Below are 127,139 nucleotides of genomic sequence, written 5' to 3'. Positions count from 1 at the left end.
TGTATGCGTTGTGGTACGCTTGTGAACGCGCAGCAAAGAGTAAGAATACTTTATTTTAAAAGTAGCTTCATAACATTACAGTTGAACAACTGATGTCACATGGACTATTTTATTTACGTCTTTACTACTTTCTGGGCCTTGAACATGTCGGTTGTGGTGCTGTCTATGCAAGGTCAAAAAGCTCTCGGATTTCATCAAAAATATCTTAATTTGTGTTCCGAAGAATTAAGGTCTTATGGGTTTGGAACGACACGAGGGTGAGTAATTAATGACAGAATTTTATTTTTTGGGTAAACTTTTCCTTTAAGATTTCTGGAAAAACATGATGGTGGTAATACTCATCTCCGCGGGATTGCTACAAGGGGGGAAAAAAAAACGGCCACCTGTAACATATGCGTGCTGTATCCAACCACACACATGCACCAGGATCACGGTAACCTGTTTAAAACCCTTTTCCTTTGACATGGCACAGAGGTGAAACACTCAAGGGGATCAAGCCTGGGAAAGGGTTTGGTGCTCCGCAATGCTCCTGCTGTGTCTTTAAACCATCCAGAGCAGTGGTGCTCCACTGGTGTTCGCTGTGTTCTCAATGAACCGTGGAGGGCTGGGGGTTTAATGGTGGTTTGAGTTAAGAAAGCAAAGGGATGAGGAAAGAAAGCCCTCCTTTGTGCATGTGGATGAGGGGAGAGACCATCCACGACCTTCTACTTCCACCCCCGCCCCAACACCAGCTCTTGTTTTACTATCATTTTGGACTAGCACAACCAACCACAATGTAAATGGAGGAACAAGCACTAACACCCCACAAAAGCCAAACATGCATCATTTTTAGGTAAATTTTTAAAGTCATGGATTCAACAAAACAATATATTTATTAAAAGAACAATAGTTGATGAATAGCTTGAAACCACAAATGTAAGGAGAAATTAGTCCCTTAAAATGTTTTTAATCCAGTACTCCACTGCATGGCATAAACTCACACACACACAGATTGTTGAGGAGTGAAGTGACTTAGTGAAGTGAAGTGACATACTTCCAAGTATGGTGACCCATACTCGGAATTCGTGCTCTGCAATTAACCCATCCAACGTGCACACACACAGCAGTGAACACACACACACTGTGAACACACACCCGGAGCAGTGGGCAGTGCCCGGGGTTCGGTGCCTTGCTCAAGGGCACCTCAGTTGTGGTATTGAGGGTGGAGAGAGTGCTGGACATTCACTCCCCCCACCTACAACCCCTGCCGGCCCGAGTCTCGAACCCGCAACCTTTGGATTATGAGTCCGACTCTCTAACCATTAAGCCACGACTTCCCACTTCTTGAGTGTCAATATCCTCAAGAAAATGTATAATACTGGGTGTGAAAGTGAGAAGTGGTCCCCATTTCATTACAAGTAACTGTAGCCATTGTGTTTCATGACTAGAAAGTATTTTGCAATTTTTTTAAAAACTGCCATCTTTTAGAAAGGTGGGGAACTATTTGAGGGTGAGTAAGTTATTTATTTTATATCCATTTTAAATGTAATGGATTTTTAATTATATCTAATATAATTTGTGACAAATACTATACACTTTTTTTGCTGGAATTTGTATTTTATATTTAAGAGTTTCACACTAAATTAAAACCAATAGTGCACTAGTAGTGTCTTTTCCAAATATAGATTAACATTCCGTGAAGGGAGAGGAGTGTGTAGCGTTCTAGCCTGGATTTATCTTGTCTTATCAGCCTAGTTGGGCATTCTGCCAAGGAATGGCACATCTAGCCTTCCAAACTGGAGGAGTTGTGCACCTTAATTTTTGATATGTTCCTGACAGCATTCCAGCAACAAATCAATACATTGGCTGTAGAATGAGAATGTGGCTAAAATCGCTGAAGCTTACGTAACCTAGTAGCAAACTTGAACATAGATTCCAGAGTATATGTTGCGCAGTTCATGATTTTACATTTAACATTAAGAAATATTTACAACCTGAATTCCGGACATGTTTTTTACATTTTTTAAATTTGAATAAGATGAAAACTAAAAGACTTTCAAGTGACATGAGCCAATATTTTATTCACAATAGAACATAGATAACAACATGTTTAAATGGAGAAATTTTTAAATTTTATGCACAAAATGAGCTCATTTCAAATTTGATGCCTGCTACAGGTCCCAAAAAAGTTGGCACGGGGGCAACAAAGGGCTGAAAAAGCAAGACATTTTGAAAAGATTCAGCTGGGAGAACATCTAGCAACTAATTAAGTTAACTGACATCGGGTCTGTAACAGGATTAGCTTTAAAAGGGATGTCTTAGAGAGGCAGAGTCTCTCAGAAGTAAAGATGGGCAGAGGCTCTCCAATCTGTGAAAGACTGCATAAAAAGATTGTGGAATACTTTAAAAACAACGTTCCTCAACATCAAATTGCAAAGACTTTGCAAATCTCATCATCTACAGTGCACAACATCAAAAGATTCAGAGAAACTGGAGAAATCTCTGTGCATAACCACTCTCGGTAAACACAATCCGCCATGCCATCTGCAGATGCCAACTAAAGCTCTATCATGCAAATAGAAAGCCATAAGTGAACATGGTCCAGAAGCGCCGTCATGTCTTGTGGGCCAAGGCTCATTTAAAATGGACTGTTTCAAAGTGGAAAAGTGTTCTATGGTCAGACGAGTCCAAATTTGACTTTCTTGTTGGAAATCACGGACACCATGTCCTCTGAGCTAAAGAGGAGGGAGACATTCCAGCGTGTTATCAGCGTTCAGTTCAAAAGCCAGCATCTCTGATGATATAGGGGTGCATAAGAGCATACGGAATGGGCAGCTTGCATGTTTTGGAAGGCACTATGAATGCTGAAAGGTATATAAAGGTTTTAGAACAACATATGCTCCCCTCCAGATGACATGTATGTCAGCAGGACAATGTAAAACCACATACTGCAGCTACTACAGCAGCATGGCTTTGTAGTAGAAGAGTCCAGGTGCTGAATTGGCCTGACTGCAGTCCAGGGGCCTCATTTATAACCGTTGCGTACGCACAAAACCTGCCCTGAAAGAGGCGTACGCCACTTCCTACGCAAAATGTGGGATTTATAAAAACAAACTTGACGGGAAAATTTGAGCACCTGCATGCAAACTCTGACCCATGCGTACGAACCCTTTTTCCAGGAGTGAGAAAATGAATGAAGTAAACAACGATTTCAAACTCTGTTTTCATGTCGATATACACATTTACATTAAATATTCCACTCGCATAATGTAAATAAGCACTGAAATTACATAAAGTCATTATGCAGATTTAAAAAATAAGATTAGGCTATATTAATTTAGACATATTTGTAGTGGATGTGCTTCATCACTTTCCCTGTGGCATGCTATGTTTTAATGACAGCGACGAGTGCTATAGGTGCACAATAATTCATCTTTAAACTGCAGATCTCGTTTTATGAGAAAATATTTTTAGCTAGAAGAATGATCAATGATGCGCACTTACTTCGATATTATGGCGGGCACTGCTGGATACTCGGTGGTCGAATGGTCCATTGTCCAGTTTGAATAGGTCCAATGATAATAACCTACTGTAAAACCACAGCTGCACGGAGGTGTTAATGTCGTGTGAAGGCATCTCCACAACATTATGAAAAATGCCACTGTATTTAAAGGATACAACTGGAAGCAAACGGTAAGATTTGCACGTTTCATTTTTAAAATAAGTCAGTGACGCACCGAGTCAGACAATTGTATTTACACTGCAATAAATATGGGCCTATCTGTTTCCACTAAAAATAGCCAGTGTAAAAGAATGAGATCAACTTTATTCTAAAATATTTATTTGATAACTATTTTAAACAGTTTCGTTTTTAATGAATATTTTGATATATTTATTCTAGAACATGAAGGATAGTGGATGACTTTTAGCAAAAAAAAAAAAGTTTGGCACAAATGGCATTTATAGTCCGTATCTCATATTTCCTTAATGTCTTGGACCTTTAACGGTGTTAAACATGGTGTCACGTGGATTATGCATAGTTATGCATAGTAAAACTAGGCGTTGTAAGCTGCATATATGGTGATTTCAGGGAGGAGTCGGGGTGGAGATGCACGTACGCACAATCTTCCCCTAACTAGGATTTATAAAGGGATTTCACCTATATTGATTTTACTTTCCTCTCCTATTCTAGCAATGCCAAAAATGTTCTTTGAAAAATAAATAATAGAAGTTGGCTTCAGATCTACTCAAATGGTCTCAAGTGCCTGATTTTTCAGAGCAGACAAGTGAGAGACTCATATGTTCTCATTCCCATCACACCAATCACTGTGACGAATGTCAGATTAAGAACAAAGACAGTGTCATATAACACCCTCCATCTTGTAGCATTTGAAGCAGAAATGGTGCTCAGCAACCATATAAATCTGGATTTTCAGCTGGCAGGAGTTAGATTTGGAAGTAAAACATTTCAAACCACAATATGTTTAATGTAACTGCTTTCCCAAATGTTCAACTAGGGGAAAATGACAGATTTGGGTTATAAATGTTTTGGTTATAAACCAAACTGCTAAAATGCTGCACTTAAATTGGTGATTCTATGTCTGCAAAAGTTGTTTTCAACCTTATTGCCCGTCACAGTAGTTTTTTTTTTTAATCCAAATATTTATGAAATATATGTGCAATCATATGTAATGGTTTTAATGTTTATTTAGGAGCACTTATTTTCCTCCCACTTAGTTTGAAGAACCAGAAGTTTTAATTCCTCACTGCATTTTAAGCCAGGCTGCTCACCTTTGTTGGTTTTGGCACTCGCTGGGTTCTTACGGTCTTATTGCTTTGGTTTCTGTTTGAGAGAACCCACTCTGTTTTGCTTGCTTTAAAATCTTCAGCGGTGGAAGTAGCTAACTGAGAAGCTTTATAAATGTCTGTTAAGTGAATGCCTCTCATCTTCTGATACGGTCTTTGTAAGCGTACTCTGGCTGCTTTTGTAGTGAGAGTTAACCTCATTAGATCACCCTGACATGTGTACCTTTGGGTAGCATCAAGGCAATGGGGTTAATTCTGTAAGGCACGCTTCCAGATTGATTGCTCTCCCCCAAACCTCATGAGTTTCCCTATAGAGTCTAACTAGTGGTAAGCTGCATTTCCCCAATCTTTTGCAAGTGTCACACTTCAGATGATTTATAGGTTCCCTGCACCTCTTGTAGGTCCCTGTGGGCTGATGTAAATTGATGACTTGTGCATGGAATGCTGTAGTGTACCACTGGCTGTCCTTCCTCTACTTTTATCATAAAACGGGGCTAAACTAGGCTTAAAACATTACTGGGGTGATGAATTGGCTGCGATTTATCGTAAAGGAAAAGATCAAATACATTATCTTGGCTGGAGTAGTTTTATGGAAGTTGTGGTGGTGAAATCTGGCACAGGAGTCAGGAACTGAATCAATACTCTTAGGAGTTAGGCCTCTTTTTTATGAATGACCAGAACTAATTGACTATAATCAGTTGAGCTTGTTACCATCTGTCTTTTTTATTGTAAGATATGGGTGCGAGTGCCATGGTTAAAGTATTATCAAAGTCTCGTGCCATGTTGTATGTAATGTGCTGTGAAGCGTGAGAGCCTATTCCTTTGCTTCATGTAAACATTTGCGTCTCATTTCTTGATGGACGCTTTTGGCAGTATGCATATGTTTGCTTATAACCTTTGTGTATTTTATTGCTGATTAAAGACCAATTACTTCTGTCTAAAAGCTCTGCCAATTTCTTTTCTAATTCTGCACAAACAGCCTTGCGGTCAGACATCCTACATTAATAATTTAAAGGAGCACAGACTTTATTAGGAGGAAAATATTATTGTTGGAATAGAGTTTAAAGTTAGTAGTTTCTCACAAAAATTAAATACAGAATCTCATTCCATCTGTTTTTACAAGACTGAAGGTTTGTTTGATTGAAAACTTTTGCATACTAGTGTTGATAAATATTTAAGATTTTATATTCAAATATCTGTCATACAGATCCAAATACTCAGACATGCAGTATGTCTGACCAATTTTAAAACATTGTATATCTACAGTAATTGTTTGTAAATTAATAGTTTTTATTCAGAAATGGATGCATTAAATACATCAAAAGACACAATAGAGAATGTTACAGAAATATATACATTTTAAAGAAATGGTGTTCTTTTGAACTTTATATTCATCAAACTATTCTGAAAACAAATCATGTTCTCCACAAAAACATTAAGAAGACTGTTTAAATGCTGATAAAAAAAAGAAATGTTTCTTGAGCTCCAAATCAGCATATTGAATACATACCTTCAGAATGATTTCTGAAGGATCATGTGATACTGAAGACTAGAGTAATCAATGCTGAATTAAATAGATAAATCTATATTAAATTAGAAAACACTTGTTTAAAATTGTAATAATATTTCACAATATTACAGTATTTTAATTAAAAAAATACAACCTTGGTGAGTATAAGAGATGACTTCTAAAACATTTTAAAATCTTACACATGTATTTAAGTTTGTTTTTTAAATGTGATCCTTTTATTTTTAAGTAGACTTAATCTAGTGTTTGGACTTCTGCATTTTTGTACATTCTGCTAAGGTCAACACGTGACAGAGTTCCTGCTTTTAGTTTCTAAGCTTTAATCTCTTTGTTGTTCCCTTGTGAAATAGGAATATGGCCCTTGACCTTCCCACTTCCACTTGCCACAATTTATAAAGAAGGACTAAAGGTAACGTGTCCAGGACTGAATTCATTGTCCAGTTTACAAAACCAAGTCTCTAGAGACTCTGTTAGCAACATTAAACAAAAGACATTTTAACAAAATTTTCATCAAACCGCCTCGATTTACAAAATATTTGCCCTCACATTTAGAGAAAACATGCATTCGTGTTTCTCAGAAATCTGTTCATCCCACAAAATCATAAGATAACACAGACATTCTTTGCAAAACAGAGACACTTACAATTCATCTTGACAATATAACCAATTACTTTACTGAGGCAGGACAAGACCCCCACTGTAAGAAATGCTCTCCGTTTGCCAAAGGACAACACAGACAGATGGACATTCTCACAGCTCCATTAGTCAGAGTTTTAAACTCGGGGGAGCTGGTGAACACCGTTTTTAGTGAGAAAAGACAGATGCAATCAGAGGATTCACAACAGAAGTATAAAATAAATTTGTCATATCCCATTTGGTGGGGTCTCCTGGGAATTTATTGTTTTTTATTAGAGGCAACATTTCTTTTTATTTTAATTTTGTTATATTAATATCTCTTTAATACTGATTTAGAAATTTTTAACATACATTCATCATTTGTTTTTATTATTGGGGTTTCAGATGCATTTTATATATGGATTTTATTGTTCCCTATCCCAGACACTCAGAAAATCAATCATAAATTCATCATATAAATCAATTTAAATTATTACTTTTAAAAATCATAATCTAAATAAATTATAGAATAAATCTCAATATTTACTGTATTGTGTGAAAAATATTGTCTGTTTTAATGTCCCACAGTTTTACGCCTATAAAGGGTTTTTGTGCACTTATTTTTACTTAATAAAATTAGGACACATATTTCCAGACTGTCCCTCTACGGTGTTATATAAACGCACGAAGATGAATAACGGGAAACAGTCTTTAATTAATCCACAGAGGTAATCCACAAAAAGCAGGCAGGAAACACGCACAAAGCAATGTTAACACTGGACAATGAAGAACCAAAAGAGGGCAACTTACATACACAGGAAAATGATGAATAACAAGACACACCTGAACATATTGACACAAACAGACACGAGGGAAACCTAGGTCATGGAACACACGTGAGGGAAGAAAACAAACTAAAAATCCTTGTAGAGTGACACAGACAGCTGACTAGATTTATTTGAACTTAAAGTGTTAAATGTACTGATGTGTAAAATTCATCTTAATTCGATTAGAGTGTGTACCAATTTTAATTAAGTATTAAGTACTAACTGAGCAAACAGCTAAAATCATGCTTTGAGTGTATTTAAGACATGTTAAAGGGGTCATATGATGCTATTTTAAAGATCATTATTTTGTGGATTTGGTGTAACAGAATATGTTGACATGCATTAATGTTCAAAAAACACATTATTTTTCAAATACTGTACATTATTGTAATTCCTCTATGCCCCGCCTCTCTCAAAAGCGTAGTTTTCTACAAAGCCCCTCCTTCCGACAAGCACAGTCTGCCATCTTTTTCAGAATGATATAACTACTGTTCCTTCTGTTGTATTTCACTGGAGTAATTATCTTTATGATATTCCCTGGAAGAGCGTCTGGTCTTTACCCAACAAATATTTAATTACGAACAAGTTTAAAGAGGTATCCTTTAAATTGCTACATCTGTCCCAGCCCCTGCCCCCGACCTCTACGGAGCCCTACTACCCCCCCAAAAAAATTCCTTGGGGGAAGTAGGGGCTTGATCTAGCTGGCGTTCTGGAGGAGCAGGCACTTGGGGGCGCTCTGGAAGCGTGGACTCTAGAGGAACAGGCCCTGGAGAGGCGGGCACTAGAGAAACGGGCCCTGGAGAGGCGGGCACTAGAGGAACCAGCCCTGGAGAGGCGGGCACTGAAGGAACGGGCCCTGGAGAGGCGGGCACTGGAGGGACGGGCCCTGGAGAGGCGGGCACTAGAGGAACTGGCCCTGGAGAGGCAGGCTCTGGAGGGCGCTTGCGAGGAGCTGGCACTGGAGGGCGCTGTCTAGGAGCTGGCACTGGAAGGCGCTCAGGAGGCGAAGGCACAGCATAGCGCTTTCGAGGGGCCGGCACTGGCTTGGAAGGAGCAGCGACTGGCAGGCTTGCCATACGAACCGCCGGCGGGCTTGCCATACTAACTGCCGCCGGACTTGGGAGAGCTGCGGACGGCGGGCTTGGGAGAGCTGTGGATGGCGGCGTTAATTTCCCCGCGGACGGCGGGCTTGGGAGTGCCACGGATGGTGGCGTAGAATTCCCTGCGGACGGCGGCGTTAATTTCCCCGCGGACGGCGGGCTTGGGAGAGCCACGGACGGCAGCGTAGAATTCCAAATACAATACACCACTGCATATGTATTTGCAGTACACAAGCGAGGTTAAAACGATTTTAATGAATTAATTGGTAAATTCCTCTGTATTTGGTCACCTACAAGCAAGATTTCTGGCTCTCACAGACCTATAACTTCTTCTTTAAGAGGCTCCTCTGTCCTCCACTCGTTACCTGTATTAATGGCACCTGTTTGAACTCGTTATCAGTTTAAAAGACACCTGTCCACAACCTCAAACAGTCACACTCCAAACTCCACTATGGCCAAGACCAAAGAGCTGACGAAGGACACCAGAAACAAAATTGTAGACCTGCACCAGGCTGGGAAGACTGATTCTGCAATAGGCAAGCAGCTTGGTGTGAAGAAATCAACTGTGGGAGCAATTATTAGAAAATGGAAGACATACAAGACCACTGATAATCTCCCTCGATCTGGGGCTCCACGCAAGATCTCACCCCATGGGGTCAAAATGATCACAAGAACGGTGAGCAAAAATCCCAGAACCACACGGGGGGACCTAGTGAATGACCTGCAGAGAGCTGGGACCAAAGTAACAAAGTAACAAAACACACTACGCCGCCAGGGACTCAAATCCTGCAGTGCCAGACGTTTCCCCTTGCTTAAGCCAGTACATGTCCGGGCCCGTCTGAAGTTTGCTAGAGAGCATTTAGTTGATCCAGAAGAGGATTGGGAGAATGTCAGATGAAACCAAAATAGAACTTTTCGGTAAAAACTCAACTCGTCGTGTTTGAAGGAGAAAGAATGCTGAGTTGCATCCAAAGAACACCATACCTACTGTGAAGCATGGGGGTGGAAACATCTGTTTTTCTGCAAAAGGACCAGGACGACTGATCTGTGTAAAGGAAAGAATGAATGGGGCCATGTATCGTGAGATTTTGAGTGAAAACCTCCTTCCATCAGCAAGGGCATTGAAGATGAAACGTGGCTGGGTCTTTCAGCATGACAATGATCCCAAACACACCGCCCGGGCAACGAAGGAGTGGCTTCGTAAGAAGCATTTCAAGGTCCTGGAGTGGCCAAGCCAGTCTCCAGATCTCAACCCCATAGAAAATCTTTGGAGGGAGTTGAAAGTCCGTGTTGCCCAGCGACAGCCCCAAAACATCACTGCTCTAGAGGAGATCTGCATGGAGGAATGGGCCAAAATACCAGCAACAGTGTGTGAAAACCTTGTGAAGACTTACAGAAAACGTTTGATCTCTGTCATTGCCAACAAAGGGTATATAACAAAGTATTGAACTTTTGTTATTGACCAAATACTTATTTTCCACCATAATTTGCAAATAAATTCTTTAAAAATCAGACAATGTTATTTCCTTGATTCTTTCCCCCCCATTCTGTCTCTCATAGTTGAAGTGTACCTATGATGAAAATTACAGGCCTCTCCCATTTTTAAGTGGGTGAACTTGCACAATTGGTGGCTGACTAAATACTTTTTTGCCCAACTGTGTATATATATATATATATATCTTTATTAAACCTTCAAATAACAAACAGGCATTGTCATCTTTTGTTAAACACATTAACAATAAATCCAAGCAGCATAAAACAAAATAATACTAAAATAAATAAAAAGAAAGTAAACATTAAAATAACACTAAAAGCAAATTATAACAAATCAAATTACAGTTTTAAGGCACTCTTCGTTTTTAAAATGATTTATGGATTCAAAAAAATGTCTAAAATCATTCTCGGGGAGAAACAAATCTACATATTATTGCACAGAAATTCAATCTAATATTTACAATATAGCAATCTTCCATATTCTGACTTGGTGAAACAAACATTTTATCTTAAGGGAACTTTCAATCTTGTGTCTGACATTTACTTATGCTTTTTAAATAGCAAATTCTGATAATCAGAACATATAAAGATTCATGTGTAAATGATGGTCATGAAATTATGTGCATGCGACGTTGCAGTTACGTTGCCAGTAAGTCATTAAATTACCAATAAATTACCAATAGAGTACGTATCTGGGACGTGCTTGGTAATATTAGGGCGTTAGGGGGACGTACTGACAACGTTGTGAGTTGGTAATTTGATGGTAATTAAATTACGGGCATGAGACGTCGTAGTTACGTTGTCAATTGGTTAGTCATGACATTACCAAAAATTACCAATACGTTATGTAACTGTTACGTCGTGTGTTAGCAGCGCTTGTATTCTCCTAGGTTCACGAAACTGTCATCCATAAAATTCGTTGCACAAATTCGAACATTTTGGGTTGTGCTGTTGTGTTGTAAACAAATCTTCATCAATGATTTCTTATTGCATCTACTTTTGGAAGGCCAAATAAAATGTTTTTGCTTTCGCATAGAAACACACAGTGTCTCCCTGTCATGGCTGCATACTGCGTTGACTGAAACCACGCCTTCTTTCTTTGCGTGGACATTTGGGCGGCATTATGCAAATATTTCCACATCGTGACGTAGACATGTGGGGGCGTGTTTGAATGAGGCATTTTAGCCCGGTCTGGATCAGCCTTCTCTTTTAGATAGAATAAATCCTTTTGTGGGAGACTTTGAGCTTTGTAACTCTGCAGATCTTATACATGCACAAACAACTACATTACACATTAAAGAAAAAGAAAACAAGAAATCACATCATATGACCCCTTTAAATTACTGGACACATTAAACTAGTCAGAGTGTAAAAGAAGTGTTATTAATAGAGTTTATATAAAGTCCATAAGGCCAAAAGTTCCCATTTAGTTTAAGAAACGAGATCATCTTTCTTGATTTAAACATTCATGCAGCTTTAAATCATCCTGATGGGTTGGAAATTTAGACTCTTAAACTGTGAATGCCTGGGAAAGTCAGAAAAATGCAGCTCTTATAGGTCAGTCCAGAAGAACACTGAACATGCACTTTAAAACTCGACAGTAGGAACGTCAGTGTATTAAACAGTTTTATGGTTTGTTAGATGGAGATCCATTTCCCTCACAACATTCAAATGACTGTCGCTGAACCTGCATTCGTTCTTCTGTATTTCATGTCATGAAAATTACACAAAACACTGCATGGATTCCATTTCTGCCATCTAATAAAGGGAATACTGTAGTACTGTACTTTTAAGGCAAAGTCTGGATACTGCAATAATGAATTGCCAGTCACATTTAGATATACATCGCTTGTCCTCTTAATGTTATCCTTTACAAGTACATGTTTATCAGCTGCAGACAGTGCAGCGATGCTGCCTTGTAGTAAAAGAACGCTTTGAATGCTTCACATTGACGCAGACCAGGCCTACTCCTGTCAAACTCTCTCAATTTGTGCTGCTGTGTAGTGCTGTGTAGCTGTACACGAGCAAGCCATCGGCTCTGAGAGGGCTAAATTATTTTACTGTGGATGTGCTGATTCCGATCTACCCACTGACCACAGTCACAACCATAACTTTAAGGTCACTGTGAAAGGAAAATACATCCAATAAGACATTTAACAATCATTCTCTTTATAATTCCCAGTGAGTGGGCACTTGTGGTTTTGATGCCAATGTTGAAGCCAGTCCTGGGTCTTTATATCTCTTTTATAGGCAGAGGGTTTCATTCACCTTAGCTGATTATGTGTTAGACACTGAATCTTTCCAAAATGTATTTTATATTCCCATTCACACTCATCTGGAAGCGGAAAGGGTAGGAAACATAAACTTTGCATACGATATCTATGCCAGCGCCCAAGAACGTTACTTGCAGGCCACAAACTGGCTAAAAAGGCGAATGCTTAGATGGAAAGAAATATGAAATTTCTTGGGTAGAGCTGTGCATCAAGCACTGAGAGTCATTCAAATAAAGAGCTCTTTTTGTTGGCTCTTTTCAAAGCCTGGCAAAGCACATGCTTAATCCAGCATTCCTTTAAAACTGGGCTCATGTAACGGCATTTAGGCAGGGGCCGATATAAGCAGTTTAACTTTGAGATCCAAATCTCTGGAGCTTAGCCAGTGAAGACACTGTTCACGGTTTAAAACCTCCAACAGCTAAACTAAAAAGTGACATGAAATTTGAACTCATAGGGAAAATATGTAATAAATATATAAAATGCAATTCAAGTAGCATTTTTAGGAAGCTATTTGAACATGGATCAAATTCATACCAGACTTATCTTCGCATCATCAACATAGTCCTACTTCTTGTATCATAAGTATCTTGTATCTTGCTCATAAGATTTTTCTATTAATAAAGTATGGTTTTAATCACTAGAAGAAATTATGATTTTAAAATAACTGAAGGTGTTATCCTGGTAAACCACATAGAGACATAAAGATTTTTATGAACTGGTTCTTTTTTATCAGTCAGTCAGAAAGATTCATAAAATAGACTTGAATTCGCTTGCGAGGTAGCAATTTGAATGAAAATAAATGAGTCAGTGAATTGTTTCTAAATTCACAGCTGAGTTCACAAGATGTAATATACCTTTTCTACTAAAAAAATTTGCAAGAATTTTTAACTACTTCTACAAAATGATGAATAAAAAATGTGCATTAGGTATTTTTATTTATAAATGTTGTATACTGAAATGCCACATTCTATCATAATTGTACAATGCTGTCATACTTTGTGCATGCAACTTTATAATTTTATTGTAAATATATACAAAAAAACAAACAAACATTCATTTTGACACCTTTATATTCAAAACAGATGCTGGCCCTACCGTGTCCACAATATTTTCTTGACACAGTCCTAACTTGAAAACTCTGGGATTAAAGAACTTTCTAAATTTCCCACTTTTACGAAATTATGACTTTGTTATGGCCTTTATGTGCGCTCAACTCACTCACATTGTATGACTGGTTATTAATAAGAGTTAGGGTTTGGCTGTATAAATAATTTCCAAAAAAACATTCAGAATAATATTAAGATGACATCAAATTGAAACAAGTTTATTCAAAATACAACACCCTTGTTCATATAAATTAAATTGCTGCAGTCCAAAATCCAATCCAAAAATGTCATATCATCAAAGTGCACAGTTACTGTTATTAAAAGCAAAAGTAGTTAGCTATGCACTCAATGAACTCAAGTGCATTTTTATCAAGTGAATCTATAATTTGTCAACAAAAAAATTGTGGTGCCTAAATGTCTCAATTTAGGAGTCAATGGTTCCCTAGTCAGATGTATTGTCTGGCGCTCTGCTGTGATAATGAAGCCATGTACTGTCAAAACCATAATACTATTCAATTCTGTTTTCTTGGTTTGCAGGCAATCAGTAATTAATGAGTTTGGTTTTGAATGCATTTGTGGGAGAGGAGAGAGATAGAAATTATGAAAAGCGGCAGAACAGTATAGTCTTTGTTCAGTGTTATGATGCCCTGTATATTCCTTTTCTGTATGACACTAAAGACCCTGATCAGCGTTTTCCCCTCCGTCACCCATCATCTTCTGTCTCCTTCCATCTGTTTTTCCCTTCCAGGTTCCCCTTAATCCGGCACCATACATTCCATACCATATTATAACCAAGCTGGCGCCGCTGATGGCAGCTATTGTGCATTGCTCTCCAGTGTTTGTACTGTTTTTGTTTGTTTTTCCTGTTTTTTGTTTTTCAAATACGATCAGTTTTACCAGGGATGACCTGCTGAACATTCGCAGAACACACCACAAAATCTTTTTTCGGACGTTTTGCTGGACATTGTAGTTGGCGGAGCCGTAGCTCTGGTTAATCATCCTCGGGGACTTTAATAAAGCAAATCTCTCTCGTGAACTGCCAAAATACAGACAGCACATCACATGTCCCACCAGAGACAGTAATATAGTGGATCACTGTTACACAACAATAAAGGACGCATATCACTCAGTTCCATGAGCAGCTTTAGGACTCTCTGATCACTGTTTGGTTCATCTTATTCCGACCTACAGGCAGAAACTTAAATCTGCAAAGCCTGTATTAAGATCTGTTAAAAGATGGACTAATGAAACAGAGCGGGATCTACAAGCTTGTTTCTCTCTCACTGATTGGACTGTTTTTGAAGCCGCTGCCACCGATCTGGACGAGATCACAGAGACTGTGACATCTTATATCAGTTTCTGTGAGGATATGTGCATTCCTAACAGGACTCATCTAATCTACAACAACGACAAACCATGGTTCACTGCCAAACTCAGACAGCTCCGTCAGGCCAAAGAAGATGCTTACAGACGACTTGGCAGACGTTTGAAAAATCAACTATAATACATTATCCATTCACCACACTCACTTATTTTATTTTTATTTTCTCATTTCTAATTTGCATATACTTGACCTGTACATACATAGTTGTCTATATTATATATTGTGTTTTTGCTGCTTTGTACATTGCCTATTTTGATATTTGTATATTATTCTTTTATTATCTGTGTCCTGTCCTGTTGCTGTCTTTCTGTTGCACTGTGGAGCTTCTGTCACTACAACAAATTCCTTATATTCTGATTCTAATTCTGATACAGTCTGTTTAAAGACCTTTATGGAGCCCATAGACTTTGAGTTATGATCCATATTGTTTTCAGTAGCTGCAGATTCCCAGGATGTGCAAGGAGGATAGGAATATAAAACCTATAAATTAGTTTTCTTTAATGTGTAGTGGTTACAGTTGTGCTCACATTTTTAACCCTTTATGAGAATGTGCATTAGAAATGTGCAATGTGTTTTATGGTCAAAACAATGCTTCCTGATCTGATCCAAATGGTCCACTAAGGTCTCTTTGGACCCATACATTTTAGCCCCTGTTGTCTTTGTGTTTCTCCATCTACTATAAATCAAAACATCTCTTATCCACTTATATGTAAAAAAAATTAAAAATAATAATAAAAAAATACAGTAAAAACAGTAATATTATGAAATATTATTAGTTTACTATAACTAATTGTCAGCAGCCATTGCAGTCTTCAGTGTCACATAATCCTTCAGAAAGCATGCTGATTTGATGGTCAAGTAATATTCACACTGTTTTATCTTCAGGGTTAGGGGTGGGTGGTATTCAGGTAGACATGATTAACCGGTAGAAATTTGTCAACCTGTAGAGATTTTGGACTACACTCTTAAAAATAAAGTTGCTTCACGATGCCATAGAATAACCTTTTTGTCTAAATGGTTCCATAAAGAACTTCTGAACAGAAATCTGAAGAACCTTTCTGTTTTACAAAAGGTTCTTTGTTTGCGAAAAAAGGTTCTTCAGATTACAACCCGAATTCCGAAAATGTTGGGACGTTTTTTAGATTTGAATAAAATAAAAACTAAAAGACTTTTTCAAATCACATGAGCCAATATTTTATTCACAATAGAACATAGAGAACTTATCAAATGTTTAAACGGATATATAATATATATATATATATATATATATTAAAAGGTAAGAAAAAGAAAAACCTTCTTTTAAAAACCTTTGACTGAATGGTTCTTTTTGGAGCCAATAATGGTTCTTCTATGGCAGGGTTCCTCAAATCTTTGGGCCAATCTGCTGCAGAGTTTAGCTCCAACCCTTATCAAACTGGCCGACCTGTGATTTTCTTATGATCTTGAAGACTCTGATTAGCATGCTCAGGTGTGTATAGGGTTAGAGCTAAACTCTGCAGGGGTGGGTGAGATTTGAGGATCCCTGTTCTATGGCATATGAAGAATCTTTTAAGCACCTTTATTTTTTAGAGTGTATTGTTTCTATAGCAGTTATACGTCATGTGTAAAAATAGTTTGGTTGCTGTGCTACGTGGTCACGAAAACTTATCGTTTGCATGCGTTTTTAAGGTTTGTGGTTTAAAAACGAGATTTTAAGCCATTTTGAGTACTGTCAGAGAGGTTCGTGCAGGTGAACACGGTGCTCATAGTGCGCAGGAGTTTTGAACAGGAGTGTTTAGTTATTTTTGCTGATTTTTTAGGCCTTGAACGGTTAATTACACGCACTGTGTGTCAAAATGCCCATCTTTGCAAGTATTCTTGTAAACACAGTAATTTAGATCTTAAGTGAAAGCAAACAGCTGAGGATGAAAACATGTGCGTAACAGTAGGAACCGGGCAGCTCTTAAAGTGACAGAAGTCTAATATTCCTGCTGTCTGTCATTCATGTTAATCAAACAACAAAACAAAGAAAATATCTCACTGCTCTCAACGAAACCACTTTTGTAACTTTAAAAAGAAAAATTTGCACAGTGAAGAATATGCAGTGTTTTTATATATTTGATTACTTTATATACAATGTATGTAGCATTCTTATTTATAACTATATTGTTATACATGTTATTATCATGAAATAAAATTACTCATGTCATGATATAAGATTTTGGTCATATCACCCACCCCTAGGGTTTATACATTTCATTAAAATGGTAAGGGCTGTGATGCAAATGTAGACTTTTCATCATATACTGTAGTTTATCCATTAAGGAACGTTGGCAGACTATTGCATGCAACATCTGTATGTCATAGATAGGTCAAATTGTAGTAGATACTGGCTGCATGCCTGTACTCCATGAGTTTCCTGTCTCTCTCTATAATGTCTAAACAGCTTGCATTGCTCTCGGATCTAGTCAATGAGGACCGTCAAAAGTCTGCACACAGATATGGTAATGAGTTGGCCAATTTACTTCCATCTCAACTAGGAGGTTCCTGTCTTATCTATCCTCGAGCATAGCACTGTTGTATTTAAAAATTGAGGATTTTCTTTTCCCTGAAGACAACAGTGTATATGGGGGGTTTACAGATTGAACTGAGTTTGGGATTCCTGCTTCACTCTGCCAAAATGAGTTTGTACAGTGGGCCTGCAGGCAAAATTATATTCATCTGAGTAAATTATAGCAGGATATCTCTGCTGCCATGAGGCTGTATGAGATAAGGTAGCCTGTGCCAGTCTTCTTAGTGTACAGTGAACTCAGCATTTTAATATAGGCTAGTTGACAGTGAACTCAGCAGTTGCCTTGCTTAATCTATTATTAATACACAGCTTCAATTATCAAAGTTACTTAGCAAGTATAGAGAGATCCTTGATGCTCTTTCATGGTGCAAGCAGTGGAGAGAAGGAATACTTATTAGGCTTTTAGCATTTGCTTATTTATTGCAATTATATTCCAGACATTTGTTGCATTTGGACCAATCAGGCACATTTATTCATATTTAACAAACAATCTGTGAGGGTCTATGGACCCTTCCCCCTGGAAGAGCACCCTAAAGGGCTCAGTTACCACGCAATGCCAGTACAAACAAAACTTTCCTCCTTGTCACTCATAGACAAACCTTTCTACAGATAAACATGCATCCCAGAACCTTGTATGATTTTAACTATCTTGTATAGTGTCTCTTGCATTGTATTTTGTTTTATGCATGCTTTATGAGTGAAGTACTCCCACCTAACCCTCATGTAACCCTCATTTGATGATGCACACTTTGGTGTACATCACCTTCTCATAGAATGCCAGGTGTGTGTGTAATTTAATCAAAGTATAGACTGCCAGAGCCTCTCGAACCATACTCTCAGACAAAGGTTCATAAAACGCCCCAATATTTCCAGCCTCCCGCTTGGAAATTCAGCCTTTCTCATTGGTCAAGCCCATCCTGAAAGGTGTGACTCTTCCCTGACTTTAAAGGGCTCACGCACAGGTCCGTCTCTCTCTTCTGCAAAATCTTCCGATTGCTGCCTGTGTGGTTGGACTCACGGAGCGCCTAAGCCGGTGCGGGCGTGCCCGGCAGGCCCTACCATAGAGCCGTGTGCAGTCTCCCCAGCCTGGGGAGATGGCTCCTGACCACTGGAGTTTAATATCGCTGGAGTTCATCTTCACTCAACCCTGGAATTCACCATCATGGAAAGGCCTTCGCTCAGACATTTCTCTCTCCCCGCTCCCGGCAGTCTCTACATCTTCATCTATGGATTGCAGCCTGCCGTTCCACTGCGGTCCACAGGGCCAACAGGCCCCATTTTACACCCAGACATGTGCTTACTTAGGAGAGATGACTCTCTCAACCCCAACAGAGTCAAGAACAACCTCAGAGTTTCAAGAGATTGCAACTTCGGCCATCGAATGGAACCATCCAGACCATCTTCAGAAGTTTCACGGGACTCTCGTTCTCGTTGCAAGTATCCAAATGCAAGTATCGTTCCCTGCACCACACAGAGGTTTGTTGTAAACTATCGTATACTGTGCTTTGAATTAGAGACTGATGGTTCTTTCAGATGGTCAACTCAGCCTCATTTCCCCTGTTTCTGTCCGGTTTCATTCACCCAGTCTCACTTACCCTCCCCATGTACCATGTATGTGTGATGCATGTGTATATATATATATATATATATATATATATATATATATATATATATATATATATATATATATATATATGCGTGTATGTTTGTTTAGTCTAGTTATGTGTTTGTGATTTAGTCAATAAAACTTGCACAATACATAAGAGTATTTGTTTCTGATTCCCTGCTTGCAACAAGGTCAATTTAACAATTTCAATCTTGTTACATGCTCCGGGTAGTACTGCACCTTAAAAAAAATTGTATTTCTCTTACCCTGTGTTACGAATTTAAAAGTCTAGAGTTAGTTCGCAACACTTCGAAAATTAGATTATTGCTGGGTAGATTGAACCAAGCAGAGAAGTGACCATAAACAAGGATAAAGCTTGATTGCGAATAATTTATTTCATAAAGCCGAAGCCACAAGAATATGAATGGGATGCACCATTTACAACTGCTGGAATGAGTATAATAATAGAGAGAGAAATAGAAATTAATAGAAGAGAAATTAACGAAAAATTACCAACACAAGATTACCACTAACATAGGGAAAAGGAACTTGAGTGGCACCCAAATCAAAAATAGAACTAAATTCCCATAAAGCTCCCCAAATCCCCTAACCTAACTAACAAATGAAAAATGTCAAAAAGAAACCGAAATCTTCAGCGTATCGACGCTCTAAATTTCCTATTCTCACCAATAATAACCAAAGTACAAGAATGGCCCACACCACTTCCCTAATGTATCTAAACACTCATCATTACTACATGCAAAGTGTATATCGCGCGATATGCTTACCTGTTCTCTTTTCCCTAATCAAGGAGAAAACGAACCATAAATCAAATACACAACCAACTAAGTGTTAAACACATCACAACAAAGAATAAGATACAAAAGACTTCATTTCAGCAAAACAAAGCGTACACAGACGCACAGCACACCAATCAAGCACAAACGAGCTTCCTTCCCAAGTTCGCGGGAGGGCCTTTAAACCAGCAGGGCGAAAGCAGATTGGACGAAGTCACACCGATGGTCAGCGGGCGACACGTCCAATCAGGAACCTAAACATTTATGCTCCATCAGCTACATGATACTCTTGCACGCCCTTCTTGTGCTTAATAACTAAGGCCACCACCACATCAAGTGTTGATTTTGATTATACATAGCCTACGCGATAAAAAAACTAAAGGGTTATGATCTGTGAAAACGCTAACTGGAAGACTACTCGATCGGACGTAAACATCAAAATACTGATATTCCTCAGACCATATAAAGGAGCAGGATGGACTAAGCAATTAAGAAATTAAGATTTCTTTGAATTCATAATAATCAATACCGAGCGTTCGCTAGACGGCCTGGTCAATTGATTGTAGCCTACTGTAAATTCTGCTTTATCAAGCTAATTCTATTAACTTATCCAAATATTATAATTCATTATAACGATTTATGGTTAATTATTAATATTCCCCTTTTGAGCTAATTTACTACACATATTAGCAGCCATTACCCAAGTCAATTAAATCAGATACAGTTAAACTAGAAGTACACAAAAGTTGAATAACTGTAACATTATGATATGATAAATGTAACTGTGAATGAAAACGTTATATAATATGCATAATACAATATACAATTACACATAATAATTTTTATTTAATAAGTTACTTTATACAATTTATGTAGCATTTCTTATTTATATCTTGTGATATATATATATATATATATATAGTGGTCAATATCCTGCCAACCAGTAGCATAATACAATTTTATTATAAACTAAAACTAAAGAAAATTACAAACTAAAAAACACTAAAATTACAATTTTAGTACATTTTTACGTTTTAGTGCTCTCAAGCGATTAATCGTATCCAAAATAAAATTTTACATAATATATGTGTGTGTACTGTATACCTTTGTGTACTGTGTTATTATTTGTCCGTGTGTGTGTGTATGTATGTATATATATATATATATATATATATATATATATATATATATATATATATATATATATATGTGTGTGTGTGTGTGTGTAACATAATAAATGTACAGAGTACACACATTATGGAAACAAACTTTTATTCTGAATGTGATTAATAGCGATTAATGGTTTGACAGCCCTTGTGTTTACATTTACATTAAGCATTGTTACACAAAACAAATAAAGTACAAATAAGTATAAAATATAACAATACCAAATAAGGTATAATTATAAGGTGCTAATTAATAAAATAAGACATGCATTTTGACACAAAGTTTTAGTTTAAGTTATTTGCAACATGTCCTTTTGGACAGAAAAGACACAGAGTTTGTATGTTTTTGGTTTTCCCTTCCTGTCCATTCCTGTCATCACTGGGCCACAACGTGAACAATGAAAGAGGGTCACATCTTATTTGATTTAGTGCGTGGGAGTCTTGTTACACTAAACACACACACCACACAGAGGCTTTGGAATGAAGTATAAATATGACCTGGTTTCTATTAACCCCGATCAAGAGGGCAGTGTCACGAGTCTTGAGGGTGAACCAATCTACCTGAACCCCATAGAGATCCCCTGTGTCAACTAACAATATTATCTGCTTCTGTTCATCCTTACGGTTAAAAACGTTTCAAGAATTAGACCATTATTTAAATTCACAACCATTTTCAACATTGATAATAATAATAAATGTTTCTTTAGAATCAAATCAGCATATTAGAATGATTTCTGAAGGATTTTGTGACATCAACATTGTTGCCATCATAGGAATTAATTACATTTTAACATATATTAAAATAGAAAAGTACTGTATTATTTTATCAATGAAATGCATCCTTTGTGAGAATAAGAAACTTTTTCTAAAAGAATTTCTAATCAGCTTCTAAAATATGTTTCATCCAGTAACAGGATCAAATATATGATACTATTGTCTGGCCTAATAGGTGTGACAATATGCTTTATTTTTTTACAAAATAGGGGAAGGAAAAAGGACAAGTACTTCTGTCATATTGGTAAAACCTCATATTGAGATCTGCAACCCTGCTGATTAGAGTGTCTTGAGACACAGAGAGGGCAGTTGTCACAGGGTACTACATTGTTCACAGTCACCCACAGAGGTGACCCTAATGACATTTCAGCTAAGATTCTATGGAAGTCTGCGGGTGGAGTTACTGGTTGTTTACATCAATGCTCTCTCTTTTCTCTGGAACTCCATTGCTCTTTGTTAGAGTGCTGTAGCCTACTTTTGTTCTGTCATTGAAAAGGTGATTGAAAATAAAAGATCAAAAAAGGAAGAAAAAAAATCACCATCTGAAAGTGGTATTTAATGAATTTGTTACTCTCAACCAAACAAGCTAAGCTCTTGAATGACTGGGACATCGCAGCAGTAGTCAAATATGTAGCATATTGTTTTTCTCCACTAGGAGGAGACATATTTTCAGGAGCTCTGATGCTCTGCTGGAGGTGCTCAGATGATCAGTGAGGCACTAGCAATTACATACATTTATGAATGCATTTATGAACGTTATGAATATATTTCTTTATTTAACCTGTTTAAATTAAACAAATATATATATATATATATATATATATATATATATATAGTACATAATGTAGTGGATTTCACAAGTGAAGAAAAAATTGCTTTAGTTGCAGAAGCTTCACAAAAAAAAAAAAAAACTTAAAATGAAACATTCTCCTGATTTTTATACTATATAGTGTAGATTCAAGATGTATTTATAAGTAGATAATTTAATTTGAATGTTAATTTCTGTGTCAAGTGCATTATCATTCATAAAGTTTCTGTAAGTTTTTTTGTTATTGAGAGAAGTCTCTTATGCTGCATGGCTGCATTTATTTGATCTAAACAGTAATAAATATTATTATAATTTAAAACAACTGTTTTATATTTTAATATATTTAATATGTAATTAATTCATTTGATGGCAAAGCTGAATTTTCAGCAGCCATTACTCCAGTCTTCAGTGTCACATGATCCTTCAGAAATCATTCTAAAATTATTATTTGGTGCTCAAGAAACATTTAATATTATATTTAATGTCGAAAATAGTGGTGCTGCCTAATACTTTTTTGTGGAAACTGAGAAAAAAAAGAAACTTGAAAAGAACAGCTTTAATTTTAAATAAAAACGTGGCTTATAAATGTCTTTACTGTCAAACAGTTTAATCCATCCATGTAATGTTTGTGTCTTTGTGGTATGAAACTGCATGATATATGATCATACATGATATGATATGATATGATATGATATGATATGATATGATATGATATGATATGAGAAGAAGAGGGTGAGAACGGGGAGCTGTGATCCAAGTTGGCAGACTGGAAAGGCCTGTGCTGGACATGATGATGCAATCTGGTATCTGATATGATGGGGACATGAAACACAAACTGCTGAATTACCCATCATCCTCACCACCTCACCACCCCCATTTTAGCAAAATTATTCCCAGTTCTGTGCATACTAAACAAAATAGGCCCTCTGAACAGAGAGAGATCAAGAGAGATCTGAAGAAACTTGAGGAGATCCTGTCCATAAACACTTCATTCTTGAATGCAATTCAATTCACCCATAAACTATGACCTTGGGCAGTGACCCATAATAACCTAATTCCCCTGTTAGACAATTTATGTGAGCAGTGGGGCATTTCCAGACCACCTTCATATGTTTTTACCTGCTATGGTCACAGACAGGAGGAAGTCATATTGAACATCTGGAAAAAGAGTTGATAAATTACTATATAAGGCATTTAATTCCTTTTTATGTCTAAAAAACAAATCTAATGTCTCAAATTCAGACTGTGTAGGAACCAGATAAGATTTTGTCATATTCCTGTTGGAAATTCTGCTATGTCGCAACAGAAATTACCTTCATATTTCATATGTTCATATTTTTTTAGAAATCGCGTTTGGTCTCGTACTGTATCGCTTATCTTGTCAGTGTCTGCGCTTGCTTGGCCATTTGTTGTGATACACAGGAAAGTGTGTCCAGCTGAATTCAATTAGTGATTTGTTAGACGGGTATAAAAAAGGTTATCCCCTAGAAGCCCTCCTCGTGTGAATACCAAAGAGTGTAAAGACCATCGACTCTATCGTGCGACTCCCCCGGGCAGGGACACCGGCAAGGGATATAAGAACTGCTTTTTATTTATCCTCTTTCCTACTACTTGTTTCACTTCTGTTTTAGGTTTTATAACCAATTCTTACTATGTGTTTTCAGATCACTACTATCACTACCACTCGCAAACCACGCATCACACACTGTAGGCAGCGCGGTCCTAACTTTGCCTATGTCTGCTAATACATTACTTTCTTTTTCTATTGGTCTCTGGAATTGTCAGTCTGCTGTCAACAAAGCTGATTTCATTACTTCCATTACTAGTCATTCAAGGCTAAACCTCATGGCCTTGACAGAGACCAGGATCAAACCAGAGGACAATGCTACACCTGCAGCACTCTCCAATAATTTCTCCTTTTCCCACACCCCCCATTTGACTGGAAGAGGTGGAGGTACTGGTCTGCTAACTGCATCTCTAATAATTGAAAATTTACTCCTTTACCATCTCTGAGTATCAACAACTCCTTTGAATCACATTCGGTTACTATTACCTACCCTCTAAACATCCATTTTGTAGTTGTTTATCGACCTCCAAGACCACTAGGTAACTTTGTGGAAAAATTAGATGTGTTACTCTCAATCTTTCCTGAGGATGGTACTCCCTTAGTTATACTTGGAGACTTCAACATCCACCTAGATAAACCTCAGGCTGCAGACTTCCACACTCTACTTTCCTCTTTTGATCTCAAGAGAGTGTTAACTACGGCTACTCACAAATCAGGCAACCAATTGGACCTTATTTACACACGACACTGCTCCACTGATCATGTGCTGGTTACTCCACTGCACACCTCTGATCACTACCTCCTCACTTTTAATCTCAACATGATTCCTGACACAACACAATGGTTTCGTCTTCGCTTCCTCCCCCTAAACCGTTATCATCTCTTGATGCTAACCATGCTGCTGATACTTTCTGCTCCACTCTGACGTCTTGTTTAGATACTTTCTGCCCCTTATCTACCAGTCCAGCCCGTACCACCCCTTCTGGCCCTTGGCTATCTGACATTTTTCCGCGAACATCGTTCTAAGCTCAGGGCTGCAGAAAGGGTATGGTGTAAATCACAAAATCCTACAGATCTCCATTTGTATCGATCACTCCTCTCTGACTTCTCTGCTAATGTCTACACTGCTAAAAGGACATACTATCATGACAAAATTAACAATTCACCTAACTCTCACATGCTCTTTAAAACATTTCCCTCCCTCCTTTGTCCTCCTCCTCCCCCTCCTTCAACTCTAACAGCTGATGACTTTGCCACATTCTTCATTAATAAAATTACAAACCTCACTGCACAATTCTCCACATCACAAACTGGCAAACATATTTTACCAGCAAACATAGACTCGTTCACATCCTTCTCTTCACTCTCTGAGGCAGAAGTCTCTTAACTCATGCTTTCCAGTCATCCTACTACTTGTCCTATTGATCCTATTCCATCTCATCTCCTTCAAGCCATTTCTCCTGCAGTTGTACCTGCACTCAATCACATCGTTAACACATCCCTTCACACTGGAGTTTTTCCCTCAGCATTTAAACACTAAAGAAACTTCTTTTTGCCACTTCTAAAGAAACCCACTCTTAAACCAACTCTTTTAGGGAACTATAGACCGGTTTCCCTTCTACCTTTCATTGCAAACACACTTCAACGAGTTGTGTTCAACCAAGTCTCTGCCTTTCTCACACAGAACAACCTCCTGGACAGCAACCAATCTGGCTTCAAAAGTGGACATTCGACCGAAACTGCCTTGCTCTCAGTTGTTGAAGCCCTAAGACTTGCAAGAACGGCATCTAAGTCTTCACAAGTCCTCCTGTCAACCCTATTGAGAAAGGGCATCTCAGGAACCACACTCCAGTGGTTTGAGTCTTACCTCTCAAATAGGTCCTTCAAGGTATCTTGGAGAGGTGAGGTATCCAAATCGCAACATCTAGCTACTGGGGTGCCTCAGGGCTCAGTTCTTGGACCACTTCTCTTCTCTGTCTACATGTCATCACTAGGTTCTGTCATTCAGAAACATGGCTTTTCATATCACTGCTATGCTGATGATACTCGGCTCTACCTCTCATTCCATCCTGATGATCCAACGATAGCTGCTCGCATCTCAGCATGTCTAACAGACATTTCTTACTGGATGAAGGACCATCACCTTCAACTCAACCTAGCTAAGACAGAACTGCTTGTAGTTTCAGCAAACCCATCACTTCATCACAATTTCACCTTCCAGTTAGGCTCATCAACCATAACTCCTTCAAAAACAGCCAGAAACCTTGGAGTTGTGATTGACAATAAGTTGAATTTCTCAGACCACATTGCTAAAACTGCCCAGTCCCGCAGATTTGCTTTATACAATATTAGGAAAATCAGGCCCTTTCTCTCGGAACATGCTTCACAACTCCTTGTTCAAGTTCTTGTTCTGTCCAGACTTGACAATTGCAAGCCAGTTCCAGCCAATTCCATCAAACCTCTACAATTAGTCCAAAATGCCGCTGCAAGATTAATCTTTAATGAGCCGAAAAGAACGCACGTCACACCTGTTCATCAATTTGTACTGGCTACTAATAGCTGCTCGCATAAAATTCAAGGCTTTAATGTTTGCCTATAAAACCACCTCTGGCTCTGCACCCCTTTACCTAAATTTAGTACTTCAGACCTATGTGCCCTCTAGAAGCTTGCTTTCTGCAAGTGAACGACGCATTATTGTGCCATCCCAAAGGGGCACAAAATTACTTTCACTGACTTTTTCATTAACTGTTCCCACCTGGTGGAATGACCTGCCCAACTCTATCCGAGCAGCTGAATCCTTAGCCATCTTCAAGAAACGGCTAAAAACACATCTCTTCCATCTTTATCAAATCTATTTATTTGACCCTCTCAACTCTAATTCTATTTTTCTATCTGTCTTCTTTTTATTTAAAAAAAACCTCTATCAATTGCATATTTATTCTCTAACTGCTAGCTTTTCTTGAAAAACTGACGCTAGCTTTCTTTTTTCTATTCTATCTACTTGTTTCTTAAAAAAAAAAACTAGGTTTCTATTTTTTCTATATTCTATCTACTCATTTTTTTTTTTTTTTTTAAACACAGCTTGCTACATGTACTGCGTTAGGCTATCCGAGACCTGTCACAGCACTTGCATGTTATTGCTCTTTTGTTGGTTTTGATTGCTTCTGTTGTCCTCATGTGTAAGTTACTTTGGATAAAAGCGTCTGCTAAATGACTAAATGTAAATGTAAATATTTGCAGAACAGGGATAGTAGAGAATTCCACTTTATCTGAGGTTAACCACCTAGAGTAAATGGTTCTGATTTAATAAAGTCCAGGCCTATAAGTGACCTTTTCAGTCAGTTTATTTTTTATTTTTCATTATTACGATACATTTGGTTCAACCACAACTGAAACAAATAGGCTGATGTTTGTGTTGGCCCCAGAATTACCTTAGAAAAGTTTCCGGTCGGTTTCATGATTTCAGACATTTAAAACTCTGTAACAAAGCTGCCAATAATTTAAAGCTGTCAATAATTTCCAGACAGTAGATGGTGCAAGACTGTGTCCATGGCAACAAGCCTGAAACTAGAGAAGAGAGCATCTGGCATGTCAACAGGTCCAAGAGTGGTAAAAACATGGGATGGAGGGGATGGTTAATATCAAGTAGTGTAAAAATTTCCTAGTGACTACTCACACATAACTAATTTTACCATTCCACTGCACTACTTTTTCATTGTTTTCCTATGTAAACACACACTAGATGGAAGCGATGGATGCAAGTTGCACCAACAGCTGGTAAAAAATTGTTCTGGAAAGGATTCACCGATATGGTTCATCTGTTATTATCGTTATAGTTGTGGTGTGTATTGTTATCATTATAGCTAGCGTCACTTTTTTTAAAAATGTCTTGAGACTTTGGTTTTTTTTTTGGTCATTCCACTGTCCACGTCTCACATTTTTTAAATTAAATATGCGTTTTGTGTGAAAAGCCTCTATAGGGTTCCAGAATTTGTTATAGTTTGAGATGTTCCTTTGCAAATACTCTTTGCTTTCATAATTTCCAGCTTTGCATATAGCCGAAGTCTGGGTAAAGATCAAAAGAAAAGGCTTATTTAGTATGCATTAACATCCCCCTGTTTTAATTACAAATGTCTAAGGGGGGGAATAATCCATTTCCTGCCCTTTAATCTTATCCTATCAGTCTTTCTCCCTCCCTTTCTCTCTCTCGATGTCCAATGCTGTCCAGTCCCATTACATCACCGGTGTCATTTCTCTGATTAGGGATCTCAATCTAAACACTGCAGAAACAGAGAAATGTTGAAAAAAAAAAAAAACTTCATAACCAGAAGAAATTACCAGGCTGAGTAGAGTTTTGAAGTAGTAGAGAAATGTGGTTTGGCTGACTATGAAAATTGTAAACAATAAAAAAATTAATTATTTACTGAAAGCCACTGCAATTGGATTTAAAGATGCTATCTAATTGGTCAAGTAGAATCAATATATGTGGGTGAAGTCATCAAGTTCAAGTTCAAGTTGAGCTTTATTGTCATACAGTGGAACGAAATGTCGTGCCTCGCAGGACCACGGTGCTACATAAATACAGACATACAAAAATGAGGAAAAAATAAATAAATAAAAAATAAAACACTATAAACCTATACACAACTAACCTACTGACAGATTTAACTATAAGTATACTATATATAAGTATTTACCCTATACAAACTAAGAGAATAAAGGATAAAAAATACAAACTATACAAATGCTTCACATAAATATTTACCCTATACAAACTAAAAAATAGAAGATAAAAGTACAAACTATACGAAAATACGAAATACTATACGAAACTATCAGAAGGCACAGGATGATGTCAGATAGCATATTCACAGCTGTACCTTATGAGTCATGCTTTGTGTCAGAGTAAACCATAAGAGGAGTGTGTTGATATGCTTTAATAGGCTGAAATGTACAGTAGTGGGCAGAATATTTAATATTTCAATATAAAAAAGAGCAGGTGTTTTTAATCCCAAACTATTCACAGTGAATGTGTGCAGAGCTGAGAGAGTGAGACTGTGCTTACAGTAACTGTCTAATTTCTGTCACACCTCAGTGGGATTTAATTAGGGTTTTTATTCATTATGCTTCCACTGTTCCCTTCCCCTAAGATCAATACACAGACAGCACCTGGAGACACATGCAGAATCACATGTGAGTCTCTGGGGTCCAGATCCTAAGTGGTGTGGCATATTCAGAAGATATTCAGTTGGGTCGGAAAGTCTAAGACCACTGGTAAAAATGCTTTTATTTTGACTTTGTCTAATTAATACAAAATATGTATTTACATATGATTAGCAGCATGTTAAATCAAATAATACTTTTAGTCCATGCTGTATGCAAAAAAAAAAAAAAACTACACTACACTGATGCCTAAATTATATCATCACATCTCTTATTATGATGATGTCCCTCTCTCTTTCCAGTCATTGTTTCAATCATTAGATCAGAACCACGGCTGACTGAAGATTGTTCTTGTTCCTGTCAGAGCAATTTGGTTTGTATTATATTGCAGTACGGTACAGAGACACACCCCTTGCTTGAGTCCATCACTCCCTAATAAATGTATTTAGACCTTCTAGCTTCCTGACATCCCTTCATTTTTTGTCTTCTCTTGTTGCATTCTTTGTGGACAGATATCTGGGTGACATCATATACTGAAGGATGGCTATGGAATTCTGTAGAAGAAGCGGTGGTTCACAAATGTGACACATGCAGTTTATGCATTTTGAAAATACAGGGTAAAACATAATATAATATATATTCCCCAAGTCACTTATCGAGAAGGAGGGCATATAATATAATTTTGATTAGGTGAAATATAATATATTTTGGAGAATTTTTTTTTTTGTATTTGCTTTTGTTGTATTATTATTATTTATAATTTAATATGTCTTATTATTAGTGTACAATCAATATAATATAATATATAACTCTGTTCTATAAAGTACAGGTGCGGAAAAATACGAAGTAAGGTACACTAGAGCAATGTCTGATCTCAATAAATTTTGAAATATTTTTTCACATTTTTATTACTTGTCATAATATAATATAATATATAACTCTGTTCTATTAAGTACAGGTGGGGGAAAATACGAAGTAAGGTACACTAGAGCAATGTCTGATCTCAATAAATTTTGAAATATTTTTTCATATTTTTATTATTTGTCATAATATAATATAATATAATATAAATACATTCTCCAAACCACTTATCCAGAAGCAAGGGCTATAATCTATTTTTACATTTTTTACATTTACATTTTTAATACATTTTTAAATAGATACAAATGTCATTTATATTTTTGTTATATAGTTTTGTTATACAGTTTTGTTTTTGCTTTTGTTGTATTATTATTACTAATATTTCTTAATATTAATTATTTTTGATATTATAGTAAAGTGAATTCTAATCTCTGTCTTTTGTAATTCTTTTTGTCATCTACAGTATGTGTTGGAAAACACCCGTCCTCTATTCTGCATGGACACCTGCAGTAAGGCACAAAGAGTTAACACCCCCGTCCTTCACAGTGATGGAGAAACACTCTGCCACTCACCTCATCCAATAGCAGCACTGGAAGATGATGTCATGCGGTAGGAGGGGTGTGCTGCTGATGCTGCTGAGCTCTTGTATCCGAGGAGCAGCAGGCATAGAGCAAAAGAGAGGGAGGTGAAAAAGAGGATACCAGGGAGAGAGAAAGAGACAGACAGAAAGAGAAAGAGGGGGGCGATAGGGACAACACCTCATCAAGGAGAAAGGGTAAGTGTAGGCAACACAAAATCAAATGAGAGGAGACTTGCTTTGCTCTGATGTTTTGACTTCAATGATTATTCAAATGAAAAAGGTTACCTTTGAGTTAAAACTAAATGTGCCGCACCAGAGGTCTAGAGGGAACTCCGTGTTCTTATAGCATGCTCTGTTTGTCATCTATAATGTATGCCAAGCAACTTTATATGCATTAAAATGGGAATGTATTGCAAATGTATCTGTATCTGTGTATAGATATGCACCAATGTGTTAAAAGATGACATAATTCAAGAGTGCACTAGATTATGTCATTCCAAGGCAAGAGTCAGTAAACAGCATCTCGCACACATAAGCACTGACTGTAATGATTAGGGTTGGACTTTATTACTTATTATTGTGTTTTGTATTAATCTAGTCATTTGAGAGTGGATTTTTACCTGTGTTTAGCCTGACATTATGTGTATATGCCATTTGGGCCAACAATTATGTAAAGCTGCCGTATCAGTTTGTTTTGTAATAGAGATGTGAGAATATAGTGACAAATACAGTAACTGAAAAGTGGGGAAAAAACACCTATACATGCAGCTGTTTGGATAAAGTAGTGCGTGTTTGTGTATGAACAGGGCAGGGCAATGCTTTTCTCTTTGTGGTGTCTCTCCACAAGGTTATATATCAGTTTTGCTCATAGTTTATTAGGATTTATGTAGGATTTATGTAATGTTTATTGTTTTCTAAAAAAAAAATAGTATTCTGATTAAGTGGCAGCTTTGAGGCAGAGTAACAATACAGAGATTGTGCATGACACTCCCTGCTGCTCCTCATCTGAATTCATGCTCCTCTCTCACCAAGTGTCCCGCCACAACACAACAAGCTCCTTTCAGACATCTCATGCACAATGGATCTGCATTTGACTTTTTTTTTTTTTTAAATGTACTGTATTTTAATTAATTGTTAATAATTCTTATGTTTCAAAACATTTACTAGGCCAGAGTGTTTTATCTTGCAGTGGACTAAAAAAAATACACCCTTTCTTAATCCTGTCTTTCTCTCTCTCTCTAAACAGGACAGAGTGAATGGTTGTAAACTACACACAATACTGCATAACCATGACCTTGGCAGGTAAGCTACAAAAGTCCTCCCTGATTTACAAACTCCAAAGCCTCCATAATCAAATTCAATAGGCTATTTGAAGACCCCCTGCAGTCCATGATTTTTTTCTCTTGTACTTCAGCTGAAACATGAGAACAGATTTTACATTTTACATTAAATGAATTTCAAAAAAGTACATTTTGTTTGCCAAGTTTGTACAAATATAAAAATATGTCCAAGAGAGAGCTCAGCGGGCAGTTTTTTTTTTTTATCTCCAGAGTAATCATGCATTATTTTTTTACGTTCTATACATTATAGGCTACTGTTGTAATTATATATTTGAAATTGTTATACTTATATATGAAATGCACGTAATTTATTTGAAATTAACTTGTTTCCAAACAGGTTTCCTAGACACTCCCCCAAACTCCCATTGGTCAAGCAAACGTATAGTTCCGCCCCAATAACCACATAATTGGTTGATTTTGTGCGAGAGCCGCCTTAGAGTTTTTTTTTTCAACTTTTCTACGGTTTGTTACAAAAACTAAAGCCATCGAAAAGAGATTCTGTTGTACTGTTTATATATTTAAGAATATCATAGACGCTTTAATCCTAAACAATGTACATTGTATTCAAGGTAATTGTATTAAATTCCATGGGAGTCGAACCCAAAATCTCTGTTGTAATATTGTACGAACGCTTTACTTGAACCGGTTAATTCAGTAATATCTGTCTGGTATTTGAGACATTTTATGTGCTGAAAATCACCTACAGCTGCTTTAAATTAGTTAATTACTTTTAAATTGTCTAATTTTCTGCATGTAAACCAATTATAATCAAGATGTTTGACAGAATGCAAGCGTTTGTTCATGTTCACATGGAATTCTGTACTTACCTGAGGTTTATCCGCACAGCATATCGAGACAAGGTGAAGGAGCTCCCTCTAGTGTCACTTTTGTGCTCCTGCATCAACTCAAACCCTGCAGAAAATCCCACATACAAGGCTGAGGGTAAATAATAAAACATTACTCATTGTTGGTATTTATATTTTATAGACACATCTCTACCACTATAATACAATGATCATAAATATAATACAGATTCTCACTGTACTCTATGTGTGATCATTCTTGAAGATGCAGTGGATCTCAACTGGTGTGTGATCAAAGATATGGAGGTCATTGAGTTGAACAAGCGGGCCTCGGGCCAGGCATTTGAGGTGATCCTGAAGCCCCCCTCTTTTGACGGCGTGCCTGAGCTTAACACATCTATGCCCCAGCGTAAGGACCCCTCACTGGAGGAGATCCAGAAGAAACTGGAAGCCGCTGAGGAGAGGCGGAAGGTTGGAATTTACACCCAAAATAAACACCCAAACCACCCCTCTCTGTGGTCTGATTTTGATATTCTTCTCTCCAGTTTCAGGAGGCTGAGATGTTAAAGCATCTTGCAGAGAAGAGGGAGCATGAGAAAGAGGTCATCCAGAAGGCCTTTGAGGAGAACAACAACTTCATTAAGAACGCTAAAGAAAAGTTGGAGCAGAAGATGGAGGCCAACAAAGAGAACCGCGAGGCTTTGCTTGCCGCCATGCTGGAGAGACTACAGGAAAAGGTACGAACCAACTGGCAGGGCTGTAAAGTACTTTATTACAGCACTTAGTCAATGTGAATTGCTTTATTTTTAAAACAATAAAAATAAATAATTTCTGATGAAAATATATTTTATTTGTCTATGCATAGTTAAAACATTCAACTTTACTAAAAAATGTTTTAACTTAAAAAAAAATATGGAAACTTTTTTTTCTTTAACCTTCATACATATAATTGTTCTAATAAATTCACACGTTAGGGTTTTATAGGATTTAAAAAATAAATTAAAAAGTTTCAAGTATCTTATGCTTATCAAGGTTGCCCTTTTTTTTTTTTTTTTTTAAGTAAAAATGTTTTTAAAAATAGTAGTTGTTAATAGTAAAAAATGATATATGCTCACCAAGGCTGCTTTTTTCATTAAAAATAATAAAAATAGTAAAAAAAAAAATTTTTTTTTTTTAAGTATGGTACAAATAATAATATTTTTAAATTATTATTATTATTATTATTATTATTTAAAATAACTGTTTTCTAATTCAGAATATTTTAAAATGTAATTTAAAATGTAATGAAATACAATTAAAAATGGTAAAAATATAAAAATCTGTAATAGTTAATAGTAAAAATAGTAATATTTTGAAATGTTGTTACCATTTATAATAAGATTTCTATTTTGGAACATTTTAAAATGTAACTTATTCCTGTGAATTTTCCATTACTCCAGTCTTCAGTGTAACATGGTTTGGTGCTCAAGAAACATTTTTAATTTCATAAAAAAAAAAAAAAAAGATTTTTTTTTTTGGTGTAACATTATAAATGTCTTTACTGTCTATTTTGTTCAATTTAATGCATCTTTACAGAATAAAAGTAATAATTTCTCTAAAAATATATATTTATAACTATTAATAATATATAGAACGGAATATAAAATATTATATTTAAAATATATTTGAATATATTTAAAAATATTTATAAATGATCAAATAATCATAATAATAAAGTGTCCCATATTTTTGTGACAAATACACATTCAGTGGGTTCCTGGCCTTTTGTGCATCTGAGTCCCTTCCCTGTCTAATTATAGAATCAGTATGAATATTGCATTAGAAAGGGGTGGATTGTTTCTCCAGTTTGTTTATGCCGCTGTATTTAGCTTCCCTCAGGCACACTAATACATGCATGAACACAGGTCGAGTAAGTTTTCTTTTGTGTGTCTATTTAGGACAAACACGCAGAGGAGGTGAGGAAGAACAAAGAGCTGAAAGAAGAGGCCTGCCGGTAGAGGAGCGCCTGCTGCGCAGGATTGCTTTGACTATAGGCACGGGAGATCAAACCGGTGAAGAGAAAATAAAGCAAACGGTAGCCAATACAACTCAAAAAAGGGGACATATTGGACATTGATAATGACAATTTGCAACACACCAAGCTTTTGTGGGATTTAACAACATCAAAACTACTTAATATAATTAAAAACAGAAAGATGTTGTCTAGATGACAATGCAAGGTGCACTAAGTTGCTTGGTATAGAGCCCAGAAGGTTGCTTTAGAGAAAAAGAACGAATGTACCAAACCGATCTTTTGAAATGACATGAAAAGGACAGGAAGAAAAATTGATGAAAAGATGCTTTTATAACCTCCATAACCAGTACAGATGAATGTTAACATAAAGTCACTTTTCACTTATGGCAGTACCACAAAGAATCTTTTTCCAAAACACGTGCCATCTACTGAGGCTTTGGCTCATGCTTCTTTATTATCATTTGATATTAATATAGGGTTTCATAGAACCTCAGGTATGCTTCTACAATATACATTATTGCATCAGTAATCAGGTGGCTAGAGGTTTATCTATCACATTTCCTGTTGTGACGATGTGCGGTAAAAATATGATCAAATGAATATTAGATTAGAACATTCTAGATGCCTATAAATCCAAAAGCCCCTCAGATACATTAAAAGTGGAGCACAGTGACACTTTAAGCACAACTCAGAAGCACATTTAGCTTTTTTTAATCATTATATTTGTATCATGATGCTCATCAGTAGGAAAACACGTAGTGGCATCTCAGAAATGAAGAATGATATCACTCAGGTGTGAGAAAAAGATCCTCTTTGGATTTAGGAAATAGTTTTAGATATGAATGGTGCACTTTGCTTTGGCATGTCACTGGACTTTATTCTAGTCATTTATTTTACTCGTTCTATACGAAGATAAAGGAGTTAGATGTTGGTGTCTGCAGAATCAAAAAAGAGCCGTTGTATGTGCAATGATGAGAATTGTTGTTAATCGACCAGATTTGGTGAGAAAATGGAATGTAAATGCTCCCTGTTTGTAATTTACAGATGACTAAATTCTAATAAATGCTTCTCTTAACTAAACCAAAGATTTTCGAGGTTTTTTGCATTTTAAGTTGTCTTATTCATACAATTATTGCACTGAAACAGACTATTATAAAGCAAAACTAAAAAGAAAAGGTTACAAAATATTTTATTAATCAAGATAAATATAAAACTGATCAAAAGAGTGTCATAAGTTTGCTGTACCTGTAAGCAGATTAGAGAAGCACAATATATAATACAGTAAGAGTACAGAACTAATTCTGAGGCACAACGACGGGTAGAACGCATGTACAGCCCAAACTAATTACTTTAGTATCCAGCTGAAGGATGTAGTGCATAGCATTTTTTTTCTTTACTCTCTTCAAGACGTTGATCTGGTAGTAGATGGGTTTAGATTCCAGTCCCAAGTCTTCCTCACCATCTTTGGTTAAACAGCCTGTTTTTTCACATTTTGCCTCAGAGATTTTGGATGGGATTCGTGAATCGTCATAGGATTCTCTGAATTGAAAGATTTATAAAAATTCTGTTATAAAAAAGTCAAATTAGCCAAACCACTCAAAACAACTCCAAATTGTTACAATTCATCTATTTGATACACAAAATCCTCTGCATATCACACATGAGATTAAAGTGAACAACTGTAACGATTTATCAGATCAAAGACTCACTCGTATGTCCATGGTGACAAAGATCTGCTTGGAGATGGGCGGGCAGTCATTGAGAGGTTCAGAGATGGATCCAAGATTACATACTTTTCTTTGATTTGACACGTTGATTCTCTTTTTCTTTTACACTTTTTCCCAGAAGAAGCACCATTTAATAACAGGGCAAGCAGGTAAAGCAGCAGCACAGCTCTGAAACCCTGAGGAGATGGATACCAAGAGAAGTGCAGCGTGTTGCTTGAATGGTTTGTTTTCATATAGTTTGTTTGCCTAAAGATAAAAGCTCTTAACTTCGTGAGTCATTTTTAGGTCACTTTAGACATTTCTGAGTTGAGATATACTGGGTTCTTGAATTTAATGTCAGTTAACGTGAAACGTCTTCACTTAGAAAAACGAATCGGTGCAAATCCCAAAAGTTTTAGAATCAAAAACAAGCCTTTGCAAACTTTTGTCCTGAAAGTCAAATTTCACATTCAAGTAGCTTATTTCTTGCTTACACTTGCCTAAATTAAAAAACAACAACAACATCATTAGAGTTGAATTAATTGGTGTGACAAACTCACCAATGAGAGTTGCATCTTCAGAATAAAAATGTAAGTTCCCTGATGGCTCTTCAGAGCTGGTCCAGCAAGTGTCTGAGCACTACATCTAATCTTCTTCTGTTTATATGGGCTGGTGAGACTTCCATGGAAAGCCTCGAACTTCCTGATCTTGACATAGATTGAGACAAATCTAGAGTACTATAGATAGTCATCTTGAGATCATTGATATCGCTGACAGTGAAGACTAACCTGCAATGCATGTATTTTTGCAATATCAGTTCTTTTTTTTCCGCATATAATCTGAAAGTAGGGCTAGAAGGCTATTCATTAGATGTTCTTCTGTTTCACTATATGTTTAATTGGACACTTAATTCTGTGCCCTCCCACATTCTCACGTTTCACCCACATACTGTACACATCAGCGAACTTCTGAATAACTTGTACACCAGCAGTGCACTGAGATGTATTTTATATGGGTCAGCAGCCTTGACAGGATGTGTTGATTGGGTTCGGAAAGATGGGGGTTTTGCTGGTAATGTGAGACAAAGTGACCCATATACAGGTGCATCTAAAAAAATTGAATATTGTGAAAAAGTTCATTTTGTTCATTTCAAAAAGTGAAACTTTCATATATATTTTACATTCATAACATGTAAAGTTCATAACATTTCAAACGTTTTTTGTTTTTTTTTAATTTTGATGATTAGAGCTTACAGCTCATGAAAGTCAAAATCCAGTATCTCAAAATATTAGAATATATTTGAGTTTAATTAAACGTCCATCTCTACAGTATAAATTCAGGGTATCTCTTGTTCTTTGAAACCACAATAATGGGGAAGACTGCTGACTTGGCAATGATCCAGAAGACGATCATTGACACCCTCCACAAAGAGGGTAAGTCACAGAGGGTCATTACTGAAAGGTGTGGCTGTTTACAGAGTGCTGTATCAAAGCATATTAAATGCAAAGTTGACTGGAAGGAAGAATTTGGATAGGAAAAGGTGCACAAGCTACAGGGATGACCGCAAGCTTGAGAATACTGTCAAGCAAAGCTGATTCAAACACTTGGGAGAGCTTCACAAGGAGTGGACTGAAGCTGGAGTCAGTGCATCAAGAGTCGCCACACTCAGACGTCTTCAGGAAAAGGGCTACCAAACCACTTCTGAACCAGAGACAACGTCAGAAGCGTCTTACCTGGGCTGTGGAGAAAAGAACTGGACTGTTGCTCAGTGGTCCAAAGTCCTCTTTTCAGATCAATTTAAATTTTGCATTTCATTTGGAAATAATTGTCTGGAGTCTGGAGGAAGACTGAAGACAGAGGCACAGAATCCAAGCTGCTTGAAGTCTAGTGTGAAGTTTCCGAAGTCAGTGATGATTTGGGGTGACGTGACGTCTGCTGGTGTTGGTCCATTGTGTTTTATCTAGTCCAGAGTCAATGCAGCCGTCTACCAGGAGATTTTAGAGTACTTTATGCTTCCATCTGCTGACAAGCTTTATGGAGATGCTGATTTGCTTTTCCAGCAGGACTTTAGCACCTGCCCACACTGCCAAAACCACTTCCAAGTGGTTTGCTGACCATGATATTACTGTGCTTGATTGGCCAGCCAACATGCCTGACCTGAACCCCATATGGAATCTATGGGATATTTTCAAGAGAAAGATGAGAAACAGTCAATCCAACAATCCAGATGAGCTGAAGGCTCAATAGTACCTCAGCAGTGCCACAGGCTGATCGCTTCCATGCCACACCTCACTGACGCTGGAATTTGTGCTAAAGGAGCCCTGACAAAGTATTGAGTGCATAAATGAACATACTTTAAAGAACTTTTCTGCTTTGCAACTCCTTTTTTTGATTGATCTTAGGAAATATTATAATATTTTAAGATACTGGATTTTGACTTTCATGAGCTGTAAGCTCTAATCATCAAAATTAAAACAAAAAAACTTTTGAAATGTCTTACTTTACATGTTATGAATCTAAAACATATATGAAAGTTTCACTTTTTGAAATGTTACAAAAAAATGCAGTTTTTCATGATATTCTAATTTTTTGAGATGTACCTGTACATGTGGTCTAATGCATATACATGTCCATCATGCTGGATTGTGGCCATGCACATTAAAACCCTAAAATGTCTAATCTAAATGGGTCTAGCCTTCCTATTGAGATCTTAACGTTTCTCAACTGATAATCTTTCTGATCAATGTATGAACAGCAAGGTATCATGAACAATAGTTTTAATTTATTAATCTGGGTTAATGTTGATTTATAAATGCAGTCTTTGTAATATTTGAACTAATGTTTATTTATACAACTTGGAATGTTAAAATCTTTTCAAAAGTTTGGTTCAGTACAAATACATTTATACAGTAACGATGCATTAAATTGATCAAATGTAACAGTGAAGATTTTTATAATATGAATTATATATATAATATGAACTTGCTATTACACAAATATTTAGTAACTATTTCAAACACTGATAATAAACAAATGTTTCTTGAGCAGCAAATCAGCTTATTAGAATGATTTCTGAAGGATCATGTGATACTGAAGACTGGAGCAATGGCTGCAATTCATCTTTACTACAGGAATACATTTCATTTTAAAATATTAATTACAATAGATAAATATAATTATTTATAATTCTAATAATGCTACTTTCTAACTCTTGAATTTAACAGGAAGTAATATTAATATTATTAATAATGCTGTAAAAGTATTATAACTTCTTTTGAACTGCTTTATTAATGTTAACACAGCCCTAAAGTGTTAGTGCTCATCAAGAGCGCTCGTGAAAGGGTTACAGTTGGTGAATCAGTGTTACATTTTCCCCAGATACACCAACTGGCACCTGTAGCCCTACACAATGTTTTTATACTCCCCCACTAATTTCAATGTAGGTCACTAAAGTGCTGACTTGGTTCTTGAAACAGTACGTTCCGGCAGCCAACACCAGCACGACCACACGACCACAAGCATATGATAACATCTCCTGAGTCATTCTTAGAACATCACAAGCAGATGAGAAAATCAATAATGCTATGTTTTAATGTTGTACGGCATAAGAGCCATTTACTCACCCACACAAACCTGAAACCTGTCTTTTTGTGCCTACTATATAATGAGTCAGTTTGTTTGTTTCCCAAAATATTTTTCAAAATATATTTTTTTTTGTTGTCGGCAGTAATAGCCTCGGGCAGCGTGCCAACATATATTTTTGTTCTCCACAAAAGAAAATAAGACATACGGGTTTGGAACGACAAAGTAAATGATCACAGGATTGTAGGTTTTGCCCCCTTACTAGGGTTTCTCCAGCTCCCACACAAACATAGTTACAGTCACCAGTTTTAAAGAACCGGGAAGCTTGACAGTAAAGACACACCTTGAAGCAGCTTGAGCAGAAAAGTTTATAAATGAGGAGCTGCACTTTGCTCTAGATCTATGAGACAGTCCAGTCATAATAATACAGACTACCCACACTTGACTGAAAGGGCAATGAGGACAAACAGTAACTGTCATGACTGGGAATGTCTAATGCATGTCTAGTTTGAGGTTATGTGGCTTTTTGGTGTTATGCAAAAGAACAGAGATTTATGTAAAGCTAAATTTTAATCATTAGTTTTTTTGTATATTACCTATAGTGTAGAAAAATACAATTAAGTCGATGAGAAAACCTTTTGGCCACTTTTTATTGACAGAGGCAGAATAGACAGGACAGAAAAAATATTGAGATGGGGGAGACTGAAACCTGCCTCTCCTGCTTGAGCACCACAGCTCAATGTGTGTGGAGTACTAGGAGACAACTCTAACTGAACAACTGTATTCTGAAGTATATTACTGAACATTATTCTGACATGTTTTTTTTTCATTCTTGGTTGTTTCAAATTTTTTAAAACAATAAATCAGTATTTACAAGTTTTACGAGAAAAATATAAAACCTTAAGAAAAGGCAAATTTCTGAAGAAGTCTCAGAATGCTAATAAACAAACGAATGCTATACAGAGAAAAACAAACAACTAAAAATGTCTTGGCAAGAATCAAACTGAATTGCTTTTTAATACATGCATTTGTATGCATGTAACAAGCATGTGAAAAAAATTACAGTAAGAAATTTTATGAAAATGTCTTGAGTGAATGAAAAAATTAAGAAATGTATGCATGTGTTTGCATATACAAAAGTAAGCATTGTAAATAAACATTGCACACATATTGCAAATCTTCTGAAATAGAGCTACACTTGAACTTTTTCATTTCTCTTATTCTCCAAAAAACACATTTATATAAGGAAGATGATGTCGTCGGCAACCATAACCTGGTTGTCATCCTGCATGCGGCTGAGGGCGGCACGGACCTCAGTTTCTTTAAACGGTGATGGGCAGCTCTTGTTGATGCTTTCCATCAGAGCGATCATGCCAACTGACTGAGCATGAGAAGAGCGGAACACCTCCAGCAATGCGGTTTTGAACTCCTTCAACCTAAAGCAGAAACACAAAGGTGCGTCAGACATACAGCATCCGAAACAATCCGCCATCCTGCAAGCGATGCAGTTTCTGTTTAGAACTTAATCAGAAACAGTACTTCAAAAGAATGTGATGACCCTTTAAAAAATGCTGACTGTAGAGATACCGAAAATCTCAGCAGACAAACGCTGAATGCTTACCTGCCATCAGACAACTCTGTGTGACCGTTCTGATCAGGAGTGTCCATTGGCTCCTCATCCTGCCTAGCAGGAGCGGGGGACTGAACTGAGAACAAAATAAATGATTAATCAATTGAATGTGCATTTTATGCGCATTGTGATAATTACAATTAAAATACAATGTCATTTATTGTCATTTTTTTTATTATTTATATTTATTCTTATTACTTAAAAAGCATTTCTTGAAAAAAAACAAGGATTTTTTAAAATGATTAAGAAAGAATTTAAATGTATCAATGTTATCAATATAGTTTCTATTTTAATATACATGTAAAAAACAAAAAAAATTAAATCGTTTTTCAATAATAAAGTTGTATTTACTTTAAAAATCATTAAGAATAAATTTAACCCATTCAATATAACGTATATATAGAATGTTTGTTGTTGGTTTAGCTTACTTTGTGGTACATCAGTCTCAGTATTAAAGTCATATGGGTCATATGACTCGCTGCCCTGAGATGCTCTGCGCCTCCTACAGGACAAAGAAGAGAATTCAGCTTTTCCATCACAGGACTAATTGCATTTAAAGATATTTAAAAACAGAATTTTTATTTAAAATTTCAGAATATTATTGTTTTTACTGTGTTTCTGGTCATATAAATGGAATCTTGGTGAGTGTAAGCGACAAGAACATAAAAACATCTTGCAGTCTCCAAACTTTTGAACAGTAGTGTATTTTCTAAAGTTCATAAACAATGATTTTGCCAAGTTATTATGGAATAACACAAGACCTTTTTCTCTGTGTTCGAGGTGTGTCTTGTACTTCATCTTCCTCCTCCTCCTCCGAGGCTGCATCTTGCTCTCCATTTCTAGAGCGTTTACGTTCCTTCTCTAAAACCTGAGGAACGGGGAATAAGGGTCGAATATACTCATTTAATAGATATTAAATTAACTAAAGTGCAAGACAAGTACAACTATTAAATAAGTAGAGATCTGTAAACGCTACGTATATCTATATCTTAAAAAAAACTATCTCAATCATAGATTTAATTACATATTACTGAACTAGTAAACAAGTGTGACAAATGAGCTACAATATAAACAAACAGACCTTCTTGAAATAGGCAAACTGCACAAGCTCCACAGCAACTTCTGTGTCCACCAGTTCCACAACTTTGCTCATGCGAGCTTTGGCATGAGCTGTAGAAAGACGGATCAAAGTCTCCAGGGTTCTAGCAGTGACCGGTGACGTCTGAGGACAAAACACAGCACAGATTTCTCAAATTCGTTACCTGATAGCATAAGAACTTTTCCAACTATTTACCAATACCTGACCAGCAAACCAACTCATAAGTTTGTTGAGTTTGTAAATGCGGCTGTATTTACCCGTGCAATGTCAGAGCCCAGCTGCTCCTGGCTGCGCAGTCGTGAGTACTCCTCTGCAATGTGATTGGCTGCATCTTGAGTCAGAACAGGAGAAATAGCCTTGGCAACGTGGATGTACTTCCTCATGAACGCTTTACTCACCACACGGTCCCTAAAAATGTTACAAAAAACATTTAGCTGTGTATAACTTTGTTACAAAAGTTCAAATAAATGTCAAATAAATTCTGCACTTTTGAACTTTCTATTAATTACATAACCCTGAATATACCTTGGTTCCAACAAAAATAAAAACATAGGGTCATGCTTGAAGCCATGTGGCAACACCATAAAGTAGTCACAATCTGATCTGAGTTCGTCATTGTCATTTGTATTAGAGAAGAAAGCACAGAAGGTAGAGTAAATGAAGTGGGCACTTCTCCTTACTTGACTTTTTTGCTGCCATGGAGGAGTGGATTGTGTTTCTCATATACTTGTAGCTCCTCTTCTTCCTCCTGAGTTATATCAGGGTCTTCTGTGGCCAGTGCATCGATTGCACCACCAAGAGCAAGAGCTAAAACACACAAACGTTAAAATACTTTGTTATTCCATCTTTCAGCAATTCCATTTGATGACACTAATTGCACAGAAATGGCACAAAATATCTAGTATAAAATGTTCTCTGTATCAGCTTGTACCTGCCCCATCCTGCTCATGAGGATCTCTGTAGCGGTGCATGCGCAAGACGTGGTCAGAGATCTCACGGTCCTGCTCTGAGTCCATCTGATCCAGCACGATGAAGAGCAAATCAAAACGAGACAGCAAGGAGTCCTGCAGACCGATGTTCTCCATGGGGGTCTTATACTGATCGTACTGCAGACGAAGAAAGAGAAATTCATAAAAGGCTAATTCATAAAATATAATGTGAATTTTAAGGAAAAGACTAGTAATGACTAATTTCTATTTGCATCAACTATTATGGGCAGTCGTGGCCTAATGGATAGAGAGTTGGATTTGTAACCCGAAGGTCGTGGGTTTGAGTCTCAGGTCCGGCAGGGATTGTAGGTGGGGGGAGTGAATAACCAACACTCTCTCCACCCTCAATACCACGACTGAGGTGAGACCCTTGAGCAAGGCACCGAACCCCCAACTGCTCCCCGGGCGCCGCAGCATTGGCTGCCCACTGCTCCGGGTGTATGTTCACTACTGTGTGCATACTTGGCCACACACCACTTCCCTTTCCCCTTTCTCCCTTATCCAGATCCTTGTTCTATCAAGTCAGATTGCCTGAACTCAACTGGATATTTATTAAGAATAATATTATGAAATGATACAAGCCATTTTACGCCGAGATTCCAGATCTAACCAACACCAAATGAAGCACTTACTCGGCCATAGACGGGGTTGGCAGCTGCCAGGACGCTGCAGCGGGCGTTCAGTCGAGCGTGAATGCCAGCCTTTGCGATGGTGACGCGGCCCTGCTCCATGACCTCATGGATAGCAGTGCGATCCATATCTGACATCTTGTCAAACTCATCAATGCAGACCACACCGCGATCCCCCAAAACCATGGCACCAGCCTCGAGACGTCGCTCACCTGAGAGACAGACATAACTTAATTAAGAGAATAACCAAAATAAGCAAAGTTGTTATTAATGAACCAATGGTTTCTTGTGCTGACGGAGCGTGTGAAACGCAGTACCTGTCTCTTGGTCAGTGGTGACGGCTGCGGTCAGACCTACACCCGATGAGCCTCGGCCTGTGGTGGCAATGGCACGAGGAGCAGTGTGCAGAACATACCGGAGCAGCTGAGACTTGGCCACCGAGGGATCACCTGAGAAATAGAGAGATTTATGCTGAATTTAAACTTGTTCATTTACTAAGCATTTAGTGTAAATTGATTATGTTTGAAGCTACCAATTAGAGTCATTGGTAATTAATCCTCTCAATAATATTTTATCAGACTAATATATTTTTGTTGAAATCCATACCACAGGTTTTCCCCTTACAAACAGTACGTACATTTACAAACTAAATTATATTTACACTTGTCTAAATCCGTTATAATTTTAAAACCCAGTAAATGGATAAATAGCACCATCTGCTGGGTCTGTAAAGAACAGCACCCAAAATCGTCATTAAACCACTGAAAAGCTATTTTATCTCGTCATTTACTGCCCTTTTTAAAATGTAAAAAAAAAGTAAAATAAAAAAATTAATCAATCACTCTCTACAGAAAAGCCCTTTTTTTTTTTTTACAATAAAATAAATTTAGTTATAATTCTATTTAAAAATACTTTTTAATTATTATTATTACTAGTATTACTAACTAAATAATAAGAATAATTTGACATTATTATATCACTATTACCATTTCTCTCACAGAGTATGAATAGAGCTTTTATATTTTAAGAAGGGGGTACTTGCAAGGTGATTATCAAATTTGGGGCATCAAACAGTTTGAAACACCTGGTTTAGATCCTCAAAGTCATTACAACCTAAAGGTTTTTTTTTTTTTTTTTTATGTCATATAAACTTTACAAGTACTTTTGATAGATATCTACAGAAAAGAGCAAAAATAAAATAAAATACAGGTTTCATCTAGGCCTAATTGTATAGTTACAAAACAAAACACAAAAAATACTGTGGAGTTCTCAAACTGATGTCCAGTACAGAAGGCAATTTGTAAAATATGAACTATTCATTTTACCCTAAGGGTTTCTCATTATATTATAACATTGCCTGTGCAAATTTAAGCAAGTAAATACCTATGAGAAGCACATTGATGTCTCCTCTAATACGTGAGCCGTTCTCCAAAATCTTCTCCACCCCTCCCAGAAGCATACACAGGATCGCCTTCTTTATGTACTCGTGACCATGAATACTGGGGGCCAAGGAGCGAGCCAACTGATCAAACAAATTCTACAGGAGTAGAAAGACAAATAAAGTGTTCATATTAAGAGAACATAACTTTACAAAACACTTGTGTCCAAATTAGTGATGCACTAGGCATGTGCACAAAGGTTACATGTCCAAATCCTAGACACATTCCATCCTCTTACCTTAGAGCGAGTTCTGCAGAAGCTCTTGATCTTGGCCACATCATCTGCAGAGAAATAGTGAGAGACTTCTTTGCTCATCTGTTTGACGTGGCAGGCGATCATGATGGTCCTGAACAAGCACACGGGGGAACAAAACTTGTCAAAGCTGTAGCAAATAGTGTTATGAATATTTATACATTTTAAATAATTTTACATTAAAACTGATTTTACACTGATAATATTTCATAACAGCTTTACTTGAAGGTGCCCGAGGTGAATCCACCCTTCTTGCCAGGCAGGCAGCGGTAGGTGCCGATCACCTGTGTACGGTCCCCTGGCTTTACGGCATCCACCAAGTCGTTGTCCAGGATGATGTCCACAGAACGGGGCAGCTGACCGGCAGGGGCTTTCTCCGGCATCTCCTGCACTGTGATGGTCTGGTGGTCCTTATAGATGGACAGACCGAACTCAGTCTCCAGTGGATTGTTCTCCTCATCCTGAATGGATCAAATATAGAGAGTGAGAACATTAAAGAAAGCATTTATGAACCATCTAGACCTGGGATTATCAAACTGTGGTCCAGAAGGGTGCTACAGGAAAGTTCAGAGGAAAAAATTGTTGTTTGTACAATTTCACACTCACTATTGTTTCTAGCAGACTCTAAATATAAATACATAGGTGACTCAGTATTTTAGAAAGGGGTTCCTTGCAAGCTCATCATCAAATTTGGGGCATCAAAATGTTTTAAAACTTCTTGTCCTCGCTATCTATGAGCTATTCCACTAATCTAAGTGGTCAGGTGGGACAAAGTACCTTGGTGGGGTAAATGGCACTTGAAGGAAAGGCATCCAGAGAGGTCATATCAGTGTATTTGCGCTCCATGGTCTTCTTAGTGGCTGGACAGTAGTGCACACTGCGTACTACTTTGGGACGCACCAATGAGCCTGTGAATAGAAGGAGAGCATTTTTTCAATGAACCATCCATGCAACATAACTCTTTAAGTACATAAATAAGGTTGGACCTACATTTGGTGACTATGCCCTCCAAACACACCATGCTACCCAACAGGCGAGAGGTGAGGGTTCGAGGGGAGACGTGTTTGCTGCCAAAGCTGCCCTCCAGACCGATGAAGAACTCTTCGTGTTGCTTGGCATAAGTAGCATCTACTGAAGCCACCAGATCTTTCAGAGCACGCTGGAACGCCAGGAGCTCTTCAAAAGCATTATTCAGCAGCCTGAGGACCAGAGATCGTTCAATTAAATGAAAACATGCTCACAATCTATGCATGTGTACACTACTGTAAAGTGTAAGTGAAAAATAAGGCTAAACATAACTTACTTGGCTGCTCGCTGTTCGTTGCGGCGCCGGAGGTCATTGAGGTTCACAATGAGCCTGGATTTGTTTTCGCTGATCATCTGTCGTACTTTGCTCTGATATATGCCCTGGTCTTGCTGGAAAAAGGTAAAAACGCCAAAAAAATTGTCAACAAACTATTTTTTAAAGTAATTTACAGCATGCTTCATACGAGTGGGCCTTTGTTCCTATAACTCACACGAACTTGTGTAGTTTAACAATTAATAAACATATAATAAATGCTTTATACTTACATCATCGTCAAGAAAATCCAGATAATCCCTCTGCGCCTCCCTCATTTCCTGATCGTCCACAACGTCAACAGCCATTTTATTTTATTTTTTGCTTTTTTTCTGAATAGCTTTTAAAAGCGTTGAAAAATGGTCAGTGCAGAACAGAGAACGCCTCGTGTCGGACTCAGCACTGTTATGTGTCTTTTCGCGCCACCAGGCTTCTGTCGCTGTGGAATCTGAGCGCTGATTGGACGACACACCGGTGACTCATCAACACATTCTCTCTCCTGGGTTGCGGCGTCCAATCAAATCCACAGAATGAAGATTCGCCCGGCCCGCTTGAGAGTTTCGCGCGAAAAGAGTGATGGTGCTGCGCATGCGCTCACAACAAATACAGCATTTGCGGAGGAGCTGTTGTAGCGAGTAATAATGGTCGTAATAATAACGTTGCCGACAACAAATATGTCGATGCGCTTTTAAGTTAATGCCCCCACTCAGACAGTATGTATGTTTCAGTGGAGGCATTAGTTCTGTTTAAGGCTGTTTTGCATTTTTAAACATAGGCCTAAAAGTTTTATAGTTGCCACCATAAATAGCAGTATGTTTAATGATCCAGTAAATGTCATTACTGTCGGATGTAGCCTTTTCAGAGTTTCTTTCAGAAAGTAAATTACCTGAAAGAGACTGAAATGTTAAGTAAATGTAGGAAGAGCTCAATATAACATGTGCTGAAGTCTGTAAATTAATTTGAACATGGATGTTTTCAGTAACTGCTTTACAAATATTTTGTAATTTTAGAATTGCTAAATATGTCCTCTCACTCCTCTGAGTACCAAAGGAAGTGGAGACGATGATGGGCAAGGGTTGATGCCTTGATAGCAGCTCTAAATCTGAGGGGTCAATGGAGCCAGCCTTGGGGGGTGAGGGCAATCCCTTCACGGAATGATCAACACATGGCGAATTACATCCCATACTACAACAGTCGAAGAGCATTACTTCTTGAATGTTTTACTAACCAGCTGGGCTGTCACACTTACAGGAGGAAAGAACAGGTATGCCACCAAAAATTACTGTGAGTGTAGTACAATTCTTATTTGATTTTTATATGATCATTAATGGGTTATGGAAGTAATGTCACCTTCCATGGAAATTTAAATACTTTAAACACTTCATTCAACAGGCATGCAAGTTTTGGGTGCAAGATATTGTTTGTTAGCTTTGATTTCAGATGCATAGGACAAATACATGTTATTATTATAGCATTTAATAGTCAAATTGGACAGTGAAATGCTCCAAAACTAACACATCCTATGTAATATTTCCAAGAAGGACAATTTACTCAGAGCCTGCTGGATCTCCAAGTAAGACTGAGGCAAAGGCCCACATCTCATGAAACAATGACGGCTACCTCCAGAAATATGTCCCTGTTTTTTTAATTTTCACAATGCCTAATGTATCAAATTTAATGGAAGTGGTTGCAAAGCTCTTTATAAACATCTTCAAAATTCCATAGATAAAATGGTTCTTTATTTCCATTATTTGTTTTACTCTTTTCAACAGTGGATGCACAACATAACACCTTTGGAGGTCAACATCAACAACACAGAAGCCATGAATCTTCACAGACCTGTGGACAGATGTTGAAGCATAGGTGCTAATATTCTGAAAACTTTATATCTGAATGTGTACAACTAAGTTTTTTTTGCCCTGTTCCAGTGAAACACAAACACAGTCCTGTCAATTAGAGAATTTTTTTAGAAGAACTCTGTTGCCCTGAAATACCAGCTCCAGCATCTAGAAATATGTGAACAATTTGTTCTGATTTTGAATGCCCAAGTGACACTTTTAAAATGTCGTAGTAGTTATGAATAGGTTAAATGCTTAATGACACTGTATTGATACCCCAAGGGTGCAATTCAGGTCACGACACCATTGTCATTGTAATTAATACATCAGAACTTAAGTAAGCTTTCAGATGATCATTAGCCTTGTCATTGTAGAGGAAGCAATAAACACTTGGTAGTACAAACAACAGGGGCACACCTGATGGTGTAATTTAGAATTGAATGTAGTTTTCCAGTTTTCCTCCACAAATCCAATAAACAGAAACGTTAACATTTACTTTCATTACATCTCTAGAGTGTAATGAAAATAAGTAAATGATATATATGATTGCCACAATAATAAAGCCAGCCTTTGATATTACTTGAATTCAGGATTTAACCTGTCACACACCATTATATCTCCTTATATACCTGCCTGTTTTCTTGCTCAGAAGTTTTATGAAGTCCGTGCTAACTCGGACAGTCAGCCAGACTTGAAAAGAAGCCATTCAAAGCTACACCTTTATACTATGTAATTCAAGGTCATTTTGGCCTTGTAACATTCAAAAAATCTCTTGTTCCTTGTTCCTATTATTTATGTAATTTTTATTGATACCCTTTATCTATTCAGGGGACATTCTCTAAAAGACTACCTGTCTTTATCAGAAATGTCCTGTTCACTTTCACACAGTTGCACACCTAGTTAACGGTCTTTCTCAAGGGCACCACAGTGGGATTGAAGAGGGAGTGGAGAAATAGTTTTTTCACAGCTAAAAAAACTGCTAAAATCTAACACGCATTTAATGCAGACAAACTTTTACTGACATAAGATTATTGTAGAGTAAAATATCATATAATACATGTTGATTGTACAAAATACAAAATTAGTAAACGTGTCATTTACCTCAAACCTCTCCTTTGATTTTTATTTTTTTTTTATAAATATTCATATTCTCTTCCCTCAGATGCTTTGAAGAGGTGGAGCCTCAATACTACAGACTCAGACATTGATGCAGCAATGGGGGAACACCTGAAGCATGCTCTGGGGGTGGAGGATATAAAAACTGAGCCATAAACAACTTTCACAGACTCCATAATCCAGTATTTTTGTTGTTGACTTGTTTGATTTATGCCTATTTAACAGTAATGCAAGACTGTTAAGAAAATAAATTTGTACTTCCACAGCTCTGACTTCCATGCATCAATGGTGGAACACATGAATCACACTCCTGGAAGAGCTGGTGGACTTGAACCAAGAAAATGAGTAAACATTTAAAAAAAATGTTTTTAAAGTCTCGGGACGGGACGTGTCCAAATGTTTGCTGGGTGGAGTCGGCCCTGCTAGAGACTTCAAGGTAAACACAGGCTATTCTGTTATCAATGTTTTAATGCCATCTATCGTTGAATATCTGTACCGTAATGTGTTGTCTATTTTGAATTGTATAGCTTTTCATTTCAATCAAGCATTGGACAATTAATTTTGTTTTGAGAAAACGATCTTTCAGACATCAAAATACTATAGGATTTTATAATCCACAAAGAACAGTGAAGTGAGTGATGTCTGTGTGGGAACTGAACCGAGTCATTTGATTTATTTGTAACCCCGCCCAGATTCACGGAGCCGGCACAACAGGTCCCTCTGTGGACACTTTGACAGTCAGGCACAGCGCAGTTGCCAAGGTTAAAATGCAAAAAGTCTGAGGACCAGATACAATTTTTTGGGTAAACCCCTTATATCTTTTAAAAATTAACTGAGAAGAAGAGTGACTTTGATCCGGTTCCGCACAGGTGAGGAGCTGCTATAGAAACGGTATTACTCCCTTTTATTAAAAAAAAGGAATTGGAATTTCTTCTTTTTTTGCATGCATTGGCAAGAGAGAGTTTCCAGCGTTTTGAAAATCTGGTGTACGAAGTGTCACATATTCTTGCTCTCTCTTTAACTGATCAGGCACGTTTAAAAGTTTATTTTACGTGCTTATTTATTAATCTAAACAAGTTTTGCAAACTGGTTAAAAGCCTTGTCTGCATTACATGCAACAGATAGCCTTCTGAAGTAAGGTGGGGTAGCAGTAGATAATACTAAGGGTATACTAGATAATACTAAAGGTATACTAAGCCCTGTCTACCTTTACCTCAAGCCACCGTACATGCCTCTGATGTGCCGAGCCTGTTTCGTGAGCCCTATATCTTGTCGGGTTATCATCCGATGCATCAGGAATGGCGGAGCTACTTTTGTAGCCTCTTTCAGTGCCACAATGAGTCGCTCAATGTATGGACACACCTGCTGGCAATCCCTGCCATTCTACTCCAGTTTTCTTTATTTGCAGGGACATTGGGGCTGACGCTCAATGTGGCATCTTTGCCTCTGTTTTTGTACGTGTTGTCATCACTTACCTACCTCAGTTTCAGCGTGGCCGCCCATCTGCTGCAGTCACACTCTGAACTAGCCCATTACTCCCTTTTTTTCGTAGACTACGTTGGTGTAGCTATTTACCAGTATGGCTCCTCACTAGGCCACTAATTTTACTGTTCAGAGCCAGTGTGGAGGCACAGCCTAGTGGGTGTTGTGTTTCTACCTGGAGCCGCGGTCCTGGCCTGGTTGTCCTGCACCAGCTGCTGCTACGCCAAATTCCATTACCGCCGCCCGTACCCGCTCCGCCGGAAGATCTGCCAGATCATTCCCACCAGCCTGGTGTACATGCTCGACATCAGCCCCATAGCACAACGCCTGGTCACCAGATCTTGGGACGAGCCAGTGTTGGTGTTTCATGCCCTGCAATTGGTGGTTTTCATGTTAGCGGCTCTGTTTTTCTCTTGTCCTGTTCCTGAGTGCTTCTTTCCAGGGAGGTGTGACATTGTGGGACACGGACATCAGATCTTCCATATCTTCCTGGCTATGTGTACTATGTGCCAGCTGGAAGCAATGTTAAGAGACTTTCTGGTGCATAGGCAGTCTGTTGTAAATATGCATGGAGAACATTTCATTATGCTGGCGGGAGGATTGTTTTTCTAGTTGGTGATGTGCAGTGTTCTGACTGCAGTTCTTATGAGAGGAGCTGTGCAAAGGCAGCTGAAGAAAAAAGACTGAAAACTATTTTGAAAATATTTTACTAAGCATATTTGCTTAGTTGTATACTGTAGTACCAAGAGGTATTTATTAATATAAGTTGTAAAATTAAAATAATTTTATTTTAGTGCATTTATTATGAGAATTGCGATGAAGTCATTTTCTTTCTTTTTTTAAAAATGTATTTTAAAAGTCCCACAATCATATTTTTAAATCCCAGATATCAGTCTCAGGAAGGCAGTTTATATTTTAACTATGAAATTATTTTACAAATCAAATCAGACACATACTAAATGGGTTTTTCCCACAAATAAATTTACTGCTGAGGATAATCTACCACTTAGCCATCACTCCTCTGAGATCCAGTGCTGTATGGCTTTGCATAACTGGCCTGTTTACGTGAAACTTTCTGGAGTCTGGGAATGAATTTTTCGAAGGCAAAAACATTCAAATTAAGGATTAAAGCTGCATTTGGACCAAATTAGAATGAGGGAGAGTTGGAGGGGTGAGGGATAAGGGAAACAAAGAGGCTACTTTTATTTTTCACCCAGCGTTGTCAGGCAACGGTGTTGCGCTGGAGGAACGGATCAACTCTTGTTTGCTGCTTGTTTATCTTAAAAAACATTCATACAGAATATACATACACTGTTTATAAAATTGAAATACCATCTGCAGGCCTGAACAAAATTTTCATTTTAATATGTAAAGCAACAAAACACTGATGTACAATGTTACACTGTTAAAATAATTAGTATTTCTTTAAAAAATTGATTAAATAAGAACACTGCAAAATAGAATCATTTTAGTTTTTTTCCTAGAACTGCACTGTAATTCTTCAAAACAAATGACCTTTTGAAATGTACCCCCCCCCCCCCCCCCCTTGATGTATGATGTACTGTATTTATTTAATTTCGTTGCTAGGGTTGGGAGAGATAAGGGGATTAGCCCGATTAGCCCCCCCCCCCCCCCCCCTCCCATTTATTACATTTATGTCATACTTCAAATAAATTAACATATTTATTGACACATCAACTATAAGTAATCTTTATTTGGAGTATGTCTTTATTGCACAATGCACATTTCTTAATATTATGCCTAAAATGTGTTTTACTTTCACTATTAATAAGGATTGGATGATGTCTAATATAATATCAGTCTTTAAATGCAAGATATTTAAAGTGTACCTGAAGTATAATTTGATTGTACACTTTAGCACCATCAAATATACTTCAGTATATCTTTAGTTGGACTTCAGCACAGTTAAAGTGCCTTAAGTACAAAATGAGTTGTTCCAGTTTAACAGACTTTAATTTTACCAGTTTAGTATTCCAAAAGTACAATTGCAGGGTATTTTTATTTTGCACATAAATATATAAATGTAGGGGAGACCGGGGAGTGTTGTAGCATGGGGTTAGTTGTAACACGGTCAGTTTGATAAGTCAGAAAAGAGCTGTGTTATCAATATCATACACTCCATTCACATTTTTAATGTTACAGGACAAGTGGCATGTGAATGTGAGCAACATTGTAGATTTTATGACCAAAAAAATGATTTTCAGGAAAGAAACCAATATTTTTCAATAAGATTATTTTTTGCCTAGCAATCATTGTGTTGTAGATACAATTTTTTGACTTGCATAACCTGAAGTAGTTGTTTCTCTAGTTTAATTTGATACTTTGCATTCATGCTAACTTAAACCCCACATGCTAAAACAAAAAAATGTTACAACCAACTCTTAATGATTACAATGAGTCCCGTTATCCAATCACATTCTCTATTGAGGCAAAGTCATGTGAGGTTTTTATTGCACACCAAGGGATTTATGTAAAATGTGTTTCCATCATAGTTTATGTGCATAATTTTTTATTGTACAAAAACACTATCCATCTCAAATGAGCACATACGTTTTTTGTGCACATTTTTTTTATTTCTGCGCGTCTTGACATTTCCATCCAGCATTCCAACTTCACATAAAACATAGGTAGAAGGCAACACAGTTAGTGACTGAACTCTTATGTGACAGGAACACAGTGCACACACACACAGCAATTGTTTTTGTGCTAAATTGAAAAGGAATACAGTATAAAGTTTTTATCATTTTAAATGGTTCACTTTATTCAGAACTGATTATTCTTTGTTCTTCAATAAAAGTTTTGCATAAATTGGAAATGTGGGTCTTATTTCAGCAAATGTCACACTGTTACATCTATCCCCAGCCTGTGTTACAACTCAGCCCAGTAGTGGGGTAGGTTGTAACAACGGAACTCTTTGTATTTGACATTAACTCACACAATCTGTGATTATGCAGTACACGTCTAAGTGAGTTTTATTTGTAGTAGACAAATGTGACTACGATATATCAAAGTTTGAGAGATCTAGCACAAACTACCACTGAGTTACTGATGCACCCCCCCCCCCCCCCCCGCAACGCCACTGCATTTTACCCTGGTATTTAAACAAACATGTGTTTTAGATATTGCTTTGTACTTTACAGTAATAAATGTTTACATTAAAATCCATGTAATAAATTATTGGTGAGTTTTGATTTTAGTTAAGCTAGTTGAATGAGACTTAATATTTGTAAGTAAAAAAGTTAAAATTCTATATCATGTAGTTATTGCAGTTGTTTTTATACAGACATTCTTGAAATACAGTTTATCATACATCCTTTGTCCAATAGAAGGCAGCAGTGTTCCATACATGAACTGAGACAAATTTTGGTTTTAATTAGGTATAGATATCATTCAGAACAGAACTAACCCTATTTATATGTCAAATCTAGAAATTATACTTTATTATTAAAAATAAACATCTAAGCTAATTGAATAAACAAGTATGCGAGTGAAGTGAATTGTTATGAGGGATGTATGGTTAGGCACAGGAGTGACAGGAATCCAGAATGAGGAAGTGTGACTTGGTCAAATCCCTGTTGGATCAGTGTGTTCCTGCTGCCAGTAAAGTCAAGATGATCGTATAACTGAGGTCAAAGGTAATTGGACATTCCCTTTCATTCTTTTTAGCAAACTTAGAGAATGCGGCTGTTTATAGATATTAGTTTATGAAAACAGATGATCACACAGATGATGTATAATATCAGTGCATGAACATTTGAAAGATCTGTATGCTTAAGGTAGCCTACATTTTACACTGTTTTTGGTATTACTCTTTAATATTACTACTTTTTTGGCATTACTTTTCATCCACTACGGTTTCTCCTTGCATTTTTAAATTAGTAATGCAGTTAACATTGCAGTAACACCTGTCTGTGTTAACATGAGGTGTGACTTGTACAAGTACTCACCTGTGTAGTCATCGTGTTTGTGAGAACCATAATAACTGCTTACATTACATTCGCTTTCATACTTTTACTCATTGGCCCATCAACAGTCTAATTGAGAATAGCAGCTGTTATAGATTTGGCTTTCCATCGGTTCTAACATTTCAGTCATTACAGAAACTGGATGAAGCGTGATGGCTCCTGGTGAGGAGGGTCTGGTCAGCTGGTTATCAGGCTGTTCTTCCTCCCTTCAGATTAGCATTGTGTCAGCCCTCTTCATCATCATTTATGTGACAGTCTACAGCCTTTGTACAAGCTGTTTCAGGTAAGTCTCTTATTTCTTAGTTCTTTATATATTTACATGCATATTTAGGAATTTGGTCATTATCACATTTTGTGCTGATTCAAAACACACCCAGGAGAAGGGAGTGATTGTAACAGAATGGGTGGAATGTGCAATGACAGGTTCAGAAGCACAAATCACCAAGTGCATGTCACGCAGCATGAATAACATTAATGTTTGTGTTATTGTAAGAAAAGCAGAGACCTGTTTGTCACGTCCGGTACCTTTGTGTTTATGTAAACCACAAAGATGGACTGATAACATCATGTTTGCATGCAGAGACCATGCAAAAAAATATCAGGAAAATAAACAGGATGCAAGGACATGTGTATCTGTAACATTTGGAATAGTGACTTTTCTTTTCTTTTTTTTGTCTCCAGTATATCTGACAGTGTTTCACCCAGGCATTTGCACAGACGAGAGAAAACAAATATTCCATCTGCACCTCAACAAAACGTAAGAGAACTCAGAAACTCATACTCAGAATGCAATATATACATTAGTATTACTCTTGGTTGTTGCTTCAATGGCTTATTGTTTACTGTTAAAATATACTGTAAAAAAATGCCAGGTTGTTTAAACATGTGTTTCACTTGACAACATCTAAATTACTTGATTTTAAGTCAAAATATTATTTAAAGGAATAATTCAGCCCAAAAATGAAAATTTGATAGATGATTTACATTACATCACTTGTTTACCAATGGATCCTCTGCAGTGAATGGGCACCGTCAGAATGAGAGTCCAAACTGCTGATAAAAACATCCCAATAATCCACAAATAACTTCTATGACTCCAGTCCACCAATAAAATGTTTTAACACCATCGCTTCTGGCCAAAATAGCAGTTCGTAATCCATAATAATGTTTGCACCAGTGACTGTGAACTGTTTTGGACTGTTTTCGCTTGTAAATTATGCTTGATCTGTGCATATTCCTCTCCTGATTCAAACAAGACAACCTTTTCTATGGAGAAAGCAATATTATGAATAGAGGACTTGAATTCTATCCAGAAGTAATGGTTTGAAGTTAAAAATGTCTTAATGATGTATATGATTTGTGTATAACAAACATGCAGTTTGTGGATTACTTACATTATTTGCTGCTTGTGGATTATTTTGATGTTTTTATTAGCTGTTTAAACTCTCATTCTGACGGCACCCATTCACTGCATTCACTGGTGAACTGCTGGATATATTGGAGAGCAAGAAATGTTTTTCTAATGTTCTAAATGTTTTTTAAATTTCTTTAATATGACCAAATCAACCTCACCTCATTAGGTTACAGCAACAAAAATCATTTTAAAAGTTAGATATAATGATGCAGAAATAATTCTTTACTTGACCATTAGCTTATACTGAATACAAAGCCAGCGCCGAATAGTGCTTGACCACTGCACTGATGACAATTTGTTTTAAGAAGAAGAAACTCACTTTTTCCTGCTATGAGACCGTTTGCAATACACTATTGAACCATATCTATCCTATTATGGTCAATTAAAATCATTTAGTGGTAAATTGCAGTGAATCAGCAAAAGAGGATAAGTAATTTCCAGAGAGTTATTGGATTAATCTTCTAAAGGAAATGACGCTGTAATTGAAAGCAGATAGAGAAAGCTAATAATGTTTTTTTTCCCCATAATTCCAGCATAAAAGTCATAGTATGTGATATGAAAAAAAACTAAATGTCAAACTGATGTCCTTATTTCAGAAACTACCTGAGTCCCAGAGTGTTGAATATATGCCAGATGCCAAGGATCTAACTGATCATATATACTCACTCGTGGAGGCTCAACTGAATGAGGAAAATCCTTATGAGTGCATTAGTGAGCCTCCATTACAGCCTCCATATGACAAAGCTGAAGGGGTGAATGAGAGCCCTTCCCCAGCAATGACAAAGCCTGATGATAATCACTCTGTCTCAGCCCTCAACAAACCAGTAAACAAGCAGGAAGTGGAGCAGCCTGATGCTTTACCTCAACATCTGACCGACTCAGAACAGACTGCTGTCTATTCTGCAGTGAACTGGAATACCAAGAGTCAGAAGAACATAGCACCTCTGTTTGATACGGATACTGTGGTTTATATGAGTGATATTGCTAAGGAGGCTGTCCCTCCTATTCCAGACAAACATTTCTAGTATGACAGAAGGCCAACATTTTAATTTAAAATACATTATTTGTATTTATTCACATTTTGCAAGCCTTAAAACATTCTTGCAACACATGTCGTTAAAAATAAATATTTTTGTATTTATTTGCTTTTTATCATGTTAATTAATAAATGTCTCCATTCATTGCCATAACTTCATATAAAACTATAAAGGAAGCCAACCATGTCTGGGTTATTGTAGGTCAGTGTGAGTCACAATGCCTTGAGCCAATACCCAGACTGCATTCAGAGACCGAAACCCAACATGCTTGTCCTGTCCAGACCTAAAATCCCCTTTGGAGGATGAAGTCCGTCGGGCACGGCCGCCGACAAAAGAAAGCTTATAATCCCCAGACATCATTACATGAATGCTCTCTTCTAAATGTCTGTTTGCAAATACACAATGCTGAATATTTAGGAATTAGACCAAATGGTGTAGGTGAAAGGTGACACGTCAATGGACTGCTCTGGAAACTGCAGAATGCTGTCTAAACTGGACAGTTAACTTAGAATAATCAGTCTTTTCACTCACATATATATTAAGAAAAAATTAAATAAATGTTATTGTGGAATAATTTTGATCATATTACATTGGAAATAAAAGTCATATTTTGAACTATAACTGGGAAACTATTATTTGACTCAAAATACATGATTTTCTTTATGCTTCTATTTTTGTAATAGATAAAAAACATGATGCAACATACCAATATTAGAGGAGAAACAGTTAAAATTACCCTTTTTTAATTATCTTATTTTCTTATACACCATAACATGATAGTACCACACTATTAATTATTTTATATTAATAACTATTAATTAACAAGAATAACACTAGTGTGTGTATATATAGATATGTGACCCTGGACCACAAAACTAGTCATAAGTAGCACAGGTATATTTGTAGCAATAGCCAACCATTGTATGGGTCAAAATTATAGATTTTTATTTTATGTCAAAAATCATTAGGATATTAAGTAAAGATCATGTTCCATGGAGATATTTTGAAAATTTCCTACCATAAATATATCAAGCCTTAATTTTTTATAAGTAATGGCCTATGCATTACTAAGAGCTTCATTTGGACAACTTTAAAGGCTATTTTCTTAATTATTTTGCACCCACAGATTCCAGATTTTCAAATAGCTGTATCTCAGTCAAATACAAACCATATCAATGGAAAGCTTATTTATTCAGCTTTCAGCTGATGTATAAATCTCAATTTCAAAATATTGACCCTTGGTTTTGTGGTCCAGGGTCAGACAGGCACACACACACATAATTTAATATAGGCCTATAAACAGCACCACAACAGTAAAATGCAATAAATAAACCCTGCACAGTGCAAAATAGTGGAATAATGCTACGAATATTGCAGCTACTTAAACAAGGCTGTGAGATGTTGCAGTAAGCAGCTGTCATTTGGCATACGTGAGTAATATGAGGGCACGTAAGCTGCGCGAGCGCGACGCAAAGGCAGCCCCCCCCGACTGACTGACGGCAGAGAAGCGCGGGTGAGCAGCAGACAGCGGCATCTCTCCCTACGAAAACATTCAAGGTAAAATCACTAAACACGCCGGTTTCTCAGTGACGGTATGGCAGATATTGAGAGTGTTTATTTTACTGCACGTCTACAGACTTTTCCAACTAAAATCGTATAGCTGGTGTTTATGTGAACTGTTATGATTTTAACCCAACCGCGGTCGTGTTGAGAAAATACGCTGTTTTAAATAATCAGTTTTAATGTGGCAATCTAATGCATGTGGCTTAATAGGTTTTTATATCTGCATTTTCAAGAATAATGTGCACAAATGTGATTTATTGAATTGTAACTGTCTGTTGTTTTGCCTACTGGATTGTGTACATAAATGGGGGTTGAGCAGAAACTCGTGTACGCACACGTTGTTGGGCGAAGGTGTGTCCTTCGGGGAACCGAGTCAGCCAATCAGAGCGCAGCTTCCGCCTCCAGTGGGAAGGTTGTTTTTTGCTCGATGTAAACGCCCATTACGAGAGTCACAGCTAAAGTGTGGATCCGGATTAAACAAATGGCACAGTGTAATTTAGCGGTTCCGAATATTCAAACTAGAATAGCATTTCCTCAAGAAAATGCAAAGTGTTTGCAAGGTAGCAGTTTTTAGACAAACTTTTGTTTTGTTTTAGCTTTGGCTTTGTGTAAATGATATGCTGTTATAGCAAGCATCTTATTTCCTGTCATCTTTGATCGAGGCGAGAATCAAAACATAAGTGTAAATGTGGATATGAGCTGGTAAATACGTTCAAAAAGTCAAAAATTCGCAATACAAATAGATGGAATTTTGTCAAAATAGATGAAAATACGATACATCGAATCGGTTGAGTAAATGATTCATTGAGTCACTACCGTGTATTCAATCAATAGAATGGAGCTAAAGAACGAATCAGTGATCGGATCTTTTTAGTGAATGGATTCAAAACACGAGTCACAATGATGAATCCTAATTCCGATGCGGGATTTGTATCTCTCAATGACTTCACTCCCTAAATCCGGAGTTACAGTATCTGAGAGGCTCACAGTCAGGGGGTGTGTTGCCCTAAAAAAAGTAAAGGCACCGAGCAATATCCGACTGCGCTGCTTATCTATTTGCAAAAATCTATCGCGTGTATTCGCTAAAGGTATTTTTTGATTGTTACATTACATTGTTGTCATTCTCATGTAAGTCTCATATATGAGTAATTAATTTATTCTGAAAGTCTCATGCGTTAGGTTTTAATAGAGGGTGTTGCTTGTAAATTAAATTATTTATTTATTATTTTCCACGTTTGCATGGCCTCGTGGCGCTGAAGCAGAGCTTGTGAGTTGTTATAAACCAGCTTTGCGTTTAGATGAAAACATGCACTGTAAATGCACGGTGTTTTAACATGCTTTTCCCTTTTTTCTAGCTTTTTTTGCGGAGAGACAAAGCCGACTGGTGGGATCCAGAGCAGGACTAGACACAATATCGATGTGCACAGAAGGGCAGGACGGATTGGTATGTGTCATAATAAATGATGATATATAGCCCTTGTAACTTATACATAGATAAAGGAAAGTGTGTAAGTGATTGTTTCCAATCCTGCAGGTCTACATGCAGTGTTGTGGCCAGGGAGAAAGGGTGGGTGTGCAGAAGCTGAATGCAGGGACAGAGTGGTCAGCCGATGGAAACGCACAGCAAACAAACCTTCTATCCTTCCCACGGTCTTCCGGTGTGGACTTACCTTATAGGTTAGCCTACAGATCCATTTCATCTGTCTAGTTCATTGTTTTCTAAATATAATGTAATACCAGCCCTTTTTCACTTTAGAATAACCCTGACTCTGTTAGAGCAGAATTACTCTACAGATATTGTGTGATAATAGTGAAACGTTATTGTGGGCATTCTTACTTCATAGATCTGTAATGCAGTGTAATGTAGTCGTGTCAACAGTTTTTACTCTCTGCCTTATTTCAGAAGTCCTGAGTCGGTGGAGATGGATGAGATCATGGCTGCAATGGTGCTCACCAGTCTGTCCTGCAGTCCAGTGGTCCAAAGCCCCCCGCAGAGGGACCTCCTACCAGGTGAACTGGTTTCTTTTGCAAACCACACTTTGCCAAACACAGAGCACTTTGACAAACCAGTGCAGACAGTTTATTTTAAACAAAGTCTCGTCAGTCTCATTTAGTATCTTTTTAGAATTTGGTAGACTTTTTGTTTATATTTTTGCTGTTTCAAATGATTTTATGTTATTAATTTTACTTTTTAATTAAGTGCATCTTGTATATTTTCCGTGATCTAGTATAACACACAACCCAACAATTAATTGAGCAATTCTTTAGGTTTGTCAGTCTTTAAATTTTTGTATGTTTTATTACTTTGCTTTTTAATTATACACAGTTAATTATATATTTATTTAATATATTAAATGTTTTAGTTTTATTATACAGTATAAAACACAACCCAACCATTATTTTAGGAGTTATATTTTTTTGTCACTCTTTTTTGTATTTTGTTTTATTAATGTCTTTTTAATTATATACTTATTTAATTTTTATATTATAATTTTATTACACAGTGTAACATGCAGACCAACAATTAATTTAGCAATTTTATTTTTTTGTCTTATGAATTTCACTTTATCAGAATCAGAATCAGAATCAGAAAGAGCTTTATTGCCAAGTGTGTTTGCACACACAAGGAATTTGTCTTGGTGTTAGGAGCTTCCAGTACAGAAAGTACAAACATAGTGCAGACAACATATAATTAAGGTGATAAAGAACACTAATGAAGAGAATATACAATAATTAAGGATAACAATAGTAATAAAAATAAAAATATACAGAAAAGAGACATGACCATAGACAGAACTGTGAATGTGCATGTGTCCTATGTACAGATGAAGGTTTAATGGGTTATTTACAGATGTACAGTACCGTACATCTGGGTTATGTTAAATTATAGAAATATTTGATGATTATATAACATTTTATACATATCTTATACAGTCCGACATACAAACCAACATTACAACTGTGCAACCCAACCCTGTCACACATGTAATTTTTTTTAAAAGTTGTCTTATTAATTTCTCTTTAATGGTACACTTATTGAATTATATAAATATTTAATTATTATATTATACGATTTTATGCAACATGCAACGCAACATTACAACCCAACAACATGCAACCTAACATTTAATTCACCAATTCGGTGATTGTATCACTCACTTTAAAAAAAAATAGCTTTATTAATGTAACTTTTTAATCTAACATTTAATTATAAAGTGATTATATGTTTCATTAAACAGTATAACACACACCCCACCAATTAATTTGGCAGCTGTATGGTTATGCGTGTTATTCACACTTCCCCTTTTTTTTGTCTGTGACTACAGGGGACATGGAGTGTTGCGGAGGTGAGCTGTCTGACAGCGGCAGCAGTGGTTACTGGAGCTGGGACCACGGCAATGTCAGCCCAGCCCCTTCTCCATCGGTCACCGAGATGGACAGGAGCCGGGGCCAACCGACAGATGAAGGACTGCACATGGAGCTGGACCAAGCCGCATGTGAGGAGCCGGAGGCCAGGAGGTGCAAGGTGAGAATGAGAAGACTGTCAGACTGCAGAACCTGAAGGTGATTAGACAGCGTTTTATGCTGATGTTTTAAAAATACAACTGAGTCACTCTTTGTTTTTCTTTCTCATTCTCAGAGCTTGAGCAGGGGAGCATACAGGTGTCTGTGGCCTGGCTGCGGGAAAGTGCTGACATCACGGGTTGGAATGAAACGACACATTCGCATTCTTCACCTGGGGTGAGTATGTCCTCACACACCAAACTCTTGGAACAACTGAGACGGCACAGGAACGTTATGAAGCATCTTTAAGCAATGTCAGTGTTTGTTATGTTGAAAAACCATGTATAATTCTACAAGTTTACATGGTTTACTAGGCCTGAAAATAACCTACAAATAATGGATTTTATTTTTTCCCTTTATTTTGATTTCTCTCAAACAGTGGGGGCTCAGAGCAGTCTCATAGGGAGGAAGACTTCTACTACACAGAGGTCTCCTCTGAAGATGAGGAAACTGCACCTCCATCTCCTGCACCATCTTTCTCCAGTGGAGCCTGGACCTCCTGTAGCTCCACACAAAGCCAATCAACCCCAGGACCCCAAGATCCTCCAGTCCAGTCAACCCCACTCAGCCAATCAGCTCCAAGCAGCGTGTGGCAGATCCACACTGAACATCTCTATCAGGTACAGATCAGCTGAGATAATGGCTAAAACAGATTATATGATGCAGTTTTGAAATTAAAGGTATAGTTCACCAAAAAATTCAAATGCTGTCATTGTTTACTCACCCTCAAACCCATAAGACAAATTATGATATTTTTAATGAAGCCTGAAAGGTTTCTGTTCTTCTATTTAAAAGTCTAGGTAATCAAAACTTAGAAGATCCAAAAAGGTTAAAAGGGCATCCTAAAAACAAATCCATATGAATGTAGCGTTTTGATCTAAGTCTAATGAACAGATGTTATTTAATAGGTGTACTATCCCTTTATTACTCATTATAGAAACAAACTAAATCTTGTAAAAAAACTTTGATGTTAAAGTGTTTTGTTTTTTCCATCACTGTGTTGTTTTCTGCAGGCCTGCGCACCCATTCAGGTGACGGTCTCTCCAGGGTCTCCCACCTTTTGTAGCTGGACCCCATCTGGTGATGTCCAGCAGAAACCTCAGGTTGGTCTGCCTCTCCAAAAGCAGTTAATGTCATAGATGGTGCATTTTAAAACACTTTATGCCATCTGTCCTTTTATTATTATGTTGATCTGTAGATTCCAGCATCTCGCAGCCGGTCAGTGAGTGTTGGAGAACAGTGGCTACAGATGAACAGCGCCCCCACCAGATCACAGACCATGAGTGCATCTCCCTCCAGAGGGCACTGTTCATTCAGGTATTAGATCATGCTCAGTTAAATGCTGCCCTCTGTAGCTCTGTTGAAAAATATCTCTAAGCAAAGATAAATCTCTGTTAGTGCAATTAACATGGTATGTTTTGAAGTCATAATTATTAATATGACTGATCATTCTGAATACAGTATGTTACGCCACAACACCACATTTTTTTCAATGTGTATTTATTCTTTTTATGTCCTTAGGAAGGGCCGAGGTGAGGCCAAAAAGTGCCGAAAAGTGTACGGCGTGGAGCGTAGGGACCAATGGTGCACCGCCTGCCGCTGGAAGAAAGCCTGTCAGCGGTTCCCTGACTAAACAAAAAAGACTTTAGGAGGCAAGGAAGAATCTCCATTTTCTTTCTTTCCTCCAACTCTTTCCTGCACTGTAGAGGACCCGTCTTTTCACTTTTCTACCTTTTTTGTTTTCCTACCAGAGTTCAAAGTGTTTTTGTTATGTTTTCCCACAAATTGAACGCTGGTACTAGCTGTTGAGACTGTGGAGTAGTAGGATCCCAACCCTTCAAAGGTTAATTCTGCCCTCTCACGAGACTAAAGTGTAATCCTGTATCTGATCAAGGTGTTTTTCTACCCCAGTCCTGCACTTCATCCATACCTGAGATATTTAAGTGATTGTTGATTTTTGTATACTGTGGACAATGTATTGCTTTGAGCATTTTCATGATGTTTTTCTATTGCCGTTTTGTTAGCCTGAAAGGTGCAACAGTGTAATGTCATGTATCGTCTTTTCTTTCTACGTATTTACTCTGAATTTAGTCACAACTTTTGAGTTTCGCAAGGTTTGACTAAGGTCGTATGCCATAGCGCTTCCTAATCAATCTAAACTGCCAGATATAAAGCTACAGTGGTGTTGAGTGAAAGATGTGAATGATGCTGGCCACAGTATGTTGTCTGATGGAGATAAAAGTGCAGCTATAACCTTTTGATTGAATACCAAAGTGCTATTGGAGAGTTAAAGGGAGCTTGACTGAATATTGTTTCCTTTTGTACGTTTCTTGTCATCCTTCCAAAAAGTGTTAAGGTCTTGTACAATACTGGATTCATCCCCTTGGGATCATCTAAAAGGATTTGAAAGTGTAACATCATACTGAAAAAAAAAAAAGATGTACGATTAAAAGACACAAGATAAAATATGGCAATTTCAAAAGCTTGTCATTTGTGCATGACAAATAACAAGAACAATCGTAAAATTATTTTATTGGCCTTTTGTGTGCATTTCATGTACAAGTGGAAAGGATTAAAAGAAAAAAAACTCTCTCTGAAAAATGCTTGCAGAATGTGTTTGAAATGAAATATATTCACAAATCCAAGATGTCTACACACACAAAACTGTACATTTATATGAAGAATACTGTAAAATACACTGAAAGCCTATCTGCTAGTTCTTTCTTTACTTGTGGGGTGTCAGTTTTCAAAACTCATAATGTGAGGGAGCGTCTGTCAAGCACTAAAGATGACCTCAGTTGTATGTCCATGCATAAACAAATGCAGAAAGCTGGAACACATGCTAAACCGAAATGCCATTACAATCAAGTTTTTTTTTTTTTTTTTTTTTTTGAACCAATCAAAGGTGCCATTTTTTTGCACCAAACTGATTTGCAATAATAATGACTGAATTGTTTTCAAACTGATTTTCTGAACACTTCCAATCTTTCATAGTTAGGACAAACTGGGTAATCCCGCCCCCAAACTCACACCATTGGCAGAAAGCCACCTCCCGTTTTCTGATTGGCTAACATGCAGGGCCGAGGTTTTGATTACAAAGCCTAAAGTTGTCGTCTACTTTCTGTGATTGTCAGGATTTTTTTGTATGGTATTCCACAAAAATACTAGTACTGCTCACTGCAGACCCAAATGACCTCCAGCTCCACCTCTGTGTGAAATAATGGGTGGAGTTATGTTTAGCGATAGGGTAAGGGGTAGGGTTAGGGTGTGGTTAGGTGTCTATCTCCACCCATTACCTCCAGCGAGGGGGAGCTAGAGCTCCAGTTCCTCCCATTTGGCTCTGCAGCGAGCACCCTCTCCAAAAATACAGGGCATAATTTCGAGTGTACACTCTAGGGGACAGCATTGAACAAAAAAAATCTCAAACAGCCCATAAAGATTATCGTTTTAAACATTGTACTACATATAATCACCTATCGATATTGATAACTCATTTGATTGCTCTAGTAAATTTTTAGGACAGTTGTATACATCAAGGACGTGTGCAAAACAACCAATCTTAGCACAACACAGTGTGCAAGGTTAAAATATAAAGTGCTTTTCTCTCACAGAACAAGAAAACCCCATACCCCACTACAAGCCACAGCTCTCATTAGGAAACTGATTTACGTGCTCAATTCAAGTTTCACTGCTTTGCCTTTTATTTTTTTCACAATGCTTCAAGGTTAATTCTAGGTGTTTTGATTCTGTAATGAACAATCAGTTCTCATCAGCAACGTTTGTCCTAACGACTTGATCGAGATGTTTTTGATGTCAGAAACGGCACCATGGAAATGTCAATGATAAAAACCAACGCTATACAAAATATTCCTCCTCTATGATTAAACACAGATTTAGCTAGTTCTGGGCTGAGGTGAATGATAGATGTTCACAGTTACTGATGGCTGATGAGCAGTTGAGTTGAGGTAAGTGAAAAGACCAGGGCCTGTGCTCTAAGGCCAGCTAAACTTCATTCTGTCTTCGGATTCTGGTGGAGAGTTTGCTGATGTGACCTGAACGCCCCGAGCGACCCGTCAAGCTCAGGTACTGCCTCAGTAGCTGACTCACACGCTTCTGGTTGTTCCACTTGCGGGCAGATTTCCTTATCCCTATGAAGCCACCATAGCGTTTCTGCAAAGGCCTTCCGGAGCTCACCAACTTCCGGAAACCGTGACGACCTTTCATAAAGCCTCCAAATCGCTTGGATATGCTTACGGCTGCTTCACCGCTCTTCTCTTCTAAACCATCCTGGTCCTCCTCTGTCCTCAGGTCAAGGTCCGGGTCATATGAAATTTGCAGTTTCTCCTCCTCCTCTGAAGGCTGCTGGCTGCGGAGCGCTTGCGCGGCATGTTGAAACCGCTCCAAAGCCTCAGTATACTCAACACCATTGTCATTTTCTATGCTCACTGTGGCCAGAGGCTCCGCTTCATCATCAGAGCGCTTTGATGTTTTCTCCTCCTGTAATGGTAGTGGAAGCTGGTTCAGACCTGCTGCCTGGTAACACAAATCCCAGGTCAATGCAGGAGATGCCTGTGCCTCACATTCCAGGATACATACCTGCAAAACAGTGGAGATTTTACATGACAAAATATTTTTAGAGTAGAACATTTCCTTATCTAATATTGACAAATATTGGTAAAATTGTACTGAAAGTGCTCTCCCTATAAAAAAAATACAGTAAAAATAGTAATACTGAGAAATATTTGACATTTTAAAATAACTATTTTCTATTTTTATATATTTTAAAATGTAATTTATTCCTGCTGAATTCTTTGATAAAGTGCAAATAACAGAAAAGCATTTATTTGAAAAATAAATCTTTTGTAAAATTATATGAAATGTCTTTGTTCCTGTTTTGTATGTTTCATTTATATTTTTTATTTATTTTCTGTATAATTTTCGTTCATTATAAAAAGAATAATGTTTTTCCTTTGTTGGAAATTTATCATGTTTTTATTAAAGATTTGAATTTGCCCTTTCTAATAGAAAAGCTGAGTATAAAACATTCCTAGTGGCACAATGCTGCACACAAACGGTCTTACCACTGCAATGAGGTGTGAAATGATATGTGGCATTGGTGCAAGAAATGATATGATAATTGAGGGACTAGAATGGGATAAAAATCATCATTTTGTCTGTGACCAGCTGTAGACAAATGCAGGTTCTTTCCACAATATGTTCATGTGATGCCCTTTTTAAGGACGTGTACGTAGCGGGTGAGCTGTTTTTTTTTTATCTCCCATGTATAGGGAGAAAACCATAAATTGAATAGGGGCTTATAAAAGTGGAATGCATGTAAAGTAATAGGCCAGAGCGAAATTTAATGTTGAAGGCAAATGGCAAAAACATTCAGATAGAAGATAGAAGACACAATATATATTGGGATTGTTACAAAATACAGATGTGTATAACACACATGCATACATTTAAAAAAGGTTCTTTATTGGCATTGATGGTTCCATGAAGAACTTTCAACATAAATGGAACCTTTCCGTTGCACAAAAAGTTATTTATAGTGGAAAAAGGTTCTTTAGGTTTTTAAAATGTTCTTCACACCAAGAAAAAAAGTTCTTTAGGGAACTAAAAATGGTTCTTCGGTGAAACCCCCTTTTTGGATGTGAGTGTGAATACACTATCTTCTGAGTCTGTGTATAATCTGTTCATGACATTTTAACGTCTGACACCACTGTGGTGTCACAGAGCAAAAGCATGCCCACAGGGACCCATCTGGTCATGGCAAGAGCGCCTCCACCAAGTGTCAATCACTCCTACCCACAACATCAGCTGCTGACGGCATCACAGCAGCCAATTATGGGCAGACATTACCCCAATCACCCCAGTCACAGCTGTTTGGTCTGAACAGTCATTATAAGCTTGATTACAGCCACTATCATGACAGCGACGGCAACTTTTAACAAAGTTAATTTGTTTCACAGTTTTCTCATCCACTCCTGCTGTCAGCTCTGACTTCTTACAATTTGTTTCAAAACCACGAACATTAATAGTTTTATGTTAGTTAGATGTGGTGCTTACCAATGTATTAAATGCTTGGTGTTCAGGTAGGATGAGTCCACAAGTTAAACAGTCTCCTTGGCAGTCGCTGTGACCCGAGGAGCACAAGCATAAGAGCAGCAGGGTCCAAAATGGGGTCTTCATGACTTCTTCACGGAACACACACCGGAACAAACAAATGATGCAGGAGCTTAGTCAGAGTAGCCAATGGGATATCTGATGAAGGAGAGAGAAGAGTAGAGGGGTGAGATGTTTCATTGGTAATTATTCTTCGATTTTCAGTTTATAACATGAACTTTTTCTGTAGGGGAGAATAAATGAATGATTCTCCAGAAGCTCTAAGAACTTTATAGTGGCTGAGACAGAGTAGTTTCATAAAGTAACAGCAAATTTTAAGGCTCCAAGATATTCAGAAAAAAAAATCTTAAAACTAATGGAATATGCAAAGCAATTAAGCTACATCAGGGATTCTAATTTGATTAAATTTCATCTTGCCTAGTTCTTAAACTCATTTTACAGCTCAGTACTAGGTTTTTCAGCCAAAGAGAATACTTTTAACATTACTTACTATATGTAAGTTTGGGGGCATTTTTTATAAAGAAATTAATACTTTTATTCAGCAAGTATGCATTAAATTAATCAAAAGTGACAATAAAGACATTTATACATTTTGAAATAATGCTTTTATTTTGTACTTTCTATTTGTCAAAGAATCCTAAAAAGTATCACACAGCACAGCTGTTTTCAGTATTGATAATAATTAGAAATATATTTTTGAGCAACAAATCAGCATGATTTCAATGTTTACTGGAGTAATGGCTGCTGAACATATAGCTTTGCCATCACAGGAATAAATTGCATTTTAAAATATAGCCTATTTAAAAAAAAAAACTTATTTTTTTAATTATAATACTACTTAATATTACTGTTTTTAACTGTATTCTTTGATCAAATAAATGCAGCCTTTGTGATCAGAGACATTAAAAAATCTTAAAAGTGAAAAAAGTCTTTTCATACATTTTCATACTTTTTCTAATTATTTGAATGAACATTTGCTAATAATCCATGATCTAATTGAGCAATATTCTTAATGAAAGCAATTATGAAATAATACCAAATCCCCACTCTCTCACTTTTTCTTTCTATTAAAAGGTTCTGATATTTATGAACATTCATGGAGCTTTACCATAACATAAAAAGGTTCTTTATAGTGGAAAAGTGTTTTTTATATTTTTTAAATGTTCTACACACTAAGAAAAAATGGTTCTGTACTGTTCACTGAAAGGTTCTTTGGGGAAGCAAAATTTTTTCTTTTTCTGCGAAAACCGCATTTGGGAACCAGAGTATTCCTGGATCTATAGAGGTTGAAAACTCTTGGTCTAGTACATTTCACAAGGACGTTCACAGGTTTGTATGTGCACATTTGTCAATTTGACCTGCAGCTAATCAGCTCTGGAAAAACCTTTTTAACCTATGTCAATCAGCTAAACGAATTCCTGCTAATCCCAGATATTAAGACTGATAATCAGGCATTTTAAAGATAAACCCAGAAATGGGTCCAGTTTTCCCTAAAGCCAAACACATGTGCTTCTAGAGATAAGATCGCCTTACGACAATTTCAACAAACACAGATCCCTCAAAGTGAATAAAATATACTTGAAAAATTCACACGAACGTATAAGGTATGATCACCACCACTACTGTCACCACTGAAATATGTCAACATTTGCAAGCCACCATCTGTTGTTTTTTTTCTTCCCCACACATACTGAAGTTCATTAAGGAAACTCATCATAGGCCCTAATTAATATCTGAATTAGTGTGTGTGGCATAATAAGAAGGAAATGAGTGCGAGAGAGAAAGACCGGGAATGCAGTTTCCATCAAACTCTGACTCACGCACTGCGCCAGCACACATTAGTCATGGCTGCATTAGGAGAGAAACGCACACATGTACTCTCGTCTCTAAAAGCTTTCTTTGATGAAAGCCAACAAAAATCTTTCGGTGAACTCCAGAGCAGTGATGAAAAGTTAACAATAAAAGCATGTTGAGATGTCTCTGCTCAGTGAGCAAAGAGTATATATAATTATAGCCCCTCGTGTGGACATGGCACTCTGAGGGAAGGACTACCAAAAAGCTTGGCACCAAAAAAATTTCCAACCAATTAAATCCCTTGCATCATTAATACAGTTCAATTTGAAGAGTGATTTGATGGAACTTTTTTACGATCATCCCCTGCTACAGTCTCTTATTTGTCGGAGATAATGGAAAACATGAAAACAGTTGGAGGGAAAGTGCAAAAGCATCAACCTCAGCAACAGTCATCTGCAATACTAAAACTGTGCCTATTATTTAGCAGAGAGATGGAAGTGTCCTGTTTGGTGTAAGGTAAGGTACTTGTAGACCCCAATTTCTAGAAGACGTAAGGATATACAGTATGTCATTAAAATATATATATATATATATATATATATATATTCAAATAAAATAAATCTTAATAGATAAATAATATGAGAAATAAACGATAAAGAATAAAGCAATAGATAAAATACAAATGCATTATGAGGGGTTTTGTCCACATGATTTAAGTTGGTTGTTTTTAACCCCATTGACTTTTATAGTTTGGACAAAAAGGTTTGGATTGACATGAAGGTGAGTAAACTATGACAAAATATTTAGGGGGTGAATTTTTGAGAGAATGCCTGTGAGTCCTAATGCAATGCTCATAGAAGAGGTGCTCTGTCCGCAGTCTCTGACTAATCTAAGGGAATGTGACTAATCTGATTTAACCGGTCTGCTCGCCCTCTCCTACAGACACCTGATCGTATCACCTCCACGGCAAACACCAAACCCTATTCTCATTCTGTTCCCGCGCCGTGGCTGAAACACAAACGCCTGAACTGAGTCACCATCAGATTCTGGAAAAGCTGCTTTTCTTCTGCTTTCTGTTTTTCCCATTACCGTTTTCATTGGTCAACTGTGTCATGACATGTCAACAATGAACAAATAATAATTACTTTTGTGTGTTTGCTCCATAGCAGATGGAAGGAGGACCATGACCTCTTTTTCATTTCTCATCCACATTAATATCATCCCTTGAATGGGGAGGCACTTCATCTCGGATTTATTACACGGTAAATGATAGCTCACCTGTTTGCTATATCAAGCAATTTTTTTTGTCCTTCGTAATAGCATTGTATCAAAATAATCTAGGCTCTTCTCATTGTCATAACCATTTCCATTGAGGAATGGGGGATTTGCACGGTTACTTTAATTGAGAGCACAATGATTGCCAGAGGGCTCAGAGTCTGCAGTCCCATTGCAGATGATCATGGTTCCCCTCCACACACACTGCCTCTTCACTGGCAGAACAGCAGCAATCATTGCATTATCCTCCCCGTGGCCATGACAATGAGCTGAGAATTTACCATAAAAAGATGGGGGGAGGGAGTGAAAAGTTTCTTTCTTTCTTTATTTTTGAAGGACTATCAACATGATATTTCAATAGCGAGAAGAAAATGCAATATATGCCACTGTCGCCGCCATTTAAATCAAAAGCAGTGGTGGAAGTAAATAGCCAGATACATATATTAGATTGTTTGACTCACGGAAAGTCACTATTTCTTCACAGCATTTGCGATTTCCAATTCAAAATGACACAAGCTTCAGAAAAAGTTGTATTTGAATAATAATGATTGCAATGAGCTGTAGAGGTGTAGTATGAAATTTCTATGCATGGCACATAATCCATCATATAAGAATGCACTAAGCAGTATTGAGGACAGCTATTGTATGATAGAGATACTATGACGCTGTATATACAGTATAGTTCAAGTTCAGAAGCGGCTGAGATCATGTGAATGGAATAAAATACAATCAATTGTCACAATTCTGCATAATTACAAGCAATAGAAAAAGTGAACACCAGATATGGCAGATTTGACCTTATACTGGTTCTCTCTGAGTGATACTTCGACTCTGTACAATTGTTTTTGTCATTGCAATTAATATTGAATATGTGGCTCAAGCTAAAATGTTGACAGCTTCTGGAAATCCAGAGCATTAATTGATTTAATAGATTTTCTCTTGCCCGCGTAAGAGAATACAACTCTAATTGATAGATGTACGTAATTATCCATGCAACACTTCTGCTCTAATGGATTTTAGGGTAAAAATCTATTTAACATGACTCAGGTAATTAATCTGAGGAAAACTAGTTTCCCTAATGCAGTGCAAAGTTGTAAAATAATTATGCTAAATTAGACAAATGGTTTTTATGTTTAAATTCATAGAGGATTGTTGCATGAATTTATTATGGCATGCATAATATGTGCAATTTGGAAGATTTATTTAGACGCGGTGTACGCCTTGAGTTAGTCCAATGACACAAGCTAAATAAAAGACCTATTTAAATGATAGAAATTGATTCAAAATATATGTGCAAATTTCATTTTGCAGGCCTTAAAAAGATATTGGATTGCTTCTTACAGAGTACGAAGTGCTTCATACAGAATATAAAAATAATGGAAATCAATAAAGTTAAAAAAATAATATATATATATATATATATATATATATATATATATTTATCTGAAATTCAGCATTATCTAGCTTGATAAATATATGATTTGATATTTTTTTGTATTGTTATATATAATATATTTTTTATAAAACAAAATCTACTTTAACAATAAACCATAATTAAAAATAAAAATTTAATTAACATAATATCAACATACTGATTAATTAGTTAATATTTGTTCCTTGCCTTCACCCAAAAAAAAAACAAAAAAAAAACTTGGATTACGGGTAACTGATTAAACCATGCAATATATAGATATACAGTATATGATATACAGTTTTTCTATTATTGATCGTGTTATTTAGTAGAGTAAATGAATTGTCATCTTAAAAGCTGGAAACATTCATATAAACGAATAGCGCACTTGTTGCTATTCTGTGCAGGCTGTAATTACATGAAATATTGGAATGAACATTGCGCACAAAATGCTATGCTAGTTGATTAAAGGGAGCCTCGGGACACATTGTGTTAAGTTTAGTTTAATTACAGCTGCAAAAAAAAAAAAAGAAAAAAAAAAAAAGAAGTAAATGGATAGTCAAAATAGCTGTGCTTCCCTCATCACTGACTTCAAACAGTGCACTCGGGTCTCTGTGATCAAAGCTTTGAATGAAATACATTTGTCTAGCACTGTCGTCTAGAGTGTTATATGCAATTTCAATCAATTGTAAGTGGAGTAATAATTTGAAAGAGTCTGTAACAGTACATCTCCAAAACAAACATAATCCAGACATATTGTTCTGTTATTACACAGAAATACATCATTTGAAAAAGTAGCTTATTAAGCAAATAATTTAATAAATGCAAACAAAAATGTAAATAATTAACAAAACTTCACAAGCAAGCAAGCAAAAACAAAACAAAACAAAACAAAAAAAACACTAGGATAATGTCAGTTAACTGGTGGCCATGAAGATGATTAATGCGGAAAAACTATGAGTAATGGAAAAAAGATTATTTACAGAGCAGTGCTAATCATTAAAATGTCATCCAGGGAGCTCGTCACATTAATATTAGCCTAAATCGCACTGCCATAAGAAAAACATAGACTGTGAGGGCAACTGCAGTCACTTTTGCTTAAACAAATATTAATATAAAGCAAAAAAAGTGAGTAATCACAAAATATTTGTCACATCAGGCAAAACAAAACAAAAACAACTGGCCCAACAAAACAGGTATAATCTGCATTCTTTCACTGTGGAATTAGAATCAATACAAAAATACAAAAGAGGTATCACATGACACCTTGTTTTACCTGTCGTCTGTGGTAACGGGTTGCTCTCAGTCTCTCTCTCACTTTCTGTCTTGAGGTGTGGCGGTTATGTCCAATCTTCAGCTTCTTGGTTTGTTCAACTGCTTGCCTGCTCCTTTTCTCTCCCCTCTTATAACGGCACACCCCTTCCTCTGGTTCAGCCCCCCAGTGTCTGTGGATGGGGCTACACCAAGGCAGGGCATTACGCACAACCTGGACAACCATACAACCCTTAGTCAAGGCTGACGTACAAGACACTACCAACGTCAACTCTTTCCCCACCCCAGAAGATATGACCTGGGCTAAAAATACACATCATTCAATTTGCAACGGACTAAAAATTCATTGGTTTTATCCAATGGCATACTGACTGTATATGTCCAAACAGAGTTCCCATTAATTAACTGATGATCAGAAACTTAGATAACGTGCCTTTAACAAGCTAAGCACAGACTTGGGAGTGCGAATTGCAAATTAAGCCCAAAATGCAATTTACAGTTGAGCGGTGCATAGAGGAGAAAAACAAAATCTCCCAGAGGCAAAAAGAAGTCTCGGTGGACGATGAGACTTCACATCCACCGCAAAGCAAAGACAGGATTGTGCCAACAAGAATATGAGGAGAGCACTAACAAAAAGAATTATGAATCATACAGCTATACAAATAACTTGCTTTCATGCAGAATTTGAATAAAATGTATTTGCTTTTAGGTCAAATTGAGATCATCTCAGCCTTAAAACACACGCTGTTGGTTCCATCTCAGTATAGAAGTTGCCATTTGAATTAGAACTGAACAGAAATGGCAACACTCCACAAGTTGAAATCAAATTTAAATATGAATGACAGAAAAAGGAATTAACTGAATTGCTATTCTGAGAAAAATGTATTTGTACATTAAATGTATTTCCACTCCTGTCCACAAAAGTTCATTTACAAAATATGATGAAATATATACCAATCCATTTAAAATTCTATTTATAGTGTAGATCCTATAGTGTAGTGTATAGTATGGTTGTTTCGATTCCCAGAGAATGCATGAACTCATAAAACATATAACTTAAATGAAATAGAATTTGAATAAAAGCATCTGCCAGATGCGTAATATAAATATCTATAAACTGTAACATCTTTCAAAACCTTCAAATGCTTGATATCTTTCAGACAAGGCTTTGCCAAGCCAATATTTAACATCTTGACATACCTTGCTTTTCTTGTTATATGTCTAAATTCTATTTCCTTTTATTCAATTGGAATTCAAATCGGTGTCCTAATTTCAAGTTCAATACCAGCACCAAACCAGCATAAACCAGCTTGGACCTTGTATTTCCAGCAGGGATGTTGGAGTCTTATACAATGAGCATATATGAGCAAAAAAAAAAACACACACAAAGTACTAAAAAAAAAAACCACCTCTACCAAAGCATTCAGGAAAATTGAAATACTGTAACATTGTGTTCTAGCTGATAATTACTTTGAATGGGCATGTATAATTGTGTTTCAGCATTAGGAAAATCCTGTTGAAAAATAAACTCATTTGGGTAAGACCAGTAGCTAATATAGATCTGAATAAGAGCACCCATTAAGCTACAATAGCTTGCTTTGATCTCCCTAATCATGTCATTTCAGAGGCTGTTAAATAACATGGATTAGATGCAAAAATAAACACAAATCCTGATTTGTAATTAATCTCTAAATGAACATAGTGATTATAAAAACATGTGTCATGCATTTGCGCCACTGAGTAAATGAACCAATAAGCATCACAATTATTAATGTAATGCGTCCAATATTCAGTCTTTGATAATTCATTCCTAAATCATAAACAACCCAAATAACCCATCACCCGAGTCCCTGTCCCATGTATTTGCATATTGTTCCATGCAAGACTGGAATGAAAGATTATTCAGAAACAAACAAAAATGCGCCATGCCACTACAAAGGAACTCATCAGATTCTGTGCCACATCATATTATAGCAGTGGCTGAATCACAGAACCAGCAGCTGAATGCATTGTGGTGAGATACCGCATCAGAGTAAAATTGAAGTCAGTTCTACGCAAGATATGCAATTATATGAGTGGGCTTATTCACCTCCGTGACGCAGAATGATCGGGGGCCTCTCTGGTGAGTGTTGTTTCATTCATCATTCCAGGGCAAAGTTTTATTGTTATATGAGGTGATGAAGAACGCTGAGGCATGTCCACGTCCCTGTGGGAGAAACCACCATGTTTTATGGGAGGCCCTTGTCAATAATTTCCAATGATGACTATTAACACTAGACACTTAATTGATTTCAGCAGAATAACCCAAAGACATGACTGAATTTACCGAAAATATGTGAAATACAAAGGAAGTTTCAATCAGAGCTGTATTTTTTCACATATTGTACATTTATTTGAATAAATTAAGACAAAAATGATCTAGATCTGAAAGGGCTGGGAAACGTAGCACAAAGAAACCAAGCTGGACCAGATCTCAGGACACTAACTGGATGAGGAATGAGAAATTCTTTGGTTACTGATAAGACATAGGTGCTGCTATAGTTAGAAGAGAAATAAAATAAGAAGAAAATAATTGGTTGAGTATTTTCTATTATGTGAGAATGTGGGAGTGACAGCCTGGTCAGACAGTCAAGGGATGTTCTTGGGTTATCATGAAGTTTCCTTATCTGTTAGGTGACTTTAGGCAAGCATTAAAGAGCCAGCTTGTGTCAGTGGTTTTATCACATTTTAAAAGTTGGAAAGAGTTAGATTCTTATAGGGGATTTTAGTGCTTTTAACCCAAAATTGCTATAAAAACAGTTTAATCCTACCTTTAAAGTTGGACAATCCTTGATTCTAACAGGGTATATAGGCTGGATCAGGGCTAGTTGTTAAAAACAGACAGCTTCAAAGATTCTGTTCTGTCACAATATACCCAGTATGGGGTAAGTTCTCACAGTGAAACCTGCATAGGCTTTTCGGTTAAATCTAAAAAGCGACAAAGTAAAATGTCAAGTAATTATTTGAACTAACTAATTGTAGAAATATACAGCATTTAAAACATGTGACAACTTTCCCCAACATGAAACTACTCTGAGTGCACAGTTCAAATCTACCTACCTACCTTCATTTTATAGCTGTGTCTTGTAAATGTATGCGTGTTTTTCTGTGCTCACTTGTATGCCCAACAGCTATGGGAAAAATCATATTATACCGAATCTTAAGCTTGGAAATTCACCAAAATATTATTAATTTAGGTTTTGAGCACATTTGTGTAATGGCTTTCAGTCGCGCTGTAATGATTAACCAAACCAAATTACACTCAAAACACGTCATAAACTCATAACTCGTGACAAACTAAACTAATAACTCCCTTTAAAAGACATGTATCTACACGAGCCTTGTTGAAAAGAGATGGTAGTATTTTATTGGTCACTTTTGAATCTGTGTTGTGACGATCTCGTATCTTATTGGTCACCGCGGTCAACTGCAACGGTATTGACCAATAGAAACGCAGGACAGCACCAGACGCGCGAAGATCTAAAAAAATACGGAAGTGTTATTACGGAAATGCTGTTTATGTTGTACGTTGTTATGTAAGTTGCTATGCTGTTCAAGTTGTTATAGTTATAAGTGTGGTGAGATAGCACGTTGTTAATACGTTTTTATATTATTATATTAATTATACTTGGATCAAAAACCTAAAAAACTTTGAGCAACGACACTTTCCGTTTGCCGCAGTTTCACGGTAAATTCATTCAGATTGTCGACAAAGACAAAAAGCAACATGAGTGTAACGTTAAATGCTAAAGTAGTTCAATAATTTGATTACTTCTGTCTTTCTGCTGTTGTAAAGGAATGGGAATATTTATATAATTATACAAGTAACTTTACTTTAATCCTGTATTGTTCATAAGAGCTGTAAAAACATACAGCTAAGTTGTCCAGTTAAAGGGCTTTGTTTACATTTTAATATCTTTGTTTACATTTTAACATCTGTATGTATTTGTGCACACACACACACACACACACACAGAGATATATATATATATATATATATATTGTGTGTGTGTGTGTGTGTGTGTGTGTGTGTGTGTGTGTGTGTGTGTGTGTGTGTGTGTGTATATACTTATGTAGTTATTGTTTACAACTAATTTTATTTTACTTGTAATATCAGAACAATGAAATAAAACACTCAACACCTGAGAACGCCTGTGAATATCGCATTTGTGCAGTGAACAACAAAGGCTGCTAGGATGGATGATATCTACACTTTGCAAAAGGAAGTGGGACGAGGCAGCTATGGAGTGGTCTTCAAGGGACATGTAACAGAGACTGGCTGGTGGGGCGAGAGGGGCGACACGGTGGCCATTAAACGCCTACCATGTTGTAGCCCAGAGAGTATAGAGCTCTACCTGCAGGAACTGTGGGCTATGAGAATCACAGCACGAAACCACCCCAATGTTATCGCTCTATACAACTGCCTCTTACAGACTGGACCTAGAACACTGCAACCCCTGAAATCAGGGAGGCTACCTTTGGATTTAGTGGAGAGTGCTCTCAAAGGGAGAGTGGTGGACAAAGACTCAAAAACCCAACTGAGGAATCCCTCCAGGTCAAAGAGGAGGCTGATGTCCACAAAGAAGGTTCCCAGGCACTGCTTTGCCGTTTGGCTGGTGATGGAGTACTGTGAAGGAGGGGATTTAAGCCAGTACATCCTATCCAGGCCGCCGGATGCTGAGTGCAACTATGCAGTGGTTCAACAACTCGGCAGTGCCATTGCGTTCCTGCACAGGCATGGAATAGTGCATCGTGATATAAAGCCAGATAATGTTCTTGTCAGTCTTACTAAAACAGGACCGGTCATGAAGGTACAAAAAGGATGCAATCTAAATATATATTTTTATATCAAATTATTATTTTACTGCAATGTTACAAGCATGTACATCTAAGAAACTATAATATTAGTTAAAATGCTAATAGCTTATGGAGTCAAACTAAGTGCAATTGTCATGGGCCCCGATTTGCATTTGTACAAGCTTTCATGTTGTTTTTGAAATGGTCTATTCTGCTTTTAGAGCCACATTGTCTTTTTTTTCTACCCCTTTCCCTTTATAATTTTTATTAGTCCGGAGGCATGGAAAGTGTTCCACTTATAACTTGGCTGTGATAAATAACAAAGCATTACAAGTACTTTTGAACTTCTATTTGCATGATAGACAAAGCCTTTGGTATTGCCCTACAATATAAGACACAATTCATGGTTTGAAGTGCCCGGAGAACATTTTATGCGATGGATGATAAGAAAATGTGTTTGGATTATTGTTGATAATTAATCATGTTTTTTTCCCCAAAAACTTTTTTGTATAATCACGAAATGAATTTTGAGCCTATTCTGTTAATCAATACAAATATTAGCACAACAATCACATTACAGATAAAGTTTGAAATGGATGGTCTTAAAATCCATTCTTCTAAAGTTTCAAATAATGAGTTTTTATGTTTCATTGCATGTAGAGACAATCAATGTAGTGTGCTTTGAAGCGACAGATGAATTGTGCTCTAAATGTGTACCAGTCAAATATTAGGCATAGCACAAAGTGGATAGTAAGTTGCCCTGGGCTTATCTTGAATTTGAGTTATCTATAAATGCTATCTATAAAATAAATGCTTTTGTAGTTTCCAAAATTTTCCAATGCACAAATATTTGCGGCTTTATTGCAGTAAAAAAACTTAAGTTTTGTCAATAATATTAGATTAGAAAACACGAATAGCCCGAGTCCCTATGAAACCTATAAACCATATGAATGGTTTTTTAAATATGTACATTTGAAATGTTATATTATTTTAATATAACTTATTCAATATTTAACTAAATACATAGTCAGTATAAATGTAAAAAAGAAAAAGAAAATTATGCTTCACACCCCAGATCTAAAAGGTGGTTCTAGTTATTAAAACCATGTTAACGTCTTCCTTATGTCTTACAGGTGGCAGACTTTGGCCTCAGTAAGATGGTGGACAATCCTACAGATGGTGTTCAGAGTAGACTGGCTCTCTCCTCTACCTGTGGCTCAGACTTCTATATGGCTCCAGAAGTTTGGGCAGGGCGTAGTTATACAGCCCAGGCTGACATCTTCTCTCTGGGTGTGCTTTTCTGGGCTGTGCTGGAGAGAATCACTTTCCTTGAGGATGGCAGCAATCAAGAACAACTGGGTTAGTTGAGGCGGGGGCGGGTATACTTTGGCTCATTTAGCATTATCCATTTAATGTTTTCGTCTTTGTTATTTATTCAATCTAGATCCATGATGCATGCATTGTTATGATTAAAATGAAATAGGAACTTGTATATGCAGTAAATGAGGTCTTATGATGGGTTTGAAGATTAATATAAAACCTACCATCTTGCAATTGTCACAGCTACTTTGCAGAAATAGGAATAAAATTAGGAACAGGAATAGAACTTCTGACAATTTTCAGAGCCTCGCTTCACTAGCATTGGCAGGCAGGTGGCTATTTCGGTTTCTCCTCTTACTGGTTACCTCATCCAGACCACTTTAGACCGCTGTGAAAGCTTTGTTGTTGAGAGTTTGACATAGTAGCTCATTATCTTAATGCATAATAGCTCAGATAAACTAAAGTGGTCTGAGGATGCAGGTTTGGATGGAGTGCATAAGCTATTCAGGCAGTCCTCCGTAATTACTCGAACCCAGCGACTTTCTGTGTTGCTAGCAGGCGTACAGAAAGGTCAGATGGTGCTGCTTATTTATATAAGGGCAATTAACATCCTTCCACCCATTAACCTCTCTGTGTGGTGGGTTTGCCTTGAAGTTTTGTGAATAATAATGTGTTTGTACCAGGCATGTGCTTTGAAGAAATGCACTGGATTGTTTTTATTGCTGCTTTTTAGTGTTGTTGAACTGTAATGAATGGTGCAAATTCAAATGCACTAATTGGGAGATCAAAGGAAACTCCTCAGACAGGAATGAATGAAGGACCTGTTTCACAAAATGCTTGAAAATTGATTAAGCATAACATCTGTTTCCTGTTTATTCTGTGTTGTAGGTGCATATGTAATGCGAGGCCGCTGGCTCATCCCGTTAGGTGAGGCTCTGTGTCAGAATCCCGACTTGCATTTGATCATCCCTATGAGAGCACGACGTGCTCCGCCACTGCCGCTGCCTCCAAACCCTGCTATGTGCGAGCTGCTGATGGACATGCTAGATTCTGACCCTGACATCCGGCCCACGGCAGACCAGCTGGAGAAGAGGGTCCGGCGTGCCATAGAGATGCACTGACCTCAGAGCAGAATGCTAACAACCAGTCTCCTTTATACAGTGAAAAACTTGAAAATGAAGCCAAACCAGGTTATTTGAACAACTGTTCATCCAGCTGAAATTGAGATTTATAGATTTGTGTTATTTGCCTTGAATTTTCATTGTGCTGTGTGTCTGTTACTGTGTGATGCTTTATGAATTATTCTATAATTTCAATACAATTAGTATATAGGGCTGCATGATATTTATCCAAATATCACAAGTTAATAAATTGCTATATGCATTTCATGACTTGCGATAATAGAATGATTTTAGTACTTCTAAAAGTTTACACACTTAAAGCATTATCATACTGCATTCTTCAATATCGTGCAGCCCTATTAGTATAACTAAGCTTTTGCTCTATTTTGTGATGTTTTTAATGAATGTAATTTTAGGTATTTATTGAGAAGTCAACTAAGGAACAGTATTGTGTGGAAAAACACATTGTCCCAGTCCAAACTTGCTTTATCTGTAGAATTTGTAACACAGCTTTCATGCTTGTAAGGATAGCCTGTCATAATCGTGAAACTGAGCATTCAGAATGGTCACACCTTAAATCGCCACCTTGAAGCGACAGTGTAATTATAGAAAGTCAAAATGACTGAAACCTTTGAAGTTTCATAGCTGGTGGCGTATGTTCAATATCTAGATTGGAGGGGAAATAATTTTGTTTCCTGTAATGTGTATCTGTGAAAAATGGCACAAGTATCAATCATTCAGATCGCCTGTTTTCCACTGACAGGACTGTCATGGTTTCTGTGGCTTTAGTGGCCAGTCTTGTAGATGGTTTTCTTTACAGGATGCATCAGATGGTATTCTGGTTGGGGAAAGTGCTCCATCTTCCACAGGAAATTAAAGTCCCCCTTTGTGATGGATATAAATGATATTTGGCTCAATTTGTGTTCAATAGTTCTCAGGTCTAGAAAATGAAAAACCTTCTGTAAGAGTAAATCAGATGATTTTTTTTTTTAAACAGATCTCTGTGATCAAGACAAAGAGCAGTTTACTGCAGTGCTGAGTTGATGAAGGTCAATAATAATGCCAAAGTTGAATATTAATGACTTTTGAGAGTGTTCAAGTGTTTCGAAACCTTACAGCCTCACCGCAATAACATAAAGCGTCTGAGAATCCTTCTAAGTGGATCTCATCTGTGACATTTCCATCTCTAAAGACACTTTGCCCTTTTCCTCACGCTTCGCTGGTTTGCAAATGAAACACTGCGATGGCTCATCTTGACCTCGGTGGCGAAATATGCACATTATCCAAACACAGCACTTGTTCATTCTCTGAGGTCATCATCTCGGCTACATCAGTATTAAATCTGCATTGGTAAGATTTTACTTAAGAGGAATAAATGACCTTCATGAGCCAGTGTAATTAGCGAAATCTGTTATGGGATTGTCTAGTTAAAACTTAAAAGAGATTTAGTGAAAGCTGCTGATTGGTGTGTAGGATGACAGTGCCACTATTCATCGTTTTAACGGTGAGGTTATTAAACCATTAAAGTCCTAACAAAGGGTCTGTGCCGGGAAACTACGAGATCAACCATTGTTAAATCATCACTTTATTGTGGGGTGGTGGCAAAACAACATCTTGCCATTTATTGGAAGCCATTTCTCTGATGACAAACCTCTTATAAGTGTGACCTGACTGAGCTTAGCTTTAAAGGGTGGTCGGTCATCATTCGCCTGACACCTTGACTCACAGACAGAGATAGCGATATAATCTGGTATTGCGATGTCAAATGAAGCAGTAAAAACCCATCAGCAGACATATCATGAGGTCTCTTGCGGAGGAGAGCTCGCCACGCATTTCTCAGAAATTGGTGGTGTGACAGACACTAAAACGCAGAAGAGTAGTTCCAGTGAACTTTTCATTCTGTCAAAAATAGAAGCAATTGAATTTCAATCATTTTGGCGACAGTTTTTCATATCTGAGCTGCACAGGAGAGTGCCGCGGATGATTTCTTACCCATTAATTCCTTTGAATGTTCAGTGATGGCTGTATTATGACTCCATCCAAATCGTCTGCCTTTGTGCCAACATGCGATTTATGACAATGTACAATCATGTGATAATTACTGAAATCCTGGATAAATATCTTTATTAACAATGAAAAAATGTCCAGATGAACACTTTTCATGCACAGCCAAGAAAACATGAAAATGCAATTAATCCATCTTCAAAATTAACAGAACAGGAAAAATGGTGGATTAATCATATGTGCCAAGCATGAATTATTTTCCCCTCCGAAATTCACGTGAAAAATATGCGCTTTTATAATGGGATAACTCAAAGCCTCTGCAGTTTTTTTCCTCCATCATGTCCAATGTTGTCAGTAGAAACCAAAAATAATGAGTGTTATCTCAGAGAAGTAAATGCACTGGTAAGTATACTAAGCACAAGTATAACAAGCACTGATACTTGCATCATGGTCTTCATAAGAGAACTACAGAATACTCTCTTTGGCTGGCATGTAACAGAATAGTGCGGTCTGCTTTGTGGTGACCACACACACACTCTCTGTAGTCCTCATGCCCAGTCCGTAAAGATCCCCTTAAAGTCAGTGTCCTGCATGTCAAACAATTTTCTCCAGGGATTCCTCTCTGCTTCAGTAAAGGTTTTTCACCATATATGGCCCCTCCAGTTCATAACCCATTTTTCTGTAGTAATTCCTTGTTCCAACACCTGAACCAAAAAAAAATTAAACATGAACAATGAACAAATATTCAGATTTACAGTAGAACAGAATCTTTCTTTCAATATTACATGCTCTAATGGAGGCACCCTGGGGTATGTTATGTGGACTAAAGACTAAATTCAATTTGTCAAAAGTTCAACATTAAAAAATAAATGTTTTTTGAGCACCAAATCAGCATATTAGAATGATTTCTGATATCACAGGAATAAATATAATATATATATATATTAAAATAGAAAACAGTTATTTTAAATTGTTATATCGATATATATCTTGATATTAATGAATTTACACTGATTGAAGGAAAAAGAATATCACCCTTTTTAGTCATTTGAGAGGAACAGTCATTTCAGCCAATGTTGCCATGCAGATTCAAAATACTTAAAGCAAGAAAACCCCACTGTATTTCCAATACATTCTACAGTTGTTGTTTTGCTTTCTTTGTCAGACATGAGAGTACAAAAGTTATCACGCCCTCACATTAAAGCATCAGAGCCAGAATAATATGAATACAGATTTTCATTTATTTTTCCAATTGCTGTTATCTCCATCCTGCAGCTGATTTGGGGAGGTGCATGTCAAAATTTCGTATTCATTCTTTTCTAGCGAGGGCAAGAGAAGAATCAACAAAATAAATGCGCCATTCTGTTAACGCTGAGAATATTTTTGATACCTGAGATAACAGCCAATTTGCTAGAGCCGTGCTCATCCCTGGCTATCCTCTCAGCCTCCTCCATCAACATCATCCCAAAACCCTACAAATGCACACGAGGAGAAAAAGAACATTAGAATGTGCAGTCAGTGAGGCTATGTAAAATACACGAAAAGACAAAAGCCTTAAATAAAAATGAAATATTTAAATGTACACAATTATCTCCATGCAAGAGGAGTGGTTTTTCAATTTAACCATTATTAATGACAAATCATGTGTTTGCCATTTGTCCAAGTGACAGTAAAGTTACTTTGCTATGTTTTACTGGTAGAAATAAGGTGTCTACCTGATGCTGAAACTTGCTGGGGTCTCGGCTGCTGACAGGGACCACGCTTCCGTAGACATGCAGCTCCCGGACAATGGAAACGCCACCCTTCAACTCGGGCCGGAAGGATTGTGGTGAGCAGCGACGAAGACGCAAGAGACCAATTAAAATGTCCTGCTCGGGGTCCTCATAAGACAGGAAGGTCTCCCAGCCTCCATTAGCCACATAGTCTCTGCGGATCAGCTCGACCTACAAGAAGCACAGAAATTATTTCCAGTCGCTAACTCTACATGCTTTAACAACAAGTTTCTGCTAATTGTTTACACCGAACGTGAAATACCTGATATGGTCGAACTTTGTGATGAATCTCTTGTATGCCCACTTCTCTGGTTCGTACATCTCTACACTGCAAGAATCAAAAACAGCTTGTACTTAACAGCCTTGAATTCATACGACAAACAAACTAGGTGATTGATAATTAAGGTTACCTCAGTGCCCATGTCTTTCATTCTGGCCAATGCCAGCTCTCTCAAATTCCCATGTTCCACCCCAGAGCTCACCAATGGCATTGGGATGTCCCTGAAAGAGGCCAGAGATCATCAGCTTGGCAAAACTAATAGTTGGTCACATTAGAATGAACGCAAGGCAACAGGTAATACTTCTGTTTTGGGTAAATAATAAATTAGGGATGCATGATACATTGGTACCATATTGGTTATTCATATTAGAGTTTTCTTTTTTTAATTTACCAATATCATTTGATATTGGATATTTAATTGTTAATACACATTTCCTGTATTTTTACATTCAAATTGCCATAATTTAACACTCAATTAAAGTTAATGTTTCAAAACACCAATAATTTATAAAAAAATAAATGTAATCTTTAATAAATTATAAATGTAATATTTGACATCTCATAATAAATACTTTATATTGTTGTGATGCACAAACTCACTTATTTGATTTAAAATTATTGTAGTTTTTAGTATTTTATTTAAAATTCATTATTATACAAAATAGCATAGATTTGACCATTTTTTTTTAACGATTGCTATGACAATTTTTTTTTAATACTTCTAACAATTTTCCTAAATTCTTAATGCACCAACACACCTACAATACACACTTGACAAAACACAATATCATAACACTAACATCAATGGAATTACATGGTTTTGGTCTTGACTGAGCTTGTGTGTAAGAGAAGTTCAAGCATTTTAAATCTGTGTTAACTGTAACAAGAAAAGTGTTAATTGTATAGTCTACACAGACGGATGTTGTGCTAACTGTGTAAAGAGTTTAGGAAAATTGTTAAAAGTATTGAAAAAATTGTCATAGCAATCGTAAAAAAACAGTAATATCAGCCAAATTTCAGCCACAACATGAAAACAGAATGAGCTTTTCCTTCATGTTTGTGGGGTCAATTTTTGAGGTTTAGATACTGCCTTACCTCTGTACACGATACACACGAGTCCATGGTGGGACCAGCGCTAAAATTCGTGCTACCAGATCCACTAAGGCACTGGGGGAGTAGCTCTTATATCGGCCCGTTTTCCACAGCTCATACAATCCAGTGCCTCGAATCACCAGTGTGGGATAAAGTTTGAGCCCGTCTGGTCTGAATGCAGGATTCTCAAAAAACTCCTGGTGACAGAGACAATAGTTGAAAAGAGTTTTAGCAGAGCAGTGCAAACATGAGACTTACTTCTACAACCAGTAATGAGTACACGAGTTTGTTATTGCAACACTGATAAAAACCTCAAAAATAACTTTAAATTAAATATTTAGGGGTAAATTTTTTTTTTCAGTTTTTCATTGACATTATAAAACTAAAATATTTATGATATATTGGCATAATATCAGCCATAAGTCACCCTGCACTCTAATTTTTGGGATTTGCCGTTGAAAAATCCATATCGGTTGCCCACTCATAATAAAGACTTCACTTACGGTATTATAACTTTCAAAATTATAACAGCAAAAATTAAATATATATTTTGTGAATATATTTACAAGTTATCTTTTTTCAAAATATTGTTCCTAAAGAAATCTTAAACTGAATAAAAAGCTGTAGGCATGAGTTCCTGAGACAATTCTTATATTGTTTGCTGATAGGCTTTGTACTAGCTTTTTACTTGGAAAGTAACATCATTCACATTCAAGAATTGGTAAACTGCTAAATAAAGTCTCATGACCTCCATCACTGATCTTGCTTACGTCTTCTACTTACGGATAAATGGGAGGGAATCTATTTACCCTTGTCACTTTGAAAAGCTCAGGGGTCACAGAGCACACTCAGAAATGTAACCATTACAATCAAAGAGACAATGTCAGTGGTCATTTAATTGGTACTGTCCTGCTTCCTGACACACAAGTGAATCATCGAACTGGGCACTGGTGCATTTAAACTAAGACTGCATGAGTCTAAACTCTAAATAGCACAAACAAACAAAAACAGTTGCCTTTAACAAACAAATTGAAATGACGGATTATTTGAGTCACGACTAGCCATGCACTTTGAGCTTCTCCTTACTCTAAGAGTCAAATGAAATGAGTCTTTGTGTGATATATTTACGCTGAGTGTTATTTTTTATGTAGAGAGGGGAGCCTGCAAACAGTCTGATAAGTGAGCAGTGAGAGTCGGACGAGTCAGTAATGGGATTCCGTTATCACAGAGCCACGCTCCTTTCCACAGCATACTTGTCCTGAGATAGCGCCGACAGGTTCCCGTCTCGAAAGGTGGGGGGAGGCGTGACGGAGAGCGGGGGAGAAAATACGGAAGAGGGAGGGAAAGAGGAGAGCACGAGCATCAGAGAAAGCAGGTTAGGTGAGATAAACCGGCCGAGCGCTGCTGGTGGGTGACACAGGTGAGGTTGTGTGGGCACACGGTGGCGGAGGAGAAGAGCTGATAGTGGTGGGGTCAGAGACCACCTTCTACAGCCATTAATCTCCCTCTCTCCTGCTCTGACATACTGCCTTCTAATGGCTCTCTATCACAGAGATATCAAAACGGGTGTGTGAGAGACAAATTAATATACACTGAAACTTATGCGTGAAACGGATTCTAATAAAGCACTGACGGAATTAATAGGCGGAATGGAAAAGCAATGAGCCGATTATCGTCAAAACCGTGCTTTGAGTAGGTGCTTTTCAATGTAATTAAAAAAGCAACAGTATAGTCAGGAATATGAAGTGGAAAATAAAATGGCAGGCACTTTGTTCTGAAGAACACACTGAATATTATATTATATTGCAAGCGAGTTTTCTAGGATGTGGTCGTGCAGACTCAAATCTACAGATTGAAAAGAAGAGGTGCCTTGCCTTGTGCTTAACTGCAGAGCGTACAAAATACAAATAACACTAATTTAATAACATGGTTAAATATAATCTTTAGCAAATATTAACATGAAAGTACATTTTTATACTGTACGTTACAATGTGATGCTTAAATAATTTTAGTTTTTATTGTTTTATTTTTAATTTATTTAGACAAAATAATATACAACTTTTATATTTATTGGTTAATGACTATAACATGAAAATATTTGATTGTGTTAGGCAGAATTTAAATATCGGTCATTTATCACTTAACAGCCATAACATGATGATTAATCATTTTATCTGTGTTAGAATAATATAGGAAATTTATTGTTTAACCACCATAACATGCTAATTAATCTTCAGTATTAGCCAGAATTTTAATATCGTAATTTGACGATTAATGACCATAACATGATAATTAATTGTATTATCGGTATCAACAAGAACTTTAATATTGGTGCATCCCTATCCTAAAGCCACATTAAAAATGTCATGTCAGGGCAATGATTGTGCACAAATAATTGTTGAGCAAAATCCTAAACCGTTTATTGGCAACTTTCCTGAAGTTTGATTAAAAAAAAAATTATTTTCTCTTTGGAGCTCTTGTAAAAGAACCACATTGGTTACATTTTATTTAATCAGAATTCATGCCTCCAAATGCAGTTTTTTGTTTTGTTTGGTACAAGAAACACTAACATTAAAAGGGGCCAAAACAAGTCACAAAAGTGTAAAAAAGGGAATATTTTCAAATAGACTGTTTGTACCTTTAGCCTCAAATTGCAATATTACAATTACAAATTGTACAAATAAAGAGTAAAAAGGTATTGCTGTCCAAATATTTTGGAGCTGGCAGTTGATTGCAGCAGTGTGGAGGCAGTAAGAGCGTCCCAGGGGGAAAATAAGGTAGGAGTAATGTGGGCTTGGTATAACAATGTAAAAATCTAAGCGAAGACTTTTAGCTTTAGAGACACATGACTTCCGAGACTCTAGAGACTGGATGATTGCAATAAAAAGTTAATGGTGCTCTTCTACAGTTAAGTGGCATTTATGTGACTGTTAATGCAAAATATTATTTATATAATTGCACTCAGTTAATCACGCTGTTTCTTATGCAACATTAACGTCATTCACTTGCTCTTCTGTTGTCCTAATGGGAAATAATCACCCGCTTTAAAATCGCTAAACTCCAGAGATCGTGCACTGACAGTGTTCGCTTAAGACATCAAAGAAACCTGTTGGCACCTGGATTGCTCCCGGTTGGTGTTTAATATAGTCTGTCAGAGAGAAGCACTTTGAATGGGTTCCAGAGCACAGTCACTGATTGGATCTCCATGCTTCGGTAATGAAACCCACGATAATGAATGCTCTATTCACTTCACATAATGAAGCCCCTGATAATGCAAACCAATGCGTCACAGTTGGACACTGACAGAGGCCATAAAAGAGCAGCCTGCCATGGCACATCACTCCCCACTTCATTTACCCTTCATTCCTGCTATGAAACAATTAGCTACTGCACCCCATAAAAGTGGATTTCTCCTCCGGATAGAAATGTTAGGGGGTTCCTATACTGTACATCTCATGTGTACAACCACTTTTTGTCTCTCCGCATTGTAATCTAGGGCTGTGTGATATGGGAAACTATTTCATTTTGCTATTTATTTTTTATTCAAACTTTTCTAAAGGAGCAATATATGATTTCTCATTTCTTGCCCTAATACTTCTGGAAAGACTGCTTGATGACGACTATGGCTCAGTAGTTTCTGATACTTTGAGTGTCAAAGTTAATAGAGCACCCGAAAGTAATATGGAAATTTTGGATATCCCAACAGCCATTTCACAGAAATGTTGATTAATTGAAGTCCTTTAGTTGATGAAAATTACATTTTGAAAACCACCTGCGTAACCTGTGAGGTATACAGAGATAAACCTGTGCATTTAACCCCTTAACTGTCGTTCCCATTTTTGAAAATTCACAAAAAAGTGCACTATGCAAACTCTGTCACTCAAGAGTCTGTCACTCAGCTCCTCAGTTCATTAAAAGAACTTACAGAATAAACTGTTGCAAGTTTGAGGACCTTAAATTACAAAGCACTATTTCCCATAATCCTCTTGAAGCTTATGCTTGAGGCTTATTTGAAGTAATCCAAACATGATTATTCAGGTAGCACTTTGAAAGTGTTTTAGAATGAAAATTGTGTCATTATTTCCTCACCTGCATGACTTTCTTTATTCAAATTACAAATTGAGAAACTAACGGAATGCATAGTCGATATAAAAAACTGACAAGTAATTTCTTACTGCTAAATTCTGAAAAAACAGAAGTGTTAATTATTGGACCTAAAAACCCCACATGTAATAACCTAGAACACTGTCTAACACTTGACGGCTGCTGTCGATTCTTCGTCATCAGTTAGGAATCTAGGTGTGCTGTTTGATAGCAATCTTTCATTTGAAAGCCATGTTTCTAGCATCTGTAAAACTGCGTTTTTCCATCTCAAAAACATATCTATCTTGCGACCTATGCTCTCAACGTCAAATGCAGAAATGCTAATTCATGCATTTATGACCTCAAGGTTAGACTATTGTAATGCTTTATTGGGTGGTTGTTCTGTACGCTTGATCAACAAACTCCAGCTGGTCCAAAATGCAGCAGCTAAAGTTCTTACTAGAACCAGGAAGTATTAGCCCGGTACTGTCAACACTGTACTGGCTCCCTATCAAACATCGTATAGATTTTAAAATCTTGTTAACTACTTATAAAGCCCTGAAGGGCTTAGCTCCTCAGTACCTGAGCGAGCTCTTATCATATTATAGTCCTCCACGTCCGCTGCGTTCTCAAAACTCTGGCCGTTTGATAATACCTAGAACATCAAAATCGACTACGGGTGGCAGATCCTTTTCCTATTTAGCGCCCAAACTCTGGAACAATCTACCTAACGCTGTTCGGGAGGCAGACACACTCTGTCAGTTTAAATCTAGATTAAAGACACATTTCTTTAACCTGGCTTACACATAACACACTAATACTCTTCTATTATTCAAATTGGGATTGTTAGGCTGCATTAATTAGATCAACCGGAACCGGGAACACTCCCCATAACACACGATGTACTCGTTACATCGTAAGAAGAATAGCATCTACACTAAAATTTGTCTGTTTCTTTCTTATTCTGTTTCTCAGTCCGTGTCCGGATCAGATGGTGGATCGGCGCCGGGAGATAATTTGTCCCTGATCTTCAGCAGAGGCCGGCACACCTGGATGAGCCCCGGGGACATATTCCCAGTGAAGACCTCGACTTAAATGCAATAAAAATTCAAATTAAAATAAAAGAAAATAACTAAAAATATAATACCTAACTACATAATACTATTATTGTTAGAAATTGCAACAATATGAAATAGAAATAAATACATTTATACATTTAAAATTTTAATTAAAACAATAAATAAACAATTATCTCCTGGCCAGAGGAGAACTGGCCCCCCAACTGAGCCTGGTTTCTCCCAAGGTTTTTTTTCTCCATTCTGTCACAGAGGGAGTTTTGGTTCCTTGCCGCTGTCGCCTCTGGTTTGCTCAGTTGGGGACACTTAATTTCTAGTGATTATCGTCAATTTGATTTAGCAGATACTATTTAAACTAAACTGATCTAGACAATGACATCTCTGAACTCAATAATGAAATGCCTTAACTGAAAATTGACTGTTTAATGTTATTTTTATACATTACTGACACTATATCCTCCAATTTGATACTGTTAAGTGCTTTGACACAATCTGTATTGTTAAAAGCGCTATATAAATAAAGGTGACTTGACTTGACTATTATTAATATTGGAAACTGTGATACGTTTTTTCAGGGTTCTTTGATAAAGAGAAAAATATACTTTTTTGTAACATCATAAATATCTTTACCATCACTTTTGATCGATTTAATGCATTCTTAAAAAAAAGTTTTTTTTTTTTTTTCATACTAACCCTAAGCTTTTGAATGGTAGTGTATATGAAAGTAAATGACACCAAAGATTTTCTACTTTAGTTGTGTTTCTAAACACCCCACAAAAGAAAGTCTAACAGGTTTAGAACAGCATGAAGAAAAAGGTTGTTTTTTCAAGGTTGAGTGTTCATTCTTAGGTGAACTATTGATGTATTGTACACCAAACAATTTTGACCAGTAAAAGATTAATATTACCAAAATATAAAATGACTCCATGCTTAATCATTTTGCCATTTTTACATTGTGTTTGGTGGCAGATTTTATAGGTGAATGCAGTAGAATTACACTGATCCATAAAGTACTTACTATAAACTGCTCCACATCTCTTTCCATACCGACATTGGGTAAGTCTGGCATCATGTGGGCTACAACTTTAAAACCAGCATCCTTAGCCAGGTGGAAAGATTCACACACAGCCCGAACGGTATGTCCTCTGGAAAAAGTTTGTAAGTTCAGTAAGTACATTTAGTTCTTAGTACATAAATCCAATATGCCCAACCATGCCCAAGATACATGCAGTTACTAAAGAAATATCATCCTTAGTTTTATAAGACGAAACATAAATGACCAAAACACATTTTAAATGGTCATATGGCTGTATATTCTAATTAATCATGTTTTTTACAAGGTCACTTAAATTCCACTCTGTCCTTCAGCACAGCACTTTTAACTACTAACCAAAGAGTATAAGTATGGAGTAATTAGCATAGTTGCTAAGTCTACTAATCCTTCGAAGTAATTCCTAAATGACACATAATCAAACGAGTAAACTGCAATTACCAACATGAGCCAAAATCTGTTGGAACAAAATGACTCACTGGAAGTTATGCTAATAGCATCCCAAGGTCAAGTTTATCCAAATATCAAACACTCATCCTCTAGTCTAGTCTGTGGCATGGCCCTTATTATAAAAGCAACAAACTCTGACCTGTTGGTATCACGAGCCACATCCTCATAAACACTCTGTACGCCGATCTCTAGTCTGGTGCAACCGTAGGCCAGCATGTCACTCAAGTGTCTTTTCAGGCAGTAGTCCGGTCTGGTCTCAATCGTGATGCCGACACATTTGGTGTTACTGCGTTCAGAGTATCTGGGGAAAAAATATCAGCTCAGAACTTCTGTTACTATTTTATATATGCATGTATCCATTCTTTTATAAAGAAATTAATAGGGACACATTAAATTGTTCAAAAGTGACAGTAAAGACATTAAAAATGCTACAAAATATGTCAATTTCAATTTAATGCTGCTCTTTTAAATGTTCTTCTCATCAGAGAATCCTGAAGAAAATGTATCATGGTTTCCACAAAAACATTAAGCAGGATTTGTTTTCAGCATTGATATCTGTATTGTTAAAAGGTGACTTGACTTGATTGATAATAATAAGAAATGTTTCTTGAGCACTAGCTTATTTCTGAAGGATTGTGTGACAGAAAACTGGAGTAAATGGCTGCTACAAATTCAGCTTTACCATCATAGAAATAAATGTGACCCTGGCCCTCAAAACCAGTCTTAAGTCGCTGGGGTATATTTATAGCAATAGCCAAAAATACATTATATGGGTGAAAATTATTGATTTTTCTTTTATGCCAAATATCATTAGGACATTAAGTAATGATCATGTTCTATGAAGATATTTAGTAAATTCCCTACTGTAAATACATCAAAACTTAATTTTTGATTAGTAATATGCATTACTAAGAACTTCATTTGGACATCTTTAAAGGCGATTTTCTCAATATTTAGATTTTTTTGCACCCTCAAAATCCAGATTTTCAAATAGCTGTATCTTGGTCAAATATTGTCCAATCCTAACAAACCATACATCAATGGAAAGCCTATTTCATTCATTTGTCAGATGATGTATAAATCTCAATTTTGAAAAACTGACCCTTATGACTGGTTTTGTGGTCCAGGGTCACAACTTACATTTTAATGTATAAAATAGAAAACATAAATTTTAAATTGTAATACTACTGGTATACTACTGGTTTTACTGTATTTTGATCCAAAAAGCAGCCTTGTTGAGACTTTTCAAAACCATTAAAAAAAAAATTATATGTATATATATATATATACAGTGCCCTCCAAAAGTATTGGAACAGTAAGGCCAATTCCTTTATTTTTGCTGTAGACTGTAAACATTTGGGTTTGACATCAAAAGAGGAATATGAGATGCGAGATTAACATCTCAGCTTTTATTTACAGGTATTTTCATCTGATACACAACTTAGAAGATAGTACCTTTTGTTTGAACCCACCCATTTTTCATGTCACCAAAAGTATTGGAACATGTGACTGACAGGTGTGTTTTGTTGCCCTGGTGTGTCCTATTAATTGATTATTCAAACAATAAATAGCACTGAATGTCTGCGCTCAGTTTCAGATCCATGCAGACTGCATTTATAGTTAGTTAGACATGTAACCAACATGAAAACCAGAGAGGTGTCTATGGGTGAAAAACGAGCAATTGTGAAGCTGGAAGAAGATGAAAAACCAATCAAACCATTGCACAAACACTGGCAATAGCAACTACAACCATTTGGAATCTCCTGAGGAAGAAAGACACCACTGGTGTACTAAGTAACACACCTCAAATGGGTAGATCATGGAAAACATCTGCAGTTGATTACAGAAACATTGTGACAGCTGTAAAGAAAGACCCTTATACAACTGTTAGTGACATCAGCAACAACCTCCAGAGGGCAGGAGTGAAGGTATCACAATCTACTGTTCGCAGAAGACTTCATGAACAAAAGTACAGAGGCTACACCAGAAGATGCAAACCACTCATTAGCAAGAAGAATAGGAGACGAGCCTCAAAAATTCTGGGACAAGGTTTTATGGACTGATTTTATGGACCAAAGTGATGGAAAGGCTAAAGTTTGTAGAAAGAAAGGATCTGCTCATGATCCCAAACATACAAGCTCATCTGAAACACAGTGTACACAGGTGTACATTATAGTACACATTACACAAGTAATGTAATGGCTTGGGCTTTCATCGCTTCTTCTGGGACAGGCTCATTAATCTTCATTAATGATGTAACGCATGATGGCAGCAGCAAAATTTACTCAGAAGTCTACAGAAATATTTTGTCTGACAATTTACAGAAAGATTCAACCAAGCTGATTGGGAGATCCTTCATCATGCAGCAAGATAATGACCCAAAAAATAGTGCCAAAACAACAAAGGAGTTCATCAGGGGCAAGAAGTGGAAGGTTTTAGACTGGCCAAGTCAATCTCCACACTTAAACCCTGTAGAGTATGCATTTTACCTGCTAAAGAAGAGACTGAAGGGAGTAAAGAGGCTGCGGTGAAAGCCTGGAAAAGCGTCACAAAAGAAGAATGCAAAAGTTTGGTGATGTCAATGGGTCACAGGCTTGATGCAGTTACTGAAAGCAAAGGATTTGCAACTAAATATGAAGTCTTTTTCACATTAATCTATGTTAATTCTATCTGTTCCAATACTTTTGGTAACATGAAAAATGGGTGGGTTCAAACAAAAGGTGCTATAGTATCTTCTAAGTTGTGTATCAGATGAAAATACCTGTAAATAAAAGCTGAAATGTTAATCTCTCATCTCATATTCATCTTTTGATGTCAAACCCAAATGTTTTCAGTCTACAGCAAAAATAAAGGAATTGGCCTTACTGTTCCAATACTTTTGGATATATATTATATTTTGGACGCACACACACACACACACTCTCGCTATGTATTTATGCATGTACGTGTGTATAATGTACGATTGAACTACAAAATGAACAAAACAAACAAACAAACAAAAAACTCTTTTAAAATGGCTTTTTAAAAAGACTTCTCAATAAAATGGAAAAATCTTCCAATTACAGTTTCTGATGATAATATGAAAACTATTTTACGACTGAACTGGTTTCAATTGGCCAACTGTATTGGTTTGCATCAATTTAATAATAATTCTGAAATGCATGGTTTTTGGCTTCCTGTCATGCCTGACATTGTTCTGAAGTTTTAATGGAGATTTAATAGCCCAAAAACTCTTTCTATCCATTTAGCTCCTGGTTCTATCCCCAGATTTCAGACAATGTAGTTATGAAACCAACAGAGCATTTCTCATTTGTACTTATTCTCTTTATTTCTCTCTCCCTCACACACACATCCTCTGCTGAGATAAGCAATGGGCCTGAAATCGAACTGTTGTCTCCCCCATCTCTGGCTGATTAGCCGGCAGAACAATTATGGCAATCGTGTCATCTTAACAAACCCGCTGATAAGCTGTGGTGTGCCGACAATCCTGTGGACCTCTGCCTACGTGCACACACACACACACACACACACTCTCTCTCACACACACACACACACTCTCGCTCTATCAAGAAAATAAATAACACAAAAAACACAGTAATAAACTAACAGCGCCCTGCAGTGGCAGTCTATCCACATCTTGCAATCATCCCTTTTGCCTTTCATTCTAACTTCAAAAAGTTTGCTTTCCTCAGGGAGCTGATGTCATCACTTGTTCAAAACTGACGCAAAGCCTTTTTGAAAAGATATCAAATCTTATCAAACATAAAAATATATAATTTTTTGTAAAATTTTGCTGGTGAAGTTAGTTGTACGGAAATCACATACGTCATCTTTAGACGGACTTAGACTAATGGTCAAAGTGAAAAGAAGGCTTTTATTTGCTTGGTTAAACATAAATGTGCAAGTTAATGTCAGCTAAACTGTTAAATTACATATCAGGAGATGTGACTAATAACACTCTTTATCTTGTCATCATCATTTAAGCAAAGAGTCCAAATGCCACATTCTGTCTTATTGTTCTGTGACTAGGCAGAGAGCAGTGCCAATGCAGCTGCTCTGAAAGTGAAAGTCTGGTTCAAAAGCCTCCCAATATTGCCACACTACCAAATTTGCTCACCAGGAGATTTTTGGCCCAGTGCTTTAACTGATCCTAGGCCTGCATTAGTTCATTTTGCATATACTGACTTACATTATCCCACAACAAAACCACAGGTCCCAAGTCAGAGCTTATTAACTAGTGATTTTCCCCAGACACACATAAGACAACACAGCTGCTCCATCCCCTCTGCTTTTATCTAACTCTTGCACTCTAATTCCTGCACTTATTGACTGATCTTGGACCAGTTGTGTAATGGGTTGAAGACAAGTACATTTATGTGTAATTACTTCTGAAGAGTAGGCATTCATCATTACATAATAGTCACATCAGTCATTGGTCAATGTTAAAGTTTTTTTTTATCTGTATTGGTCGATATTGTATATCAGCCGATATTGGAAATTTATCACCCTATTTTTACATTTAGACTACCCATGTCATCATGAAATGCTCAGTAATAATTTATTAACACTGTTAAATGTGCCCATTTGTAACCAAGAAATATAATATTTCTGATTTATGTTTCTGATTTATATTTTTTTATGTTAATTGTTTTTTATATGTACACAGAGTAATAAAAAGTATTGCACCACATTTCATACTGTGTATAATTGTGTATGGCCAGTAAAATTGAAATATATTATAATTTTGTGTTGCCTAAATTTTTAATTTAAATTTAATGTGAAAATGTTTTATTATTTCAAGCAACATTTGATGATAGATAATTATTACAAAGACAAGCAACATTATGCCACAGAGAATTGTGTCTTTCCTTGGGTACCCACATATTATATTTCATTTGTTATTTTTGCTATTTTTTTTAAACAAATCTATTTCTTATTTCTTATTTATGTTTTATGATTTTATCTTTTGTGTTATTTATTATTAGGGGTTCAAGCACGTCATGCTGAAACCCTATTGTAATTGCTAAAATGGTCACGGATGAGCGATTTCCACATAAAACTGATCAGACCAAACCGTAAGTCGTAGAAACTTGAAACTTGGAGGGATGGTAGTACTCACACTGCCTACAACATGACTGAGGCTCGCCCCAATCGTCCTGACGGGGGCGCTACAGCGATTGAAAGTACAAAATTGCTCATAACTCCTAAACCGCCAGTCTCAAGCTCAAGTGTCTTGTGTCGTTGGAATCCTTGGCTCATGCTGGACAATTTTCGGCTATTTTGCAAAACCTACTTTTGCGAACTAGTCCTAGGTTTTTCGCCCGATCCGAACCAAACCAGTGCAGAAAGATTCTCTGGAGAGTGAATATCAATAATTATCCAAAAAAAAGTTGAACTTTCGACTCACTGTGGCAAAGGGCAAAACGTTCAAAGGGGGCAGGGCCACTTTTAGTAAAATGCCTATAACTCCTGAACAATATAGTCCTTATACTCCTGAAAATAGCGGAGATTGGCCACTTGGTGGTGATATGAGGGGAAAATGGCTATAACTAAGCAACCATTTGTCCTATCAACATGAAAATCACTGTGCACAGTCTTGGTTCAAAGTGCCTCAAGTGTCTATGGGGACATTTGAGCATCTCAAAAAATCAAAGTCATTGGCCGATGAAGATTGAGCACCTGTTAGACAAGGTTAACGGAGGCAGATCGGAATGAAACTCGGGGTCACAAGGTCTGTGAGAAATTTGAAAGTAATCGGCCACTGGGGGGGTGGGATCACATTTTTTGAGGGCATAAACGATTGTACATTGCGCAGTTTTCCGCACATATTCGTATCGCATGATAGACCTCCTCGTTCCGAACAACATTGCCCCTAGAACCACTGCTGTCAATCAAACCGTTTTTTAAATGATTGAGAAGATGTGAAAAACCTACTTTTGCGAACTAGTCCTAGGTTTTTCACTCAGTCTGTAAAAAACCACCGCAGTGCAATTCTCTGGACTCTCTAGGTCAATATTATCAAAAACATGTTGAAATTTACCCTTTGGGAAGATATAACGGAGTGCTTTAGAAAAAGGGCCAGTCCAAATATACCCAAAAGTCTATAAAGCCTAAACGAAAACTCAAAACTTCATGAAACCCACTGGGCACATGCGACAGGTGATTCTAAACAAACATGCAAAGTTTCAGGGAGATCGGACCACAGCTGGCGCTATAACAGTCATAAACATTTTAAAAACATCATATTTCTATGGTAAATCACCTGGATTTGGCAAAAATACTTTTTTAATAATTGATTTAGGTGCTTACAGGCTTGCTAAATAATATGTAAATGTCTTTTTCCTTATGTGCTTAAATACCTACCCTGCTTGCAGCTATATTACTATTCTTTTCATCCACCTTATTTTTCCTGTAAGAAAGGGCTTACAGGATTTACCATTTGTAAGTTTTATAGGACTGGCTTCCAGTGTCAATCACTTCCAGCTTTTTTTAGCTGTAAACAACAGCTCGCTTTGCTGCTTGATATTGTAAACTGGTGTGTTTTACCATATTATTTTAATGTATTATGTTAATTATGAACACACTGGTTTGTAGTGCAAACAGTTTTACCATTTACTGCACTTTGTAATTCTTCTCGTTATTTCCCTACTGTGGCTGATGAACCAGAAATCTCGAACATTCACAGAAAACGGCTTATTTGGAATTGTTGCTGTGATGTTATTGCGTTGAAAAATAAGGTGGATTATGTACACAGAATTATAAAAAGAATTCCATTCACTTCCATTCACTCCATGTCATACTCTGCATGGTTGTGTGTGTGACCAGTAAATTTTAAGTGATGCCTAAATTCACTTAATACTTTTAGTTTTTAGTGTTGTATTTTTAAGTTACTTAAAATAGCAGAGAATTTTAATATATGTTTTAGGGATGTCCCAAGCCGATCTCAAGGATCGGGATTAGGGCCAATAAAGACATTTTTTAACTGATCGTTATCAGCTCTTCTGAGCCCGATCCTTATTTTATATCACTTGTCATGCCAGTATGCACACGGTATGCGCCTTTAAGTGGGTTTTCCAACAACCATTAAAAGGAAAGTCTGTTCTAGTACGTTATACATGTTAGAGCTTCCATGCTGAGTATATTTGTAGCACACTCATTAATTTATTGTGTACTTTTATCTGCCGTCTGAGACATCGTTGTTATAACTAATATGCTTTAACACACACACACACACACACACACACACACACACACACAAACACACAAGTCTTTGTAAGAAATAGTTAGGCTATTTCTGTTATGTATAATCAAATTTTGCTTGAAATTAAGTGAAAATTAATAAATTAATTTTGCTTGAATTCATTCATATTAAATATATATAGATAGATAATATATATATATATATATATATATATATATATATATGCCACTAAAGATATTGTCACCAACAGGTGATGGACTGTTCCTGGCCCTTTCCTGGCGCTAAGAAATTTGTGCCACGAAACTCATTATTAAGGGTGGCCTGATTCTATCAGTCACAGACAAGTTTATCATGGGGTGCTGGTACCTGACAGCTTCAGTGACGTTGTTGGACGTATGTCCTGACAGCGCGTCGTGGAGGTTACGGATGAAATAGTCTTTATACTCCTCCGGCAGAGCCATGAATGTGCCTCCCATTACAATGAACTCCACTTTATCCACGCTGTGACCCAGCTGCTTGAGCTAGATGTGCAAACACAGCAGCATAATGATATTAACACCATCTAATGAGAGGAAAAGCTGAGAGGATCATCAACCTTACAGATGTACACCATAAAATCAAAACCATTAAGTAGCTCATGATCCCTTAAGATTTTAACTGTACAATTCCAAAAATGCTGCTTATGAATAGGCACAGTGAAGATGACTCACCTGTTCTACTCGGTGCCTAGTCTGGAGGTAAGGATCGTATCGTGCACGGATGGCTCTCATTGACGTGGGCTGGGTAAGAGGCACATAGCATAACATCAGCGCAAAACTCATAAAAAATATGCGTGTTAGCATTGCTTTGGGATATAGAAGGATAATTACCTCATATCCTGTGTAAGACTGTGTGGAATATTCAAAATCCGAGTCCGGACCCCCTGGGCAGTAGCTGTTTCAGCAAATGAAAACAAACACAACATAAACATTAAAACTGAGACCGGTTTTATCATTATATTTTCCTCATAAAAGTTTCCCCACCAACTGATACACAATGTTAACTGCTTGAACCAGATGCAGGCTCACATGGAAAAAGGTTCATTGTGCCATTCTTTAGGGTGAATAGCTTGTGTTGTTTGTGGTTTAATGTCTTTGAAAGAAGTCTCTTATGTTTATATTTTTCTTTGATCAAAAATAAAGTAAAACAGTAATACTATGAAATATTATTAAAATGTTCTCTATTTTAATGCATTTACATTCACAACAAATCTCCAAGTTTCAGTGTCAAATGACCATTCAGAACTCATCCTAATATACTGATTTGGTGCTTAGGAGATATTTGTTAGCATTATCAGTGGTGAAAACAGTTGTGTGCTGATTAATGTTTTTGGAAACTGTTTAAAAAACAACCACACGCTTTTGGACGGTAGTGTAAAAGAAATACTAGGACACATTATTTTGGTCATACTCACACACAGATGTTGCCTGTAAAACTGATGTGTGGGCAGCGATGAGGCTTGCACATCACAGCGACAACTGCAATCTACAAAGAAATATTAAATCAAAGTCTGTGCAACCGTTTCATTTCTGCATTATCTTTCCACCACCCCAATACAAATATCAAAGGGCTAACATGCCATTTTCATTTACCCCACTGGCAGTCCGAATGGGTTTGGCTTTCAGTTTGGGCACCAAGGCTCTTCTGTAGTGAGGCGGTACTGCAGCAATGATGTCCACCAGCCGTGGCTGTGCAGAGAGACCATACTTGGCTGATGTCTTCGTCTTGACTCTATAAAAACATTTAGTTTAGTCTTAGTTTACCATTATCCAGTGAGAAAACAGTTCCAATTGTGTTTCTGAAGCGTAAAAATGCACTGACTTGTTAAGGTTAATATCTATTCCCTGTTCGTGGGCCTCAACCAACTGCTTGATAACATCTGCAATTGTCATCATCATCAGTTCTGCACGACTCAAGTCACCTAAGGTGGACACAGAGAGTTAAGAAGACAGATAATGTTAGAGAAACACCAACCTCTATGCAGGTTCCAGACTAGTTAAAGGACAGAACTAGTTACTCGGGCTGATTGTTACAACTTTTTATCATAAACTTTACGTCTGACTCAAAATGCTTTCAAACATATATCCTGACAGATACGTGTGTTATAATTTTGAAATAGTAAGAAAACATAAGTAGCTAGCTACCTTTCAAATGAATGCTTCTTTAACAAAACACACCCAAAAAAGTATTATTTCACATGACTTTGTTAACTTTCTGTCACATTGCCATTTTAACAGTGACGAACATTTACGAAACTGCTTGTGTTAAATAAAAATATAACATTTCCTTACATGTGATGTTAAAAATACAATACCCAAGTCTTAGTAAATTAGACAACATGCTAACGTTAACAGAAAACGTTCTGCTTAAACTTAGTCGTGAATACTTACTCTTCTTTTTCGGCTTTCCCATCTTGAAAACAAGCTACAAATAATCCAGAATTTGTATACGATAAACACTCAAATTTGCAGTTAGTTATTTCATTAAACTACGGATTAAAATGTCAACATCATTGAACTGAACATGCTATACTCTTCCGTAAAGCGATTGCGTGTGTCGTAAAGCAACACATGTACAGTTGTCGTAAAGCTGTCACGCACTTTGCTACAGCAGCTCTGCAGTACACTGGAGGACCTCTAGTGTTCAGACAAGTCTCATAGGAATATTTTCTAAAACAAATCACTCATACTAAGTGAAATAGAAATTATTTTGCAAGAAAAATATCGTTAGAGATTGTTATGAGCACCATAAGAGTATAAGTTGCCTCTGGCCATCAAGGCTATTATATAGCCATCTCGACTGATATCTGATTCTCTATGTACTAAATTATAATAATCGCTATGCAGTCTTTTGAAGCTATATTTATTCCATTCATATCTGACTACTGTAGTAACTCGCTATATTTAGGATGATCTAGGCCAAGGGATTTGTTTCTATAGCTGTGCAACACTAAACTGAAGATTAAGACCACAATTGTGCATTGCACATTTTAGCATGCAAGCAATAATAATAATAATCATCATTTTATTAGTACAAACAAAACTAATAAAACGAAAAAATACATTTTATTAGTAAAAAAAAAAAAAAACATGCTATTATGCATGGCTTTCTGTAAAGCTGCTTTGAAGCTATGCAAACAAACTAATATAATAATTATATAACAATAATAATAAAACATGTTATTAGTGGATTTTAGAGAATTGTGGAATAAGGATGCTATCTATCTATCTATCTATCTATCTATCTATCTATCTATCTATCTATCTATCTATCTATCTATCTATCTATCTATCTAAATACTAAATACATATGATGCATTATAGTCCACAGTGCAATGAAAAATGGGAAGTTGAGCATTAATTACTAAATGCAACCTATGTTAAGTAATTCCTGCCAATGAGTCAAACAGAAAAAACACTGCTTGAGCTTGTGTACATTTGGGTGTGTCCGTCTAAAACGAGGAGGCACCTCGGGCAAATACCCGAGTAATGTTAGTCACTCCTTCTCAGCTCAGCCCAGACTGAACCTCTACACATTAAACCTGATACAGGGTTGCGTTTCAAGCGATAGTGGCAATAAAAGTATGATTACTGCAGTCTAACACAGTGAGGCAAGACGTTAAGGGAGGGTCTGTTTTCTCCATTGCCAAGCAACATCTGCTGTTCTTCTTCTGCAATCTTTGGATCCCGTGCGGTAGAAATATAAATACGGTATACATAGCACTTCATCATGCATCAGCTTATAAGGAAATTCGTGTTCACCGAATCGCATTGTTTGGAGGAGGACAACACGAAAACTTTCGCGGAGCTGTTTGAGAAGTTGGATGTTAACAAAGATGGGAAAGTGGATGTTTCTGAGCTCAAGACGGGCCTGGCTGCTTTGGGCTTCTCTATGGGGAAAGGAGAAGCGCAGGTAATTCCAGTTCACTGGCTCACTGCATTTCTGTTCTTGACTCTCTTTTGTTTTTGTATATCTGGGGTTTGGGTGCAATAGAAACCGCTTAAACCAGTAAACCACGTTGACAGGCTTTTGGGTTCCTATATTGTTCGCATGCAAGGGAAATTTACTACTAAGAAAAATCCACCATCTTGTTTGATGCAATGTTGCAGATAATAATACATGCTTCTAAGCTAAACCATTAATAGTAAATACCAGAAGTAGTACTTCAAAGATATGATGGGAAATGATGCATTTAGTGCCAGCCCACAACCTCCTCTTCTTCCTCCTCTTGTAATATTTGATGCTATTTAATTAGGAGAAAATATAGTCATGCTTTTAATTGCACATAGAAATAGTCACCAAACTTTGACTATATGAAATAACAGACAATAGCTTATTTGCCTCAACAGTCCCCCAACATCTCAGCTGTCCTTTCAGATAGGGGTTTCCAATCATATACAGGTAATACCATTTCCTGTCTTTTGCAAGGAAGTGCATTTGATGCAGATGGGTGGGTATAAGACACTCCTGTACTGCTCATGCTCATATTAAACCTACATTCCATTATCCTTTGACGTTCCTTACTCATGAGACAGCTGATATAACCCCACCTCGCCTAAGCAAATGAGACTCACTGTATCAAAGTTCAAAGACAATGAGTGTGCCAGCAAACTCATCAGGTCACATAGATACATTATAATGTTTTTCTTGTTTTGTCCGTATTGATTTTGGGGACAAATTTGCTCATCAAATTGCTCATTTGATTTGTGTTCAAACCTGAATTTCTGCATTTTACTGAAGTGTGAAGTAGTCTATAATTGCATCTAAATGATAACACTGGGTAGCACTGTTTTTAAAGTTTACATTGATGTCAGAACAAACTGAGCTGGGTTTGTCTGTTTGAATATGAAAACGAGGGCTAAGCGTTTTTCTTTTAATCCAGTTAAAGGTTGATAAGTCATTGTTTCCAGACAATCTGTTTGATGTGCAAAAATATTAATGTTTATATTATTTTTAGGTTCTAGTACTCAGTGATGCACATTTTCCAGGAACTTCATGGACTGTGTTATGTTTCTCTCTTAAAGAAAATTGTTGCCTCTGGAGACACCGATAAGGATGAAGGGCTGGACTTTGAGGAGTTTTCAAAGTATCTGAAAGAACATGAGAAAAAACTCAAACTGACCTTCAAGAGTCTGGACAAAAATCAGGATGGTAAGATTAAAGTATACTATATGTTTTTTTTGCACTACTTCTCTCAGGACTAATCCATTTTAAATGAAAATTGCTATATAAATAAATTTACATCCAGTAATGTAAAATCTTACATCCACTAATCATGCTAATTTAGAAACTGAAACACTTGTCATTGCACCTTCTGCTTTTGTTGATCATAAAATAAACATTAATTAACAACATTAATTGCATATGCAGGTCGCATAGATGCCAAAGAAATCCAGCAGTCACTTAAAGACATAGGCTTAAAATTGACGGATCGAGATGCAGAGAAGATCCTCAACAGGTACTCCAAAGGCCTGCCTGCACCAAGAATGAAATGAATGAACAATTGAATGAAAGGTTTATTGAGTTTATTTAATTTATAGCAAAGCAGCCTGTAACTCACTGGATAATAAAGATTACACTCACTTTGCAAAATATTACACGTCTCATACAAATTTCACTTGCTTTAATGTAATAATAAAGTGACAGCTTTAACTTCTAAATGGAATAGAACATTTATGTATAACTCTTCAACACATCTGTGTTGTCAGTGATTAGTAAAGGGCACAGTATGATTGTGTATAGTCTTTGCTTGTGAAATACTCATGCTTAATCTAATAAATCCACTGATAAAGTATTGCAGACGGCAGGGTTTCTTGGGATTTCTATAGTTATCATGAAGGAAATGATTATATATGATATACTCATTAGACTCTAGGATAACTTTATCACATAGGTGACCCTGGACCACAAAACCAGTCATAAGGGTCCATTTGAGATTTATATGTCATCTAAAAGTTGAATAAAGAAGCTTTCCATTGATGTATGGTTTGTTAGGATAGGACAATATTTGCCTGAGATGCAACTATTTGAAAATCTGGAATCTGAGGGAGCAAAATATCTATATATATATATATTGAGAAAATCGCCTTTAAAGTTGTCCAAATGAAGTTCTTAGCAAAGCATATTACTAATGTTTTGATATACAGTGCCCTCCAAAAGTATTGGAACAGTAAAGACAAAATTGCTCTGTTGGCTGTGGAGTCAAGACATTTGCAAATATGATTAAAAGATGAATATGAGACAAAACTACAGAATGTCACATTTTATTATTAGCCGTTTCAACACATATATGTTTTACCAAATAAAAAGAACAGCACTTTTAGAGTTCATCCCACTCATTGATGTGAGTCAAGGCATTTATTATCACCCAATAATAAATGCCTTGACTCCACAGCTAACAGAGCAATTTTGTCTTTACTGTTCCAATACTTTTGGAGGGCACTGTATTTACGGTAGGAAATTTACAAAATATCTTCATGGAACATGATCTTTACTTAACATCCAAATGATTTTTGGCATAAAAGAAAAATCGATCATTTTGACCCATACAGTGTATTGTTGGCTATTGCTACAAATATACCCGTGCTACTTTTGACTGTTTTTGTGGTCCAGGGTCACATAGGACATTATAATCCAGATTCACGTCTTCTCTGATCCTTCTTTGACCCTTTGTCCTCCAGTATTGATGCGGATGGAACTATGTCTGTGGATTGGAATGAATGGAGAGAGCATTTCCTCTTCAACCCAGCAGATAACCTTCAGGAAATCATACGCTTCTGGAAACACTCAACTGTAAGTTCCACACAAACATTATATCAAATATTGCATACATTACCATCTGATTTGAATCAGGTATCAGTTACGAAGATCACTAGATAGAGTGTAGTCAAATGGTCACATGTCGTCGGCCCACTCAGACGCCCATTGAGTTGTCTAGTCAGGCACACAGTTCAGTAGCCCTGTAATCAGCTTGGCCAGCCATTTATATACCTCTGTCAGTGGGAAGGATTGGAGAATCATGGGAAAAGTGTTGAGACCAGGCGTCTCTTAACTGATTAAGTGTCAAAAGTTAATGAAAGTCACACAATGTGCAAGCCAACTTAGCATCTCTTGCACGCACACATTTATGTAGCTATATGAATAAGGACATACTATAGTCTATAGACTTGCATTGTTTTAAATAAAATTAATTATAAATACTACTGATTACCTCTAGGCTCTAACATAAACCAAAGCCCTATTTTTCCTATTTAGAATTAAAATAATACAATGTTTTTGTTTGTCCATTTCTTTTATCTAAATTTTTTTTTCCTATTTCAGACTTAAAATAAGCTTAGGCCAAAAATCACCCAGTCACTGGGTGATTTTCAGATTTTTGAGCAGTGCATGTTTAGCTCTAGTCTTCTCAGCCAATTGCAGCGAAGCTAATTTAAGACTGTCCTGTACTGGGATTAGCCCTAGATGCGCTTGTCATCTGACTGCTGCACTGATGGAAGCGCAGTGAGGTTGGGCAGAGATGAAGAAATGAATCGGGACTGTAATATTGTGAAGAGAGTAGGTGAAGCAATAGGTCTTCATTGCAGTTGTCAGCGTCCACGGCTGGTGTCAGAAGGACTGGCAGCAAAGTATCAGCATGGCTTTGCTGCAGGAGCACAAGAGAGAATGGCTCATCATTGATTTTGAGGATGAAGAGGCAGTATATGTGATGGATGTTGATATGGTAGGTCCTCTGATCCGAATTATTTCATAGAGGCCAAACCACTTTTGGCCCACTGAGTTATAGCCCCAATGTTATATATAAAGTGAAAATATGAAATTGTTTGATGGTAGAAATTGAGGTATTTTCATTTCTAAACAGCTACATTTCATATTAACAATGGCATAGTTAAGAAAAAGTCTGTACGTAAATTGATAGTTCATTTACTCACCCTTGTGTTGTTCCAAAATTGTATGACTTTCTTTTTTCTGTGGAACATAAAATAATATATTCTAAAGAATGTTGGTAACCAAACAGTTTCGGTTCCCTTCCATTTTTTGGACTAAAAATACAGTGGAATCAATGGGAACCAAAACTGTTTGGTAACCAACATTCCCCAAAATATCTTCTTTTGTGCAAAAAAAAAGTCATACAGGTTTGTAATGAAATAAGGGTAAGTAAATTATGTCAGAATATTCATTTTTGAGTGTCCTATCCTTAGTAAAAAATTAATGTCACCTGTACAAGTCTGTGATGCAGTCCTGATATGTTACATAAGATGATGGCATTAATGACTTTAGATTACACCAGGAGCAAGGTTGTAATTAATTGTCCCTTGTGAATGATAAATCTTCAGGGAGTCAGTAGCTGTGCAGTGTGAAAGGTTAAAGGTCACAGTTGAACCAGCAATGAGACCCGTGTTCGTTCTACTTACTACTGCAGCTTTCACAAAGATACTGTTATAGTTCATCCCTGATATTTGCCTATTATCATATTCTTTGCATATTATATGGACAGTCACAAAATGGTGCACAGGATATCATTTTCATATTTCAATCCAACACTAAGACAAAGAACCTTTTTTCTCAGAGTTCAAAAACTGGGTTAAGCCATAAAAATATGAAATATATTTGACATTTAAATTTGGATCAGTGTGGTTTAGTACATTAATTTGTAGATTAGAATAGTTGGTTAGTAACTAACTTTACCTCTGTTGTGTGCTAGGTGTTGGATATAGGTGACAGTCTAGCTATTCCAGATGAGTTCACTGAGGAGGAGAAGACCACAGGCATCTGGTGGAGGCAGCTTGTTTCTGGGGCCGTGGCAGGGGCGATCTCTCGAACGGGCACAGCCCCCTTGGACAGAATGAAAGTCTTCATGCAGGTGCAGTTAAACCCAAATTCAAATTTATACTTCAAAAATGTTTATGTACTCATCCTTGAAACAAGATACATTTACTTGAGAATATAATTGCATGAAGTAAAATAATTTTTATGTAGTTAATGAAAATGTATCTTGTTTTAAAAAATGTTTTATTGGAAAACAAGACAAAATACTGATGAAGAAAATGAGTTGGCTGAAATAGTTAAAACGGATTGCTTCAATAATTTGACCAATTAAAATTTGAATTGGCTGATAAATATTTACAGTATTTAATGTAATTACCTAATATCCACTTGAATGGAATAATGACAGCAAATCTATACTTTTATAGGTTCATTCCTCAAAATCCAACAAAATCAGTCTGGTGGAAGGATTCAAGCAGATGATTAAAGAAGGGGGCGTGGCCTCTCTGTGGCGGGGTAACGGAGTCAACGTCATAAAAATCGCCCCAGAAACTGCAATCAAATTCATGGCATATGAGCAGGTGAGAAAACAGAGAAAGATTATTTCCAACTTTGATCTTACATATCTAGTCCAATATGACTAATGTGACACTGAGAAAACCACGTTACCAAGAAATCCACAAACATTGAAAACCACTTCCACTTTTGTATTTTTTTTTTGCCACAATCTTGCTTTTTATCTTTGAGCTATTATTTTTCCTGGTAAAGAAAAAACAAGCAAAACAACTGATCACGTTGGGTGAGATGTCAGTTCCTCAATATTACTTTGTAGATTATGGAACTGTATTACTGAATAACGACACTGCTGTGATTACACAGACCAAATGCTCATGTGACATTACTTAAGTGTCTTACACAAGCAGCATGTCAATGAGAGCTATTTTAACAGCAGCCATTCACAAAACCCTGGACTGGTAATCTGGTGTGGATGACAGAGGATGATTGCAATGGAGAAGATCGCATTTCCTTTACCTAATGAAAAGATTGTTAAATCTTCTGTTAAATCAGTCTTGCATAATGTGTTTTGGGTTGTGCTTTAACAGTATAAGAAGCTGCTGACCAAAGAGGGTGAGAAAATCCAGTCACATGAGCGGTTCATGGCTGGCTCTCTGGCCGGTGCGACCGCTCAAACAGCTATCTACCCCATGGAGGTGAGAAATGAGATCCATGGAGATGGAATATTCCATAGATGTTCCTTAAAGAAAGAAAGAAAGAAAAAAAAGTTTTTTTTTTAATTTTAGGTAATGAAGACCAGACTTACTCTGAGGAAGACTGGCCAGTATTCTGGGATGTTTGACTGTGCCAAGAAGATTATGAAGAAGGAGGGAGTCAAGGCCTTTTATAAAGGCTATGTACCCAATATCCTGGGAATTATTCCGTATGCTGGAATAGATTTAGCAGTGTATGAGGTGAGTACAAACTCTGGAACACTGTGAAATTCTTCAAGTTTATATTGTTAGACTGCATACCCAGTTTCTGAATTTCATATCAAGTTCATATTTTCAGACTAGGTGTTGCACCTCTGGGTATGTTTCAAGTTTTTGGGAAAAAAAAAAAATGAAATTTTTTTGTGACCTATTTGGGTATTAAAAAAATAGGTAATCCCAACAGTTGTTTCCCTTATTGACAGCTGTTGTCTGTTAACTAAAACGGAAAAATAGTTTTCATTAAATGAAATAAAGCTGAAGTTAAATAAAATATAAATATTAGATGAAAAACTAAAAATAACACTTAGGTTTACATGAAAAATAGAAATGTTGCTTTGGCTACTAACTGAAATAAAACATGTTTAGGTTGAAGTACTAAAATGACTGCTAAAAATGTAAATTGAAGTGAAAATAATTACTCAAATTCACCGCGCTCTTCCGTTACTTGATCTTTTTATTTTGGTGCGTCAATCTGTTAAGTTACTTAGTATAAGAAATTATGATCCGCACTCACGAGAACAGTCTTCTGAGTCCATCAATGTCTTGCATGTTTTTACACGCACAAATTTTAACCACCTGTCTTTGAAAACACCCTCCGTGATGGGACAAAAAGTTTGTTGAGTAACCAAAGTGTTTAAAATATCACCTCTGGGAAAAAGCCTTGATGGTATCTTGCATTGAGATTGGGGCCCAACCTAATTCATGCTTACATTGATGTACAATTGTACTCTGATATGTAATTAAATAATTTCTAAAATATTCAACATTCGTCCCTGACCAAAACAATAAAGCCATTGTGGGCCAGTGCACTATAATGTTCTACATTCAGTCTGTTTTACAGATAGATAGATAGATAGTCAGACAGACCATGGAGATCTGCCTTTTTGCATAAAGTAATTGTACCTAAATATACGGAGAATGGTCTTCATTTTTCGTTTTATTTAACACTCATCACTGAAGTGTTATATAAAACGAAAAAAGAAGACCATTCTCGTGAGTGCCGATCATAAATTCTTATACAAAATTACTTAAATTAAAATGAAATCTGAAAATATAAAATTAAAAGATATATAATATATAAAAAAATTACTAAAATAACATTGGTCTCTTGCTGATCATTAAAACAAGAACAAGAAACTAGTTGAAGTAGTGATGCTAAAACTAGCTTGCTATTACCTTGAAAGGACTATTTTAAAATACTACTTCTGCAATATGGAACTGATTTGTCTATGCTATCTATTTATAAGATGACATACTTTTATTTTAAGCGAAACATGAATAAATGTTATTTTGACTCTTTCTCTCTATACAGTCCCTGAAGAACGCCTGGTTGTCTCGGTATGCTAAAGACACTGCTAACCCAGGGGTGCTGGTTCTTCTCGGCTGTGGGACCATTTCTAGCACATGTGGCCAGTTGGCTAGTTACCCTCTCGCTCTGGTCCGCACACGCATGCAGGCCCAGGGTAAATAATCAAACCAGAATATGCACAGGATATGTCAATTTTGCACTGTGATTTGCCTGACATTTTCCTTTTATTCTCCCCAGCATCATTGGAGGGATCGGAGCAGGTGTCCATGTCCAAGTTAGTGAAGAAGATCTTGCAGAAAGAGGGCTTTTTCGGGCTTTATCGTGGGATCCTGCCCAACTTCATGAAAGTGATCCCAGCTGTGAGCATCAGCTATGTGGTGTATGAGTACATGAGGTCTGGATTAGGCATCTCAAAATGATCAATGTCTTGCATGTTTTTACACGCACAAATTTTAACCACCTGTCTTTGAAAACACCCTCCGTGATGGGACAAAAAGTTTGTTGAGTAACCAAAGTGTTTAAAATATCACCTCTGGGAAAAAGCCTTGATGGTATCTTGCATTGAGATTGGGGCCCAACCTAATTCATGCTTACATTGATGTACAATTGTACTTTGATATGTAATTAAATAATTTCTAAAATATTCAACATTCGTCCCTGACCAAAACAATAAAGCCATTGTGGGCCAGTGCACTATAATGTTCTACATTCAGTCTGTTTTACAGATAGAGATAGTCAGACAGACCATGGAAATCTGCCTTTTTGCATAAAGTAATTGTACCTAAATATACGGAGTGTCATTTTTTTAAGTTAATTAGGTTGGTTACGTTGGGCCGTAGTCAAGTCTGCTGCAGTCAGTACTGTTTGTATTTGTTCTGTGAAAAATGCTAAATACACACAGTAAAACAAGGACCAGAGAAACAATGCAAAATGGGAAACCACATTAGGACATAAAGAGCTAAATGTGCCTTATATCATTTGTTCGAACTCTGTGTGGGTTACTTTACTATACATTGGAATTATAATTAAACATTTTGTGTTGCCTTTATCCCCAAAGTTTGCTTATTCTAGAAACTCTTGTTTATATTAAAGGTTGTATTTTAATACAGTGTGTTCTGATGTCTCATTGCATAATTGTTTATAGAAATTAATACTTTTATTCAGCAAGAATCCATTAAATTGATCCAAAAGTTACGGTAAAAACATTATTTTACAAATTATTTATTTCAAGTATGCTGTTCTATTGAATTTTCTATTCATCAAAGAATCCTGAAAAAAGTATATATATATTTTTTCTTCAAAATATTAAGCAGTACAACTGTTTTCAACATTGATAATAGGAAATGTTTCTTGTGCACTGTGTCAGTATATTAGAATGATTTCTGGAGAATCATGTGACACTTAAGATGAGGAATAATGCTGAAAATTAAGCTTTGCATCACAGGAATGAAATACATTTTAAAATATATGAAAACATAAAACAGATGGAGGTTTAATACTTTTTTTACTGCAAAATGAAGACTTTCTTTCTCAACTGAGAGTAGATCTGATTGAATTTATTAATTTAATCCAATAATCCAATCTAATCAAGACATGTTCTGGGCATCTATCAAAGCGTTTTTAAGGAATAACTCCTCTGGTAGACTTAAAAAGAACTATCTTGAACAATTATCAGCATTAGAGAATAAGTGTTGGGAATTAGAGAGGGAATTGGGTTATACATTTTCTAAAGAAACACAAAATAAATTGAATGTTGAAAGGTCTGCTTCGACAGAGAACAGAATATTTAATGCATATTATAAAACATAAATATTACATAGATGGTAGCAAAGACTCCTTGCGCTTATTTTGAAAAAACATGAGCAACGTTTCAACATTAAGGCAATCAAAACCTCTAAAAGTGGTCTCACCTCACATCCCACAGACACCAATAAAACATTCAAGGAATTTTTTGAAAAATTATACACTTCAGAAACCTGACCCAATGTAGACCAGTTGAATTTTTTTTTTTTTTTTGACCATTTAAATTTAACCAAGCTTTCAAAGGAAGAAGCTAACAGTCTAGACTCTTAAATTAAACTGGAAGAACTGCATAAGGCAGTATTAGCTTCACATAAGCTTCCCAGGTAGAAAGGGAAAAAGATCTAAGAAATTAATCTTCTGAGATCCGAGGATCCTTGGTTGAATGGAAAGTCAAGGCCGCAAGGCCTGGCACAAAACTTAAGTGAAAGTGAAAATGACGTGACATACAGTAAAGTATAGTGACCCATAGTCGGAATTTGTGCTTGCATTTACCCATCCAAAGTGCGCACACACTCGGAGCAGTGGGCAGCCATTTATGCTGCGGCACCCAGGGAGCAGTTGTTGGTTCAGTGCCTTGCTCAAGGGCACCTCAGTCGTGGTATTGAGAGAGCGCTGGACATACCTCAGTCGTGGTATTGAGGGTGGAGAGAGCGCTGGACATTCACTCCCCCCACCTACAATTCCTGCCGGCCCGAGACTCGAACTCACAACCTTTGGATTACGAGTACAACTCTAACCATTAGGCCACGACTTCCCATGGTCGCTGAGGACTGGAGGGCGTCACTGATGTAAGAGCTTCATCTGCTATAGAGGTCACACCTCTGGGGTGTCAAAGAGCCAATGGTGTCCTGAACTTTTGGACTCTTTGTCTCTGAACATGGTAATTTGCATAGGTAATTCGCCTGGGGTTAATGCACAAACTACTAAAGATTCCTAGTACACTAATATGTTGCATAGGTATCATAATGTAATATTCATCCGAAGACGAATTGATAGAGACCAAACATGGTATAAGTGAAGTGATATTAACTAGTGATCTATCATAAGCATGCATAAAACAGTATACAATACACAAAAACATATACAAGAACAGTAATAATATACACAATGACCTGAAGGATATGTGTGTTAATTCAAAGAAAGGCTTTTCTATGAATTAAATAGAGAAGAGTCCATTTTTATGGGCATTATGTGTGTTTCCTAAGGGGAAATAGGTTGCTCTGCCTGCATTCCTTTGAGCAATAAACTAGTGTTATCAGATTGGTTGCCATGGAACCAGAGGCCAGTTCTGTCTTTCTGAGGTGTTAGATGCATTTCGGAGGAAGAGTCCACAGACCCTCAGAGTTGGCCCTTTTGTTGGGTGAGGGGGGCATTAGAGATTATTTGTTAAATATAGGGGAAGTCGTGGCCTAATGGTTAGAGAGTCGGACTCGTAATCCAAAGGTTGTGGGTTCGAGTCTCGGGCCGGCAGGGATTGTAGGTGGGGGGAGTGAATGTCCAGCGCTCTCTCCACCCTCAATACCACGACTGAGGTGCCCTTGAGCAAGGCACCGAACCCCCAACTGCTCCCCGGGCGCCGCAGCATAAATGGCTGCCCACTGCTCCGGGTGTGTGTTCACGGTGTGTGTGTGTTCACTGCTGTGTGTGTGCACGTTGGATGGGTTAAATGCAGAGCACGAATTCCGAGTATGGGTCACCATACTTGGCAGTATGTCACTTCACTATAACAAATAGTTGTGTGTCTGTTTGGTCCAAATGCTACACCTGGCAAAGACCATTCAGATTGCTCTAATTATAGGCCTATTTCCTTGATTTAGCAAAGGTGTAAAAATATATGCTAGTGATTCACTATCAGTGATTCACAAATTAATTGATCCAGATTAATCAGGATTCATTACGGGCTGTTTGGCTGCGGATAATGTGCGCAGAGTGTTACATATTATTGCTGAATCAGGGTAATTGAAAACACCTAGTAGCCTCCTATTTATTGATGCTGAAAAAGCCTTTGATCAGCTGGAAGGGGGCTATTTATGGAATAAATTGTAAAAGTTTAATTTTGGAGATCTGTTCATTAGAATGATACAAACCCTATACACCAATCCCATGGCCAGAGTAGGCCTATCTACCGGTGGGCTTATCTCCGATATCTTCAGTATTTGTAGAGGCACGAGGCAGGGATGCCCACTTTCCCCTCTCATGTTTAATGTCAATAGCACCCCTGGCACAGTTCATTAGACAGTGTAAGCATATCATTCTGATTCAGTTAGGCTCATCAGTCCATTCTATCTCTCCATATGATACTTTATTGTTTCTATCCGACCTGCAGCGTTCACTCCCTAATGCCCTTAAAGTCTTAGATGAATTGGGCTAACTTTCTGGATTTAAAATCAGTCACTCTAAATCTATTTTGATGCCTCTCAATTCATGAGGCTCTAATTTCCCTAATAATAATAATATTCAGATATCAACACAAGTTAAATACTTAGGGATCAAACATAGACCTACCTTATCCCTCATTTCAAAAGTTAATTATATGTAAATTTATAGAAATGTTGAAGCTGACATTCAGAGATGGATGTGCCTTCCTCCATCGCAACCTGCCTGAATGTCAACGATAAAAATAAATATTTTGCCCCACATTCATTTTATTAGCTCCATGTTTCCTCACTTCCCACCAGCAAATTACTGGAAAAACTGAATTCTTTTCTGATAAAATATGTATGGAATGGAAAGCGTCCCCGCCTTAAGTGGTTTATACTTCAAAAAAGCAAATTGGAAGGTGGATGGGGCTGCCCTAACTTTAAATGGTACCATTGGTCCTTCATTCTGCTCCCAGTTGTGAAGTGGTTTGATCCTTGTTTACAGCCTTCACGGAAACAAATAGAAAAATAACTTATTTGACCAATTCTTCTGGCCTTTCTTACAGGAAGTGCTCGTTATTCTATGGTCATATTCTGTCCTATACTCTCCAAATATTTAAAAAGATGAAACTTTTCTTCTAAAACTGTATGGCACACTCATACCCCTATTTGGCACAATTTAAATTTACTTTCTGGTGGAAATCCTTTTGTACAACTATCATGGGCTATAAAAGGTATTCTAAAAAGGTATTCTAATAGTAAAGGGGACCTATTATGCAAAAATCACTTTTATAAGGTGTTTGAACACGGTTGTGTGGCCGCATTGTGTGAAAACAACCAGCCTATTATGGTAAAAATCCACCCACTCATTTTTTTATAATTTAAAAAAAATCATATAGTCTCTCAGAATGAGCTGTTTCAGATTCTCCCTCTGTTCACGTCACCGAGGGGAAAAAGTCCCACTCATTTGTGACGCTGCCCTATAAGCATAAACCACAGATATAGCCTACTATATACAGGTCCTTTTCAAAAAATTAGCATATTGTGATAAAGTTCATTATTTTCTGTAATGTACTGATAAACATTAGACTTTCATATATTTTAGATTCATTACAACACAACTGAAGTAGTTCAAGCCTTTTATTGTTTTAATATTGATGATTTTGGCATACAGCTCATGAAAACCCAAAATTCCTATCTCAAAAAATTAGCATATTTCATCCGACCAATAAAAGAAAAGTGTTTTTAATACAAAAAAAGTCAACCTTCAAATAATTATGTTCAGTTATGCACTCAATACTTGGTCGGGAATCCTTTTGCAGAAATGACTGCTTCAATGCGGCGTGGCATGGAGGCAATCAGCCTGTGGCACTGCTGAGGTGTTATGGAGGCCCAGGATGCTTCGATAGCGGCCTTAAGCTCATCCAGAGTGTTGGGTCTTGCGTCTCTCAACTTTCTCTTCACAATATCCCACAGATTCTCTATGGGGTTCAGGTCAGGAGAGTTGGCAGGCCAATTGAGCACAGTAATACCATGGTCAGTAAACCATTTACCAGTGGTTTTGGCACTGTGAGCAGGTGCCAGGTCGTGCTGAAAAATGAAATCTTCATCTCCATAAAGCTTTTCAGCAGATGGAAGCATGAAGTGCTCCAAAATCTCCTGATAGCTAGCTGCATTGACCCTGCCCTTGATAAAACACAGTGGACCAACACCAGCAGCTGACATGGCACCCCAGACCATCACTGACTGTGGGTACTTGACACTGGACTTCAGGCATTTTGGAATTTCCCTCTCCCCAGTCTTCCTCCAGACTCTGGCACCATTTGCTTTCATCCGAAAAAAGTACTTTGGACCACTGAGCAACAGTCCAGTGCTGCTTCTCTGTAGCCCAGGTCAGGCGCTTCTGCCGCTGTTTCTGGTTCAAAAGTGGCTTGACCTGGGGAATGCGGCACCTGTAGCCCATTTCCTGCACACGCCTGTACACGGTGGCTCTGGATGTTTCTACTCCAGACTCAGTCCACTGCTTCCGCAGGTCCCCCAAGGTCTGGAATCGGTCCTTCTCCACAATCTTCCTCAGGGTCCGGTCACCTCTTCTCGTTGTGCTGCGTTTTCTGCCACACTTTTTCCTTCCCACAGACTTCCCACTGAGGTGCCTTGATACAGCACTCTGGGAACAGCCTATTCGTTCAGAAATGTCTTTCTGTGTCTTACCCTCTTGCTTGAGGGTGTCAATGATGGCCTTCTGGACAGCAGTCAGGTCGGCAGTCTTACCCATGATTGCGGTTTTGAGTAATGGACCAGGCTGGGAGTTTTTAAAAGCCTCAGGAATCTTTTGCAGGTGTTTAGAGTTAATTAGTTGATTCAGATGATTAGGTTAATAGCTCGTTTAGAGAACCTTTTCATGATATGCTAATTTTTTGAGATAGGAATTTTGGGTTTTCATGAGCTGTATGCCAAAATCATCAATATTAAAACAATAAAAGGCTTGAACTACTTCAGTTGTGTTGTAATGAATCTAAAATATATGAAAGTCTAATGTTTATCAGTACATTACAGAAAATAATGAACTTTATCACAATATGCTAATTATTTGAAAAGGACCTGTATATGTCTATGAGCATAAACAGCCCTGAGTGAGAAGCTGCGGTCTGCCTCCGCCATTACTGATTACTTGCTGTAGCTGCTGGAGATATACAATGTCAACACCAAATAGGCATTTCAAGTGTTGTGTTTTGGGATGCACTAACGAACATAGGTGTCTCCATAGACTCCCTCCATCTGAGCCACTGAGGACACTGTGGTCAAGTTTCATTGTCTAAGGAAAATGTACTGGAAAAAATCGGTAAAGTCCCCAATACATGTAGGGATCAATACCAACGCTTCATACGCAAAAGTCAGCTCCAGACAAAGTATCCCGCGTTTTTTTCTAAATTGCCCTTCTGAAAGAGCTTCTTGGCACTCTGCAAGGTTAATGATGCTAAAGCTACCATTGTCTCTGTCTGATTTCACTGGTGCTGCCTTCATGAATGATCGTGAATAGGAATGTGGTGGTTAAAAGTTGCATATGAAAGCAATAATCACGAGAGGGTCTTATAAAGTTTGTGATAGCATGTCATGCCCCATGAGTCCAACTATGTTGTTATTTTTATCCCGCCGTGCTCCCTGTCTGTGTAATTCATAAACGCAAATTTATTATGCACAGTACAATCAGATGACTGTCTTTGAAACCCAGTATGTTTTCTGTAAAGATAACAGGCTTCTACTAATCGTGGAATGTTTATTTGCAAAGGCTAGCACTGCTAATGAGGAGCTGGAGCTCTTGAAGCTCCGCCCTCTTCTCTGGGAGCACCAGCTCATTTGCATTAAAGCAACATACTCAAAATCAGCGCGTTTTGGCTCATACCCTAAAAGTGGCAATTATCTGTGGGGTATTTTGAACCAAAACTTCACATATACACTGGGATATCAGAGACTTATTTTACATCTTGTAAAAAGGAGCATAACAGATAATAGGTCCCCTATTACATAAAAGGAGGAAAATCAATCCTAGATTTCAAAGAATTAATTAAAAGATATATTTCTCAGAATACTTGATTTTTTTCTTTTAAATTACATTCAGCGTTAAAGGCACACAAGTTACCTTGGGGTACTGATCTTCAAACCCATCCAGTAGTAAAATAGATTCACAATGTGCCAAACAAAGGAACAGTTTCTTATTTTTACTTTTGTTTTTCAACTCATAATGTAGAATTTTCCCAAAAGCAAGAGCATGGTTTTCTGAATTGATTCCCATTAATAGAAATATTGAATGGGAAACAGTATGGGATAATACATTTCATACATCAACAAACCCCTAATCATCAATTAATCCATTTAAAAATTATTCACAGGACATATTTAACTATGCGTGTTTATCACCACACCCTTATTGTAATTTTTGTGGGCCATGTTGCCTGGGCACGTTGATGCATATGCTTTGGGAATGTCCAGATGTGCAAGATTTTTGGGATATGGTGCTTGACGTTCTGTACAAGGTCACTATAGGATTCGTTTTCCCAAAGACCCTGTTCTGTTATTGTTGAATGACAACTGGAAATTTTGGTTAGCTGCCTCGACTGCTGCAAAGAAACTTTTAGTTCATCGATGGAAACCTCCTCATAACCTTTCTATCAAGCATTGGTTACATTCCTTACTTGAGATACTCTATTTGGAACTGTCATCAGCATGGACCAATCATGCTAAACCGGTCATTTTGTTTTTGTGGAAGAATTGTATATGTTCAGTTAGGGAGATCATGGACATTTAAACCATTTCTATTATTTCTGTAGTTATTTTAAAATTCCTGATGTGTGATTGGTTGGGGGGAGGTTGTAGTTAGATACATTTTCTTGTTTGTTGTAACCTATATGCTACTTTGCAAATAAATAAAAACACTTAAATACAAAAAAGAAAAGAAAAAGAAAAACAGTTAAGTTGTAATATAATTTCTTTTAAATATGTTGGAATAATGTAAACTTGGCAATGTGGTAAGGTCAAAATGAATAGCCATTTAAACAGCATGTGGCAAATTACAAAAAGATTAAAGACTTGGAAAAAGTTAACTGAACTGGCTTATTCAACTCTGACACAAAAGCTGGATTTCTCAGTTTGTGTTGAATGCAGTTGGATTCAAATAGACTAAGCAGCAAGCTGTTCTAAATAACTGCAGTAAATTGTACTGGACAGTACAGAGGAATGCTTTCTTCCTGATTAAAGGTTTTGAGTATGTTGTCACTGATGCGGCTAATATGCATGATGTATTAAGCATGTCGTAAGATGCATGGAGTAACTGTATTGTGCCATCTGCTGGTGTAAAGACCTATTATTAAACCCAACAACTGGAACAGACAAAAATACACAATGAGACATATGATTCCCTTTTTATTCAATTGTCCCTTTTTGTTTTGAGTTTCCTCCTCACTTTTCCCTGAAATACACATGCATTACCCATTAACAACCCTCACTCAGTTTACATTAATTTACAAAGGGAAATTTTAAATCAAATTGCCTTGCTACCAATACTTTAAACAAATGAACTTCCAAAATTACAAACCTCTCTGAGAATTATTTGATTGTCAAAGAACATTGAGTGCAAGGTTGACTTGAAATGACCCCATGGCTCTCTTTTGTCATAACATGTGCATGCCTGACCTAATAACAGCAGCAAACAGGTGTCTCATAAACAAATACATAATATACAAAGCAAACAAAATGGCACCAGATCATTACACATATACAGAAGAAACCCCAGCACTATTGTGGAATACTGAAATACTGCAAATGACAGCGTAATTTGTGTGGTTCATGCAAGAGCAACAGGCATTCAAACACATACAGTTAGAACAGTAAAGCTATGCACGTGTAGCATTATGTTTCTCACAATCTACAATTTGCAAAATTGTCTGCAATGTCTGACAAAATAGTTATTTAACTCAGTAATGTTAACTCAGTAACTTGAGATAATGTTTCAAGTGAGTCTTTATCTCATGGGAACCAGTTTACAGACATTGCAAGCCTATTATAAAACAAAACAAGAAAATATAAACAAAAACAAAACAAACAAAAAAATAAACAAAACACAAACCAAGTAACAAAGCAAATGAAAACAAAAAGTGAAACAAAACAAAAATGAACAAACCAAACCAAATCACAAAATAAAATACATGAAAAGAAAACAAAAAGCGAAACAAACAATAAAACAAAATAAAAATGGTCCATTAAGAAGAGCTGATACAGCAAATAGAAATCTAAAACACTGATGTTTTTCTCCCTTTTTTGGACAAAAAAAACAAAAAATAATTAAAAAATACTGTTCAATACAGGAAAATTATACATAAAAAATCATAAAAACAGTAAAAAAATAAATAAATAAAAAAAAACAATAAAAGAAAGAAAATTAAATTCAAGGGGGAAAAAAGTAAAAATGTACATTAAGTTTAATGGGACAAAACACAGCAGAGGGTTAGTTCATTAAAAGCAATAGACTCAAACTTTGGCAATAACACAAAACAAACAAAGATCTCTCTTATTGGGATATTCCAATTTCAAGACTTCAGTAGCAGGCTAATTCAAATATTGCACCATCGGTCTTCAGCTCGTCCCTGGGGCGACTTTCATTTACAGTGTAGCAGGTCTGGCTGGTAGCACAGTAAAATTGTGTTGCTGGTTCAGTATAAACTCTAACACCAAACGCAAACCAAAAAGATGTTACTTTGGTTGAAGACATGATTGCTAATCCAAACATCAATAATACTAATCTAGTCAAATGCAACTTTGAGAGCTTTTTGGTGTTTTTTATGTAGTAAATAAAGCTTAACTGATAGATCTAGAATGATAGATCTACACAGGACATCTAATGCATCTTAGGGTGAAATAATACGACTCTGATTCACTCAGAAAGAGGGAGAGACAGCAGCACTCAGTCTGGAGTCTGTTCTGTAGTACACCTGTAGGAGGCGCTGTCTGTCACTCCCCTGTGCCGGCCACGAGGCTGCCATTGATTTGTGCTGATCCTGAGCTTGAGGGGTCAGGAAATTCCAACCAAGAGAGGAGGCATGTTGGAGGGAGGCTCCTGAGACCTCACCTGAACAAAGAGTGACAGCAAGAGTCAGATAAGAAGCTTACAATCACTAATACTGAACTGTGCCATTAGAGGACAAAGCAAATGTTCTTTTATTAGATTATGCACAAACAAATAAATAGAAACTGCTTCTGTAGTTTCACTCCAAGCCAAGAGAGGGCAGCATACTATGTGATGACTACGTTATTATAAAAGAGCTGACTGACATGATCAATTCCCATCTGACCGACTGGATTCCCCTCGGTTTAGGTGGACGACACTTCATGCTGATGGTCAGACATCTGCTTACGTGACATTAGGTCAAGCATGCATGTGTTGCCAGACAAACACATACACAATAACACACACGTCTACCCAGAGCGCAGTACCTCTATCAGACCAGGAAGGAGTGGGTGAGACCGAATAGAAGGATGAAGGGAGAGGGGTGCAGCCTAGAGAGGCAATCTTGAGTTCATTCTTCTGGAATAACTCAGAAGACATACACAGGAGAAGGAAAATAACCCGGTGAGAAAGAACCAGAGATGGAGCTCTGTTGGTTTTCCCTTGACGGGGAAATGTCTATTCAGCTAAACACTATTCTGAGACACTGAAAACCATCTGGGCTAGTGTTGTGCCGATAGATAGTATTGTGTATCGACGATAGTAAGAGATATTGCATGTGGCTGATGCCTCTGACGATATCAAGATGATTATTATTATTAGGATAGTATTGTTGTTGAATTAATATTAGGGCTTATTTGTCCCATTGTATTTTTTTGTAAACATTTTACAGCATTGCACATTATAACCAATCACACACGATTCTGTTGAGCTTTTGAATGGAATAGCCAATCAGAGGCGCTCAGATGAGTCATTGCTGAAACACCAGAGTTTTGTTGAGTGTGATAGCTTCACTGATTATAACGGAAGTGTTTTTTAAAACGCACTAACTCATGCTAGTCTGAAGTCAGTGATGATGTTCTATGATAATGTAAATGTCCTTTGCTTGTTTTCTGTAGCTGCTGTTTTAATAACTGAGGAAATGTAAGCATTGTAATTAGTAACTTACAATAGTTTTTATTAAATTTTGATCATGTTAAATACAAATTCAGTCATAGTATAATGTGTAGTTAATAGCTTACAGTCAAATTAGGCTGCTTTTAGTCTGGAATTGATTCACTCTCTTAACTATTTAACAACTAAAGTAAATAATTAAACAAATTATCACAATGATATTGTGTATCAGTGATCTCACAGGCTGATGATAGGACGATATGGCTATAGAGCATATCGCCCAACACTAAGGTTGTAAAAGGAAAGCCTATGAATGATAGAAAAGCCTCACCTCTAGATTTGAGCGAGCTTGTTTCAACACATCTCGTGTTCTTGACACTAGAAATAAATGAAAATAAAGTGAAGAGAAGAACAATAAACATCAACAAAGAGAAGAGAGAAGAGATTAACTCACGTTGATTGACGATAAATTGCTCCATGCTGTCTTTAGTGTGACTGGAGGTCCTTAGATTCTCCATCGTGTCCCTGAGAAGCTGCTCTTGTTCTGACAACTTACGCCTCAGTGCGACAACCTCTTTTCTCAAAGACTGCTCCTACACAAACACATTTATGAGAAACTCTTTAGGATTACAAAAATAACCAACATTCAGTGTGATTTTATAAATGGATTAATTATGCAAAGATGCGCTGAAAACTGTCGCTGTCAGTGTATATTTCTCTAACAGGTGCATGCAAAATAATGTCTCAGGAGCACAAAAGTGGGTCTTGTTTCCGAGACCTATTGTAACAACTGAAATGTTTCTCTAAGTGCCCTCTAACCTTTTTGAGCTGCTGGGCCGAGGCCTCAGTGCTGGGCAGAGCCGCCCTCCAGAAAATTCTTAAGAGAGAGCTCGTCTCCTCCAGAATCTGCTTCAGTGTCTTAGTGCTTGTGTGCAAGTTCCTCATAAAACCCTGTAGAGAGAGACCACGTGTGAATGACAATTCATTTGCAATATTCAAACCTTTTAGCAAGTTAATGTTTTCAATTTCAGGAAAATATTACATGAAATATGATAAGTGCATTTATTTATATTAAAAATGGTCACAAAGAGACATTTAAATCACATTTACATGAAAATTAAATAAAAATAAATATTTCCTTTTTTTAAAGTAAAAGTGTATTTTATATTCTTTTTATAAGTGTATTTTATATTCATTTACTATGTTAATTTAGTATGATTAATTACTTTTCAATTTGAAAAATAGTGATGTTTTTATGTTCAATTATATTGGAAATAAAACTATATACTGATTTCTATAACCACTTTTTGTGACATCTATTAAATTTGACTCATCATCTGCAATCCAATCTTAATGTAAAGGGTTTTTCTCCAACTTTTTTATCAGCCTTTGAATTAAAATATTTAGGATATTGAGGATAAATATTTCAATCATTTAGAAATGTATTTTCATGTTCCTGGTTCACTGATGTGGGTTAATGGTTAAATAAAATATTTCACTTTTTTAGTGAGTGTTTTCTTTTGATTTTTTTATTTGAAAAATATTTTTAATTTTCATTTTAAATTTTTTTATTTTTAACCATTGGCTTTTCCCCTGATAAATGCAATTAATTTGATTATACTGATGATCATACCATGCAATTAATTTAATTCTATTTTTAATAATTTGACATCCCTGCTAAATAAATATAACCACTCATTATCACACCAGCCTTTCATCTGAAATCAGATCTATATTCTGACCTCTGGAAGGTTAGGTGATTCTGTGCTAGACTGCAGTGCTGCTTCCATC

The 127,139-nt window shown here is 36.9% G+C and overlaps 9 protein-coding genes and 1 pseudogene across 13 annotated transcripts in view; 6 read left to right on the top strand and 4 right to left on the bottom strand.

Annotated features, from left to right (window-relative positions):
- The first annotated feature begins 31,059 nt into the window (after nucleotides 1-31,059).
- On the top strand, nucleotides 31,060-36,219 carry LOC306879898 (stathmin-4-like). Its single transcript, XM_079433132.1, has 6 exons — nucleotides 31,060-31,180; nucleotides 32,232-32,287; nucleotides 33,172-33,267; nucleotides 33,394-33,599; nucleotides 33,674-33,865; nucleotides 35,066-36,219. The coding sequence occupies exons 2-6, from the start codon at nucleotides 32,242-32,244 to the stop codon at nucleotides 35,123-35,125; spliced, it is 600 nt and encodes a 199-aa protein (XP_079289258.1). The 5' UTR covers nucleotides 31,060-31,180; nucleotides 32,232-32,241; the 3' UTR covers nucleotides 35,126-36,219.
- Nucleotides 36,220-40,787: 4,568 nt separating this feature from the next.
- Nucleotides 40,788-48,404, bottom strand: LOC306880545 (DNA replication licensing factor MCM3-like). The gene is made up of 17 exons (XM_079434143.1): nucleotides 48,042-48,404; nucleotides 47,773-47,885; nucleotides 47,460-47,668; nucleotides 47,247-47,377; nucleotides 46,692-46,930; nucleotides 46,455-46,563; nucleotides 46,161-46,314; nucleotides 45,095-45,226; nucleotides 44,781-44,989; nucleotides 44,091-44,265; nucleotides 43,840-43,966; nucleotides 43,417-43,567; nucleotides 43,142-43,282; nucleotides 42,822-42,928; nucleotides 42,489-42,562; nucleotides 42,052-42,136; nucleotides 40,788-41,866 (listed from the first exon to the last, which is right to left on the bottom strand). Exons 1-17 carry the CDS (start codon nucleotides 48,114-48,116, stop codon nucleotides 41,668-41,670), a joined length of 2,430 nt encoding a protein of 809 aa, XP_079290269.1. The 5' UTR covers nucleotides 48,117-48,404; the 3' UTR covers nucleotides 40,788-41,667.
- A 558-nt stretch (nucleotides 48,405-48,962) lies between these two features.
- Nucleotides 48,963-52,931, top strand: LOC306880376 (membrane progestin receptor beta-like; annotated as a pseudogene). Its single transcript has 2 exons — nucleotides 48,963-49,072; nucleotides 51,950-52,931. The product of its transcript is annotated as a membrane progestin receptor beta-like (transcript).
- Nucleotides 52,932-55,827: 2,896 nt separating this feature from the next.
- On the top strand, nucleotides 55,828-59,300 carry LOC306879887 (uncharacterized protein). Its single transcript, XM_079433116.1, has 4 exons — nucleotides 55,828-55,900; nucleotides 56,366-56,513; nucleotides 56,912-56,987; nucleotides 58,241-59,300. The coding sequence occupies exons 2-4, from the start codon at nucleotides 56,383-56,385 to the stop codon at nucleotides 58,667-58,669; spliced, it is 636 nt and encodes a 211-aa protein (XP_079289242.1). The 5' UTR covers nucleotides 55,828-55,900; nucleotides 56,366-56,382; the 3' UTR covers nucleotides 58,670-59,300.
- An 861-nt stretch (nucleotides 59,301-60,161) lies between these two features.
- LOC306880584 (zinc finger protein 395-like) lies at nucleotides 60,162-66,516 on the top strand. 2 transcript variants are annotated; one of them, XM_079434199.1, is made up of 10 exons: nucleotides 60,162-60,238; nucleotides 61,600-61,688; nucleotides 61,779-61,921; nucleotides 62,148-62,254; nucleotides 63,571-63,770; nucleotides 63,885-63,985; nucleotides 64,188-64,428; nucleotides 64,822-64,911; nucleotides 65,007-65,125; nucleotides 65,330-66,516. In XM_079434199.1, exons 2-10 carry the CDS (start codon nucleotides 61,662-61,664, stop codon nucleotides 65,439-65,441), a joined length of 1,140 nt encoding a protein of 379 aa, XP_079290325.1. In that variant the 5' UTR covers nucleotides 60,162-60,238; nucleotides 61,600-61,661; the 3' UTR covers nucleotides 65,442-66,516. The 2 variants fall into 2 exon arrangements, with proteins under 2 accessions (XP_079290325.1, XP_079290324.1); XM_079434198.1 differs by lacking the exon at nucleotides 60,162-60,238 and adding an exon at nucleotides 61,112-61,332.
- Nucleotides 66,325-77,929, bottom strand: LOC306880585 (prepronociceptin-like). The gene is made up of 4 exons (XM_079434200.1): nucleotides 77,779-77,929; nucleotides 75,694-75,874; nucleotides 69,881-70,075; nucleotides 66,325-68,404 (listed from the first exon to the last, which is right to left on the bottom strand). Exons 3-4 carry the CDS (start codon nucleotides 70,001-70,003, stop codon nucleotides 67,811-67,813), a joined length of 717 nt encoding a protein of 238 aa, XP_079290326.1. The 5' UTR covers nucleotides 70,004-70,075; nucleotides 75,694-75,874; nucleotides 77,779-77,929; the 3' UTR covers nucleotides 66,325-67,810.
- A 1,281-nt stretch (nucleotides 77,930-79,210) lies between these two features.
- On the top strand, nucleotides 79,211-83,871 carry LOC306879881 (serine/threonine-protein kinase PDIK1L-like). Of its 2 annotated transcripts, none has more exons than XM_079433109.1 (4): nucleotides 79,211-79,264; nucleotides 79,846-80,539; nucleotides 81,659-81,884; nucleotides 82,734-83,871. In XM_079433109.1, exons 2-4 carry the CDS (start codon nucleotides 79,925-79,927, stop codon nucleotides 82,964-82,966), a joined length of 1,074 nt encoding a protein of 357 aa, XP_079289235.1. In that variant the 5' UTR covers nucleotides 79,211-79,264; nucleotides 79,846-79,924; the 3' UTR covers nucleotides 82,967-83,871. The 2 variants fall into 2 exon arrangements, with proteins under 2 accessions (XP_079289235.1, XP_079289234.1); XM_079433108.1 differs by having other exon boundaries at nucleotides 79,230-79,416; nucleotides 82,734-83,870.
- Nucleotides 83,872-85,073: 1,202 nt separating this feature from the next.
- Nucleotides 85,074-104,574, bottom strand: LOC306880135 (elongator complex protein 3). Of its 2 annotated transcripts, none has more exons than XM_079433462.1 (15): nucleotides 104,405-104,574; nucleotides 103,836-103,935; nucleotides 103,607-103,745; nucleotides 103,429-103,499; nucleotides 102,845-102,908; nucleotides 102,686-102,754; nucleotides 102,342-102,496; nucleotides 94,914-95,075; nucleotides 94,292-94,418; nucleotides 88,118-88,311; nucleotides 87,153-87,243; nucleotides 87,005-87,070; nucleotides 86,686-86,913; nucleotides 86,361-86,442; nucleotides 85,074-85,674 (listed from the first exon to the last, which is right to left on the bottom strand). In XM_079433462.1, the coding sequence occupies exons 1-15, from the start codon at nucleotides 104,424-104,426 to the stop codon at nucleotides 85,598-85,600; spliced, it is 1,647 nt and encodes a 548-aa protein (XP_079289588.1). In that variant the 5' UTR covers nucleotides 104,427-104,574; the 3' UTR covers nucleotides 85,074-85,597. The 2 variants fall into 2 exon arrangements, with proteins under 2 accessions (XP_079289588.1, XP_079289589.1); XM_079433463.1 differs by having other exon boundaries at nucleotides 103,594-103,745; nucleotides 104,405-104,569.
- Nucleotides 104,575-105,459: 885 nt separating this feature from the next.
- LOC306880277 (mitochondrial adenyl nucleotide antiporter SLC25A24-like) lies at nucleotides 105,460-114,771 on the top strand. The gene is made up of 10 exons (XM_079433719.1): nucleotides 105,460-105,926; nucleotides 107,039-107,165; nucleotides 107,385-107,472; nucleotides 108,695-108,806; nucleotides 110,716-110,874; nucleotides 111,206-111,358; nucleotides 111,881-111,988; nucleotides 112,079-112,246; nucleotides 113,577-113,727; nucleotides 113,811-114,771. Exons 1-10 carry the CDS (start codon nucleotides 105,744-105,746, stop codon nucleotides 113,990-113,992), a joined length of 1,431 nt encoding a protein of 476 aa, XP_079289845.1. The 5' UTR covers nucleotides 105,460-105,743; the 3' UTR covers nucleotides 113,993-114,771.
- A 7,872-nt stretch (nucleotides 114,772-122,643) lies between these two features.
- The window catches only part of LOC306880621 (myomegalin-like), a 66,384-nt gene continuing 61,888 nt past the window's right edge, over nucleotides 122,644-127,139 (bottom strand). Inside the window, exons 39-44 of the mRNA XM_079434254.1 lie at nucleotides 127,091-127,139; nucleotides 126,168-126,299; nucleotides 125,803-125,941; nucleotides 125,680-125,726; nucleotides 124,724-124,814; nucleotides 122,644-124,358 (exon numbers count right to left, since the gene is read on the bottom strand). The exon at nucleotides 127,091-127,139 is cut by the window's right edge and continues 148 nt beyond it. Coding sequence (XP_079290380.1) covers nucleotides 124,168-124,358; nucleotides 124,724-124,814; nucleotides 125,680-125,726; nucleotides 125,803-125,941; nucleotides 126,168-126,299; nucleotides 127,091-127,139 — 649 coding nt within the window. The 3' untranslated portion in view covers nucleotides 122,644-124,167. The remainder of the gene's footprint in view (nucleotides 124,359-124,723; nucleotides 124,815-125,679; nucleotides 125,727-125,802; nucleotides 125,942-126,167; nucleotides 126,300-127,090) is intronic.

This window comes from Barbus barbus, assembly GCF_936440315.1.
Source record: "Barbus barbus genome assembly, chromosome: 14".
NCBI lineage: Eukaryota > Metazoa > Chordata > Actinopteri > Cypriniformes > Cyprinidae > Barbus > Barbus barbus.
The sequence above is the reverse complement of the archived record's forward strand: the minus strand, read 5'-3'. Positions and strand labels throughout refer to the sequence as shown.

Bases quoted from the DNA above. Each gene is read 5' to 3' on its own strand.
- LOC306880277 (XM_079433719.1), top strand. From the start codon at position 105,744: ATGCATCAGCTTATAAGGAAATTCGTGTTCACCGAATCGCATTGTTTG. The intron at 105,927-107,038 runs GTAATTCCAGTT...TCTCTCTTAAAG, and splicing joins TGGGGAAAGGAGAAGCGCAG to AAAATTGTTGCCTCTGGAGA. The intron at 111,359-111,880 runs GTGAGAAAACAG...GTGCTTTAACAG, and splicing joins AATTCATGGCATATGAGCAG to TATAAGAAGCTGCTGACCAA.
- LOC306879898 (XM_079433132.1), top strand. From the start codon at position 32,242: ATGGTTGTAAACTACACACAATACTGCATAACCATGACCTTGGCAG. The intron at 32,288-33,171 runs GTAAGCTACAAA...TTATCCGCACAG, and splicing joins CATAACCATGACCTTGGCAG to CATATCGAGACAAGGTGAAG. The intron at 33,268-33,393 runs GTAAATAATAAA...TCATTCTTGAAG, and splicing joins TCCCACATACAAGGCTGAGG to ATGCAGTGGATCTCAACTGG.
- LOC306880135 (XM_079433462.1), bottom strand. From the start codon at position 104,426: ATGGGAAAGCCGAAAAAGAAGA. The intron at 103,936-104,404 runs GTAAGTATTCAC...TGTCCACCTTAG, and splicing joins GGGAAAGCCGAAAAAGAAGA to GTGACTTGAGTCGTGCAGAA. The intron at 88,312-94,291 runs GTAAGTACTTTA...CTCTGTCACCAG, and splicing joins GAGATGTGGAGCAGTTTATA to GAGTTTTTTGAGAATCCTGC.
- LOC306879887 (XM_079433116.1), top strand. From the start codon at position 56,383: ATGGCTCCTGGTGAGGAGGGTCTGGTCAGCTGGTTATCAGGCTGTTCT. The intron at 56,514-56,911 runs GTAAGTCTCTTA...TTTTGTCTCCAG, and splicing joins CTTTGTACAAGCTGTTTCAG to TATATCTGACAGTGTTTCAC. The intron at 56,988-58,240 runs GTAAGAGAACTC...TCCTTATTTCAG, and splicing joins CATCTGCACCTCAACAAAAC to AAACTACCTGAGTCCCAGAG.
- LOC306880585 (XM_079434200.1), bottom strand. From the start codon at position 70,003: ATGAAGACCCCATTTTGGACCCTGCTGCTCTTATGCTTGTGCTCCTCG. The intron at 68,405-69,880 runs GTAAGCACCACA...ACTGTTTTGCAG, and splicing joins ACCAAGCATTTAATACATTG to GTATGTATCCTGGAATGTGA.
- LOC306879881 (XM_079433109.1), top strand. From the start codon at position 79,925: ATGGATGATATCTACACTTTGCAAAAGGAAGTGGGACGAGGCAGCTAT. The intron at 80,540-81,658 runs GTACAAAAAGGA...TATGTCTTACAG, and splicing joins AAACAGGACCGGTCATGAAG to GTGGCAGACTTTGGCCTCAG. The intron at 81,885-82,733 runs GTTAGTTGAGGC...TCTGTGTTGTAG, and splicing joins CAGCAATCAAGAACAACTGG to GTGCATATGTAATGCGAGGC.
- LOC306880545 (XM_079434143.1), bottom strand. From the start codon at position 48,116: ATGGCTGTTGACGTTGTGGACGATCAGGAAATGAGGGAGGCGCAGAGG. The intron at 47,669-47,772 runs GTAAGTTATGTT...TCTGGTCCTCAG, and splicing joins AACGAACAGCGAGCAGCCAA to GCTGCTGAATAATGCTTTTG. The intron at 43,283-43,416 runs GTAAATACAGCC...TTTTGTCCTCAG, and splicing joins TGGGCTCTGACATTGCACGG to ACGTCACCGGTCACTGCTAG.
- LOC306880584 (XM_079434198.1), top strand. From the start codon at position 61,164: ATGCGGGATTTGTATCTCTCAATGACTTCACTCCCTAAATCCGGAGTT. The intron at 61,333-61,599 runs GTATTTTTTGAT...CCTTTTTTCTAG, and splicing joins ATCGCGTGTATTCGCTAAAG to CTTTTTTTGCGGAGAGACAA. The intron at 63,771-63,884 runs GTGAGAATGAGA...TCTCATTCTCAG, and splicing joins CGGAGGCCAGGAGGTGCAAG to AGCTTGAGCAGGGGAGCATA.